The sequence below is a fragment of the Rhinoraja longicauda genome, chromosome 20, assembly GCF_053455715.1.
Source record: "Rhinoraja longicauda isolate Sanriku21f chromosome 20, sRhiLon1.1, whole genome shotgun sequence".
Classification (NCBI taxonomy): domain Eukaryota; kingdom Metazoa; phylum Chordata; class Chondrichthyes; order Rajiformes; family Arhynchobatidae; genus Rhinoraja; species Rhinoraja longicauda.
The window spans coordinates 25,430,880-25,575,058 of NC_135972.1; positions in this window are offsets into that span (position 1 = coordinate 25,430,880).

Here is a 144,179-nt window from a genome sequence, read left to right on the forward strand (position 1 = left end):
CTATTGAGGGGTGTGCTGCCCCATCGGCTGAGGGAGCAGGGGAGACTCCGGGAACATCGCCCCCTGAGGGCCAGAGCGAGGTGGTTCCCCTGGTGGTGGGGGACGGGGACTCTCTGGGTGACGGTGCTGGGCCGGGTGCCCTGGGTGCGAAGGAGGACATGGTCGTTTCGGATCGTGTCCTTCGGTCGGACTCCAGACGTACCCTCTCACTGCCCGCCCCGGAGACTTCCTCCAACATCACTGCCCCCAATCCGGTTACAGAGGGCGGTGGGGGTGTGCAGGAGCCTGGCCATTTACCAGGCAGCTTGCCACAGTTAGAGGTACCGGTACCTGCCCCCGTCACTGATCCTGGGGGTGGGATGGTGACGGAGGAGGGACCGGGTGATGTGGCCGACCCGCCCACCTCACAGGGAGGGGTGAGCGAGGCGGCTGGGAGTCAGAACTATCCATACTCGGGCTCAGACATTGAGTGGGAGGAGGAGGGGGACGTGGAGTCCAGCGACAGTGAGTTGATGGACTGTCCCACCCGCAGCCCCGTGTCTCGGCTTGTTGATATCTGGGAACTCCGGAAGTTTCTGAAGGACAGCAGAGGGAAGAGGAATAAGGCAGATCTGGCTGTCGACCTCTGGTCAGACCTAACGGTACCCTTGCAGTCCATTTATGCCATCCTTCAGGAGGAGGGGAACATGGCAGGTTTATTGAAAAATGAGCGGCGCCAGCTCCAAGAGCTTTTTAAGTCCCTAAAGAAAGGGCAGAGAGCTCGGGGAGGCTCCATTCCGTCACGGGGGGCTGGTAAAAGTTCTAGTGCGCTTTCAAAATGAAGCTCACTATAGCCAGCCTGAATATTAATGGGGCCAGGGAGTCTCTCCGTAGGTTTCACCATCTCTCGGTGCTGAGGGACGGGAGGTACGCGGTGAGCTTCCTGCAGGAAACACACACTGTGACTAGTGACGAGCCCACCTGGCTCCTGGAGTGGGAAGGGGGGGTCTACATGAGCCATCTCACCTCCATTTCGAGTGGAGTGGCCTTCCTGTTGGCCCCATCTTTCCAGCCGGAGATTGTCAAGGTGCAGGACATTGTACCAGGCCGGTTGTTGTATCTGGCCGTGCGCCTAGATGGCGTGCCATTACATTTTATTAATGTGTACGCCCCCAAGAGCGGTGCTATGCAGACGCGGTTAACACAAGAAGTGACCGCGCTGTTGAACACCATCGATCGGGGGGAGTGTGTTTTCCTGGGGGGTGATTTTAATTGTACCCTTGAGGCGAGAGATCGCTCTGGCATTCAGCGCGATCCGGCAGCGGTCAAGACATTAAGGGAGTTGGTGGATTCTTTTGAGCTAGTAGATGCTTGGAGGAATTTCCATCCCAACTCCGGCGCCTTCTCATACAGGTTTAAGGGGGGTGGTTCCCGTATTGACCGTGTATATGTGTCTAAGGCTTATGTGTCCTGTGTCTCAGCAGCCTCCATGCGGTTGGAGCCGTGCTCGGACCACTGCCTGGTGCGAGTGGACTTTATCCCGACGCGCACACGGGCAGGGTCCGCGTACTGGCACTTCAACAACCGGCTGCTGGAGGAGCGCCGGTTCCGGGACTCACTCAAGCAGTTCTGGGCGGAGTGGAGGGAAAGGCAGGGGCGTTTCCCTTCCCTAAGGCAGTGGTGGGATGTAGGGAAGGCTTACGTCCGTCTGTTTTGCCAGGACTACACGAGGGGGTCGACCAAGGGGCGGGACTCCGAGATCGGACGGCTTGAGAGAGAGTTGCTCGACTCAGAGTCTCGCCTGGGTCAGACGGAGGGGGAATCGTGTGAGTGGGAGGAGTACCAGGAGAAGAAAGGGGCACTGAGGGACTTGCAGCTGAGGAGGTCCCGGGGCGCGTATGTGAGGTCGCGAGTCCAGATGTTGCACGATCTGGACCGCGCCTCCCCCTTTTTCTTCTCCCTGGAAAAGTGCCGAGGTGCCCGCAGGCAGTTTGTCGAGTTGCTTGCGGACGATGGCTCCTCCATCACGGATCCGGAGAGGATCGGTGCCTCAGTTTGGTCGTTCTATGACACTCTGTTCTCCGAGGAAACATCTAGTGGGGAGGCACAAGGGGTGCTGTGGGAGGGCTTACCCGTAGTGTGCAGGGAGGTGGCTGAGCGCCTCGATGATCCCCTAACTCTGGAGGAGTTGACTGGTGCCCTGCACCAGCTCAGTAGGGGCAAGTCTCCGGGGCTGGATGGGCTGACTGTGGAGTTTCTTCGAGCCTTCTGGGGTGTCCTGGGGGGCGACTATGTGAAGGTGTTGGGGGAGAGCCTGGCGACCGGGGAGATGCCCTTCTCATGGCGCAGGGCAGTCGTCGTCCTGCTACCCAAGAAGGGCGATCTCCGCCTCTTGAAGAACTGGCGCCCGGTCTCTCTTCTCAGTACGGGTTACAAAGTCTTTGCACGGGCATTGGCCAATCGCCTGGGGCCCATGCTGTCCCATGTGATCCACCCTGACCAGTCCTACACAGTCCCGGGCCGGTCCATCCAGGACAATATCCATCTGGTCCGGGACCTGATCCATCTGTGCCAGAGGGCTGGTCAGTCTGTTGCCTTTCTCTCCCTTGACCAGGAGAAGGCGTTTGACCGGGTGGGACACGACTACCTTCTCGGGACTCTGCGGGCGTTTGGATTCGGACCCCATTTTGTGGCCCGGGTCCGGCTCCTATACGCTGCCGCAGAGTGCCTGGTCAAGGTCAATGGCTCTTTGTTGGCTCCCATTCACTTTGGAAGGGGGGTTCGTCAGGGATGCCCCATGTCCGGCCAGCTTTATTCCCTCTGTGTGGAGCCATTCCTGTGCCTCCTACGGAGGCGGCTGGCAGGTTTAGATTTGCCGGGGCCGGGGGTGGAGGTGGTTCTCTCGGCCTACGCCGACGATGTGTTACTAATGTTCACCGACCCGGTTGACCTGCGGAGGATGCGTGAGTGCCAGCGGGTGTTCTCAGCCGCATCCTCCGCCAGGATCAACTGGGGGAAGTGTGCTGGGCTCTTGGTGGGTCAGTGGCAGGTAGACTCCCTGCCGGAGGAGATGGCAGTTTTTGCGTGGAGCACCACGCACCTCCTCTATCTGGGGATCTACCTGAGTCCCACTGAGGGGGCTTGGCAGGCGAATTGGCAGGAGTTGGAGGCGAAGGTGGTCGCCCGTGTGGGGCGCTGGTCAGGCCTCCTTGGTGTGTTATCATATCGGGGTAGGGCTTTGGTCATAAACCAGCTGGTGGCCTCTCTGCTGTGGTACCGGCTGGCCACTCTGGTCCCGTCCTCTCGTTTCATCGCCATGATACAGAGGAGGTTAGTTAACTTCTTCTGGGGTGAGAGGAACCACTGGGTCTCTGCTGGGGTTCTGAGTCTCCCGTTGGAGGAGGGCGGTCAGGCGCTGGTCTGCGTCCGCACTCAGGTGGCAGCCCTCCGACTCAGGACCTTGCGGAGGTACGTGTACTCCGAATGCCCTCCCAGATGGCACTCGCTGGCCACGTACTTTTTCTGCCAGGGGCGCTGCCTCCAGGAGGGATCACGGCTCCCGGTAGCGGGCATGAGTCAGCGCGCTAGGCGGGAGTTGCCTGGTTTTTACCGTGATCTCCTGAGAGCCAGGAATTTGGTCACCTTCAGCCAGGGCGCTGCTCCTCAGGGGGAGGGGGGTGCTGTGGTTGTGAGGGGGGCCGGTCCTCACCCTGTCACGGTGGGTGTCGAGGAGAGGCGTGTGCGTGGAGCGATTCCGACTGGGCTTACCCCCGCTCCGTCGGAATTGCTCATTGGGCCCACGGCACGGGTCCCTTCCCGAGAGCCGGCCCCACACAATATGAGCCGCCTTTCCCAGATGCCCAGCGTGCCGTTCCGTGACGCGGAGAGGCGCGTTTTGTACAGGCTGCTCCTGCACACTCTCCACTTCCTCGCTCTCGTCTTCCGTCCGGACACGCCCTGGCGGTCCGTGTTACCACCTGACGGCGGGAGCGGTCCCCAGTGGAGGTCTCTCTATAAGGGGGTCCTCCCGCTTTACATCGGGGACCTGGGGTGGAGAGTGTTGCATAAGGCTATAGCCTGTAACAGGTACTTGAGCCGGTTCACGGTCTCGTCTGCCGCCTGTCGCTTCTGCGGCGAGGAGGAGACCGTGTACCATTTGTATACAGAGTGCGTGAGGTTACAGCCCCTGTTCCAGTATCTGAAGGGGCTGCTCCTCAAGTTCTGGCTCCATTTTAGCCCTACGCTTTTAATTTTTGGGCACCCGGTACAGAGGGAGGAGGGTCAGGAGGGAGGAGGGGGTCTCCCTGTCGGTCTGCTCCTGGGCCTGGCCAAGATGGCCATCCGCGGGTCCAGGCAGCGGGCAGTCGACGGCCTCACAGAAGTTGGCTGCCTACCCCTGTTCCGGGCTTACGTCCGTGCCCGCGTGTCCCTGGAGAGGGAACACGCGGTGTCCACGGGGACTCTGGAGGCCTTCCGGGAACGCTGGTCGCCGCGGGGGGTTGAATGTATTGTTGACAGAGATGGCGGGAATTTAATGTGATAATTGTTTAATTTGTAAACTGCCGATACAGGCGGCTTTTGTTTGATCACATTTTGCTTAGTATGTTTGTATGTTTTTCTTTGGAATAAAACTTTTATATATTTAAAAAAAAAAAAAAAAAAAAAAAAAAAAAAAAAAGAGGTCAGGATCGACACGGTCTCTGGTGCTGTAAGGCAGCAACTCTAACGCTGCGCCACTGTGTCACACAGTTTCAACTTTGAACCATTCTATATTTGACTTTGCTCTTCCATGCTCAGTCCCATACTTATATCGAAATAAAGAACATGGATTGGAATGGATTTATTTAAGGTATCTGCCTAGTTTTGTCTTCAATGACAGATCCCGACGCACGTTCCTGACGTATCACATATGCTATGTAAGACTTGCAGAAATGGCATCTTTGGAAGCGCCTGCTTATCCAAACTACAATCTGTCTCAAAAGCTTAATGAGCTTATTCTCTGCTGTTGTGTGAAATTCTCTGAACAGCAATTAGACAGAGTACATGATGCAGTGCATGGTTGATAATGACTTCAAGGCTGCAAGGATCTCCTTGGAGTGGCTTTGGAATTCCTTTTACTGGTGCTCTGACCCATGGCGAATTTAGACTTTAGATTTTAAGAAATACGGCATGGAAACAAGCCCTTCGGCCCATCGGGTCCGTACCGACCAGCGATCACCCTATACACGAGCACTATCCCACACACACTTGAGACAATTTACAATTTACAGAACCTAATTTAAACTATAAACCTGTACGTCTTTGGAGTGTGGGAGGAAACCGGAGCAGCTAGAGGAAACCCAAGTGGTCAAAGGGAGAACGTCCAAACTCCATACAGACACCACCCGTAGTGAGGATTGAACTTGGGTTTCCGGCGCTGTAAGGCAGCAACTCTACCACTGAGCCACTGTGCCGGCTACTGTTCATTGTAGAATAAATGTTGGCCAAGTTATGCAGGAGAAATCCATGGGTCTTGGAGGGGCAGTGGTAGATAAGCTGTAGATATGAGGTTTTGATGGCACTGGGCCTGTACTCGCTGGAGTTTAGAAGAATGAGGGGGGGGGGGGGGGGAGGGACCTCATTGAAACATACCGAATAGTGAAAGGCTTGGATAGAGTGGACGTGGAGAGGATGTTTCCACCAGTGGGAGAGTCTAGGACTAGAGGTCATAGCCTCAAATTTAAAGGTCGTGCCTTTAGGAAGGAGGTGTGGAGAAATTTTTTTAGTCAGAGGGTGGTGAATCTGTAGAGTTCTTTGCCACAGAAGGCTGTGGAGGCCAAGTCAGTTGTTACTTTTATGGTAGAGATAGATAGATTCTTGATTAGTACGGGTGTCAAGGGTTATGGGGAGAAGGCAGGCGAAGGGGTTAGGAGGGAGAGATAGATTAGCCATGATTGAATGGCAGAGTTGACTTTATTGGCCAAGTGGCTTCATTCATCTCCTATCACTTATGACATGACCAGAGGCCTGGGTTCCATCCTAACCTCAGGCACTGTCTGTACGCAGTTTTACGTTCTCCCTGTGATGGATTCTCCGGTCTCCTCCTACATTCCAAAGACATGCGGCACAGCGACACAGCGGTAGAGTTGCTGCCTCCCAGCGCCAGGGACCCCGGTTCGATCCTGACTACGGGTGCTGTCTGTCCAGAGTTTGTACGTTCTCCCTGTGACCTGCTTGGGTTTTCCCTCGAAGTTCCAGTTTCCTCCCACACTCCAAAGACATACAGGTTTGGAGGCTTATTGGCTTCAGTAACATTGTCAATTGTCCCTAGTGTGTGCAGGATATGTTAGTGTGCGGGGATCATTGGTCGGTGCGGACTCGGTGGGCCGAAGGGCCTGTTACCACGCTGCATCCCTAAAACTAAAACTTTAGAGTAGTGCCTTGGCAAGTATTACATCAAGCATCTAAACCTAGAGGTTCACCCTGATCAGAGATGAGTGACCAAGTGAACAGGCCAACTAGTTCATGTTGCCTTACCCCTCCTCATGATCATCACTCAATGCACACATTGCTATCCTGTTGTCCTTTCCTCAAGTTTGCTCTCCTTCACACCCCACAGTTTAGTTTAGTTTAGTTTAGAGACACCGTGTGGAAACAGGCCCTCGGTCCACGGATCCCATGCCAACTAGCGATCACCCCTGCACTAGTTCTATCGTGCACACTAGGGACAATTTACAGAAGCCAATGAACCTGCAAACCTGCACGTTAATGGAATGTGGGAGGAAACCGGAGCTCCCCGGAGGAAACTCACTCCATACTGAGACACCCGCAGTCAGGGTCGACCTCAGGATTCTGGCGTTGTAAGGCAGCAACTCTACTGCTGCAACACCGTGCTGCCTGAAGCTACAGAACTCGACAGCACCTGCATTATCCAACGGCCGTTTAGTGCTTGAAACGTTGGTCGTGTTTGCCCGCTCTGTTTCCATTGACGATGAGTGTAATTTACACTGGTCAGGTTTTGTCCTCCCGATTTAAAAATGCTTTTTTTGTAACTAGTCTCAATTGTCTGTCTTTACAATGAGGACGGAGCGCTGAAGAGATGATTGCTTAGGGGAGCGCAGGAGATTACAAGGAGGAGACTTGCTATTTGTTGTTCAATGATTTCCCTGTGCTGCCCAGTAATAGTTAGCTTCCATTAAGTCCCCATTGGAGGCCTGACATCGAAGGCAGGGCACCATAAATGGTATCTAACCAAGAGAACAGGAGAGTCTAATGGAGTGGGAGTAGATTGCAATGTCAGTGTCATCTATCACCTAATAGCCCTTGGACGTTGCGAACTGGCCTTATCTTTATCACCATAATGGGAATTATTTCCGTCTGTGTTACTAAACAGCCATTGGAACTTCACATTCATTAGGCAAGATTTCCAGATGTTTCAAAATCTCCCTTTATTTTTTTTCCCCGTCTGTTATGTTTTGATCATAATTCGTTCAACTATACTTGTTGACAAAAAATTACCACTGCATTGTGAAGTGTGCTGGGCTGGTTTTTGCGCAGTAACAGAGGATGAATTGAAATTGCTGTCAGTACCATGGCTATAGGCAAACCTGAACACCTTGGCTAAGTCCACCTGGACCTACCTGATCTCCCGGTTACCAAACACTTCAAATCCCCTTCCCATTCCCACACTGACCCTTCTGTCCTGGGCCTCCTCCATTGTCAGACTGAGGCCAAATGGAAATTGGAGGAACAGCATTTCATATTTCACTTGGGCAACTTAAGAGTATTGAATTCACTAACTTCCAGTAACCCTTGCATCCCCCATCTCTCCCCGTCCATCCCCCACCCAAGTCATACTGGCTTCAAAGTCGTCTTGTTGAGCCTGATTGTCTGTAATCCTTTTTCAACTGGCCCTCAGCTAACAATGGCCTGTTTCCTTTATCATTGTTACATTTTTGCATATCTTTCATTCATTTGTTCTATATCACCATCTATATCTCTCGTTTCCCTTTCCTCTGATTCTCAGTCTGAAGAAGGGTCTCGACCTGAAACGTTCCTTTTCATCGGAGATGCTGCCCGACCCTGAGTTACTCCGGCTGTTTGTGTCTAACACCTGTAGGCAACCCTGATAATGGGCCACTAATTCATCTGTTGGGTCATGCTAATAGCTGACAGTAGGTTGTCCCGCATGTAGTTCCAGCTCAAGGTTCAAACTCCTGCAAGAAACATGACACCCCTTACACTAACACTATCCTACACACGAGGGACAATTTATAATTTTACCAAAGCCAATTAACCTACAAACCTGCACGTCTTTGGAGAGTGGGAGGAAACCAGGGCTCCCGGAGAAAACCCTTGCGGTCAAAGGGAGAAAGTATAAACTCCATACAGACAGCGCCCGCACTCAGGATCAAACCCGTGTCTCTGGTGCTGTAAGGCAGCAACTCTACCGCTGTGCTGCTGTGCCTGCTCACCAACATAACAGTCACTAACTCTGGAGATGAAATTGACTTTCAATCCCAGAACAATTTTATGCTCACCTATAGAATTTGTTACCAATCAACAGAACACAGTTGGATTTGCCCAACTTACTGTCACCTCCCAGATCCACAGAAACAATCTTTTTTTTTGAGTACTAGATGCTGGTCAGGATAAACAACTGTTAACACATGGACCAAGGGCGGCACAGTGGTGCAGCAACAGAGTTCTACAGCACGAGAGACGCGGGTTTGATCCTGAATATGGGTGCTGTCTTTATGGAGTTTGTACGTTCTCCCTGACCATGTGGGTGATGTCCGGATGCTCCGGTTTCTTAAGTTGATATGGTAACAACTTAGAATTGAAGGCAGACAGTCCTTGAGATACGAGAGGCATTCTATGATTCAACCCAACGATTTAATGATACCTAGGTAAAGTGAAATTCTGTGTTTTGCATACAATCCGGTGAAATCCGTTCCTGCATACAATCCAGTACACAAAGAGTCGACACATTTCTGGCATCGACAAAGTTACTAAAGGTTAATTGGACAGCCTTATTTTCCCGCAGCGGTGAACCCTGCCTGCCGCTGCACTTAGCAGCAGGCGGCCCCCAAACCGGGTCCCCCTCTGTTCTCGGCGGTGCCCCGCAGCGCCCCCCCTGGTTTCCTGGCACCTCCCCCGCTGGGTCTTCCCTCTGTGTTTCCGGCGCTCCCCCCTCCTGCTGGGTGGCTCTCTGCGGCGCTGGTTCCTCCATTCTCTCTGCTCGGCCCGCCGGGTCGTTCGATTCCGCGCCGCATCCCGGGATCCCTCTGCCGCGGCGCACGTGCCAGGCCTGCCGTAGGATGCGGCCGTGGCTCGCCGCCACTCCTTTCACCACCCTGCTCCACTACGCTGTTGTTTCCCGTGACAGGTATGCTTTGTCAAGAGATTCCTATTGAGGTTTGGGTCTATTTTTAAGTTGTTGTCACTGTCAGTTTGGATGGGGCCCAGTGCCTTGATATATGATGATAATTACAGTGGATGGCAACGTTGCAATCATTTGCAGTCCATTACTGGGAACCTCTTGGCAACTGTATAATGATCAAAGCAACTCATATTTGTAAATTATGCTGGGAGCTCTCCAACTTTGGACCTGATTACCAAACTGGGGAACCACACCTCCCCAAGGTTCCCTCTTGCTTCAGAAGCTGAGCAACAAAACAATCATCATGCCCTAATTTTTAACTCCTGTGATATTTCATAAATTTTGGAAAAATCTTGGAATGTCTTAATGCAAGCAGGATGGCTGCTACTCCATTCCTGTACATTGTTTACATATGATTTAGGTTTGTGTGTGTTGTTCAGAGTCAGAAGAACTACTGATGCATCGTAGAAAGCATTTTATCGGCGTTTGGGTTTGGGAACAGCTGGTTTGGGAACAGCTCCATCCAAGACCGCAAGAAATTGCAGAGGATTGACAGCGGCAGCGACAGTGTGTTCGCCCGCCCCGGATCGCGGGGCTTGGGTCGGCCCGCTGCGGACCTTCCACCGTCCGGCACGGCCTGCAACCACAACAACCTGACCGCGGGAGAGGACAGCAGGGGAAGGGAAAAGACATTGTGGCCTTCCATCACAGTGAGGAGAGGACTGGAGGAGACTCACTGTGATGGATGTTTTCTTGATGGATGTTTCTTCTTTTGTGTGTTTTTGGGGTTGTGTAATTTTAATGCCTATTTCGATGCTTTTGTTGTTGGACTGTGGGTGACTGAATTTCGTCCAATTTGGATGACAATAAAGCTATCTTGAATCTTGAATCTTGAATCTTGAATCTTGAATCTCCACTTCACGCTGCCTCGGCAAGGCCACCAGCATAATCAACGACGTGTCACAGCCCGGCCACTCTCTCTTCTCCCCTGTTCCATTACACAAGAGGTATAGAAGTGTGAAAACACACACATCCAGATTCAGGGACACTTTCTTCCCAGCTGTTACCAGGCAACTGAATCATCCAACAACTAGAGAGCACTGTCTACCTCATTGGGGACCCTTGGACTATCTTTGATCAGACTTTACTGTACTTTATCTTGCAGTTAAACTTACTCACGTTATTCCCTTCAAGACAAAGAGTGGCAGCAAAGAGAGCTTTTGCTGGTTGGCTACCAGTGACTAGCAGAGTTCCGCAGGGGTCGGTGCTGGGGCCGCTACTCTTCACGTTGTATATTAATAATTTGAACGAGGGGATTGAAGGCTTTTTGGCAAAGTTTGCAGATGATACCAAAATAGGTTCAAGGGCAGGTAGTGTAGAGAAAGCAGGGACTCTGCAGAAGGCCTTGGACAGGTTGGGAGAGTGGGCAGACAAGTGGCAGGTGGAATATAGTGTAGCAAAGTGTGGAGTCATGCATTTTGGTAGTGGGAATAAAGGCGTAGACTGTTTTCTAAATGGGGAGTGAATACAGAAATCTGAGGTGCAAAGGGATTTGGGAGTGCTAGTGCAGGATTCCCAACAAGTTAATCTGTAAGTCAAATTGGTGGTAAAGATAGCAAACGCAATGCTAGCATTTATTTCAAGAGGGCTTGTATACAAAAACAGGGATGTAATGCTGAGGCTCTATAAGGTAAGGCCGCATTTGGAATATTGTGAGCAATTTTAGGCACCATATCTGAGGAAGGATGTGCTGGCTCTGGAGAGGGTCCAGAGGAGGTTTACAAGAATGATCCCAGGAATGAGTGGGTTAGCCTATGATGAGCGTTTGTCAGCACTGGGCCTGTACTCGCTGGAGTTTAGAAGAATGAAGGGGGGACCTCATTGAAACTTACAGATTATTGAAAGGCTTGGATAGAATGGATGTGGAGAGGATGTTTCCACCAGTGGGAGAGTCTAGGACTAGAGGTCATAGCCTCAGAATTAAAGGACGTTCTTTTAGGAAGGAGATGAGGAGAAATTTCTTTAGTTAGAGGGTGGGTGAATCTGTAGGATTCTTTGTCACAGAAGGCTGTGGAGGCTAAGTCAGTGGATATTTTTAAGGCAGAAATAGATAGATTCTTGATTAGTACGGGTGTCAGAGGTTATGGGGAGAAGGCAGGAGAATGGGGTTTGCAGGGAGAGATAGATCAGAGATGATTGAATGGCAGAGTAGACTTGATGGGCCGAATGGCCTAATTCTACTCGTATCACTTATGACCGCATGACCTTATGATCATGTATGTGTACACTGTGGATGGCTCGATTGTAATTATGTATTGTCTTTCCATTGGCTGGTTAGCACGCAACAAAGGCTTTCACTGTATCTCAGTGCACATGAAAATAAACTAAACTCAAACTCTATGTGCCTGTGAAGCTGCTGCACACAGTTGTGGTCACCCCATTACAGGAAGGACAGGGAGGCTGTGGAGAGAATGCAGAAGAGCTTTACCAGAATGCTGCCTGGGTTAGAGGGTATTAGCCTTCAGGAGAGGATGACAAAATTGGTTTATTCCCTCTGGAACAAAGGAGGCCTTGGGGAGACATAGATCGGGTCGATGGTCAGAACCTTTTTGCCGCTGTGGGTATGTCACAGACTGGAGGGCTTAACTTTAAGGTGAAAGAGGCAAAGTTTAAAGGAGATGTGCAGGGCACGTTATTTTACACAGAGGATGGTGGGTGCCTGGGATGTACTGCCAGTGGTAGTGGTGGACGCAGATACAATAGTGGTGTTTACAATGGTTTTGGATTGGCACAAGTATATGCAGAGAATGGAGCAATATGGATCATATGCAGGTAGATGGGATTAGTTTACATAGAAACATAGAAAATAGGTGCAGGAGTAGGCCATTCGGCCAGCACCGAGCCAGCACCGCCAGTCAATATGATCAAGGCTGATCATCCACAATCAGTACTGTAAGATTTGAGAAGTTTTCCCTCATTGAAAAGCAACGCAATACCAAAGAGCTGCAGTTTGGACATTTTAAACGGGAGACTGGGGCTGATAGCGGAGAAAGGCTGCGGTCAGATTAACAAAGGATGTCACAATCTGTGGGTCCTAAAATGGCCGCAGGACCTCGTGACCAGCCACAAAAAGGTAAAAACCTTACATCCCAGTCTCGAGGTTTTCTGCAAAGCCATGGCCAGAACAAAGGATGGGTATTGGCCATGCAGAAACCTACGAAACCAGGTCGGAGTCCAGACACTGGGGCGCTGACATCAGCATACTCACAATGCCCCAAACCGACCTAAATAGTTCATCTCAGTGAGAGGGCACAATAGCCCATAGAAAACTACCTGGTAGGTGATGGGAAACCAGTTAACACCCATCACCTCACAATGAAATCCCAATTTACACCGTCTGGCCATCCCCGGTATCCCGGAACATAAGGCAGATCAGAAGATAAAACCTCATACATATCTTTTGAACAAAAGGATTCCAAGATCTGGCGGGAGATAGGACGGGTCAGGAACAGTATAACTGCCCACTACTTTGAGTGAAAAAGTTAAGACGGACAGGAGGCAAGAAGCGCAGAGAAAACCGGGTTCGAAGTCTGAAGTCAAGAAGAAAGTCGGAAAGAAGAACGGATGCGAGAGAGAGGAACAGGCACGCAACTCGAAAAGAAATACTGCAAAACCGAACAGCCAGTAACCCCAGTAATAACCCCATGGTGAGCATGCACTTCAAATCCTACATATCCTGGACATAGTTTAGTGTAGAGAGGAGGGTGGTTGTGAATAAACGTTGGGTGTGTATTAAAAATAGGGTTTGGTCAAGGTTGCGATGCGTCGTGCGTTCCCCATCTGACAGTCGTGTATGTGTCTTGCAGAACTGTGTTTAAGAATTCATAAGTAAAAGGGTATTCGTGTATACGTTTTGTGTAACTGTGTGTGTTTCAAGGATTCAGCGAAGAAGGTATTCGGATATATGTCTCGTGGAACTGTGTGCTTTTAAGTTTTCAGCGAAAAGGGTATTCGGGTATATGTCTTGTGAACTGTGCGTTTTGTGATTAATAAATAAAAGATATTCATGTATTCGGTATGTGTATTATAGATATGTCTTATCGAACTGTATAATAAGTATTTATGGACAATAGTCCCAAGTGCTGAATAAAAGCCTTTTTCATTTAAACCCTGGTTTTAAAATCTGGTCTGGTTGAATTTTTTCTGCACTATAAGAGCTCCTGCATCTAAGCCCAGTGTCTAGAACCGTAAGGGGTGAGTGGGTCGAACCACTCACGGGGAACCAGTGTGCACGGCCTGGTCAAGGGATCAGAGCAAGGCACGGGGACCTTAGGTCGGGCGAAAGCTCGGCGCAGAAACCCCTTACAGATAATGGCGACCACGAAGGGACACTGGCAGCAGGATGATAGTGTACCAGAAAAGGATTTTAAACCTAGGGACATAATGGATGAGCGCATTGCGGACTATGTTTTTAGTAAGGTGAATATCACCAAACAATGGATGTGTGCGTTACTAGATAACAAGCGCCCACTGGATGCAGCAATCCGGTGGACGGCCAGTACAGCCCATAAGAAATCTGTAGAGAAGGCGGTCTGGCTGACCTGCTATAAAAAGCAGGTCCAGCTTTTGGACCGTGTGGTTGTGGCACAGGCAGCCCAGATCAGGGACCTTCAGGAGGAGGTAGAGGAGAAGGCTGCGGGTGGGAACCAGCTGATTGAGGCTCTGGACTCTTTAAACAAAGAGCGCCGGGTCGTGACCAACCGCCACGAAGCTAGGGTAGAACTCATGGAATGTCAGGCTACTGAGGCTATGCTCAGTGAGGGCAGGCTCCGGGAGCAGTGCGCTTCCCTGAGCCACCAGCTGGAGACCCAGGAAGAAAACCTCAAGGGGGTTAGGGCAGCCTACAAAATGATTTTAGAGGACAGGTCGGAAGGGGCTGACCACGGGGCATGCCTGCAGGAGATAGAGGGTCTGCGGAGTGCTTTAAATAAAGCAAGCGGGCTGGTTTGTTTAATGAACCCCTCAGCGGGCCAGTCACTAGCGGGTGTGAAGGTCCCGGTTCCGATCCTTAGAAAGACCATGGTGGTTTCAGCCCCCAAACTCCGCGATCCCCCTAGCTACGAGGCATACTGGGAAAGGGGTAGTGTAGGGGAGAGAGAGAGAGAGGAGCTCCCGGTAGAATACTCGGCACCGGCACCCATGTGCCCGGTCCTGGAAACCAGACGGGGACCCCCCCTGGACAATGGGGACACAGGACCCATTCAGAGCGAGATCGTGGTGCCCCACAACTCCCAGCATTTAAGAGCCATGATCGGGCATGTTACAAAATTGTCCGGATCAGGGGACCCCTCAATACATTTCAGGGAGATCGAGCAAACCGCCGCAATCAACGGTTGCGACGAGGGAGAACGGGCAAAATTGTTGCTGTTCTCCCTAGACAGCTCGATCCTCCAATGCCTCTCAGATGAGAGTAAAAGAGGGACCAGGACCTACGATCTCCTGCGGGACGAGGTCCTGGAAGTCTTGGGGGTGGGGGATGAGGGTCCTTTTGCCCGATTAGGGAAGACCCTCCAGATGGAGGGAGAACCCCCAAGAGTTTTTGCGGCGCGTCTATGGACGGTATATCAGAGTAGTTGCCCGCACGTCCCCGCGCGGGATGACCTGGCCGGGAATGGGAGAGCCCAGTGGCTCCGATGTTTGGTATCAAACAGCCTGGCGGCCGTCAGGGAACAGGCGAAAGCCTGGTTTGATCCCACAAATAGCACGGAGGAGGCGGTTTTGGACCGTCTCACGGTTGGGTATAGGAATACCCGGAGTACGACCACCCGGTTAGTAAAAGGGAAGGTGCACGTAGCGGAGGCTACTGCACCGGCCCAAAAGGGGTGGCGACAGGAGGGTAACCCTACCGCACAGTCCAAGTGTTTTAAGTGCGGTAAGGTGGGGCACTGGCGAAAGGATTGCAGGGTCCACATTAAGGGGGATAGGGTTGGCACCACCCAGCGAGCCGATGTCCCAGTTAAGCCCGAGATCATCGAGACAATGATCGAGGTGATGCGGTCCCTCATGACAGCACAGGGGAAGGTGGCAGTCGCTACCGGCTCCCAGGGTACGGGAGGGACACTGGAGATTCCCCAATGACATCAGCCCGCACAGCCCGCCTATCTGTGTCCTCTCCGCTACGATGCGTGGAAGAGGCCGCTTGTGGAGATGGTAGTGGAGAAGCAAAGGGGCAATTATCTGTTGGACACGGGGGCTTCATGCACCGTGGTCCACACAGAGGAACCCTTTGACTCTCCCCTGTCCACAGGGGTCCCTTTCGCACTGGCGGGGTTCACAGGGAAGGAACAGGCTGGCGCGCGTTCCATCCCGCTGTCCGTTCATTTGGGGACACTCCGCACCACATGGGAGTGTATCCTAATGAAGTGGACAGAAGGGGGTGGAAAGGGAATCATTGGTTCCGATTTTCTAGTAAGCCATGGGATCCTTATGGACTTACGGAACCACTGCCTTTGGGTGGACAAGGGCGGTAAAGGGGAGATAATAGTGATTAGGGGAAAGGAGGGGAAAGGGACTCTGTGCACCATGAAGCCGCCCGAGGGTTACGATCTCGAGCGCATGGTGGCGGAGGTCCCGGCCGAATTACAAGAGTGTGTGGGGAGCAACCTGAACGCGTTTGCGACCCACAAACACGATTGTGGTAGAGTAGTGGGGTTCGAGGTCAGCATAGACGGGGACCCCATGATCAGACACCAGAGGCAGTACAATTTCCCCAAGGAGGCAGAACCCGATCTGGAGATAGCCATATCTTCACTGGTGCAGCAGGGCGTACTGAGGCCAATAGCCACACACGTAAACTCTCCATTGTGGCCGGTTAGGAAACCGGATAACTCATGGAGGGCTACGGTGGACTACCGGGTCCTCAACAGTAACATCCCCGCCTGCGCACCCACGGTGGCAGCAGTTGCCGACCTCATCGGAAGTATCCCAGCATCCGCGACCACGTTCACGGTGCTGGATATTTCCAATGGGTTTTGGTCCATTCCGCTGCGGCGGGAGGACCAGTACAAGTTTGCCTTTACTTTTAAAGGGCAACAGTATACCTGGAACTGCTTGCCACAGGGTTTCCACAACAGCCCCAGCATTTTTCATCAGTGTATGGCGGATAGCCTGAGAGAGTTTAGCCAGCGCCACCAGGTCGTGCAGTATGTGGATGACCTCCTTTTGTTCACAGACACAAAGGAGGAGCACGGTCCACTGCTGACCGAGTTGTTGGAGCTGATGGCTAGGAAGGGTTTTAAAATAAATCCGAAAAAGGCACGGATCGGTCTGCCAGAAGTAAAATTCTTGGGTCTGACCATCCGTGCCGGGGAAAGAGCCATAGATCAGGCAAGGAGGGAGTCAGTGCAGGAGTTGCCGATTCCCTATACAGTAACGGGTGTGAGGTCTTTCCTGGGACTAACCGGGTATTGCAGAGACTTCATCGAGGACTACGCGGCCACCGCAGCCCCGCTACTCCGACTCCTACACAAGGGAGTGGAGTGGGCTTGGGATGAGGGTTGCCAGGCCGCGTTCGAGAAGTTAAAAGGAGATCTGCAAACCGCACCAGCCTTAGGAGCCGTAGATGGGGAGAAAGGGTTTTCTCTGGAAGTGGCAGCCAGTGGGGACAGCCTGAGTGCCGTGCTGCTGCAGGAACGGCACGGTAGGCTGCGACCAGTGATGTACTCCTCCAGGGTGCTCACCGATGTGGAGAGGAGTTTCTCCAATTGCGAGAGGCACCTTTTAGCCACGCATTGGGCTGTGAAGAGGGCTTTAATCTTCACAGGTACCTCTCCAATCACTCTCCTCACCCATCACACACCCACCCAGATGCTTCTGGATGGAAGGATCAAGGATGGGACTGTCAGCAGCGCCCGCATCGCGCGCTGGACCCTCCTCCTGTCACAGATGAATCTGAGAATTGAAGGTCTGTGCGAGCCCAAGCTCGCGGCAAATTTAATATATCCCGGAACGGCCCATCGGTGTTCCGTGGAGGGGGTCTGGGACGTCGACATAGGTTTACGGGCTGGGATCCATCCCACAGGCCGGGAGATCTATGTGGACGGCTCCAGCACGGTGTCAGCTGGCGAACGACTCACGGGATGTGGAGTTTATGACCCCAAGGCAGGCATTGCCTTGGCAATTAAGCTCCCCAGTCTCATGAGCGCGCAGCAGGCTGAGCTGTCCGCGGTGGCGTACGTAATTACCCACCCAGAGAGGTTCCCAACCCCGTACACGATCTGCTCGGACAGTATGTTCACATGCAATTCGTGTACAGAGTACCTGGCCATCTGGTCCCGTCGCGGATACACTTCCTCAGACGGGAGGCCTTTAACTGTCAAACCCCTGCTAGAGCAGATTTTAGCAGCAGTAGGGGAGAAAAGGGAGGTTTACATCCATAAGGTGAAGGCTCATTCCGCTACAGAGCCCCGGTGGGAGGGCAACAAGCAGGCGGACGTCCTGGCCAAGGAGGGCGCCCGCAGTGGCATTTTTTGGGACCCCTATGGGCACAGGCAGATAGCAGTGATCCAGGGTAAGGAGGGTAACGTCGGGACCCCAAAGGTCACATTACCTCTGGACCTGAGGACCGTCCAAACTCAGGATCCTGTTTTAAAAGCCGTCCTCAGAGCAGTTAGCGAGGGCAAGCAGGTAGAGGGTCTCTACGGTAAGGAGACCCTCTCTGTAAAAGAAGGCATGCTCTTCCATGCCGAACAGTGGGTTGTGCCACAGCAGCACAGGAGGGAGTTCCTCCAGCTGGCACATGAGGGTCCAGGGGCAGGGCACCCCGGACCGGAGGTTACTTGGCAGCGGGTAGAGCAGGCGGGATGGTGGCCGGGGCTTAGGGACGAGGTCCGTGAGTTCTGTGCCAGCTGCCTCGTCTGTGCTGCCAATAACCCAGACCCCCAGAAAAGGAAAGTGCCCATGGGACACGTCAGGAGGGTGGAGGGACCATGGCAGTCGATCCAGATCGACTACATCGGGCCCTTGCCCACCACCCAAGGAGGTTATAAGTACTGCCTCGTCCTCGTTGACGTGTTCACTAAGTGGGTGGAGGCTTTCCCCTGCAAGGCAGCTACGGCATTGGGTACTGCCAAGATCCTGGTCCGGGAGGTGTTCTCACGGTGGGGGCTCCCTCGTTTTGTGGAGTCCGACCAAGGGAGTCATTTCACAGGGCAGGTAATGCAGAACACCCTCATGCTCCTGGGCATTGAGGGGAAGTGGCACGTAGCCCACAATCCCCAGTCATCAGGGATTGTGGAGCGTATGAACAGGACCCTGAAGGAAAGGCTGAGGAAGGAGGCTACGGGCTCGCCCCAAAAATGGGCGGAGGTCCTGCCTCTAGTCCTCATGGGGATCAGGGCCAGCCAGTCTAAGAGCACGGGGTATTCCCCGTACGAGCTGATGACTGGCAGGGTTATGCGCACTCCCACTCATGTTCTGGCCCCAGTGCTCACGGAGGGTCAGCTCGAAGAGGTTAAGAGGGACAGGTTTGTCCAGAACCTCTTCGAGCATCTAAAACAGGTCCACGGGCAGGCGGCTGGGAACATGGGTAGGCAGCACCTGGGCAACAAGCTGTTGCTGGAGCCACGCAAGCTGCAGGAGTGGGAGGTAGGAGAACTAGTGATGGTTCGGAACTACGCTAGGGTAGGTAGTTTCGAACCACTCTACACGGGGCCCTACAGCATTGTAGATAAAGCCAGCCCCATGGTTTACGCCGTGAAGATGCCCCGGCGGAGTAAGTGGTTCCATGTCAACCAATGTAAATTGTACAGACCAGGGGCACAGGGGTCAACCACAGGGGCCAGCCCTGTGAGTGGGGACTCCGAGCCAAGAATGAGGCAGGCCACGCAGACAGGTAAGGCTGCCTGCGTGAGGGGGGAGGACATTCTCCAGGAATGGAGGGTCTCCCGTTTTGGGTGGGATTCAGGTGAGGAAGAGCCTGATCAGCTCGACCAGGGGCTGGATCCCATTACAGAGGAAGAGGAGTCGGAGGGGGACGACAGTAACGTCCCCGACTCATGCACCAGGAAGGCGGGGGTAGCGAGCGAAGGCTCACCACCTGTAGGTACAGGTAGAGTGAGGCCGGATGCCGCGGGTATACCCAGCACCAAGGGGGCAGAGCTGGATGAGGAAGGGCCAGGGTCGGCAGCTGCGGGGGGTACCCGAGCTGCGGCACGGCAGGAACCGGTCCTCAGCCAGGCTGTCCAGGGGGCAGTGCCTAAGGTGATCCTCCGTAGATCCAGCAGGAAACCCCAACTTAGAAAGTTTTGGCCAGAGGTCGATCACGCCCCGAGGGAAGGGAGCCAAGTAGGGAGGAGGGAGCTTAAGTTTCAGCGGAGGTGTAGCCCCCGCCAGGCAGCGACAGGCTGCGGAGCATCAAAGGTGGGAGACAGCGTGGTGCAGCCGCAGGAGACGAACCGCTGCAGCCCTGACAGGGATTAGCGGAGCCGCCCGGGGAAGGCGGCACTGTATTATATTTTAGATAATATAAATAAGGATAGGTATTTTAGATAAGGATAAGCTATTTAAGATATTTTAGGTAATATAGATAAGGATAGGTATTTTAGATAAGGATAAGCTATTTTAGATAAGTTTTGTGGGGATAGTTAGCGTTTAAATAAAGATGATGCGTCCAGGATGTGTGGGTGTGGGGTGCAGGCTGGGGGTCAAGAGACCCGCCCGCAGAGGCGTTTAACAAAGCCAAGCGCTCCCCAAGAGGCTGGCTATACCATTCTCCTTTATCTGTTTTCTGGAGTGGAAGGAGGCACTCGTGTGGTGGATCTTTGCCACGGCGATCGGATGTGGGTGGACCTATCGGGGCCACACCAAGGACATCATCGTCTACGGCTGCTCCGGGGACACGGCTCCCATCACGACCGATGGGACTGGAAGGAGAGAAGCGGAGGAGACCGCAGTTTACTTCCATGAAGGCCGGTGGCCGGGGTGGCTGGGATCGAACTCTTCAGAGTATTCCAGCGCCCCAGGTTTTGCTTATCGGGACGCTTCATTATTGTGCCCGAGGATCAAGATCATCGCCCAAAAGATCAGCGCCACCGTTGGCAAAAGGATCTGCCTGGTATGCACGGGGAAGGTCCCCGCGAGCAGGCGGTGGTGGCTGAGGAAAACGAGCAGGACAATGGCCAACTCCACTGTTGAGTGGGAGAGACTCAACAACAACACTCACAGAACTATTTCTGGGACTACAGAACAGTTGAGTGTGTGTTGGGACAAATGGTGGGAACCGGATGAGGGGATTTATATGTGTATGTGGGGTTCAAGGTATCGTTGCCCCACGGGCAACAGCATATTTTTCCAGAGACAGTGGCAGGATGACGGTAAGGGGATGAGGTGGGAAGTTAGCTCGCGGGCTTGTGGGATCCCCCTTTCCCCGATCCCGGTAAACGCCACTGAACTCATCACCAGACCACGCATGACACCTCCCACAGTTCCACTGGCAGTAGCACAGGAGGGTGATTGCCCACAAACCACTAAGGGGCCCGGGAATGGCCTGGTACTGATACCGACTGACCAGGTATTGTACCAGGGGGTGCACTACGCGGTAGCCTCGGTGATCTTAAACCTCACCGAGGTGCGGTTGCCGGGGTGGTGCCCCAGGGAAACTGAAAAACTGTACCAGGTGCTACTAGCCAACATGTTCCGGCAATTTTACGAGTTCGACCTTGCCAGTGTGGACAAGGAGAGCTTGTATAGCCAAGAGCCGGAGGACTGGAGTCAGACGGGGAGGCATAGGAGGGGTGTAGTAAATGATGTATTTACAGGCTTTAACACCGGGACATCTGTGGTCAACGCTCTAGATACCGTGGAGCTGCAGACCCAGATTAACAGGTTAAAGGCGCAGTTAAAAGACATCCTCACAGATGAGAACAAGGTCGTGGGGTCCGAGCTACATGAGGACCAGGCAATGACACTACACCTGCGCGAGATAATTGCCGAGCTGGAAAGGCATGCCGGCACGGTGAACGCACTGATCAGGGAAGATCGGAACGCGTCCGATCAGGCAGCGCAAAATGAGGTGTGTATACTGTACGGGGCATGGTTGCTGGGCGAGGGCCGCAGCAACCTCGAGGACCTAAAGGGAGGATTGGTCCCGTCCTGGATCAGTAACAAGCACCTACAGGCGCTGCTACCCTTTCAGAACGCGCTCACCCCGTGCCAGCTCAGGTTAGCATCGGAGGCATACCCTGTTCCCGTAGATTGTGGCCAGTCAAACCACACAGTCATGGGAATAGTGGTGCGGATGCCAGTGTTGGGCAAGACGACAAGGCCCGCACCAGTGTACAGGGTGGAGAACATTGGAGTCATTCAGGGGGGAGCCCATATTCGCTATGCAGCGGTCCCATCGCACGTCATCCGCTGGGAGCAGTCGATAACGGGCACTGACCTCTCGGGGTGTCGGAGCCGGGGAGCACATATCATATTGTGTCCTCAGCACTTGAATGCTTTTTCAGAACAGCAATGCGGGTTCAGGACTGCTGGCGCGAAGCCTATGAATTGTACCATGGAGGCAATGGCAGAGAGCCATGTGCCCCCACAGGTGGCATACATAGGGGGTGGTACCTATTGTGTTACCACGGCAGCGCAGTACTATCGACACGGACAGCACGGTTCGTGTCCGGTAAGAGACAGCAGCTTCTGTTTTAAACCCAGGGCAGAGGTTCAAGTGGCACAGCAGCGAATTGTCCCCATTCCTGAACCCTCCACGGTTCACCTCACTGTACAGGAAAACTTCACTGACCTGCAGCGATTTGTAGCGCATTTCGGGTACGCCATTCCCCCTCTTCCCGAACATCTCACAACCCTGTTAAAGGCAGTCGCCGTGTCGCAAAGACATTTTTACACCCTGGAGCAAAAGACCGTAGAGATAGGGTCCGAAATATTGGACATCGTGATCCCACCATGGTGGGACCTGTTCACCAATATCGAGGTCCCGTCTTGGGTTAGGATAGCGTCACACGCATTAGTTGTGATACAAGCGGGTATAGTCTTATATTTGATATGCGTAAAATGTAAAAGAGGGCAGCACCTCAATAACCGAGTACATCAAGGGGAATGGAAAGACCGTTACGTGCGGGTGGGCGAGCAGGACCCAGCCGCAAGCTGCTAGGAGGACGTGCCCCCCCCTCCGCACCGAGTAGACTGTGATTTATATTGTCCCCTTTTAAAAATTTGTATAAACTAGGTTTTTGTATTCGAATTTGTGAAGGAATGTAAAAAAAAAAAATGTATCGTTTTACTGTTGTATTGTTTTCATGTCCTACATTGCAGCTGACACCAGTAGGAGGATGGCGGAGGCATCGGCCTGGGACAAGGTGTAGGTGTATATGTCCGATATGAAAATGTACATGTAATATAGTTTTGCCCGGGACACGGGCAGTAAAGATCAGCCTAAGAGATGGGGACTGTACGTTCGCAATGAAACACTAGTTTAGTTAAAACCTCAGGGGTCTGGATATGGAGAATCGGGAAAACATTGCTCAACCACTTTATTTAATTGATTCAATAAGCTGGGGTTATGCAAATCAACAGGAGGGACTGTAAGATTTGAGAAGTTTTCCCTCATTGAAAAGCAACGCAATACCAAAGAGCTGCAGTTTGGACATTTTAAACGGGAGACTGGGGCTGATAGCGGAGAAAGGCTGCGGTCAGATTAACAAAGGATGTCACAATCTGTGGGTCCTAAAATGGCCGCAGGACCTCGTGACCAGCCACAAAAAGGTAAAAACCTTACATCCCAGTCTCGAGGTTTTCTGCAAAGCCATGGCCAGAACAAAGGATGGGTATTGGCCATGCAGAAACCTACGAAACCAGGTCGGAGTCCAGACACTGGGGCGCTGACATCAGCATACTCACAATGCCCCAAACCGACCTAAATAGTTCATCTCAGTGAGAGGGCACAATAGCCCATAGAAAACTACCTGGTAGGTGATGGGAAACCAGTTAACACCCATCACCTCACAATGAAATCCCAATTTACACCGTCTGGCCATCCCCGGTATCCCGGAACATAAGGCAGATCAGAAGATAAAACCTCATACATATCTTTTGAACAAAAGGATTCCAAGATCTGGCGGGAGATAGGACGGGTCAGGAACAGTATAACTGCCCACTACTTTGAGTGAAAAAGTTAAGACGGACAGGAGGCAAGAAGCGCAGAGAAAACCGGGTTCGAAGTCTGAAGTCAAGAAGAAAGTCGGAAAGAAGAACGGATGCGAGAGAGAGGAACAGGCACGCAACTCGAAAAGAAATACTGCAAAACCGAACAGCCAGTAACCCCAGTAATAACCCCATGGTGAGCATGCACTTCAAATCCTACATATCCTGGACATAGTTTAGTGTAGAGAGGAGGGTGGTTGTGAATAAACGTTGGGTGTGTATTAAAAATAGGGTTTGGTCAAGGTTGCGATGCGTCGTGCGTTCCCCATCTGACAGTCGTGTATGTGTCTTGCAGAACTGTGTTTAAGAATTCATAAGTAAAAGGGTATTCGTGTATACGTTTTGTGTAACTGTGTGTGTTTCAAGGATTCAGCGAAGAAGGTATTCGGATATATGTCTCGTGGAACTGTGTGCTTTTAAGTTTTCAGCGAAAAGGGTATTCGGGTATATGTCTTGTGAACTGTGCGTTTTGTGATTAATAAATAAAAGATATTCATGTATTCGGTATGTGTATTATAGATATGTCTTATCGAACTGTATAATAAGTATTTATGGACAATAGTCCCAAGTGCTGAATAAAAGCCTTTTTCATTTAAACCCTGGTTTTAAAATCTGGTCTGGTTGAATTTTTTCTGCACTATAAGAGCTCCTGCATCTAAGCCCAGTGTCTAGAACCGTAAGGGGTGAGTGGGTCGAACCACTCACGGGGAACCAGTGTGCACGGCCTGGTCAAGGGATCAGAGCAAGGCACGGGGACCTTAGGTCGGGCGAAAGCTCGGCGCAGAAACCCCTTACAGTACCCCATTCCTGCTATTTCCCCATATCCCTTGATTCCGTTAGCCCAAAGAGCTAGTTCTAACTCTCTCTTGAAAACATCCAGTGAATTGGCCTCCAGTTTATCCTGCACAGATGTTCTGCACAGACATTGCGGGCAAAAGGGCCTGTTTCTGTGCCTGTATTCTTTGTTCAATGATCTATATTAGGCAAGATTTTCATTGTACCTGACAATAACTTCGACCTGGCTTGAAATCCAACTCAGTATTAGGAGTGAAATTTCAGGGAATAAAGCTCCACATTTCATATCTAATTAAAACGTTGAGAAAGACAAGGGAGTAATGTAAATGAATCATGAAACAATAAAGTGGTGATATTTATCCGGTGGTATCTATTCCATTGCACGATCTTTGAAAGAGCTGTCCGGTTAATGCCACTGCTTTCTTTCCATAGCCCTCCACACTTCCCTTGATCAAGTGTTTATTTATTTCTTCTTTGAAAGCCAGCATTAAAACCTACCTCCACTTTTCTTTTCGATAGTGAGTTCCATTATACACTCACCATTAAAATATCATTATTGAAACGAATGGTAGGCTACTCTGGAAGGTTAGTTTGCATGAGAACCAGGGAAGGTTAGATTTAGACTTTAGATTTTTGAGATACAGCGTGGAAACAGACCCTTCGGTCCACCAAGTCCAGGCTGTCCAACAATCATCCCATACGCTAGAACTATATTACACACTAGGGACAATTTGCAACATTTTTTTACCAAAGCCAATGAACCAACAGACCTGTACGTTATTGGAAAGTGGGAGGAAACTGGAGCGCCCGGAGAAAGCCCACGTGGTCACATGAAGACTCTGTACAGACAGCACTCATGGTTAGGATCAACCTCAGGTCTCTGGCGCTGTAAGGCAGCAACTCTACCGCTGCGCCACTGTGCTGCCCAACTGGATAACCAGATAACTGGATGCAGAATTGAATTCATGGTGGGAAACAGAGCGCGGTGGTGGAAGGTTGTTTTTTTTCGCTTTGGAGGTTTGTTACCCGTGGTGTGTTTACCTCATCGATTGGTGCTGGGCCCTGGGGAGTATTGTCGAGCAGAGGGATTTGAGAGTACAAGTACATATTTCTCTGAAGGTGGCGTCATGGATAGATTAGGTGATGACAAAGACTTTTGCCTTGCCAGGCTTCATTAGTCAGGAAATTGAGCATAGAAGTTGGGAAAGTAATTTTACAGTTACACAAAACTTTGGTGGATCTGTACTTGGAGTATTGTATTCACAAAGTGCTGGAGTAACTCAGCAGGTCGGGCAGCATCTCGGGAGAGAAGGAATGGGTGACGTTTCGGGTCGAGACCCTTCTTCAGACTGATGTCAGGGGGGGCGGGACAAAGGAAGGATATAGGTGGAGACAGGAAGTTAGAGGGAGATCTGGGAAGGAGGAGGGGAAGAGAGGGACAGAGGAACTATCTAAAGTTGGGTCGAGACCCTTCTTCAGACTGATGTCAGGGGGGGCGGGACAAAGGAAGGATATAGGTGGAGACAGGAAGTTAGAGGGAGATCTGGGAAGGAGGAGGGGAAGAGAGGGACAGAGGAACTATCTAAAGTTGGGTCGAGACCCTTCTTCAGACTGATGTCAGGGGGGGCGGGACAAAGGAAGGATATAGGTGGAGACAGGAAGTTAGAGAGAGATCTGGGAAGGAGGAGGGGAAGAGAGGGACAGAGGAACTATCTAAAGTTGGGTCGAGACCCTTCTTCAGACTGATGTCGACCCGAAACGTCACCCATTCCTTCTCTCCCGAGATGCTGCCTGACCTGCTGAGTTACTCCAGCACTTTGTGAATAAATACCTTTGATTTGTACCAGCATCTGCAGTTATTTTCTTATACTACTTGGAGTATTGTAGTTCAGTTTTGATCATCCTATTACAGGAACAATGTCATTAAGCTGGAACATTTGTGAGGATGGTGCCAGGACCCGATGGCCTGATCTATAGAGAGAGGTTGGGCAGGCTTGCGTTTAATTCCTTGGAGTGCCGAGGGCTGAGAGGTTTAATAATTCAAAGTTGCTTAATTGCCACAGGCGCATAACGCAATTAAATTCTTTTCCGAGTCACCAGATTTGGCGCCATTTCCAAAGTCCGGTCTGCACTTTAGGTCTTTTAGAGGTGTATAAAATCGTGAGGGAAATAGATAGGCTGAATGCACAGAGTCTCTGTTTCAGTGTCGGGGAATCAAGAATTAGAAAACATAGTTTAAGGTGAGAAGGGAATGATTTATTAGGAACCCGAAGGGCAACCTTTTTACACAAGGGGTGGTAGGCATATGGAACGAGCTACCAGAGTAGATGTCAAAGTCAGGTACAATTCCACCGTTTAAAAGACTTTTGGAAAGGTACATGGATAGGAAAGGTTTCGAGGAATATTGGTTGATGCAGGCAAATAGGACAACCTTAGGTGGGATATCTAGGTCAGCATGGACAAGTTGGGCCACAGGGCTTGTTTCCATGCTGTAAGACTCCAAAACTCTCCAAACAGTTTTGGCTGAGTGCCTCGACCTGAACTTTGTGTGCGCCTTCTTTCGAAGCAGACGGTTTAAACTAAAAGTCCGCCTTGCATTTTCAGGTGAACTTGTGAGTGATGTGGCAATGCGGAGGATTCTAGTGCCCGAGGCATTATCACAACCGACATGTCCAACACTGGTCATTTATCTTGTTGCACTTCACGGGACATTGGTGCTCCCAAACGACCTCGTTTGCCCGATTCGCAAAAAAAAAAAGATAATATTTAATTGGCTGTGAAGTAGCTTGAGAATGTGGCAGCTAATTTATAAACGCAAGCTCTGCCAGCCAAACATCTTGCCTTGCAGGCAGTGGTTTCATTTTCCCAGCAGGTGGGATCTTGCTGATAGTTTACTGAGATACGGTGCGGCTGTTACTACATGATCTGCTGGAGATCACTGTTCATGATTTGGAAAATGTTTAGTCCAACTGCCCATGTCAGAAATAAGCAAGATCTTGACTGATAATTCCAGTGCCCTATAGTGCAGATATAAGCCCGAAGGTAGACACAAAATGCCCGAGTAACTCAGCGGGTCAGGCAGCATCTCTGGAGAAAAGGAATGGGTGATGTTTCGGGTCGAGACCCTTCTTCAGACTGAGTGTCAGGGAGAGAGGGGACGTGGGCTCCACCTTTCCTTGATCATCGTTGCTGGCTTTGATTTGTCTTTTTCATACCTTTCATTCACTTATTCTTCATATCTTTTCATATTTCTAGTTCCCCTCCCCCTTGACTCTCAGTCTGAAGAGGGGTCTCAACCCGAAACGTCACCTATTTCTTTTCACCAGAGATGCTGCCTGACCCACTGAGTTACTCCAGCATTTTGTGTCTATCTTCAGTGTAAACCAACATTTATAGTTCCTTCCTAAACAGATATATGACCTTCCGCCCACCATGTCCATGACAGCTATCAAGTAATAACAAGGAACTGTAGATGCTGGCTTACACCAAAGGTAGGCACAAAATGCTGGAGTAACTCAACCGGTCAGGCAGCATCTCTGGAGATAATGGATAGGTAACCTTCAGACCAGGCTCCTTCTTCAGACTGATTGCAGTGGTGGGTTGAGGAAAAAAAAAAATCTCTCCAGAGATGCTGCCTGACCCACTGAGTTACTTCAGCATCTTGTGTCTCTCCAGCTATCAAGTACTTACCTGGGTCTGAAGAAGGGTCTCGACCCGAAACATCACCTCTCCGAGTTCTCCAGAGATGCTGCCTGACCCGCTGAGCTACTCCAGCACTTTGTGTGTGCTTCCTCGGTAAATCAGCATCTGCAGCTGCTTCTTTCTACTTATCTCAATAGTCAATAGTCAATAGTCGTTTATTTGTCACATACACATAAATGTGCAGTGAAATGAAACATTACCCGCAGTTGAAACATTAAGACCAATAAGAATAATCAATAAAAATGCAATAACACATACAATCATACACTAACACCAAACAAAAAGAAACATCCATCACAGTGAGTCTCCTCCAGTCCCTTCTCACTGTGATGGAAGGCCAGAATGTCTTTTCTCTTCCCTGCCGTCTTCTCCCGAGGTCAGGCTGTTGAACTTGCCACGTCGGGGCGGTCGGGGCTCCCGACATTGGAGCGCCGCGCCGGACGGTGAAAGGTCCACGGCCTATTCCAGGCCGTGCCGGACGGTGAAAGGTCCACGGCGGGCCGACCCAAGCCCCGCGATTCAGGACGGGCGAAGACGCTGCCTCTGCCGCTGCCGGAGCTCCCGATGTCGGCCCCCACCCAGGGGCCTGTGGGCTTCCGACGTCCACGCGGCCCGCGCCGGAGCCTCCGGAGGCGAGTCGCAGCCGTTCCCGCAGCATCCGAAGGCAGCCAGCGCCGCAGGTGGTGAGTCCGGGCCATGGGCTCTGCGAACCAGAGCCCCAGGTGCATGGCCGGTGGTAGGCCGCAACGGGAACGGAGACACGACACAGAAACAAGTTCGTGTCTCCGTTCGGGACAGAGAATTTTTTACAGTTCCAGTTCCCGTTCCCTCCCACCCCCTCCCCCCCACATAACATACAAACACTACACCATATTAAAACTACAACTCATACAAAAACAACAAAAAACACAAAAGACAGACGGACTGCAGGCAAGCCACAGCTGCGACGGCAGCGCTGGCTCCTCCTTAATTTTAATTGCCAGCACTTGGTTTGTAATCTTCTACGTTGTGGAATTTCAGGCACTCATCTCAAAACACCTTGCTTATCAGGAGACAACCTGCGAACATCAAACCCTCAGGCAGCAGCAAAATCACAGAGCTGAGACATTTCACCAAAGCTCTCTCTGTGCTTTCAGGATGACTACTGCATAAAAGATCCCTCAGTGCTGATGGAAAAACTGCAACGTCATCAGTGGCAACTCGAAAGACAGCAGATACTGTAGTCTCAGAGCAAGAAGACAAGCTAGTTAGGGAACTGAACAGGTCAGGCAGCATCAGTGGATGGAAATGGACAGGTGATGTTTCAGATAGAAACCCTTGAGTCATCTGGACTCAGTTGTCTGTACATTTTCTTCCACGGATATTGGTGCTGTCATTTGTTTCAAGTTGGGCAGTGGTGCAGCAGTAGAGGTCGTCATAGAGGCATAGAGTCACACAGCGTGGAAACAGGCCCTTCGGCCCAACTTGCCCACACCAGTCAACATGTCCCAGCTAATCTGTGTATGGCCCATATCCCTATAAACCTTTCTTATTCATGTACCTGTCTAATTGTTTCTTAAATGTTGCATCAGTCCCTGCCTCAACTATCTCCTCTAGCAGCTCGTTCCATACACCCACCACCCTTTGTGTAAAAAAGTTACCCCTTAGATTCCTATTAAATCTTTTCCCCTTCACCTTAAACCTATGTCCTCTGGTCCTCGATTCCCCTACTCTGGGCAAGAGACTCCATGCATCCACCTGATTTATTCCTCTCATGATTTTATACACCTCTATAAGATTGCCCCTCATCCTCCTGTGCTACAAGGAATAGTGTCCCAGCCTGCTCAACCTCCCCCTCTAGTTGAGACCCTCGAGTCCTGGCAACATCCTCATAAATCTTCTCTGCACCCTTTCCAGCTTGACAACATCTTTCCTATAATAATGTATAACATGATGCCCAGAACTGAGCGCAATACTCTAAATGCGGCCTCACCAATGTCTAAGACCACTTTAACATGACCTCCCAACTTACAGTCATTAGAATGGACTTATATGCTCAGGGTGAATTTCCCATCTTGCAATCAACCTCATTGCAGCACTTGCATTATTTTTTATCTGCACTTTCTCTGTCGCTGTGACACAATAATCTGCCCTCTATATATTTTCTCTTTTGCAGTACATAATGTATTCATGAATGGTATGGTCTTCCTGGACAGCATGCAAAACAATGTTTTTTCACTGTATCCCTATATATGTAACAATGATAAACCAACACCAATATCTACCTATTCAATTTTAAGGAATTCTAATGCCATCACTGCCAATGAGTTGTTGGAAGTGTTGATTTAGACCAACTCAGTTATGTGGCTGCCATTTTTTATTCAATGCCTCTGCAGGTATATTTATCTTTCCAGGGACAAAATAAGTTATCAATAATTCTGAATTTCATGCTGCTCTTTGCTGTGTACAAACCTCTGGGCCTATTGATTTTTACATCAGTATGAAGAATGTTAATGATAAAAATTGATATCGTCTGAAGTATGTTTAATGGTTCACTGAAAGTTACTTGGGTAACATTACTCTCATATTTGGCGGTATGCCCAATAGTTCAATTTTTAGTTTAGTTTGGAGATACAGAGTGGAATCGGGCCCTTCGGCCCACCGGGTCCGCGCTGATCAGCCCATCCCCCGTACACTAACACTATCCTACAATTAACCTGCAAACCTGTACGTCTTTGGAGTGTGGGAGGAAATGAGAGCACCTGTGGAAAACCTATGGGGAGAATGTACAAACATCATACAGATAGCCCCCCTAGTCAGGATCGAACCCGGGTCCCTGGTGTTGTAAGGCAGCCACTGTCAATTTTTTAAGATAAACATTAAAACATTAAAATTTGATGGTGGCATCCAGGTGGATACTTGACTTGGGTTGGAGTGAAAGCCGATCTTTATATCCCTGTCTCGTTGAATGGATTATTTAGGATAAACCATTGCAGCTGATGGTAAGAGAGATGAATAAAGAAGGAATGCTCACAAGGAGAAAGAACTCAATAAAATTGGAGATAGACACCAAAAGCTGGAGTAACTCAGCGGGGCAGGCAGCATCTCTGGAGAGTAGGAATGGGTGACGTTTTGGGTCAAGACCCTTCTTCAGAAATCTCCTTCTGTGCCCTGCATTCCAGTTCCTTCCTACTCAATACAATTGGAGCAGGATTAGGTCATCAGGTCCCTCAAGCCTGTCCCACCATTCAATGGATCATGGCTGATCTAAGCTGGCCTCAACTTTGGGTGCGGCATGGTGGCGCAGAGGTAGAGTAGCTACCTACAGCGCGAGAGACCCGGGTTTGATCCTGACAACGCGTGCTGTCTGTACGGAGTTTGTACGTTCTCCCTGTGACCGTGTGGGTTTTCTCCGGGTCATCTGGTTTCCTTGCACATTTCAATGACCTGCTGGTTTGTAGGTTAATTAGCTTCTGTAAATTACCTCTAGTGTGTAGGATAAAAATAGTATATGAACTACTGTAGTTCATGTATAATTTATGGGTGATCGCTGGTCAGCACGGACTCGGTGGGCCGAAGGGACTCTTTCCACGCTGTATCTCTAAACTAAGCTAAACGAAACGAAACTAAACTAAACTAAACCCTCTTCTGTTCCTGTTCCCCATGCCCTTCCATTCTTCGATCTTTCAAATACTTGCCTATCTCTTCTAATTTTCTGGCCTCCATCAAACACCGGGCAGAGAATTCTAGAGATTCACCACTTTCTGAGAAAATAAATCTCTATGCACCTCAGTTTTGAAAGATCGGCCCTTTATCTTTTAACACATGTTGCACATTGTCGATCATGCTATGAATCTATCCATTTTCCAATCTACAAAGGAAGAGTGTGAAAATGAGGAACAAAAGCAAGATAAGCTACACATTGCCCTAAAGTTACTTTTAAACCTTTCATGTGAATCTTGATCAATGACTTTCAGGGAAATCTGCACACAAAAATAGCGGTCGGTTTTGTTTTCCCCTCGGTATGATCTTTGTGATATGGCACGCAATGAAAAGCTGTTGAGAGTTTATCTTCCTAAGGGAAACATTGTACTTTTAACACTTGCTATCAGTACTTGCAAATCTTGGCAAAGCTTTTATTTGACTGTAGTTGTGCATTAGTTTGACATTATAGGGACAGCATAAAAATTAAGGAGAGGAAGTATAACATAGCAAAGAAGAGTGGGAAGACAGAGGATTGGGACTCTTTTAAAGAGCAACAAAAGTTAACTAAAAAGGCAACACGGGGAGAAAAGATGAGGTACGAGGGTAAACTAGCCAATAATATAAAGGAGGATAGCAAAAGTTTTTTTAGGTACGTGAAGAGGAAAAAAATAGTCAAGGCAAATGTGGGTCCCTTGAAGACAGAAGCAGGGGAATTTATTATGGGGAACAAAAAAATGGCAGACGAGTTAAACCGTTACTTTGGATCTGTCTTCACTGAGGAAGATACACACAATCTCCCAAGTGTTCTAGGGGCCGGAGAACCTAGGGTGATGGAGGAACTGAAGGAAATCCACATTAGGCAGGAAATGGTTTTGGGTAGACTGATGGGACTGAAGGCTGATAAATCCCCAGGGCCTGATGGTCTGCATCCCAGAGTACTTAAGGAGGTGGCTCTAGAAATAGTGGAAGCATTGGAGATCATTTTTCAATGTTCTATAGATTCAGGATCAGTTCCTGTGGATTGGAGGATAGCAAATGTTATCCCACTTTTTAAGAAAGGAGGGAGAGAGAAAACGGGTAATTATAGACCAGTTAGTCTGACATCAGTGGTGGGGAAGATGCTGGAGTCAATTATAAAAGACGAAATTGCTGAGCATTTGGATAGCAGTAACGGGATCATTCCGAGTCAGCATGGATTTACGAAGGGGAAATCATGCTTGACAAATCTACTGGAATTTTTTGAGGATGTAACTAGGAAAATTGACAAGGGAGAGTCAGTGGATGTGGTGTACCTCGACTTTCAGAAAGCCTTCGACAAGGTCCCACATAGGAGATTAGTGGGCAAAATTAGGGCACATGGTATTGGGGGTAGGGTACTGACATGGATAGAAAATTGGTTGACAGACAGAAAGCAAAGAGTGGGGATAAATGGGTCCCTTTCGGAATGGCAGGCAGTGACCAGTGGGGTACCGCAAGGTTCGGTGCTGGGACCCCAGCTATTTACGATATACATTAATGACTTAGACGAAGGGATTAAAAGTACCATTAGCAAATTTGCAGATGATACTAAGTTGGGGGGTAGTGTGAATTGTGAGGAAGATGCAATAAGGCTGCAGGGTGACTTGGACAGGTTGTGTGAGTGGGCGGATACATGGCAGATGCAGTTTAATGTAGATAAGTGTGAGGTTATTCACTTTGGAAGTAAGAATAGAAAGGCAGATTATTATCTGAATGGTGTCAAGTTAGGAGGAGGGGGAGTTCAACGAGATCTGGGTGTCCTAGTGCATCAGTCAATGAAAGGAAGCATGCAGGTACAGCAGGCAGTGAAGAAAGCCAATGGAATGTTGGCCTTCGTAACAAGAGGAGTTGAGTATAGGAGCAAAGAGGTCCTTCTACAGTTGTACCGGGCCCTGGTGAGACCGCACCTGGAGTACTGTGTGCAGTTTTGGTCTCCAAATTTGAGGAAGGATATTCTTGCCATGGAGGGCGTGCAGCGTAGGTTCACTTGGTTAATTCCCGGAATGGCGGGACTGTCGTATGTTGAAAGGCTGGAGCGATTGGGCTTGTATACACTGGAATTTAGAAGGATGAGGGGGGATCTTATTGAAACATATAAGATAATTAGGGGATTGGACACATTAGAGGCAGGAAACATGTTCCCAATGTTGGGGGAGTCCAGAACAAGGGGCCACAGTTTGAGAATAAGGGGTAGGCCATTTAGAACGGAGATGAGGAAGAACTTTTTCAGTCAGAGGGTGGTGAAGGTGTGGAATTCTCTGCCTCAGAAGGCAGTGGAGGCCAGTTCGTTGGATGCTTTCAAGAGAGAGCTGGATAGAGCTCTTAAGGATAGCGGAGTGAGGGGGTATGGGGAGAAGGCAGGAACGGGGTACTGATTGAGAGTGATCAGCCATGATCGCATTGAATGGCGGTGCTGGCTCGAAGGGCTGAATGGCCTACTCCTGCACCTATTGTCTATTGTCTATTGTCTATTGTCTATATACATTCTTCTGGCTCAAAGGGTGCGTGTTCTGCATGAAATGTTGAACCAAAGACTTATCTACCCTGTCAGATTGAGACAACCTTTCCTTGAAGCTATTTCCAAATAAAAGAGCAGGGATTATTTCCCTCGCCAATATTTACCCTTCAATGTGCAAATCGTTGGGTCATTATCGCCTCGGTGTTTCTGGAAGCTTGCTGGGTGTTGCTTGGTTTCCAGATTTTCTATGTTACAACAGGGACTACATTTCAAAGTACTTCATTGATGATAAAGTGTCACCAGATAAGTTGAAGTCAGACGCACAAGGAACTGCAGATGTTGGAATCTTGAGCAAAACACAAAGTGCTGGAGTGACTCAAATGGGTCAGGCAGCATCTGTGGAGGGAATAGACAGATGACATTTCAGGTCGGGACCCTTCTAAAGAATTAGAGTCACAGAGTCATACAGCGTGGAAACAGTCCCTTCCACCCAACTTGCCCACACTGTAATGTTTAGGGAGTGAATGTGAAAGTGGGACAGCATATAAAGTATGAGGTGGTGATTGATGGTTGGTATGGACTCGGAGGGCTGATGGGCTTGTTTCCATGCTGTATCTATCAATCAATCAAGGTATCTTTATTCAGACGGAGATAGCCAGGCAGAATGCAAAATTGGATTGGTAAATGAAGGTGAAGTATCTCCACAGTTTATTGAATTGTGTCTTCATTTAACAAAATATGGCCCTGTTAGTTTTATCTTGTCACTCATTCCATGCGGTGCTTGGTAACTGAAAGGGAAAACAGGGTCAAAGGGACTTAATGATTTTCTCGCTGTTTCTATATTCGTCTCCTTGAAAGTTGGCCTCCTGTTGCCCTTTTGAATTTTACATCAACTTAATTCCCAAAGTAATGCTCAGGGATGCTGGGTTGGTGTGTGTGTGTGTATGTCCCGGACAAAAGGTGCCTGGCTCTGAGGCTGAAAGGTGGTAATTCAACTGAGCACTGCTGATAACATCATAAACTAGAGATTGAAGAGCCAGTGCTTTTTATGCACCAGACACTCCCTGAGACTGAATTACAGCCCAAAGCTCACGGTGAGACTTTAGTTGTCCTTTATGAGACCGCAGTAGTTTATTATTGAATAAAAATGTTTTCCTTATAATTTATCACTTTCGCTTTTCAGGAATTACCTCAGAAATACAGTGATCTGAATGAAAATCTGACAAAAACAATCTGGTGTTTTCCTTGCAGATGAGAGTTACAAAATATATTCCCTTGATTATTTTTTTTAGGTAAATATGAGCCATTGTATATACTATAGAAATTTAAGCATATAATATGGGTTTTTTAAACTTTGCACAATCTGCACCAGAAATATTGTGAACGGATCTCACAAAACACAGGTGTTGCATGGAGATTGTAAATCAAGGTGAGAGATGATTGCAATCGCGAGGTAATATAAATGGCTCTGCCTAATCTAATATGCTTTGTATACAAGAAATCTTCTATAAGCTGCCAAATCAGTTATTGCAGAGAGAGTGAATGAAGGCAAACACCGATTAAGGTCAAAGAGTGTGGAATCAGATGACAGGTGCAAGGATGGATGGCGAGCGAGTGATGGAACAGTCAACAGTGGGGAGAGATAAAGGCAGCCACTCAGATCGTCAGATGGTGAGAAATGACCCAAGGAGTCTGGATGAGTTTTGTATGGAGCAAAACTCCAGTGTTGACCTATTGGACTGAATGGCCTGTTGGTGTACAATAGAGTTGATGCAATCTATTAACCAGTAATGTTTAGAAATAGAGTCATAGAGTCTTACAGCGTGGAAACAAGCCTTTCGACCCAACTAGCCCACACCGGCCAACATGTCCCATTTACACTAGTCCCACCTGCCTCTGTTTGGCCCATATCCCTCTAAACCTGCCCTATCCATGTACCTGTTTAAATGTTTCTTAAATGTTGCGATAGTACCTGCCTCAATTACCCCCTCACCTTACACCTATGTCCTCTGGTTCTTGATTCCCCTGCTCTAGGCAAGAGACTCTCTGCGATTACCCAATCTCGTAGACATCAAGCCAAGTGCCAAACCTATTTCAGACCTCCGGTTGTAGAGATAGGACACAGGAAACTGAGGAACACGTTTCCAAATGACCAACAAATACGAGGAGGATTTCTGAACCTGGTTTCCAACATTTCTATTTCTTTTGCGTTGAACATAGCTTGAAAGTGCACACTCCAGACTCAGGAACAGCTTCTTCCCCTTTGTTATCAGTCTTATGAATGATCTTCCCATGAGCTAGGGTACTGCCTGATTTACCGCTACCCCATTGCGAACATTGGACTTTGTCTATGGAACTGATGTGCTACAATATTGAGAACTATATTCTGCACTCTATATCTTCCCCTTGGCTCTATCTATTGAACTTGCATTTGACTTGATTGTATTTGTGTATGGTATATCTGATCAGTTTGGATAGCGTGCAAAACAAGGCTTTTCACTGTGCATCGGCCTAAACCTAAACACGATGTTCATGATTTGCAAATGCACATTGGCTCTTCAGGAATATCTGGAATTGACCTAAAAAAGGCCACAGAAGATGGGCACAAAATGCTGGAGTAACTCAACGGGTCAGGCAGTATCTCTGGAGAGAAGGAATGGGTGACGATTCGAGTCAAGACCCTTCTTCAGACTGATCAAGGATAGGTGGAGTCCACAATGGTCCATTGTTGGCCGTGAGAAAGGTAATAACAAGGGGATAGTGAACAGTGAAACTAAGTAGGATGTTGGTGAAACTCGTAGGACGACAGTGAAGCTAGGGTGGGGGAGGGCCTGAGAGTCGGAATAAGGGTCTCGACCCAAAACTTCACCTATTCTTTTTCTCCAGGGATGCTGCCTGGCCCGCTGAGTTACTCCAGCATTTTGTGTCTATCCTCAGTGTAAACCAGCATCTGCAGTTCCTTCCTACACATTTTAAGGAGGCCATAAATGACTTTCGTTGCTACATCCTTTTCCATAGTTGTTCTCATTAATTTTAGCTCTTACTGCTTCGAGCTGTTCCCTCTGGAATCAGATCTGTTATTTTCCTGATTTCCACTATACTGACACTGCCATAGGATGTCTTTTGAGAATACTTTTGACTTTGAGCTATCTTCAACAGAAGCCTGAACTCATAACATGTGAAACTGTAGCACATCCAGGTGCTCTGTCATTCCAAATGCAGCTCTCAGCCAATATTAAATGACCCAACCCCCTGGGAGTCTCTGTAGAAACTGGGAACCGTAGATGCTGGTTTAAACAAAAGGACACCAAAGTGCTGGAGAAACTCGGCAGGTCAGGCAACATCTCTGGAGAACATGGACAGGTGGCATTTCAGGTTGGGATCCCTCAAAAGGGTCCCAACCCGAAACGTCACCTATCCACATTCTCCAGAGATGCAGCCTGACCCTTCGAGTTACTCCAGCACTTTGGTGTCCTTTCCTGGGCCTCTCTCCCTGACAGAGGGAAACTAAACTGAACTAGGCTAAACTAAATTAAAGTAAACTAAACTAAACTTGATGGCCAGCACAAGTACAATGGCCCTTCCTCATGCTGAATCACTCTACAATATACAAGATGTTGTCAAGTTGGAAAGGGTGCAGAGAAGATTTACGAGGATGTTGCCAGGACTCGAGGGACTGAGGTTTAGGGGGAGGTTGAGCAGGCTGTGACACTATTCTCTGGAGCGCGGGAGGATGAGTGGTGATCTTATAGAGTTGTATAAAATCATGAGAGGAATAGTTCAGAATCTCTTGCCCAGAGTAGGAGAATCGAGAACAAGAGGGCATAGGTTTACAGTGAAGGGGGAAAGATTTTAGAGGAATCAGAAGGGTAATGTCACAAAGGGTGGCAGGTGTATGGAACGAGCTGCCGAAGGAGGTATTTGATGTAGCGACTATCGCAATGTTTAAGTAACAAATAGACAGGGACATAGATGGAATAGGTTTAGAGGGATATGGGCCAAAAGCTGGCAGGTGGGACTAGGGTATATGGGACATGTTGGTTGGTGTGGGCAAGTTGGACTGTACGGCCTGTCTCCACGCTGCGTGACTCTATGGTTCTATGATTGAATATTTCTGTGATCTGAGCAGTTCCATGTCCCATTCACAGCTAGTTTGCTAACCATCCTGTTGCCTGACTCCACACTCAATGACCTTCGTACCAAGGCCGCTATTATTCACTATCCCTATAATAACTGTGTTGAATGACTTGTAGAAAACCTCACGTATTCTAAGCATAATGTATAGGATGCAGGATAATATCTGCTTCCTGCTAACAGGCATTCATCTTAGTTTAGTTTAGTATCGAGATACAATGTGGAAACAGGCCCTTCGGCCTACCGAGTCTGCGTCGACCAGTGATCACCCCGCACACAGACACTATCCGACATGCACACTAGGGATAATTTACTGTTTTTTACCAAAGCCAATTAACCTACAAACCTGTAAGCCTTTGGAGTGTGAGAGGAAACCTGAGTACCTGGGGAAAACCCACACAGGTGATGGGGAGAATGTATAAACTCCGTACTGACAGCTCCCGTAGTCAGGATTGAACCTGGGTCTCTGGCGTTGTAAGGCAGCAACTCTACTGCTGCACCACTGTGCCGCCCTTCTGTGCCACCGTGGCAGTGTTAATGATTTACGCAAGGATGGCCAATGCATGATTTACGCATGGATGGCCAACACATGTTGAGTCTCTATAAGGCGCTGGTCAGGCTGCATTTGGAATATTGCGAGCAATTTTGGGCACCATATCTGAGGAAGGATGTGCTGGCCCCGGAGAGGGTCCAGAGGAGGTTTACAAGAATGATCCCAGGAATGAGTGGGGTAACCTATGGTGAGCATTTGTCGGCACTGGGCCTGTACTCCATGGAGTTTAGAAGAATGAGAGGGGACTTCATTGAAACATACAGAATAGTGATAGGCTTGGATAGAGTGGATGTGGAGAGGATGTTTTCACTCGTGGGAGAGTCGAGGACGAGAGGTCAGATCATCAGAATTAAAGGACATTCTTTTAGGAAGGAGATGAGGAGAAATTTCTTTAGGCAGAGGGTGGTGAATCTGTCAAATTCTTTCCCACAGAAAGCTGTAGAGGCCATCAGTGTATATTTTTAAGGCAGAGGTAGATAGATTCTTGATTAGTTCAGGTGTCGGAGGTTATGGGGAGAAGGCAGGAGAATGGGTTTAAGAGGGGAGATAGATCAGCCATGATTGAATGGCAGGGTAGACTTGATGGGCCAAATGGTCTAATTCCACTCTTATTCCTTATGACCTATGACATCCCCCTGGCTTGAACCTATGAATGTTATTCCCTCTGCCCCATCCAACCACCCGCTGCTACCCCCCCCACCCCACCCCACCCCACCCCACCCCACTATTGACCAGCAATCCCTGTACACTAGCACAATCCTGCACATTAGGGAACATTTACAATTTTACTGAAGCCAATTAACCAACTACACGCCTTGGGATGCTGGAGCCTTGCAGGTTACATGGCCTCTATAAATTACCCCTGGTGTGCAGGGAGTGAGTATAGGAGTGGAATAACATAGAACTAGTGTGAATGGGTGATCGATGGTTGGCGTGGACTCGGTGGCAAGATACCATGCTGTTGCTTTCAGTCTTTGAATCAATCAATCAATCAATCAATCAATCAATCAATCAATCAATCAATCAATCAGTCTGAAGAAAGGTCTCGACCCAAACATCACCCATCCATGTTCTCCAGAAATGCTGCCTGACAAGCTGAGATACTTCAGCACTTTGTGTCTTTTGAATCAATCTATCAAATCTGAAGAATTGTTCCAGGATAAACCATACAATTCTGCCAGTCTGAAGAAGGGTTTCATCCTGAAATGTTACCAATTCCTTTTCTCCGGGGATGCACCGTGACCTGTTGAGCTACTCCAACATTTTGTGTCCATCTCCTTCCAAATCTCTCTTTCTGCAGGTGCTGTCTAGCCTGTTGAGGATTTTCTGTTTTCAGCATCATTTTTCTTTGTGGTCGATCGTTTTTGAGTCGGTAAATTTGTTTTGCTGACTTTGACTCAATTTCTGACAGCATTAGAAATTCCGGCGCATGCCATCGAACAAGCAGTGACCTCCGCACTGAATCATTAACAACCGCAATATCACTGCTGCAATTTATCAATAAACAATTTCAATCCCGTTACATGGGAACTCTATAGCTTGTCTACATTATTTGGCCTTTTGCTGTTTAGTATTAGGCGGCATTGCTGCAGTTGAATAATAGACCATTACAACATGTTCCAACACAAAATGCAACGGGGGAACATCAATATAAAATCGAGGGCAGATTTTCTGCATCCTTGACTGTCGCCTGAAAATTACAGGCTTGTTGCTTGTTTGATTTTGATTTATACTGGCAGAATAGAAAGGTACATCAATCATAAGGACATAATTTTTTTTAAAGCATCCAGAACAAGTATTTGGGCCTGAAGACCCAAAACAAATCTGAAGATGGGTCCCGACCCGAAAGGTCACCTATCCATGTTCTGCAGAGAGGCAGAGTTATTCCAGCACTGCATCTCCTAAAGTATTTGTGACCTTGGAACTGCTACACCATTCACCTGGATCATGGTTGCTCCATGATATCCCAAGGTTTTCCGGATTCTGCCGAGGACAGTTAGCTCTGTTTCTCACTTCACAGATACTGCCTGACTTACTCCAACATTGTGTGTCTTTGCCTCGAATTTCAGTCAATGGCAAGACTCTTAACAGTTACTGATCTGCAGATGGATCTTGGGGTCCAAGTTTATAACTCCCTGAAAGTGTCAGGACAAGTAGATGGTGTAGTGAATGAGGCTTATGGTATGCAATGAGGATGCTATGAGGCTGCAGGGTGACTTGGATAGGTTGGGTGAGTGGGCAGGTGCATGGCAGATGCAGTATAATGTGGATAAATGTGAGCTTATCCACTTTGGTGGCAAGAACTAGGAAGGCAGATTATTATCTGAATGGTGTCAGTTTAGGAAAAGGGGAGGTGCAACGAGATCTGGGTGTGCTTGTACATCAGTCACTGAAAGCAAGCATGCAGGTAAAGCAGGCAGTGAAGAAAGCTAATGGCATGTTGGCCTTCATTGCCAATAGAATTTGAGTTAAGGAGCAAGGAGGTCCTACTGCTGTTGTAGAGGGCCCTGATGAGACCGCACCTGGAGTATTGTGTGCAATTTTAGTGTCCTAATTTGAGGAAGGACATTATTGCTATTGAGGTACTGCACCGTAGGTTCGCCAGGTTAATTCCCGGGATGGCGGGTCTGACATGTGATGAAAGAATGGGTTGACTGGGCTTGTTTTCACTGGAATTTAGAAGGATGAGAGGAGATCTTATAGAAACATATAAAATTCTTAAAGGATTAGACAGGCTTGATGCTGGAAAAATGTTCCCGATGTTGGGGGAGTCCAGAACTAGGGGGTCACAGTTTAAGAATAAGGGGTAGGCTATTTAGGACTGAGATGAGGAAAAACTTCTTCACCCAGAGAGTTGTGAATCTGTGGAATTTTCTACCACAGAAGGCAATGGAGGCTAAGTCACTGGATGTTTTCAGTTAGATTTAGCTCTGTGGGCTAATGGAATCAAGGGATATGAGGATAAAGCAGGAACGGTATACTGATTGTGGTTGATCAGCCATGATCATATTGAATGGCGGTGCTGGCTCGAAGGGCTGAATGGCCTACTCCTGCACCTATTTTGCTATATTTCTATGCTTACCTTAATTGGTTGGGGCATTGAGTATACTGTAAGAGCCAGGAGGTCATAATGCGGCTCTAGGAGACTTTGGTTAGGCTCCATTTGGTGTTTAGTTTAGTTTAGTTTAATTTATTATTGTCACGTGTACCAAGGTACAGTGAAAAGCTTTTTTGTGGCATGCTATCCAGTCAGCGGAAATACTTTACTCAGACTAGGGGAATCAAGAATCAAGGGGCATAAGTTTAAGCTGAATGAATGAATGAATAAGTTTATTGGCCAAGTATGTGCATATACAAGGAATGTGCCTTGGTGCTCCGCTCACAAATGACAACACAAACATACAGTTAACAATTAAGAATAAAGCATAAACACGTCAAAACAATAAGGATACAACATCACGGTCTAAACATGTGGGTGAAAATAAACCAGAGCAAAAAAGAGACTACAGTCTTTGATTATTGAGTAGAACTACTATTCGTGGGGAAAAAAAGCTGTTTTTATGTCTGGCTGTGGCTGCTTTGACAGTCCGGAATTGCCTTCCAGAGGGAAGTGCTTCAAAGATATTGTGGCCAGGGTGAAAGGGGTCAGAGATGATTTGCCCGCTCGCTTCCTGGCCCTTGCAGTGTACAGTTTGTCAGAGAAGGGAAAGATTTAATAGGAATCTGAGGGACAACTTTTTCACACAGAGGGTGATGGGTATGGAAAGAGATCCCAAATAAGCTAGGTACTAGCAGGAACTATAACAACATTTAAACAAAATTTGGACAAGTACATGGATACAAAAGGTTTTGAGGGATATGGGCCAAATGCGGGCAGATGTAATAATAATATATATTCCTTTATTCGTCCCACTCTGGGGAATTTACGGTGTTACAGCAGCAAAGTGGATAGCAAGAGATCATTCATTATAAATAAAAGTAAAGACAAGGATAAATTGTCATCAGTTTTCTGTGTGTTCTTAACTGTTACTGTTGACTCATCTGCTGGGAGCAATAGACAATAGACAATAGACAATAGGTGCAGGAGTAGGCCATTCGGCCCTTCGAGCCAGCACCGCCATTCAATGTGATCATGGCTGATCATTCTCAATCAGTACCCCGTTCCTGCCTTCTCCCCATACCCCTGACTCCGCTATCCTTAAGAGCTCTATCTAGCTCTCTCTTGAATGCATTCAGAGAATTGGCCTCCACTGCCTTCTGAGGCAGAGAATTCCACAGATTCACAACTCTCTGACTGAAAAAGTTTTTCCTCATCTCCATTCTAAATGGCCTACCCCTTATTCTTAAACTGTGGTTTAAGAATAACCGGCAGTGCTGGTTGTGCAGTCTCACAGCAGCGGGAAGGAAGGGCCTCCTATATCTCTCCTTCACGCACTTGGGGTGAAGGAGTCTGTCACTGAAGGAGCTACTCAGTGCAGTGACAGTGTCCTGTATGGGGTGGGAGTCGTTGTCCTGCAGCGATGTTAATTTTGCCATCATCCTCCTCTCTCCCACCACCTGCACTGAGTTGATGGGGCAACCCAGGACAGAGCTGGCCTTCCTGACCAGCTTGTCGAGTCTCTTCCCTTCCGCCGCTGAGATGCTGCTGCTCCAGCAGACCACTCCATAGAAAATGGCCGATGCAACCACCGTGTTGTAGAAGGTCCTTAGGAGTGCCCCCTGCACACCAAAGGACCTGAGTCTCCTTAGCAGATAAAGTCTGCTCTGGCCCTTTCTGTATAGGGCATCGGTGTTTTCAGTTCAGTCCAGTTTATTGTTGAGGTAAACACCCAGGTACTTATAAGAATCCACCCTCTCGATGTCCATTCCCTGGATGTTCACCGGTGTCGGGGGGACCTGGCTGCGCCTGCGGAACTCTACCACCATCTCCCTGGTTTTCCCCGCGTTGATCTGGAGGCAGTTCCGCTGGCATCAGTCCACAAACTCCTTGATCAGTTCTCTGTACGCCCTGTCCTCATCACCCGTGATGAGGCCGATGATGGCAAAGTCGTCAGAGAACCTCTGTAGATAGGAGTCTGCAGAGCTGTGCCTGAAGTCCGCAGTGTACAGGGTGAACAAGAATGGAGCTAGCACTGTTCCCTGCGGAACCCCAGTGCTGCAGACCACCATGTCCGAGACCAGGTCCTTTGTCCTCACATACTGTGGTCGCTTAGTGAGGTAGTCCAGAATCCAAGATGTGAGGTGGTGATCCACTCCTGTGTGCTCCAGCTTGCCCCCCAGAAGCCCCGGCTGGATGGTGTTGAATGCACTGGAGAAATCAAAAAACATGATTCTCACAGTGCTATTCGGCTTCTCCAGGTGTGAAGAGCTCTGTGCCGTAGGTAGATGATGGCGTCCTCCACCCCGATGCGAGTCTGGTAGGCGAACTGCAGCGGATCCATTGATGGTCTCACCAGGGGGCGGAGATGGGCGAGGACCAGACGCTCCAGTATCTTCATCAGGTGTGATGTCAGTGCCACCGGCCTGTAGCTGTTGAGTTCCTTCGGGTGCGGCGTCTTTGGTACCGGTACCGCGCAGGATGTTTTCCACAGCTGTGGAACTCTCCCCAGTTTCAGGCTCAGATTGAAGACAGCTTGTTTAGCTTGGTTTATCATCACGTGTACTGAGGTTCAGTGAAAAGCTTCTAATGCATGCTATCCAGTCAGCGGAAAGACCATACATGTTTACAATCGAGCCATACACAGAGTACAGATATAGGGCGGCGCGGTAGCGCAGCGGTAGAGTTGCTGCTTTACAGCGAATGCAGCGCCGGAGACTCAGGTTCGATCCTGACTACGGGTGCTGCACTGTAAGGAGTTTGTACGTTCTCCCCGTGACCTGCGTGGGTTTTCTCCGAGATCTTCGGTTTCCTCCCACACTCCAAAGACGTACAGGTATGTAGGTTAATTGGCTGGGTAAATGTAAAAAAATTGTCCCTAGTGGGTGTAGGATAGTGTTAATGTATGGGGATCGCTGGGCGGCACGGACTTGGAGGGCCGAAAAGGCCTGTTTCCGGCTGTATATATATGATGATAAAGGGAATAACATTTAGTGAGGGATAAGATAAAGGAGGGACTAGTGTAGAGGGGGCAAGTTGGTCAAGCATGGGCAAGTTGGGCTGAAGGGCCTGTTTCTGTGCTATATGACGCTATGACCCCTTAATCAGATAGTATACATGTAAAGGTAGAACCTTAACCTTCCATTTTAACTTCATTAACTCCCGTAAGTAACTTTAATCAAATCACCGTTGGAATTCTGGTGCATACAACCCTAGTTTCTTGTGATCGCTTGGCATTATGTAACCTGGATGTCCAGAGAACACACTGGTGGATCTACAGCACATGGTCTCTAAGCTCAATACCGTGCTCCTGCATTGTGCTGCCCTGAATGCTTGCAGTGCTCCTCGTTATTTGTTTTTTTTACAAGCTTAATTCCTTCCACAAATCTTCTGATTTGTTCTGTCCTCGTTTCAACCAAAGCTATTGAATTTCCTGGGAGAACGTGTGTGATTACCTTTCCCTCTCATTCACTCACTAAGATACTGGAGGGGAGCTGGTAATTTAAACTAACAAAGTGTTTTATTAAGCAAAAGTGCTTCCAGGGAGATAAACAGAATTTCTGCTGTGTACTTACCTTGATCGGTCCGGCTCAGTTCTACGCCAAAGGACACAATGTGCTGCAGTAACTCAGTGGGTCACGCAGCATCTCCAGAGAACATGGAGAGGTAACGCTAAGGGTTGACACCCATTTTTAGGTCAGAAGATGTGTCTCCACCAGAAACATCACCTGTTCACATTCTCCAGAGATGCTGCCTGACCTGCTGAGTTACTCCAGCACTTTGTGTCCTTTTGTGTATTAACCAGCATCTGCAGTTCTTTATACTCACACACACCTCGATCCGTGACCATATCACCCCCGTCCTTTATAAACTCCACTGGCTCCCCATCCCCCAGAGAATCCAGTACAAAATCCTCCTCATAACCTACAAAGCCCTCCATAACCTGGCCCCATCCTACCTGACCGACCTCCTCCACAGGCACACTCCCACCTGCACCCTCCGCTCTGCCGCTGCCAATCTCCTATCCCCCCACATCCGGACTAAACTCAGATCCTGGGGGGACAGGGCTTTCTCCATCGCTGCTCCCACCCTATGGAACTCACTACCCCAAACCGTTAGAGACTCCCCCACACTCACCACATTCAAAACATCGCTGAAGTCTCACCTGTTCAGTACTGCCTTCAACCACTGAAGGTCACCTCACCTACTGTCTCCTTTCTCTGTTCATTTATTTATTTACTTATTTATCTATTTATTAATTTCCCTATGTTCTCAAAATCTCTGTAAAGCGTCTTTGAGTATATGAAAAGCGCTATATAAATAAAATGTATTATTATTATTATTATTATACTTTCAACTTTCGAGATACTTTGCGAAAACAGGCCCTTCGGCCCATTGAGTCCGCGCAGACCAGTGACAGCTAGCACTACCCTAGACACAAGGACCGATTTCACAATTAGCAGAAGCCAATTAACCTACAAACCAGAACGTCTTTGGAGTGCGGGAGGAAACCGAGGCACCCTGAGAAAATACACGTGGTCACAGGGAGAACGTACAAACTCCATACGGACAGCATCATAGTTAGGATCGAACCAGAGTCTCTGGCGCTGTGAGGCAGCAGCTCTACCACTGTGCCTCCCTATTTGTGTTTACAATTCTACACCAAGATATTTCAGGATGTATAGCTCTCCTCCTTTGTTCTTCGGATCGAGGGTGCCTGGTTTTTAGGGGGTGTTTGAGATGCTCGAGCCCATGGGGAATCTGATAGATGGAGTTAGGGGTGGCTGCCAGGGTAGGAGGGTGGTCAGTTTGAGAGGTGGTCTACACCTTCTGTTGCTTTCATGGGACTTCCGTCTATTCTGCCCATGCATGGACTCGAGGCTTTCATGTCACTGGGCCAGTGATTCACAAGAGCCTGAAGGAATATTTTACTCTTTCCAATGAGGCTTTGAGCACATTCTTGAATCTTTACCTCTTGTAATCTCTTTCCAGGACAAAGTTTGGAATAGAGTTGCCTGGTTCACGAGTCTGGTGTCAGCCATCCCACAACGATGAATCAGTCTGAAGAAGGGTTCCGACCCAAAATGTTAACTATCCATATTCTCTAGAGATGCTGCCTGACCTGCTGAGTTACTCCAGCATTTTGTATGTGCTTTTGCAGGGAGAAGGATGTCAACCTAAAAAGTCACCAATCGATGTTTTCCAGAGATGCTGCCTGACCCATTGAGTTGCTCCAGCACCTTGCGCCCTTTTGTTTCTACAAGGGGAAGTATTTGCCGATGCAGCCAGCTGATTGCCACAAAGACGTCTGTGCTGGGAATGTTGGCTTGGGAGAGGATACTGATCTTGGTTCACGGATCCTCCCAATGAATCTGGAGGATTCTGCCGGGTCCTGGCACTGCCTTAAGACTGCTGCAGTTGGCCCACCATAAATGGCTTTAGAGACCTCACTGAAGCCTTTGACTCCATCATTCGAGAGGGTTTGAGGAATACACTTCACAATTTCAGCAGCCAACAGAAATTTGTCTCCATTTTACATTTGCTTCATGACTTTTTTCACTCACTAAGATACTGGGATTACACCTGAAAGTAGGAGGAAGAATAGGTACAGTGCTGGTGTAACTCGGGGGGGGGGGGGGGGGTGGGTGGGGGGTCAGACAGCACCACAGGAGACGAAGGATGGGTGACGTTTTCGGGTTGGAACCCTTATTCAGACTCCAGTTTTCCAGAATCCCTTCTCACCAGTGATGCTGCCCGACCTGCTGAGTCACTCCAGCACTTTGTGTCTATCTTCGGTACGTATCAGCATCTGCAGTCCCTTTCCACACAGTGGGACGAAAGGACGGGAATGGCAGGGAGAAGTTTGATGCATTATTTGGTTGGAGGCTTATAGACACAGCATCCTGAAATGAATATCTAGAGGCAGCTGACTGAGTTACAGCCTCTGAACAACAATCAGTACTAAGTCATAGAGTCATCCAGCCCGGAAGCAGGCTCTCCAGGCCACTGTGTCGAGGCTGGACCATCAAGGGCCCATCCATACTCATCATGTTATCCAGCACCTGGTCAGTGGCCATTTCAAGAGATCATCTACATACTTCTGGACTGTTCCAGATGCTATGATCAGGCAAACGCCTCCGCTGTCACGCTGTGAAAACGGAGAGGATGAGACGGAGTTTCTTCCCACAGGCCATCAGGACTGTCAACTTTTATAACTCCAGAGACTAAATTTTTATCTACACTATAGTAACTTATTAACTTTATTTATATGCTGTAACTGTAATTCTTTTTTGTGCACAATCCGCAGGCATTGCCACTTTCATTTCACTGCACATCGTGTATGTGTATGTGACAAATAAATTTGACTTGACTTGACTTGACTTACTTCATAAATGTTGTGAGAGTACAGTACCTGTGTCCACCCCCGCTTCCCACCCCCACCCCAATTTCAACCACTCTCACATTTTTCCAGAACTACATTCCATGTGCCTTTGCTCTATCTATCCTACTAGCATGTCTACATTGTTCTGAAGTGGGACACAAAGTGCTGGAGTGACTCAGCAGATCAGGCAGCATCTCTGGAGGGCATGGATAGGTGTCGCCTCTGCGCAAGATCTCAGCTTCTGCAGTTCCTTGAACTCTGAAGCCGAAGATTGTCCTCTGTGGACTTTAAGGCTTTATAGATACAGCGTGATAAACAAGCTCTTCGGCCCACTGAGTCCACGCCGACCTGCGATCACCCCGTACACTAGCACTATCCTTCACACAAGACACAATTCACACTTTACAGAAGCCAATTGACCTACAAACCTGCACGTCTTTGGAATGTGGGAGGAAACCGGAGCACCTGGAAAAATCCCACGTGGTCACAGGGAGAACGTACAGACTCCATACAGACAGCACCTGAGGTCAGGATTGAACCGGGGTCTCTGGCACTGGAAGGCAGCAGCTCTACTGCTGCACCACTGTTTTCACAATCAGCAACGCCATCATTTTTTTTAATAATCTCACCTGTGAGCTGGTGAATCATAGCCAATCCCTTCACATCCAGATTGTTAATATAAACTGCAAACAGCAAAGTTCACAGGGCCGATCAGTAAGGTACACATGCAATCAAAAGAACACCTCTCCACCACCAGCCCAGCTTTCTATCATCAAGCCAGTTTTGGATTCAATTCGCCAAACTGCCCATGTGATTAGTACAGATGTCAGGGGTTGTGGGGAGAAGGCAGGAGAATGGGGTTGAGAGGGAGAGATAGATCAGCCATCATTAAATGGCGGAGTAGACTTGTCGGGCTGAATGGCCTAATTCTACTCCGATCACTTATCAATATGAGAGGGGCAGAATTCTCTCATCTTCTGCACCCACCTCCTGTGTGGGACCTTCTCAAAGTCCTTACTAGTGTCCAGATTCATGCAATACTGTGCGGGAGAGAGTGAAGGCGAGAGACAGGGAAGAGGCATTTGATTGAGTGTACACATAAGCAATAACAATCTGTCTGAAACAAGTAATAAAAAGGAACCGCAGATGCTGGTTTATACCAAAGATGGATGCAAAATGCTGGAACACCTCAGCGGGTCAGGCAGCATCTCTGGAGAAAATGATTAGGTGATCTTACAGGTCGGACTTTTCTTCAGACTGATTGTAGTGGCGTTGTGGAGTGGGGGGAGGGGGGGGGGGAGAGATACTTTAGTCAGGGGGTGGAGTATCTGTGGAATTCCTTGCCACGGAAGGCTGTGGAGGCAAAGTCAGTGGATATATTTAAAGCAGATAGATAGATTCTTGATTAGTACAGGTGTCAGAGGCTATGGGGAGAAGGCAGGAGAATGGGGTCAGAATGGAGAGATAGATCAGCCATGATTGAATGGTGGAATAGACTTAATGGGCAAAATCACTTGTGATCTTATGATACTGGAAGTGAGTAAAATATGTAACGATGTATCCCTCTTGGGATCACAGCGCCTCTTGCCAAAAATCAGCGTATCAGGGAACCTCCTCGCCAGAGGTCACAGGGAGAACATAAAATCTCCATAGAGACAGCATCTGTAGTCAGGATTGAACCAGGGTCTCTGGTGCTGTGAGGCAGCAACTTTGCTCAACCCGACCCTGATATGTCCAAGTTTCTTTTTCTCACTTCTGGTTTCTCCCCCCCCCCCCCCCCCCCATTCCTGCAATAATCTGCCTGAAGGAGGGTCCCGACCTGAAACGTCACTGATCCATTTTCTCCAGAGATGCTGCCTGACCTGTTGACTTACTGCGGCACTTTGTTTCTGTGCCCGGAACCAGTATTCAGCCATACATTTCATTCTCAATGAAATCTAAAACCTCATATTCTTATTTTCCCAATAAACCACTCCAAGTGCAAATCTTTCCAAAACCTATCGAGGAATTAACTTCAAAATGGCTCTGCACTACTGCACAGAGTAAGCACCAAACCATTTTTTTCATGAACACCATTGGAATTAAATCTTTCTTATTTTATAACATACAGATGCAAAAGCTGATTTATTCGTTCTAACACAATAAATCTCAGCATCAATTCCATTAGTGGCAATATTGCTGACTCGGCCTAACCCACTTTTTTCCTCCCATACTTTAGAGTCCCCAGTGCCCCTGAACTGCTGTAATGTATTTGCACATTACCTGGTTAGTTAAGTTGCTGTTAAATCATTTGAGAAGTTGCAAATGACTAATCTTACAGGCCTCCTTACTGCTGGTAAGCTAATGGAATCCTATAGACCCAACTCACCCAGCGGAAAATTGAAGCAATTAGAATCTCCATTCATCACCCTTATAATCAAAAGGAAAATAGCAAGATGAACAGGCTGATTAAAGTGGAAAATATCCCCATTATAACCTTCAGTCCAGCTAGTAATGAGGGTTTGATTGAATTTTCCTAAAAGAACCTTCAGTTATTTTCCTTTATTATCACTGAATAACCTACGACTTGTCACCTTTTACCCTCATGTTAACATTAGCTTTAGTTTAGTTTTGTTTTTTGTCACCGAAGTACAGTGAAAAGTGTTTTTTTGTTGTGTGCTATTCAGTCAGTGGAATGACTATATGTGATTACAATCAAGCTGTCCACAGTGTACAGATACAGGATCAAGGGAATTACGTTTAGTGCAGGATAAAGTCCAGGAAAGTCCGATTAAAGGTAGTCTGAGGGTCTCCAATGAGGTCGATGGTAGGTCAGGACTGCACTCCTGTTGGCGACAGGATGGTTCAGTTACCTGATAACAGCTGGGATGAAAATGTCCCTGAATCTGGAGGTGTGTGTTTTTACACTTCTGTACCTCTTGCCTGAAGGGAGAGGGGGGAAGAGGGGATGACTGAGGTGAGACTGGTCCTTGATTATGCTGGTGGCCTTGCCGAAGCAGCTTGGTGTAGATGGAGTCAATGGAAGGGAGGTAGGTTTGTGTGATGGTTTGGGCTGCAGCCACAATTTCTTGCGGTCTTGGAAGGAGCTGTTCCCAAACCATGCTGTGATGTATCCCAATAATTCTCTCCATCATCCTCTCAATGTGATTACCTTGTTTACATTGTTTTTCTGTAATGTAATAATCAACTATAAAGTCTAATGGCTAGAACTTGGATCACCAGCCTATGTATTTTTCAGGATGAATCAAATGACCATTGGTTTAACCCAGTGTAAATCAGGTCTAATCCAGTGTAAATCAGGTCTACCCAATGTAAATCAGCTCTAATCCAGTGTAAATCAGGTCTAATCTCGTGAAAATCAGGTCCAATCCAGTGTAAATCAGGTCTATCAGTGTAGATCAGGTTCAACCCAGTGTAAATCAGGTCTAATCTAGTGTAAATCAGGTCTAACCCAGTGTAAATCAGGTCTAATCCAGTGTAAATCAGGTCTAACCTAGTGAAAATCAGGTCTAACCCAGTATAAATCAGGTCTGATCCAGTGTAAATCAAGTCTAACCCAGTGTAAATCAGGTCTAATCCAGTGTAAATCAGGTCTAATCCAGTGTAAATCTACAGCCATGATTGGGTCAAATCACCCCAGTTAGTAAATCATATTTAGTCCCTATATATTGTGTGATCCTGACAGGATTACCCATTGTGGTGCACATGCAAATGTCATCCCCAGGGCAAGACTCTATTTGAGTACTTGGTGGGAACTCAAACCAGTTTGTATTGGGGGTGGGAAGCCATCATTGGCCATATTGCCTTGCCAAAGTTCTAGCACCTTGAGTCTTGCAGGTAAAGTATGATCGAGGGGTGGCACAGCAGCACAGAGGTAGAGCTGCTGTCTTACACTGGCAGAGACCCGGGTTCAATCCTGACCACAGGTGCTGTCTGCACAGAGTTTGTAAGTTCTTCCTGTGACCGCGGTTTTCTCCGGGTGCTCCCACATTCCAAAGACGTGCAGGTTTGTAGGTTAATTGGCTTCTGTAAATTATAAATTGTCCCTAGTGTGTAGGATAGAACTATTGTATGAGTTGATCGCTGGTCGGTGGGACTCAGAGAGCCGAAGGGCCTGTTTCCACGCTGTATCTCTAAAGTTTGAAGAGATTGGGCTCGGAACTATGAGCATGGTACCATAAACATCTGATCATGACGTTCTTCGGTACGTGGAGTATGGGAAAGGTCCACAAAGTATTAAATGGTGCCACCTTCAGGTCCCAGAGGTTCGCACTTCAGGATGGGATCAGCTTGGAGGCTATGTTCCGTCAATCCTGTCAAGAAACTGGATATTCCTCTCCTCTGGGACTGAAGGGCTTGATGTGCCCAGAAGCATGGCAGTAATGGATCATTCTCAAGAGCAGCACCAGGTCTAGGAAAAATAACCTGAGATCTGCCTTCTAGCCCTTTGGACAAGTACGCCCTAACACACATGATCACGTCCAAGGGAACCCTTGCATTCCCTCTCTCTCCGTCCCTCCCCCACCCTCGTCATTCTACTAGTTTCTCTGTTGTCCTGCTTAGTTTCACTGTTTGCATCCACTCGTTGTCACCACTTCCTCCAGAGCCAACAATGGACCCTTGTGGGCTCCACCTTTCCGCGATCATCGTTGTTGGCTTTGATTTGTTCTTTTCATACCTTTCATTCATTCGGTCTTTGCACCATTTCACACCTTTAGTTTCCCTCTCCCCTGGCCCTTAAGTCGGAAGAATAGGTGACCCGAAACATCACCTATTCCCTTTTTCTCCAGAGGTGCTGCCTGACCCGTTGAGTTACTCCAGCATTTTGTGTATATCTTCAAGTGATCACTTTCAACATCGGGCTTAAGTCCCACCACAAACTAAGCCCACGGAAATCAGCAAAGGGCAGCGCACCCGGTCTCAGGGGAACCCTGATCTGGTCTTTCAACCACACTCCAAACACACTTACGGTGAGAGCGTCCAATCCTTTCGGTCATTTATTTATTCCCTTTCTTCCGATAACTAAAGCGACATTATAGTCGTTTCCCCAGGAACTTCAATGTTGTAAATCATGCCAGTGTTAAGTATAATTAATCAACTCTGCGTTGCCTTCTATTTGAAATCAAACAGAAGCAATTAAACAGCAGTCCTGTTATGAATGCTCACCATTTACATATGTATTGGTTCTGCTGCGTGTCTTGCGCTAAAATCAATGAAGTTTAATTACAAAAGAAAATACTAGAGAATAGTTCAACTGTGGAAAAATGAAACGAATTAGGCAAGCAGAAATGGGTATTTAATAGGAATGCTGGCGGCTCACCGCCTATTGAAGCAGAATTTGATCCCACTCCCCTGTTCACCCTGGCCCCCTTTTGCATTTGATCAGAGGTTTGTGTGAGTCAGGTAAGGCAAAAGGCAGTGTGTTTGGACGCACGGAAGTGCCTGTCATTCCATTCACGCGGAGCTGGAAGGCAGCACAATACATCTCACTGGATTCAATCTCAACAGCACGCGTAATGAGGCTTGTTTCATCAGACTGCACTTTGTGTACACTTACCGAAAGCCAGCCCAGATGACTACACTGCAACTGCATTTCACTGTGTTCCTCCACAGCTGGAAGGATCTTTGAAACGTTCTGTGGTTCATGGAGTCACGGAGTAAAAGTGCCCAGAGGCAGGGCAGCAAGGGAGCGTTCTCAACATGGGCGCCAGGTCTTGGAGAACGTAGCCCTTTACTGGAGAGCTGCCTCCTACCCCATTAGACAAGTGCACATGATCACATTCAAGGGGACCCCCTTAAACTCCCCCTCTCTCTGTCCCGCCCCCACCCTAGTCATCCTACTAGTTTCCCAGTCATCCTGCTTAATTTCACTGTTTGTATCCACTCGTTATCACTTTCTCCACAGCCAACAATGGACCATTGTGAGCTCCACCTTTCATTGATTATCGTTGCTGGCTTTGATTTGTTCTTTTCGTACCTTTCATTCATTTGTTCGTTGTACCTTTTCATACCTCTAGTTTCCCTCTCGCCTGACTCTCAGTCTGAAGAAGGGTCTCGACCCAAAACGTCACCTATTCCTTTTCTCCAGAGATGCTGTCTGACCCACTGAGTTACTCCACCATATTGCGTCTATCTTCGGTGTCACCCAGCATCTGTAGCTCCTTCCTACAACATTCAACCCAACACCTCCGTGCTGACCAGTGGGCACCAACCATCGATTTTCCAGCACCCCTGGTTCCAGAGCCTTGCCCTATTGTCCATTTTGCCGGAACAAAATAGTTCATGGCCTCAGGGGGCCTGCAAAGTAGGCCGTGGAAATCGGCTATGGGAACGGACCTGTTGGCTCCGGCCAGGCCAGAGTTCCAGAGCCATGGCCGTAGGGGCAAATTCGACCCACCGATCGACCGCAGAAGTCCTGATGTGGTCAAGATTGGCCACATCACACGGCCTAGAGGCGCCACATTTTTGGGGGGGGGGCATTTCAAGTGCACTCTCCTAATTCTGGCTGAATTAAAGGAGGTGCCGACCACCAGTTACTGGAAAATCAGTGGTGGAGCTGTATATTAATTTCTTCCAACTCTTGGCCCATAGTCCTTAATGCATCGGCAAGTTGTGTTCATTTGGACATCTCTTAAATGGAGTAGAATACTTTATTGTCACATGTGACTAGGCACAGTGAAATTATTTGCTTGCATACCCAATGTATACTTCTTCCACCACCAGTATATTCCAGGTACTCACCACACTGGGCGAAAATATTCCCCCTCAGATCCTCTTTTAATCTCTTCTCCCTTACTCTAAACGGGACAATGGTGCAGCGGTAGAGTTGCTGCCTTACAATGCCCGAGACCCGGGTTTGCTCCTCATTACGGGTGCTGTCTGTATGGGGTTTGCACGTTCTCCCCATGACCACGTGGGTTTTCTCTGGGTGCTCCGGTTTCCTCCCACACTCCAAAGATGGACAAGTTTGTAGGTCAACAGGCTTGGTTAAAGTTGTGAATTGTCCCTGCTACATAGGACAGTGCTAGTGTACGAGGTTCGCTGGTCGGCACAGCACCGGGGAGGCAGGGCAAAGGGCCTGCTTCCGCGCTATATCTCTGAAGTTTAAAACTGGCAAAAGGAAGTCTGTCACGGTTACACGGTTTATAGGACAATAGTAAACCAATACCAATATCTGTACCATCTCTTCTTCACCCTCTCCAGAACTATCATGTCCTTCCTACAGTGTGGTTCCTGTGGCAATGAAAGATGGAAGAGAATTGGACTAAATGGGTCATCTTCAGTAAAGGAACACTACTAGGGTTTATCTGTTTACACCCCCCCCCATCAAAGATGCATCTGAAGGCTGGAGTGAATATAGCCACATCTGCTGGTCATACAAAGCTGGGCGGGGGTACGGGTTGAAAGGAAAATACAGAGAGGATTTGGAGATATAGATAGGTTTATGTGTACGGTCAATGACATGACAATTATCTTAGATTTTTCTAACATTGGTGGCTTTTTGATCGGGCAATTACAAGCCATGAATAATGTGGGAAAAGTGAAGTCACTCATTAATCAGTCTGAAGGGTCACGCCCCCAAAATGTCGCCTGTCCATTCCCTCCCCTCCCCGGATACTCCCTGACGCGTTGCGTCCCTCCAGCACTTTGTGTGTTTTGCTCAAGATTCCAGCATCTGCAGTTCTTTGTGTCTCTATTCTTCTGTGCCTCCCACCATTCTGACAAGCAATGAGCTCAGGTCTGGCCTGTGACTGTGTTCATCAGTCTGTGACCACAATGCCTTCAGCTAACAATATCCACCGGTCGAGGACTTACAATTAACAATTGACCGACCATCATTTTGGAAGAAAGTAGCCGATATCCCCCTGCCCTCCTAATGTAGATTGTTGCTTAACCTCTCTCCCGGGAAAGACTCAAAATGCTGACATAACGCAGCGGGTCAGGCAGCATCTCTGGAGAACATGGATAAGTAATGCTTCAGGTCACAATCACAATCACAATCACAATCACAATAAAACTTTATTAGCATAGTATGTTTTGCAACATACGAGGAACTTCATTTGCCATACAGTCATAACGATAAAAAGCAACAGGACACACAAAATACATTTTAACATGAACATCCACCACAGTGACTCCTCCACATTCCTCACTGTGATAGAAGGTGAAAAAAAAGTTCAATCTCTCCCTTGTTTGTCCTCCAGCGGTCGGGGGCTCGAACCTTCCGTTAACGGGATGATCTTGACTCCCGTAGCCGGCGGCGAGCCTTCCTCGTCGGGGCGATCAAGCTCCTTCATCGGGGGGGGGGGAATCTCAGCTCCCCCGCGCCGGCGATCTACCCCGGGTCGGGACCAGTCGAAACTCGTGCAGCTTTTGGAGCTCCCGACCGGTCTCAACCCGAGACTGCGAGCTCCTGATGTTAAAGTCCGCAGGCTGCATTGGAGCGTCGATCCCAGGCAAGGGATCGCAGGCTCAGATGATAAGTCCACGCCTCCACGTTATTCATGGCTCGTAATTGCCCGATCAAAAAAACACCAATGTAAGAAAAATCTAAGATAATTATCATGTTATTGACCGTACATATAAACCTATCTTTATCTCCAAATCCTCTCTGTATTTTCCTTTCAACCCATACCCCCGCCCATCTATGTATGACCAGCAGATGTGGCTATATTAACTCCGGCCTTCATACGCATCTTTGATGGGGGGCGTAAACAGATGAACCCTGGTAGTGTTCCTTTACTGAAGATGACCCATTTAGTCCAATTCTCTTCCATCTTTCATTGCCACAGGAACCACACTGTAGGAAGGATGTGATAGTTCTGGAGAGGGTGAAGAAGAGATGGTACAGATATTGGTATTGGTTTACTATTGTCCTATAAACCGTGTTACCGTGACAGACTTTCTTTTGCCAGCTTTAAACTTTGAGTCCCGCGGGGACTCAAGGTTAGTCCCAGGCAAGACCTCCAGCTCCGTAATGTTGGGCCGCAGAGTGACCACAGATACGATCCGGAAAACAATCGCATCTCCGGCAAGGTAAGAGATTTGATAAGTTTCCCCCGACCCCATCTCCCACCCCCCACATAAAATAAACCAGAGAACATTTACACAATCTTTTAAAACCTATCTAAAATAACAAAAATAGTTTGAAAAGGACAGACAGACTATAGGCTGACTGGAGGCAGCCATCGTGCGGCGCCCCCTGGTGGACGACCCTTCTTCAGACAAACATACCAAATACTGCGGAAAGGATGTTTCCACTAGTGGGAGAGTATAGGACCAGAGGCCATGGCCTCAGAATAAAAGGAGGCACCTTTAGAAAGGGGATGAGGAGGAATTTCTTTAATCAGAGAGTAGGGAATTAGTGGAATTCATTGCCACAGAGGCCAAGACATTGGGTATTTTTAAGGTGGAGATTGACAGATTCTTGATTAGTATGGGAGCCAGAGGTTATGGGGAAAAGGCAGGAAAATGGGGTTGAGGGGGAAAGATAGATCAGCTATGATTGAATGGCGGAGCAGACCTGATGGGCCGTATTGTCTAATTCTGTTCCTAGAACTTATGAAACATTTGTCCGATCTATTCCCTTCATGATCTTATACACTTCTATAGGATCACGCTTCAGCCTTCTGCACTGTTTAAAAAACAAAGGGTGGTGGGTGTATAGAACCCCAACTAAGCTAGGATTTCACCATGTGCAGGAAGGAACTGCAGATGCTGGTATAAACCGAAGATAGACACAAAAAGCTGGAGTAACTCAGCGGGTCAGACTGCATCTCCGGAGAAAGGGAACAAGTGACGCTTCGGGTCTGAAGAAGGGTCTCGACCCGAAATGTCACCTATCCTCCAGAGATGCTGTCTGACCCGCTGAGTTACTCCAGCTTTTTGTGTCTATCTTGGGATTTCACCGTGTTCAGTCAGAGAGTTGAAACTTTTTCAGTCAGAGAGTTGTGAATCTGTGGAATTCTCTGCCTCAGAAGGCAGCGGAGGCCAATTCTCTGAATGCATTCAAGAGAGAGCAAGATAGAGCTCTTAAGGATAGCGGAGTCGGGGGGGTATGGGGAGAGGGCAGGAACGGGGTACTGATTGAGAATGATCAGCCATGATCACATTGAATGGCGGTGCTGGCTCGAAGGGCCGAATGGCCTCCTCCTGCACCTATTGTCTATTGTCTGTTCCCCGACATCTTTCTGTGCATTGTTGCGGTATTAAACCTGCTAACTACATCAGCAGAAAAAATCTAAAATGCTCGTTCTTTCAACACCCCCTCACAAATACTGCCTGACTAATATCATATCATACTTTTTTTTAGTGCTGGATGTTTGATGTTACATGAGCGACAGTGGAAAGAGTCAACTTGGTATCCATTTGAATTCTAATAACATTAATGCAACGCATTACATTAGCAATTACTGGTCAATCACACAGGCTGATGAATTTTGCATGATATAAATTGCAGAGTTTAGGCAGAGGCTGCTGATGTGAAATACAATCTACCCTAAACTTGGAGGAAGCGTGGGTAAATCTATTGTTGTTTCATAAGACACATTTGCCTTCAGGTGAGATCTCTTTCCACTCTTGTGACCAAGTTTAATTTTTCTTTTTTATTTGAGTTTTTGTCTACTTCTGCTCAACTATTCTGAAACATTAGTAATGCAGCAGCCAACTTGCCTGTGGGGACAGTGACTGTTTTTATGCGGTAACCCTTACAATCTGTGTCAGTGCACAAATGCTGTTTTCCCCTTGCCTATCCGACATGGTCCTGAGTTTTATGGAGACTAGTCTCGGTGGTGACCCACTTTTATCTTTCATTGGAAGAACACGCTCCCCTTGTCAAAGGCTGGCCAGTGAAAGATCATTCAGTAGCGAGGAGCAATATAGAGCGTAGAACATTGCACATAAAACAGTCTTGCACAGAAACAGGCCCGATGTGTTGGTGGCACAGTGGCACAGCGGTAGAGTTGCTGCCGTACAGCGCCTGAGACCCGGGTTCGATCCTGACTACAGGCGCTGTCGGTACGGAGTTTGTACGTTCACCCTGTGACCACATTGGCTTTGATTTCCACCCACACTCCAAAGACGTGCAGGTTTGTAGGACAATTGACTTTGGTAAGTTGTAAAAAAATTGTCCCTAATGTGTAGGATAGTGTTAGTGTACCAGGTACGGGCTCGACGGGTTTCCACCCCGTGTCTCTCAAATCTAGATGTCTACAGTGTCCATGCCCAGTTAAACTAATCTCCTTTGCCTGTATGTGAACCATACCCCTCCATTCCCTGCATATCCGTGTACCTATCTAAAAGCCTCTAAAATGCCACTTTCCTATCTGCGTCCACCACCACCTCTGGCAACTCGTTCCACGCACCCACCACCCTCTGTGTAAAAAACTTGTCCTGCACATCTCCGTTAAACTTTGCCCCTCTCACCTTAAAGGTATGCCTTCTAGTCTTTGACATTCCCACCCTGGGAATAAGGATCTGACTGTCTATCCTATCCATGCCTCTCATCATTTTATATACTTATACAATCTTAATCTTTTCAGATGTTTGGGAAAGAACATCCAAATCTCTTACAAGCAATAAACTTATCTTTAACAAAATGTATTATTTTTGAAAAAGAGTATTGAAAAACTCATGAGTGCCGGTAATAATGAAATGTAAAATATATTCTTTGGAAGTCATGAAAAGTTGGCCTGGAACTGCAGCGGGTAGCACTGCTGCTTAATGCCCCCCTTCCCCCTTACGCCAGTGTCCCAGGGTTCAATCCTGACCTCCGCTGCTGTCTGTGTGGAGTTTGCATGTTCTCCCTTCGACCAAATGGGTTTCCTGTGCTTTTGCAGTTTCCTCCCACTTCCCAAACACGTGCTGCTGGGTTGGTTAATTGGCCTCTGTGCATTAGACTTTAGACTTTAGTGATGCAGTGTAGAAACAGGCCCTTAGGCCCACCGAGACCATGCCAACTAGTGATCACCCCGTACACTAGCCCTATCCTGCACACACTGGGGACAATTTACCATTTGAACAAAGCCAATGAACCTCCAAACCTGTGGAAGGAAACCGGAGCACCCGGAGAAAACCCATGAGGTCACAGGGAGAACGTTCAAACTCCGTACAGACAGCACCCGTAGTTAGGATCGAGCCCGGGCGAGGCAGCAGCTCTACCGCTGTGCTACCATGCTGCCCCAAGTGTGGATGAAATGCAAAGGAATCAATGGAGGAAGAAGGGGGTAATTGATAGAGAATAAGTTGTAGGGTTGAGGAGGAATGGAATTGAAGGGGCTGTTCTGCTGTGAACCACGATGGACTGAATGGCCTTCTTCTGATTCCTAAGAAATGTGTTACTTAAGTGGTTGATTCCTATCTCCTTGGTCATGACATCCCCACCAAGTGTCAAAGTGGAATAGACTGTGGGAAGTGGTGTCTCAACCCCAGATAATATCTCTATGCCTTGGAGGTTTCCATTTATTGTCGAAAGACAAAACGTGGCCCAGACGTGATTTCCATTCCTTATGTAGCAAGACGTTTACCTGTTTTTTTAATTAATATTTTTTGTTTGAAAAAAAACCCCTCTTCCTTGCTGCCTGTACGGAGTTTGCACATTCTCCCTGTGACTGCACAGAGTTTATCTCCTCCTGCTCTGCTTTCATATAACATATAACATATAACAACTACAGCATGGAAACAGGCCTGTCCGGCCCTACCAGTCCACGCCGACCATTCTCCCTGACCTAGTCTCATCTACCTGCACTCAGACCATAACCCTCCAATCCCCTCCTATCCATATACCTATCCAATTTACTCTTAAATAATAAAATCGAGCCAGCCTCCACCACTTCCACCGGAAGCCCATTCCATACAGCCACAACCCTCTGAGTAAAGAAGTTCCCCCTCATGTTACCCCTAAACCTTTGTCCCTCAATTCTGAAGCTATGTCCCCTTGTTGGAATCTTCCCCACTCTCAAAGGGAAAAGCCTACCCACGTCAACTCTGTCCGTCCCTCTCAACATTTTAAAAACCTCTATCAAGTCCCCCCTCAACCTTCTACGCTCCAAAGAATAAAGACCCAACCTGTTCAACCTCTCTCTGTAGCCTAAGTGCTGAAACCCAGGCAACATTCTAGTAAATCTCCTCTGTACCCTCTCCATTTTGTCGACATCCTTCCTATAATTTGGCGACCAGAACTGCACACCATACTCCAGATTCGGCCTCACCAATGCCCTGTACAATTTCAACATTACATCCCAACTTCTATACTCGATGCTCTGATTTATAAAGGCAAGCATACCAAACGCCTTCTTCACCACCCTATCCACATGAGATTCCACCTTCAGGGAACAATGCACAGTTATTCCCAGATCCCTCTGTTCCACTGCATTCCTCAATTCCCTACCATTTACCCTGTACGTCCTATTTTGATTTGTCCTACCAAAATGCAGCACCTCACACTTATCAGCATTAAACTCCATCTGCCATCTTTCAGCCCACCCTTCCAAAAGGCCCAAGTCTCTCTGTAGGCTTTGAAAATCTACCTCACTATCAACTACTCCACCTATCTTAGTATCATCTGCATATTTACTAATCCAATTTGCCACACCATCATCCAGATCATTAATGTAAATGACAAACAACAGTGGACCCAACACAGATCCTTGGGGCACTCCACTAGACACTGGCCTCCAACCTGACATACAATTGTCAACCGTTACCCTCTGGTATCTCCCATTCAGCCATTGTTGAATCCATCTTGCAACCTCACTATTAATACCCAGTGATTTAACCTTCTTAATCAACCTTCCATGTGGAACCTTGTCAAATGCCTTACTGAAGTCCATATAGACAACATCCACAGCCTTGCCCTTATCAATTTCCCTGGTAACCTCTTCAAAAAATTCAAGAAGATTAGTCAAACATGACCTTCCAGGCACAAATCCATGTTGACTGTTTCTAATCAGGCCTTGTTTGTCCAAATAATTATATATATTGTCCCTAAGTATCTTTTCCATTAATTTTCCCACCACAGATGTCAAACTAATAGGTCTATAATTGCTAGGTTTACTTTTAGAACCTTTTTTAAACAAAGGCACAACATGCGCAATGCGCCAATCTTCCGGCACCATCCCTGTTTCTAATGACGTTTGAAATATTTCCGTCATAGCCCCTGCTATTTCTGCACTAACTTCCCTCAATGTCCTAGGGAATATCCTATCAGGACCTGGAGACTTATCCACTTTTATATTCTTCAAAAGTGTCCGTACCTCCTCTTCTTTAATCCTCCTAATTTCCATCACTACTCTACTTGTTTCGCTTACTTCACATAATTCAATATCCTTCTCCTCGGTAAATACCGAAGAAAAGAAATTGTTTAATATCTCCCCCATTTCTTCCGACTCAGCACATAGCTGTCCACTCTGACTCTCTAATGGACCAATTTTATCCCTCACTATCCTTTTGCTATTGACATATCTGTAGAACCCCTTGGGGTTTACTTTTACATTACTTGCCAAAGCAGCCTCATATCTTTTTTTCGCTTTTCTAATTTCCTTTTTAAGATTCCTTTTACATTCTTTATATTCCTCAAGAACCTCATTTACTCCCTGCCGCTTATATTTATTTCCTCCCACATTCTAAATAGGCGCAGGTTTGTTGGTTAATTGGCTTCTATAAATTGCCCCATGTATGTAAGTCATAGAACTAGTGTACGGATGGTCGTTGGTTGGCAAGGTCGCAGTGGGCCGAAGGGCATGCTTTCATGCTGTATTTCTAAGTTAACTAAACGTCAAGCACCATTAATGGACAGAGAAACGGTTAATAAACCATATTTCACCAACCCTACCTCGGCAGCAAATTACCAATGGACTTTACATACGGTTGCACTGCAGACTTACGAGATTAGTGCAGATAAGTGATCAATGCAGGCTCAAAGTGACAAATGACCTGTTTCTGAGTAGCATGATCCATTAATTTATTGTTTTCCAAGCACATGAACAGACTTTAACTGATAACATTGGCTGAGAGCTCTACATTCCAAGTATAATATGTGTAATAACTGTTTGCTCAAAAATGGAGGAAATTACAATTTATCTTGAAAGCTAAAGCTCTGCACATTCCTAATCCTACTTTTTAAATTGGAAGGGGGAAAATGAGGGCGGTTAGATCCACCTCTGAGGTTCCAGCAATTGCAACCTGGACATTTAAAAGACATTTTGGACAGGTGCATGGAAAGGAAAAGTTTCGAGGTATCTGGGCCAAATGCTGGCAGATGAGACTAGTGCAGATGGGGCATCTTGGTTTGCATGGTCAAGTTGGGCCGAAGGTCCTGATTCCATGCTGCAATACTCTAGGACTCTATTGCCAGGAGCTAGTATAGGGTTCCTGTGCTGCATGGCCTATTGTGGACATAGCCCAGGCCATTACACAAACCAACCTCCCTTCCATTGACTCCGTCTACACTTCACTCTGCCTCGGCAAGACCACCAGCATAATCAACGTCCAGTCTCACCTTGGTCACTCTCTCTTCTCCCCTCTCCCATTAGGCAAAAGGTTCGGAAGTGTGAAAATGCCTCCAGATTCTGGGATGGTTTCTTCCCACTGTTATCAGGCAACTGAACCATCCTATCAACAACTAGAGAGCAGTCCTGAGCTACCATCTACCTCAGTGGAGGCCCTCAGACTATCTTTAAATCGGACTCTACTGGACTTGATCCAACATTATCCCCTTTATCCTGTATATGTACACTATGAATGGCTCGATGGTAATCAGGTATAGTCATTCTGCTGACTGGTTAGCACGCAACCAAAAATCTTTTCACAGTAACGTACAGGTTTGTAGGTTAATTGGCTGGGTAAATGTAAAAATTGTCCCTAGTGGGTGTAGGATAGTGTTAATGTACGGGGATCGCTGGGCGGCGCGGACTTGGTGGGCCGAAAAGGCCTGTTTCCGCACTGTATATATATGATATGATATGAGTACCTCGATACACGTGACAAAAAAACTAACAATTCATAACAATTTTATATTCTAAAATTCTCACTATCTACCATTTCCGTGTTCCGATGGAAGGTCATCAGCCTGAAAGGTTCATTCAGTTTCTCTCTCTGCAGATGCTACCTTGCCTGCTTAATCATTTCTGTCTCTATCTGTTATCAATTCAGATGCCGGGCATCTGCTCCAGTTTGCTTTAGTTCTGCCGTATCCTTTGCTCCTGTCACAGGCTTCATCGCTGATGGATCGGTCAGTTAGTTGCAGTGTTCTTGTCTGTGTATCCCTGTCCTGAAGCAAGTGAGTATTCCATCATCCAGGAGGACTGGACAGGCCCGAGCTGCTCACACAAACCAAAGTGGCCCTCATCACACATGGGCAGAATTTTAATGCACAAAAATAAATAAATCAGGTGTTAGAAATTGGCAACTTTCCAACTGGTCTGGTTCCCGGTTAATAAACCAAGGCAGGACGCTGTTACCAACCATTAGAGTAGGTTAATCAGACAAAAGAGGACACAAAGTGCTGGAGCTACTCAACAGGTCTGACAGCTTCTCTGGAGAACATCCCAAAATATTGTATCCTTATTGTTTTGATGTGTTTATGCTTTATTCTTAATTGTTAACTATATGTTTGTGTTGTCATTTGTGAGCGGAGCACCAATGCACATTCCTTGTATGTGCACATACTTGGCCGATAAACTTATTCATTCATTCATTCATTCATTCATTCATTCATTCATTCATTCATCCATTCATTCAAAATGACGCAAGTTGCTGGAGAAACTCAGGAGTTAGCCAACCTCCCCCCACCCCTCCCACTACAATCAGTCTGAAGAACGGTTTCCTTAGACTTTAGGGATGATGGGGGAGGCAAATGGTTGAGTTTCTCCAGCATCTTGTGTCATGTTGTGATGTTCTCCAGAGTTACCTACCTGGCCTGTTGAGTTACTCCAGCACTTTGTGTCATTTAGTTCCTCCCTTCACCCCCATAATCAGTCTGAGGAAGGTTCTCAACCCAAAATGTCACTGATCCATCTTCTCCAGAGATGTTGCCTGACCCGCTGAGTTACTCCAGCACCATGGTGTCTTTTTGTTTATTAAACAGCATCTGCAGTTCCTCGTTTCTACGTAATGAGACAAGAACCCTATTGGTCGACTTGTGTTTTTTTTCCTGGCCAGCAGTTTCCACAGCCTCAAAAAACAATGGCACTTCAATATTCCATCTGAACCTGGCAAGAATGCCAGCGCAGGTCGAAGGTATGAAAAATGCACGTCACAGAAATGTACGCCAAACCTCCCCACTCATCAAAAGGCAGACCCATCCTGTCAAGGTCTGGTTCGCTTGCATCAAACCAACGCACACACAGATCAACACAGAAAAGCAACAGGGGAAAGTCTATGTGCATTGAAAGTGTGCATGTGCTTTAAATGACTGAGGATATCTGGCTTGCTTGATATTGTTAGCAACATATTGAAACTTACGGAATAATGAAAGGCACAGATAGAGTGGATGTGGAACTGGTGGGAGAGTCTGGGACCAGAGGGCATGGCCTCAGAATTCAAGGACACTCTTTTTGCAAGGAAGTGAGGAGGAACTTCTTTAGTCAGAAGGTGGTTAATCTGTGGAACTCATTGCCACTGAGGGCTGTAGATATTTTTAAGGCAGAGATAGACAAATTCTTGATTAGAACGGGTGTCAATGGTTATGGGGAGAAGGCAGGAAAATGGGATTAGGAAGCAGAGATCAGCCATGATTGAATGGCGGAGTAGACTCGATGGGCCGAATGGCCTAATTCTACTCCGATAACTTGTGAACTTGTGAACGTATGTTATATATACAGGTCATGAATCAGAGACCACATTAGTTCATTCGGTCTTAGAAATCTAAAAGTTTATTAATTTAAAAAAGGGATTCCAGAATTTGCCTCCAAGTTGCTGCGGTTTGTGGAATATTATCAACTTTTTGTTCAACAATTCTGGGAGTAAAATATTTCTGACTGGTCATTTAATCGGAAAGAAATCCGGTATTCAATTACATACTCTGGATGGCTCTTCATGAATACTATGAACTGGACACATTTTTCTGCCAATATTTTTTGCGCAGGTAAATTATTTTAAGCATTTGTAGAGTTTAGTTTAGTTTGGCAATACAGCATGGAAACAGGCCCTTTGGCCCACCGAGTCCACACCGCCCAACAATCACCCATACACTAGTTCTATCCTACACACTAGGGACAATGTGATAGATGCCAATTAGCCTATAAACCTGCAGGTCTTTTGAATGTGGGAGAAAACCGGAGCACCCGGAGAAAACCCAAGAGGTCACAGTGAGCACTTACTAACTCCATACAGACAGCACCTGTAGTCAGGTTCGAGCTCGGGTCTCTGGCGCAGTAAGGCAGCAACTCTACCGCTGTGCCACCCTCCATCATTAGTAGAGAACAGTTCAAGGGGATTTTCTTACAAGGCAATAACCCGATTTTTTGGTGAGCTGAGACTGGCTATAAATTACTTTGACTTAGCTGGTCTATATAATCAATATTCGATCGGTTATAAACCATGCATGTCCAGTTAAGATTACTAATTAAGGATGTGAAAATGGCAACCAGACATATTTTGGGGATATTTTAATAGTGGTTACAGATAAAATTGCAGCTATGCTTATCTGGTTGAACTCGTTGAGCACTTGACGAAAGTAGAGTTATTTTGCAAGTCAAGTGGAAGAGATGTCAGGGAGAATCAGGAAAGAAGTTTCAGTGTGGATTGATGAGTAAAAACCCCATTAGTGCCTTATATTTCTAACATTCTGTGAATTTTAAGGGAGGACTGTGAATAGCTGACCTGTTATTCAAGGTTGGAGGTGGAATAGTGGTTTTGGGTGCAAACACTCCACCATCCTTCATTGTGTTTGCTGGGCCTGTACACGCTGGAGTTTAGAAGGATGAGGGGGCACCTCATTGAACCATACAGAATAGTGAAAGATCTGGATTGAGTGGATGTGAGCGGATGTTTCCATCAGCGGGCAAGTCTAGGACCAGAGGCACCTGAGACATCTTTTAGTCTCAGAATAAAAGGATGTATCTTTAGAAAAGAGATGAGGAGGAATTTCTTTAGTCAGATGGTGGTGAGTCTATGAAATTCATTGCCACTGAACGCTGTGGAGGCCAAGACAATGGGCAGAGATTGACAGATGTTTGATTAGGACGGGTGTCAGGGGTTGTGGGATGAAGGTAGGAAAATGGGGTGAGAGGGAAAGATAGATCAGCCATGATTGAATGGCGGATTAGACTTGATGGGCCAAATTCTCCTATAAATTATGAACTTATGAACTTTACAGATATCCTCTAAGAGCCCTCTCTCCCCCTCCCCTTTTTCCCCACACTCTCCTTTCTTTCTGCCCACCTCCCCTGCATCCCATATATATAAATATATTTCCCCGCCCCCTCGAGTTCCACCTAGATTCCTTCCTCTGGCTTCACAATTCACAACTCTTCACACTTTTTGTCCCACACCTCTTTTCTCATCTGTGGCCTTCGTTCAACCATCTGGCTATTGAAAGCCTCCCTCACCTGTGTTCACCTATTACCTGCCATGCTTTGTCCTGCCCCATCCTCTCTTCTAGCTCCACCTTCTCTCCTCGGACACCACACAATCAGTCTGAAAAAGGGTTCTGATACGAAACGTCACCTATCCATGTTCTCCAGGGATGCTGCCTGACCCGTTGAGTTACTGCAGCACTTTGTGTCCTTTACATTAAGACAGTGATACAAGGAACTGCAGATGCTGGAACCTTGAACAAAACACAGAGTGCTGGAGGAACTCGGCAGGTCAGGCAACATCTGTGGAGGGCTTGGACAAGTTGGGACTCTTCTTCAGACTGATCCTTTACATTAACATGAGTATTTTGATCATTTGCAAAATGTTTACTGAGATTATAAGGCTTTTGATTTCCAGAAAATAAATTATAACACGTTCTTCAACCGAGGTGCTTGCTAATTCAGTATTGTTACTTAGAGCTTGTTAATTTATTTCAGCGTGATAGAAATTATAATTTGTTTTATTTTAGTTCATGACATTGTCTTTCATCTCTAAGCATGAAGTAAAAATCTTGATATTTCAACTCAAGTTAGGAATTTAATGAAAACTTAATTACCACTTATCTTGTTTATTAGCTTTAACTTATGTAATGCATTTAGAAAATAACAGCACATCGTAACGTTTCACGTGGAGTATTACTGCAGAGAGAGCGCTTATTTTCTAAAGAGTACCCTTGCGTGACATTGAACCTGGCTATGCTCAGCAGACCCCTGTGAAATTATCAACATCAGTCGCAGTTAGCTTTAATTATTGCAATCACACCAGTCTCACTTCTGCAGTGCATTGTGTGGGAGCAGCTTCTCTGTACAACACGGCAATGTCATTCAGAAATCAAAGGGAGGATCTGATGAAAGGGTATCATGTTGAAGTGTCCGTAAGATCATAAGATCAAGGGGCGGCACAGTGGCGCAGCAGTAGAGTTGCTGCCTTACAACACCAGACCCGGTTCGGTTCTGGTTTCCGTTTATATCTTTTCCTTTGGAATATTAATTAAAGCACATTGCCCTTCAGTCACTCGTCAATCTTGGATTAACAACCCAGAGAACTGAGTTTGAAATCCCATTTTAGCAGGAATTCAAAAAGGGCAGCACAGCGGTAGAGTTGCTGCCTTACAGTGCCAGACCCAGTTGGATCCTGACTACAGGAGCTGACTGTACAGAGTATGTACTTCCTCCCTCTGACCGCATGGGTTTTCCACGGATCGCTCCATTTTCCTCCCGAGTTCCAAAGACCTGCGGATTTGTAGGTTAATTAGCTTTTGTAAATTGTCCCTAGTGTTTAGGATAGAACTAGTGTACGGGGGTCAGTCAGCGTGGTGGTCAGCATGGACTCGGTGAGCCGAACGGCCTTTTTCCATGCTTAATTAAAGCAATTACAGCAAAGTAGAAGCCTATTCTGTCCCTTACATCCATAGAGCCCTAAAATGGATTTGAAGTTAATTTTGGAAGCCATTTTATTTCTCCTCATCTCTGCACTGGGATTCAGCTGCCCATCTCCATAATTTCAGGATTTTATTCTATTCTACTCCAATTTCCCTCAGAGCTATAATTTTGTAACCCTTGCAATAAAAGTCAAGGGTGTTCCATTGTCACATGCATCGGCAATGGAACAAGCCTGCAGAAGGGTCTTGACCCGAAGTGCCACCCACCCATGCTCGCCATGACGTGCATTTTTAATACCAGTTGCTTTTTGTAATCCAACTTTTGCACTTCCTTGTATCGACAATTAAATTCTTACTTGCTGCTGCTTTACAGACACATTAATGCAACAACACAACAAATAATTATACAATAATTAAATAGTAATACAAAAAAAATATTGGTTTATATGAAGTGAGCTAGGAACTGCTAATTTATTTTATTATTGTTGAAAATTGTTTATTATAATTTATTGTATTATTGTTCATAATAGTGCTAGCCAAAGTACGTGGAGCAACCTTATATCAAGTCCAGTGGTGATTCGCTGCTGAGGTAGGGTTGTGCAGTTTGGTTTATTAACCATTTCTCTCTCCCCATTAATGCTGCTTGACCTTTAGGTTAGTTTAGTGATACAGTATGGATACAGCCTTCGACCCACTGAGTCCATGCTGACCATCGATCACCCGTACATTACTTCTATGTCCTGCACACTAGGGGAGATTTTACCGAAGCCAATTAACCTCCAAGCCTGTACGCATTTGGGATGTGGGAGGAGACCGGAACGCCCAGGGAAAACCCACGTGGTCACAGGGAGAACGTACAAACTCCGCACAGACAGCACCCGAGGCCAGGATCAAAGCCGGGTCTCTGGTGCTGTGAGGCAGCAAGTCTACCAGTTGCACCACTTTACCATCCACAGTGTGAGAACTGCTGAGTATTTGCAGCATGTTCTATTTTTAATGTGATTGGGAGACTCTTGAACCTTCCACTTGCTTTTGTTGTAATAATTAGCAGGGTTTATTGTTTGTAATCGGTGCCCCAAGTGCTGCTGGATGGCCCAGGAACAGAGCAGGCACCAGACTCCCCTGTCAATGCAGACCCAGCCTGCAGCTTGGAGATAAGGGGAAGCATGGGCCACGTTTGCTAATGGAGACAAGTCTGCAGGAAGGAAACATCTCGGTGCCTGCTCACTCAGGCAGCACTTCATCTTTATTTTATTCTGAATGGGTCTTTATCGCAAACCCCTGTCCAGCTGTCAACCACTGGGGAAAAAAACAATCAGCGCTATCAAGCTTTTTCAGAGGCCCCTCACACAATCGGTGGTGGCAGGTAATGTGGCGTCAGCACTCACCACCTCTCGATCTTTAGCCATGATCAACGCATCCCATCTCCAAGGTCAATTTGTCACTTCCTCTGTTCCCTACCAACGTGACCTCATTATAACACGGGCCAGCTCCATTCTGGTGAATAAAGACTGATCACGTTAGAATCAATATGAAAAGACTTTGGACAAATTTAATTGATGCTTAATGCAGTTAACACATTTATCCAACAAACAAGTTTTAAAAAAATTGAGAGACAGCAAGTGACGCATTGGAAAAACTATAAGTGTTGTACATTGCATTTGGCAGTGATTTAAAACAATTCATTGTACGACATCCTCCTCATGTAATTCTATTATTTTCAAGCCTTAGGCTGGACGATAGATGCAGAATCAATATGTTTCTTATTTGTTCGTTTTGTCCTTATTAAGTTCGTTCTGCCTCATGTGATCCTCACCTGTATATTTGTTTTTTAACAAGTTGTGCTGGTAATGTAATGCTAAGGTCACAGTGCCACACGCAGATCACAGCAATCGCCACTTCCCATGGCGCAGCAGTAGAGTTGCTGCCATACAGCGCCAAAGGTCCGGGTTCGATCCTGACTACGGGTGCTGCCTGTATGGAGTTTGTACGAGCTCCCTTTGACCACGTAGGTTTTCTCCCAGGGACTCAGGCTTTCTCCCACACTCCAAAGACGTACAGGTTTGAAGGTTAATTGGCTTCGGTAAAATTGTAAATTGTCCCGAGTGTGTAGGATAGTGTTAGCGATCGCTGGCTGGCGCGAACTCGGTGGGTTGAAGAGGCCGTTTCTGCGTTGTATCTCTAACGTATACGGTCTAAAGTCACCAACTTCATGTAAAGTGTCAAGTGAAGACTGAGCCACTCCTCACCAACGAGCAGCTTTCAGGACCCGTTAGTTATGCTCACACTTGCACTTTCTTGCACTTGCACTTTCTCGTCACACCGACGAGCAGCTTTCAGGGCCCGCTAGTTATGCTCACACTTGCACTTTCTTGCACTTGCACTTTCTCGTCACACCGACGAGCAGCTTTCAGGGCCCGCTAGTTATGCTCACACTTGCACTTTCTTGTTTCTACTCTTTGTAAATGAATTTACTTGCACAATCGTGACATGAAAACTACATCAGACAGGTGGGTCGTAAAAACAGACATGTCACAATGTAGCTGTTGTGACTGGTGGATTGGGGCAATACTTTGCTAAGTTCATAAGTCATAGGAGCCGAATTAGGCCATTCAGACCATTGAGTCTACTCCGAAGGTAGACACAAAATGCTGGAGTAACTCAGTGGGACAGGTGGCATCTCTGGAGATACTCCAGCATTTTGTGTCTACCTTCGATTTAAACCAGCATCTGCAGTTCTTTCCTACACATTGAGTCTACTCCACGATTCAACCATGGCTGATCCATCTTTCTCTCTCAACCCCATTCTCCTGCCTTATCCCCGTAATCTTTGACACCCTTACTGATCAAGAACCTGCCAATTTCCACTTTAAAAGTACCCAATGACTTGGCCTGCACAATCATCTGTGGCAATAAACTCAACAGATTCACCACCCTCTGACTAAAGACATTCCTCCTCATTTCCCTTCTAAAGTTACGTTCTTTTTTAATATAAATTCACCCTGCAAATCAACCTTAGGTGAATCCTGCACCAGCACTCACAAGTCCCCTTGCACTTCCGATTTCTGAATCCTCTCGAAGGTAGACACAAAAAGCTGGAGTAACTCAACGGGGCAGGCAGCATCTCTGGAGAGAAGGAATGGGTGACGTTTCAGGTCGAGACCCTTCTTCAGACTTCTGAATCCTACTCCCCAGTTAGAAAACAATCTATGCCTTTATTCCCACTACCAAAGTGCATGACCGCACACTTTGCTACCCTGTATTCCATGCGCCATTTTGCTTGTTCACTCTACCAACTACATCTGGAGCTCAGAGAAGGCTTCCTGGACTAGTATCTGAATTAACATGTTGACTTCTGAGGAAAAGTTGGAAAGTTGAGACGTATCTGCTGCAGCTTGGGGGAGGAATGAGGGAGGACTCTCAACTGATGCCTAAAAGAACCTGCAGCCCTTGACTGTGTGGATATAAGTTGGATACATAGATGTCGTCAACAACTTTGTTGAGTGGTGTGGGCCGAATCACCTGCAGCCCAACACCGACAAGACTAAGGAGTTGGTGATGGACTTTAGGAGGAGAGGAGCACCCCTGTCCCCTGTCTCCATCAATGGTGTGGATGTGCAGTTTACCAGGGAGTACAAATACCTTGAAGTGCACCTGGACAGTAAACTGGACTGGTCCAGGAACGCCAAGGGCCTGTACAAGAAGAGACAGAGCCGGCTGTAGTTTTTGAGAAGGCTCCGCTCCTTCAATGTCTGCAGTAAGATGTTGCAGATGTTCTACCAATCAGTGGTAGCCAGTGCCACCTTCTTCGCCGCTGTGTGCTGGGGCAGCAGGGCGAAGGCCGCGGACACCAATAGGATTAACAAACTCATCAGGAAGGCTGGCTCCGTCCTGGGGGCGGAGTTGGATTCATGGGAGGTGGTCTTGGAGGGGAGGATGCTCCTCAAACTGCGGAGTATTCTGGACAATACAGCTCACCCCTTCCATGACACGCTGGTCAACCTGAGGAGCACCTTCAGCAACAGACTGGCTCCACCAAGATGCACCACAGAACGCCACAGGAGATCCTTCTTCCCTGTGGCTGTCAAACTGTACAACTCCCCCCCCTTCGGTTGTGGGGTGGACTGAGACTGACTCCCATCTCCCCCCCCCCCGCCAATCATTGCACATCCCCCAAGCCTTTCCACTCTTCACTTTAATTTCATGTTTCGTGTATTTTGTGTTTTTATGATTGTTGGCAGATCAATTTCCCTCCTGGGATAAATAAAGTTCTATCGTATCGAATCGTATCGCATCGTATAAAGGAACAGGCCCTTCGGCCCACATTGTCCGAGCCAAGCATGATGATAAGATAAAGTAACTTTATCTAATAAGAGCGATAGAGATGCACAGCAGGGAACCAGGTCCTTCGGCCCAACGTCCCCATGATGACTAAGATACCGCATCTCCAATAGTCCCGCTTGCTTGTGTTATTCCCAGATCCTTTTAAACCCTTCTCATCCATATATCTGCCTAAATGTCTTTTAAAAGTTGTGACAGTACCTGGTTCAACTACCTCCTCTGGCGGTTCATTCCACATACACACCACCTCTTGTGTGAAAAAGGTGCCCCTCGGATTCCTATTAAATCTTTCTCCTCTCACCTTCTACCTATGTCCCTTGGTTCTTGATTCCCCTACTGTGGGTGAAAGACTGAGCGTTTACCCTGTCTATTCCCCTCATGATCTTCTACACTTCCAACTTCCTACACTCCAGGGAATAGGGTCCTAGCCTGCTTAACCTCTCCCCATAGTTCAGGCCCTTGGGTCCCAGCAACATCCTCGTAAATCTTCTGGTCAACCTTTCCAGCTTACCAACGTTTCTCCTACAGCCGGATGACCAAAACTGAACACAATGCTCCAAATGAGGCCTCACCAATGTCTTGTAGAACTTGGATAGGAGAGGTTTAGAGGGATATGGGCCAAATGCAGGCAGGTGAGACTAGTATAGATGGGATATGCTGGTCGGTGCGGGCAAGTTGGGCCGAGAGGTCTGATTAAAAGCTGTATGACCCTATGAATCACTGACTACAACATAACCTCCCGGCTTCTATACTCAATACTTTGACTGACGAAGGACTGCTTGTAATCCGTATCCCTCGATTTCATGCATATCCATGTGTTTTACTTCTCAAATCCAGAGTCACTTGACTCAAATCATTGAATAATACAATTGCCTTTAAGCACTGAATTCTCAATTAATGCACTATTTACATGGCCATTTAGAAGGATGAGGGGGGATCTTATTGAAACATATAAGATAATTAGGGGATTGGACACATTAGAGGCAGGAAACATGTTCCCAATGTTGGGGGAGTCCAGAACAAGGGGCCACAGTTTAAGAATAAGGGGTAGGCCATTTAGAACGGAGATGAGGAAGAACTTTTTCAGTCAGAGAGTGGTGAAGGTGTGGAATTCTCTGCCTCAGAAGGCAGTGGAGGCCAGTTCGTTGGATGCTTTCAAGAGAGAGCTGGATAGAGCTCTTAAGGATAGCGGAGTGAGGGGGTATGGGGAGAAGGCAGGAACGGGGTACTGATTGAGAGTGATCAGCCATGATCGCATTGAATGGCGGTGCTGGCTCGAAGGGCTGAATGGCCTACTCCTGCACCTATTGTCTATTGTCTATTGTCTATTGACCCAAATGACTGATGCATTCAATATATATATTTTAAAATATAGTGAGCCTAACAAGCAAGATTGAGCTGTTATCCTGAATCACAATGTAATGCAGACATCATAGAAACATAGAAAACAGGTGCAGGAGGAGGCCATTTGACCCTTCGAGCCAGCACCGCCATTCATTGTGATCATGCCTGATCAAATCATGACAGAAATAAAAGCGTACATTTCTTTAAATTATTCATTAATTTGTAGACAGACACAAAATGCTGGAGTAACTCAGCAGGTCAGGCAGCACCACTGGAGAAAAGGAAATAGGTGACATTTCAGGTTGAGACCCTTCTTTAGGCCGAGCACCTATTGCATTTCTCCAGAGATGCAGTCTGACCCAATGAGATACTCCAGCATTTTGCGTCCCTCTGCGCTGTAAACCAGCGTCTGCAGTTTCTTCCTACGTATTAATCTGTCGGCCAGTTCAACTCGTGCACAGTGCTTTGAAAAGGTGCAACTTATAACTGGCCGATGGCCTCGCGTCTGTAAGATGAAGCCCACATATTCTTATCATGCGGGGGAGGGGAATTATGCATCGAAATCTCTAAGCCACAAAATGTGAGATAATGTGCTCCCGTGTGAGCATTCTTCACAACCTCGATATGGATTTTTTTTCTTTTAAACTGTAATGCTGAGACCATCCTCGGCTTACTGGGTGTCATAAACAGCACAAAATGCTTCCAGGGTATTGGCTTTTATCCGGAATATCAGTCTCATAAGCCTCAGGGGATCGGTGACTCGATATCCTCCTGCATTAAATACAGAACAGATCATTCTGACTTCTTACAGAAATGACATTTTGCGTCCAGTTTTGGTCAGGAGAATGATAACAGGAGCATCACAGTGGGAGTAAAGTGTTACCACCATCAATAATTAAAGTTACAGCCAGCTTTTACAGTAGAGTACAGAGTCTGATAAAAGCCTTGTTAGTACTCCTGGATATCTTTCACTCAGCTATATTTGTATACTGTTACTTAGGACTCTTCCCTGCCACTGCTGGGAGATATACTTTCAACACTTGCATTAAGGGCGTTTCAAGTTTGTTTTACATTATTAATATTCTATTTGAACAGAATCTAATCAGTCTTCAGGAGGTGAATGGTAGAGAGAAACAATTGTTAAGTGATTACAGTACACTGATGAAACAGGATAGAGTTGAAAACGTGCAGCCATTCACAAACGACAACTTTGATGCCTTACAAAGATTAGTTTAGTTTAGAGACACAGCGTGGAAACAGGCCCTTCAGCCGACCATGTCTGCTGACCAGCGATCCCTGTACACTAGCACTATTTACCAATTTACAATTTTACCGAAGCCAATTAACCTGCAAGCCTGTACGTCTTTGGAATGCAGGAGGAAACCGGAGCATCCAGGGAAAACCCTCGCAGGCACAGGGGGAATATACAAACTCTGTACCGACAGCACCTGTCAGGATCGAACCCGGGTCTCTGGCGCTGTAAGGCAGCAACTCTACTGCTGGACCACGATTGTCAGTATAACTGGAGGAATCCAATGGGTCAGGCAACATCTGTGGAGGGAAATGGATAAAGTCTTAGAGTTATACAGCATGGAAACAGGCCCTTCAGCCTAATGCCCCCACGCCCAACATGCCCCATCCACACTAGTCCCACCTGCTTGTGTTTGGCCCATATCCTTCTAAATCTATCCTATTTATGCACCTGTCTAAATGTTTCTTAAAAGTTGCAAAAGTACTTGCCTCAACTACCTCCTCCAGTAGTTCGTTCCTACCACCACCCTTTATGTAAAAACGTTACCCCTGAGGTTTCTATTAAATCTCTTCCCCTTCACCTTAAACCTATGTCCTCTGGTTCTCGATTCTCTTGCTTTGGGCTAGAAGCTGTGCGTGCATCTATCCCTCTCCATATAGCTCAGGCCCTCGAGTCCTGGCAACATCCTCATAAATCTTCTCTGCACCCTTTCCAGCTTGACAACGTCTTTCCCATAATCAGGTGTCCAAAACCGAACACGTAACTCTAAATGTGGCCTCACCAACGTCTTCTGTAACTGCAGCATGACCTCCCAACTTCCACACTCAAAACTCCGCACAGACGGCGCCCGTGGTCAGGATCGGATCTGGGGCTGTAAGGCTGCAACTCTACCGCTGCTCCACTCTTCCGCCCGTTCTTTGGCAGAGCTGTTCCCAAACCAAGCTGTGACGCAACCTGACAGTAAGCTTTCGATGGTGCACCCGTAGACGTTTGTCAGGGTCATTAGGGACATGCTGAATTCCCTCAGGAAGGTGAAGCCGGGTGCGCCATCTTGGCCGTTGCTGACAAGCACTCTCTCCATTTTCTCAAGCTGCTTCTTCAATTGACCCAGCAGTGTTACAGCGTACCTCAAAAAGTACATTAAATATAGAACACAGAATGTCCTGCGGTTGAGAATAACAATATAAAGCTTTTCATCTTGTCGTATTTGATCTGTCTTTAGTTCCTCCAATGCAGTCACGGGGAGCATGCTCCATGGAGAAACAGCTTAGCAAAACTCAGACAGTGCAGGGCAGTTGATATTAAGTATTTGAGAGAAATACCTTCCTCTCAAAGGTATTTTACTGTCTCGGGAGTATCCCGAATAGATTGCTCCAAAGAGGGCCAGAATAGACACAAAGGGACACAAAGTGCTGGAGTAACTCAGGGGGTCATGGCAGTGTCTCTGGAGAACATGGATAAGTGGAGTTTCATGTTGGGACCCTTCTCCCCTTTTCAGTCTGAAGAAGGGTCCCAACCCCAAACTTCACCTATCCATGTTCTCCAAAGATGTTGCCTGACCCGTTGATTTACCCCAGCACTTTGTGTCCTTTTGTGTTTTAACCACCATGTGTAGTTTCTTGTTCCTACTTTCTATATCTTTTCATCAGACTCACTTATGTTTGAGATAGACGGAAAGGGCTGGGTCAAGCGGCATCTTTGGAGAAAAAGAATGGGTGAGATTTTGGGTCGGGCCCCTTCTTCAGACGTGGCTGCTGCCTGACCCGCTGAGTTACTCCAACAATTGTGTCTAACTTTGGCACAAATCAGCATCTGCTATTCCTTCCTACTCACTTTTGTTTGGTGTTGGGTTTTGAGGCCCTATCTGAAATCCAACCTGCACTTGTCTGTCTAATTATCCTGTTATTTTAAATACAAGTCTGGCAATGTTGTAGAATCTTATTACTGCAAGATTGTCTACAATGGGTGAAATCTTGAAGGATTGCAATGCAGAAGCTTACAAACATTCAGCGAGGTCTGCCTGTTCAACAAGCAGCTTGTCAGCTACTAACCATGTTTCACATGTGCATACAAAATGAGTGCTGTGTTCAGACAATACCTCTCATCAAACTGCAGCACTCTTTGACAGTACAGCCCTGGAACCTCAGTCATGCACTTAGCAGGGCTGTGCTACGAGAAGCGGGAAATAAAGAACACAAGGAAACAACTCTCACAGCGAAGAGGTGAAGTCTTACGTGTAGACTCCGAAAGACGGTTTTCATTCACAAATTGACTGGAGTTCTTATGCATGTATGGATCAGTCGGGGGATGTGGAAGAAGACAATGATGTAATGATGAGATGGATACTTCTGAAGATCTTAAATGGAAATTATGTTTAATTTAGAGATTCAGCATGGAAATAGGTCCTTCATGCCACCAAAGATAGACACATAATGCTGGGGTAACTCAACGGGTCTGGCAGTATCTCTGGAGGAAAGGAATAGGTGACGTTTCGGGTCGAGTCCTTTCATCAGACCGTCTTCAGAAACGTCACCCATCCCTTTTCTCCAGAGACCTTCCTGAACGGCTGAGTTACTCCAGAATATTGTGGCTCTCTTCCTTGTTGGGCAGTGGGCAGTGGGCAGTGGCAGTGGGCAGTGGCAGTGGGCAGTGGGCAGTGGCAGTGGGCAGTGGGCAGTGGGCAATGGGCAGTGGGCAATGGGCAGTGGGCAATGGGCAGTGGGCAGTGGGCAGTGGGCAGTGGGCAATGGGCAATGGGCAGTGGCAGTGGGCAGTGGGCAGTGGGCAGTGGGCAGTGGCAGTGGGCAGTGGGCAGTGGGCAGGTGTCATAGACCTGCACGGGAAGGTAGACGCTCCCGCCCCCACGAGTCTCGGGCAGATGAGGCTCGTCAGCCTGGGAAGGCAGTCCATCTAGGAGAGGGAGAACTCTGATCTCAAACCTCCACTGCCTTGTGGTCTTATCCAGTCATGGAAAAGGCTCCAGGAGTAAACCTCAAGAAAATCCGGAGTCGGAGTCCCGAAGGCAGTTCGTTGTTGTCTACAACCTCGTTCTGGCAGCTCCTGCCACGGCGCTGGTGCCAAACTGTAACGGCTCTGCTGTTCCTTTGGATCAATCAGTGACGTGGAGAGGGGGGACGTGCTGCATGGGCATCAGCCTGTCCTTCATTTGGCATCGCCCAGGCTTGCATCCGACCCACACATCACGGCAAACCTACACCTTTGGTGTAAACCAGCATCTGCAGTTCCTTCCTCCACACCTTCACACCTCCAAGGCCACGCGAACCATCGATCACCCGTTCTATGTTATCCCACTTTCTCATCCACTCCCTGCACATTGTGGGCGATTTACAGAGTCCAATTAACCTACAAAGCTGCATGCCCTTGGGATGTGGGTGGAAGCCGCAGCACCCACCCACTCACAGGGAGAACGTGCAAACTCCACGCAGACAGCACCCGAGGAGTTTCGAAGGACGAGAGGGGATCTTATAGAGACGTATAAAATTATAAAAGGACTGGACAAGCTGGATGCAGGAGAAATGTCCCCAATGTTCGGCGAGTCCAGAACCAGGGGCCACAGTCTTAGAATAAAGGGGAGGCCATTTAAAACTGAGGTGAGAAGGAACTTTTTCACCCAGAGAGTTATGAATTTGTAGAATTCTCTGCCACAGAGGGCAGTGGAGGCCAAATCATTGGATAGATTTAAGAGATAGTTAGATATAGCTCTAGGGGCTAGTGGAATCAAGGGATAGAGGGAGAAGGCAGGCACGAGTTACTGATTGTGGATGATCAGCCATGATCACAATGAATGGCGGTGCTGGCTTGAAGGGCCGAATGGCCTCCTCCTGCACTTATTTTCTATGTTTCTATGTCAGGACCAAACCAGGTATCTGGCATTGTAAGGCAGCGGCTTTACCAGCTGTGCCACTGTGCTGTCCTCTGAGGGCACTTAAAAGGGGTATCCATTATTAAATTCCATATTGATTTCTTTCTTCGTTTTTCTTACACGCTGTTCGGGATTGAGGATCTACTGATATAAAACTCATGTGCCGGAACATGAATGTTGGTGTAAATGGTGGGGTTTATGATTGCTGGTCCTCTTGTTAACCACCTTCAGCATGTAATCCAGTACACTGCTTGTTAGCACACAGAGCTGACATTAATGGGATTTTATTGGTTGGAAGCTGTTTGTTAAGAGCAACTCGCAATTAGATCACGTCTGTAATTTAGTCAACAGTCCCGAGGCATTTCACAAGAGTGCAGTCAAACCAAAACGCAACTGAAATGGAACAAAGTGTTAGGAGTCATAGTCATAGAGTCATACTGCCCGGAAACAGGCCCTTCGCCCAACTTGCCCATGCTGACCAAGATGCCCCATCTACACTAGTCCCACTAGCTTGTGTTTGGCCCACATCCTTCTAAACCCTTCCTGCTCATCTACCTGTCCAGATGTCTTTTAAATGTCATGATAGTACCTGCCTCAAATGCCTCCTCTGGCAGCTCATTCCATATAACCACCACCCTTTGTGAGAAAAAGTTGCCTCTCAAATTCCTATTAAATCTTTCCTCTCACACCTTAAAACGATGTCCTCTGGTTATTGATTCCCCTGCTGTGGGCAAACGACTCTGTGCATTGACCTGTTTGTTCCGCTCATGATCTTGTACCCATCTATAATATCTCGTCTCATCCTCCTGTGCTCCAAGGAATAAAGTCCTAGCCTGCTCAACCTCTCCCTAGAGCTCAGACCCTTGAGTCCTGGCAACAACCTCGTAAAAATGAGAAGATCCGTAGATTATGCAGAGCATCTTAAAGGAGGAAAATGAAAAATAAGATGGGAAAAACTAGGACATTTCAGGACGGAAATTCCTGAGCTTAGTTTCCGGGTGGAGGGAGACAAGTTGGCACCTGTGGATTGACCAAAGTTTGGAGAATCACAGGTTTGAAGATCTTGAAGGATTGCAGTTTGTCAGGAGCTACAATCTTCATAAGCATGAGTTGTTTGCCCATAGTCAAAAGCAGGCAAATTTACATTAGCTTTTCCAAAACGACAACTGACAAGGATGTTTACGAGGATGTTGCCAGGACTCAAGGGCCTGAGCTACAGGGCGAGGTGCAGCAGGCTAGGATTCTATTTCTTGGAGTGCAGGAGAATGATGGGTAATCTTCTACAGGTATACTAAATCATGAGAGGAATAGATCCGGTAAACGCACAGAGTCTCTTGCCCAGAGTAGGGGAATCGAGAACCAGAGGGCAAGGGTTTAAGGTAAGGGGGGAAAGATTTAATAGGAACCGGAGGGGTAACCTTTTTACACAAAGGGTGATGGGTGTATGAAACGAGCTGCCAGAGGAGGTGGTTGACGCAGGTACCTACATATCCCTCTAAACATATCCTAGACATGTACCTGTCTAAATGTTCCTTACATTTTCTCAATGTTAAAGGAACATTTAGACAGGTACATGTCTAGGATATGTTTAGAGGGATATGGGCCAAATGCAGTGAGGTGGGAATAGTGTAGACGGGACATGTTGGTTGGTGTGGTCAAGGTGGGCCGAAGGGCCTGTTTCCATGCTGTGTGACATTACAACTCTAACAAAAGATAGCACGTAAATAATAAAAAGATACAACTAACACAGTAATAAAAAGCACAATGAGATTTTGGCGATGCGTCGATTTTACTTTTAAACAGGGCTCTGGCATAACTTCCACTAAAATGCGCTTTAACATTGAAAATCTATTTTCAGAGGAATACATTCACAGGGCAGCTGAAGAGATGATTGAGCAGCGATGATATAAATGCCTCAATAACAATGATGGAGCATTTGGGGTACCTCAACACAACAAAAGTGCCAGTCAGATGATTTTCTTTAAAAGTTGCTACACCATCTTGCTGGACTAAGCAAGAATTAGCTCTTCGTGAGGGTTGGCATTGACTTTAATTATACGCTTTTAAATTCTACAGCAGGACATATATCCTCATGACGATGACTCCCACTGTTACCATCGAGCCGAGGTGCATCTGTCGACTGTGGATATCGAACCGTGAAACTCATCCGAATGCAACTTATTTCTTCACTTGGCACTTCAGCAAGCTGTCAAATGGGTTGATAGGCTTGACATCTGAATGTGATCATTTTTATATCTTACGAAATGAAGGATGGAAGGAGGGGTGAGAGAGAGGGGAGGGGATGAGAGAAAGGAGCAGAGAGGGGGGAGGGGGAGAGAAAAGAGAGAGAATGGGAGGAGAGAGAAAGGGGGGAGAGGGGGTGAGGGAGAGAGAGAGAGAGAGAGGGGGAAGAGAGTATGGGAGGGAAAACATGGGGGTGGTAGAGAAGAGGGGGTGAGAGAGAGGAGGGAGAGAAAGGCAGTGAGAGAGGCTTTAAAAGATTCCAAAACACTCTCTGACACTGCGGTACAGTGGTGCAGTGGTAGAGTTGCTGCCTTACAGCACCAGAGACCCGGGTTCCATCCTGACTATGGTGCTGTCTGTACGGAGTTTGTATGTTCTCCCTGTATGTACACCCATACTAATCAAGAATCTGTCAATCTCCGCCTTAAAGCTATCCATTGACTTGGTTTCCTCAGCCGTCCCTGGCAATGAATCCAACAGGTTCACCATCCTCTGACTAAAGAAATCCCTCCTCATCTTTCTGAGGCTATGGCCTCTGCTGGACGAATAGTCTCAATGCACAGATTCAAATCTGTTTCATTGCCTCATTCTGTCACTCTCTCCTTTTGCGGTCTCTTCTAAATGTGATGAGCAAATGCTGATCTGACGGCAGATCTGATTGCATTAGATAAATCTGGTTGCAACCAAGGTTTAAATAGACACAGGCATGTGGAAAAAGGTCAGGTTAACTGCTGGGGCAGATGGACATTTCCAAGCTTTTATCTTTATATTTTAAGTGCACCGCGCGCATCCCGTATCAAACTATTGAATTGCGTTCACAATATGTCAAATCATTCTTTCCAAACCATTCTTTTATCCTCACAGACCCCAAATCTATATCAGCTCATGTATTTAATGTTCCTTGAACACTTTCTTCCTGCCTGATCCCTCGTGGGTTATTTTCATGCTTGACAGCTCAGAATATTTAGTCAACCTAAATGCCATTCATAAGCCTGGCTAAACTCTCTCCGAGGAGAAGAATTTTAATTCCTGCACATGGTGGATCCTGCACAGAGGCAAGAAGGCATTTGCAAAAGACAAAATAAAGATTTCCTTTAAACCCTCTTCAAATTAGCTCATTTTACCTGATCCATCAGGCACAGATGCAGACGGGAGGTGGAGATTCTCACTTTTAGTTTAGTTTAGAGATAGAGTGGAAAAAGGCTCTTGGGCCCACCGAGTCTGCACCGACCTGTTCACGCTAGTTCTATGTTATCCCACTTTCGCAATCTACACTCCAGGGGCAATTTACAGAAGCCAATTAACCTACAAATCCGCACGTCTTTGGAATGTGGGAGGTGGCCGATTAGGAGAAGGGGAGATGCAACGAGACCTGGGTGTCGTGGTACACCAGTCATTGAAAGTAGGCATGCAGGTGCAGCAGGCAGTGAAGAAAGTGAATGGTATGTTGGCATTCATAGCGAGGGGATTTGAGTATAGGAGCAGGGAGGTTCTGCTGCAGTTGTACAGGGCATTGGTGAGACCACACCTGGAGTATTGCGTACAGTTTTGGTCTCCTAATCTGAGGAAAGACATTCTTGCCATAGAGGGAGTACAGAGAAGGTTCACCAGATTGATTCCTGGGATGGCAGGACTTTCATATGAAGAAAGACTGGATAGACTCGGCTTGTACTCACTGGAATTTAGAAGATTGAGGGGGGATCTTATAGAAACTTACAAAATTCTTAAGGGGTTGGACAGGCTAGATGCAGGAAGATTGTTCCCGATGTTGGGGAAGTTCAGAACAAGGGGTCAAAGTTTAAGGATAAGGGGGAAGTCTTTTAGGACCGAGATGAAAACGTTTTTATTTACACAGAGAGTGGTGAGTCTGTGGAATTCTCTGCCACAGAAGGCAGTTGAGGCCAGTTCATTGGCTATATTTAAGAGGGAGTTAGATGTGGCCCTTGTGGCTAAAGGGATCAGGGGGTATGGAGAGAAGGCAGGTACGGGATACTGAGTTGGATGATCAGCCATGATCATATTGAATGGCGGTGCAGGCTCGAAAGGCCGAATGGCCTACTCCTGCACCTATTTTCTATGTTTCTATGTTTCTATGAAACCAGAGCACTCGGGGTGAAGCCACACAGTCACAGGGAGAATGTACACATCCGCACAGACAGCACCCGTGGTCAGGATCGAACTCGGGACTCTGGCGATTTGTGGCAAACTGAGTTCCACCCTGCCGCCATTTGAATCAGGGTCCTAGTCCATCAGTATGACCCCTAATAACGTTTTGAAATGTGAGAGTTGGGATTGCAGCCACCTTTCCTGATATCATCAAAGTGAAAAGAACACAGGCCTAAATCTTTTTTATCCTCCCTTTGAAAGTCAAATCACTCTAGGTTTCAAACGCACTATTTGGATACAAGCGCCACATCTAATACGACACGCAATACACTTGGCTAGAGATGTTTATGCAATTCCTGCTGGGGATCTCAATGGTGCCGTCTCAAGTCCATACATCCCTATAACATGCTTCAATGCTTAAACTCAGGGCCCGCACTGAACCACAGCTGAACAGACGAGGTTCCTCCGGAGAATGAAGCTGTCACTGGTCTATGAGGAAAAGTAACGCCAGCCCATTGACAGATTTCATGCACTCTGAAAAGTGTAAAGAAGTACACACTTGCACCCACTCCAATAGAGTTCAATCATTCAATGATGCTTTCTTGTCACATGTACCTGGGAACATTGAAATACTTCGTTTTTGCACCCAATCCAGTAAAATCACGCAGCAGACCTCACTGAGGCAGCACACAAAGAGTTGCCACGACTCTGGCACCGACAATGTTTCAAATGTTCTTAGTGCAGGCTTCTCTTCTCGCAGCGGCGAACAAGGCCTGCCGCCGCACGTGGCCACGGGCGGCCTCCCGCCCGGTCCCTCTTCGTTCTCGGCCCCCCCCCCCCCCCACAACCGGGTCCCTCTTCATACTCAGCACCCCTCAGTCACTGAAAGGAAGCGTGCAGGTACAGCAGGCAGTGAAAAAAGCCAATGGAATGTTGGCCTTCATAACAAGAGGAGTTGAGTATAGGAGCAAAGAGGTCCTTCTGCAGTTGTACAGGGCCCAAGTGAGACCGCACCTGGAGTACTGTGTGCAGTTTTGGCCTCCAAATTTGAGGAAGGATATTCTTGCTATTGAGGGTGTGCAGCGTAGGTTTACTAAGTTAATTCCCGGAATGGCGGGACTATCATATGTTAAAAGACTGGAGCGACTAGGCTTGTATACACTGGAATTTAGAAGGATGAGAGGAGATCTTATTGAAACGTATAAGATTATTAAGGGGTTGGACACGTTAGAGGCAGGAAACATGTTCCCAATGTTGGGGAAGTCCAGAACAAGGGGCCACAGTTTAAGAATAAGGGGTAGGCCATTTAGAACTGAGTTGAGGAAAAACTTTTTCAGTCAGAGAGTTGTGAATCTGTGGAATTCTCTGCCTCAGAAGGCAGTGGAGGCCAATTCTCTGAATGCATTCAAGAGAGAGCTAGATAGAGCTCTTAAGGATAGCGGAGTCAGGGGGTATGGGGAGAAGGCAGGAACGGGGTACTGATTGAGAATGATCAGCCATGATCACATTGAATGGCGGTGCTGGCTCGAAGGGCCGAATGGCCTCCTCCTGCACCTATTGTCTATTGTCTACCACGTCCCTCTTTGTTCTCGGCACCTCTCTCCCATGCCGGGTCCTTCTTTGCTCTCGGTGGTGCCCTGCCAGGACCCTCTTCGTTTTTGGCACCTCTCACCAGGTCCCTCTTTGTTCTCGGCATCTCCCCCCACTGCCGGGTCCCTCTATGCTCTCGGCGGTGCCCCGCGTGGTCCCTCTCTGCTCTCAGTGCCGGGTCCCTCTCTGCTCTCAGTGGCGTGGCCCGCCCCGTCGTTCAGCTTCGTCCCGCATCCCGGGAGTCTTCTGCCGGCAGAGGTCAATAAACAACATTTGGCCGGAATCGAGGCAGCAGCGGCGGTCATCCTCCTGATTTATTGCAACCTGTCCGCTTCTTTATTAATGGCTGCCGTCTCTGGAGAACAAAAGCTAAATGGTGTCAGCCTCTGTCAGGTTGCCCAACAACCTTCATGAGAACGGCCCTGCCTGTTGTCTCCTCTGACAAGCTACATTTTCTTCCCTTATCACGTTGTTCTTATTTTCTTCCGCGAGAGGAAACATCCTTTTGTTGATCTGACGGCTCTTGTCACTGGTTGAGGATGATTTAAGAGCTTCTGCTCTTTTATAATTTCTCTGAAATGCATACATCTTAGTTCAGGCAGAGCTTCTAGAAATAAACCTGTCAGGAATACAATGCTTTCTAATCTACGCTGGTATCTCATGCATTTTACTGGTGGGTGTACATGACAAAAATATTTAAATTGCTTCAAAACATATGAATAAAGTCAAAAGACTGCGAACAAAATTGCTTTATCGAAGACACATCAGTTGCCAGCTACACAACTGAAACCAACAGGGATTAAGTCAGACCAGACATCAGAGATTAAAATGATTCCCTCACTAATCCACTGAAAGGTATTGTTTGGAGAATCCTTGCTATAATTAGATTGGTGGGAAGGGAAACCATTTTGTTCCGCTAAAGTTTTTCAGCACATCAAAGCAATAAATCCCATCACTTTCAACTGGAATGTGGGAAGGAAGGGCTGTAAAGTCACTACCTATATGTTGGAAAAGTTTTGCATCTGTTCACAGTGCATGAGAAGTGTTTACTTCACACTAAGCTGTTTTAACTCTCTTTATCCTCCGTGGTAATCAAAGGTAATACACATCGAAGAACGCAACTATCCCTCCTGGTTGTGGACCTGGACAGAGTGGAAGTGGAGAGGATGTTTCCACCAGTGGGAGAGTTTAGGACCAGAGGCCACTGCCTCGAAATAAAAGGACGTACCTTTATCATATCATATCATATATATACAGCCGGAAACAGGCCTTTTCGGCCCTCCAAGTCCGTGCCGCCCAGTGATCCCCGCACATTAACACCATCCTACACCCACTAGGGACAATTTTTACATTTACCCAGCCAATTAACCTACATACCTGTACGTCTTTGGAGTGTGGGAGGAAACCGAAGATCTCGGAGAAAACCCACGCAGGTCACGGGGAGAACGTACAAACTCCTTACAGTGCAGCACCCGTAGTCAGGATCGAACCTGAGTCTCCGGCGCTGCATTCGCTGTAAAGCAGCAACTCTACCGCTGCGCTACCGTGCCGCCCTAAGGAGATGAGGAGGAATTAGAAAGGAGATGAGGAGGAATTTGCGGGCCGCAGCTATTTACAGTATACATTAATGATTTAGATGAAGGGATTAAAAGTAACATTAGCAAGTTTGTAGATGACACAAAGCTGGGCGGCAGCGTGAACTGTGAAAAGGATGCTGTGAGGATGCAGGGTGACTTGGACAGGTTGGGTGAGTGGGCTGATGCATGGGAGATGCAGTTTAATGTGGATAAATGTGAGGTTATCCACTTTGGTGGCAAGAACAAGAAGGCAGATTATTATCTGAATGGTGTCAGATTAGGAAAAGGGGAAGTACAACAAGATCTGTGTGTCCTTGTACATCAGTCACTGAAAGTAAGCATGCAGGTTCAGCAGGCAGTGAAGAGAGCTAATGGCATGTTGGCCTTCATAACACGAGGAGTTCAGTATAGGAGCAAAGAGGTCCTTTTGCAGTTGTACAGGGCCCTGGTGAAACCACACCTGGAGTACAGTGTGCAGTTTTGGTCTCCAAATTTGAGGAAGGACATTCTTGTTATTGAGGGAGTGCAGCGTAGGTTCACAAGGTTCATTCCCGGGATGGCGGGACTGTCATATGTTGAAAGAATGCAGCGACTTGGCTTGTATACACTGGAATTTAGAAGGATGAGAGGGGATCTTATTGAAACATATAAGATTATTAAGGGATTGGACACGCTAGAGGCAGGAAATATGTTCCCGATGTTGGGGAGAACCAGGGGCCACAGTTTAAGAATAAGGGGTAGGCCATTTAGAATGGAGATGAGGAAAAACGTTTTCACCCAGAGAGTTTGAATCTGTGGAATTCTCTGCCTCAGACGGCAGTGGAGGCCAATTCTCTGAATGCTTTCGAGAGAGAGTTAGATAGAGCTCTTAATGATAGCGGAGTCAGGGGGTATGGGGAGAAGGCAGGAACGGGGAACTGATTGTGGATGATCAGCCATGATCACTAAACACAGTTAATTAAACTCTTAACTAAACACAGTTCCTGAAACATGTAATTAAACCTTAAGAAGGCTATAAACAGTCAGAATCATTCGAGGAAAATTGTTCATCTTGGGGATCAGATTGGCAGGAAGGATGAAAAAGGCGCCAGAATGCAGCGAATGGTTAGAAGGTTAGAAGAGGGATGGAAATTCATCTCCACATACTGGCAAAGCTTTGATCGAGAACAACTTTGGAAAAACTGAGATTGGCTTGTAGGTTAATCGGCCTCTGTAAAATTGCCCCTCGTGTGTAGGGAGTGGGTGCGAAGGTGGGATATTAGAGAGCTATTGTGAACGGATGATCGAAGGTCGGCGTGGATTCAGTGGGCCAAAGAGCCTGTTTCTATGCTGTATCTCGAAACTAAACTAAAGCCTGTGCCTTTGCAGATCAAATACTCTGCTCATATGTGCACAGTCTGCATGTGAATTGCCCTAAATAGTATATTGATTACGACATTAGTACGGGGTGATAGGGTGGTTAGTGCTGCTGTTACATAGACCCAGAAACCTAGGATCGATCCTGTTGTCCAGTACTGCCTGCATGAGTTTGCACATTCTTCCTGTCATCAAATGAGTTCCCCGCCTGAATCCTCAGGTTTCTTCCAACTCGCTGAAGAATTTCTGGTTGGTAGGTTGATTGGCCAAAACACAAAGTGCTGGCGGAGGGAGATATTTCCTCAAGGTTTTGGCATTTGCTTTCTCATGTGTCTCCATTGGCCACTTTTGTGAGTGAATCGCAGAAGAATTAAGGGATGGGGGAGTGATGGAGTGAGGAGATAGGATTGCAAGAAGGAAAAATGGGATTCGTGTAGATGCATATTGATTGCTGGCATTGATATGATGGTCAAAACCTTCGCACTTTAGAAATACAATGTGAAAAGAGGCCCTTTGGCCCATTGAGTCCTCTCCAACCAGCATTATTCTACACTAACATTTTTCCAATAACCCTACACATTAGGGACAATTAACTATTTTTTACCAAAGCCAATTAACCTACAAACCTGTACGTCTTTGGAGTGTGGGAGGAAACCAGAGCACCAGAGAAAACCCACATGGTCACAGGGAGAACGTACAAACTCTGTACAGACAGCACCCGTAGTTCGGATCGAACCCGGGGGTCTCTGGAGCTGTGAGGCAGCAGCTCTACCGCTGCTCCAGCACAGGCCCACTTCTTTCTGTGCTGTATGACTACGGGTGCCAACTACCTCACTCCCAAATAATGGACAAGGTGACGTCACCGCCCTGCGCCCCACATGACCTCACCCAACCAGCGACCAAGTGCTCCCGCTCCACCAATGGCGGCCGCCTGGGCCGGGAGGCAGGTTGCTATGCAACCTCCGTCAGGTGGCGCCCGGGCCTCCGGACCTACACTCTCCAGACCTACACTGTTCGGACCTACATCGTCCGGGTCTATAGCGTCCGGGCTTACAGTGTCCGGCCCTACAGCCTCCGGGCCTACAGTGCCCCCGGGCCTAATACAGGACAAGGGCGGTCCCGTACGGGACAAACCAATATAGCCCAAAATACGGGATGTCCCGACTAATACGGGATAGTTGGCACCCTATGTATGACTCACACACAGGCATTAAACAATGATTGATGTCTGTCGAGCCATGCTGAAGCTCAGCACTCAAACAAGAGGCAAGGAGCACTCTGTGTAAACAGTTCAGCTACTACATGCTGATTACGTGCTGCTTGATATCTTTTGACCGGTTGTAATTCAACACGTGTTCGGTGCTTATTATAATTCCAACCTCCTGCAAACAACCGCAGGGGCTGGTCTGTCCAATGTTTCTCGGATGGCACGTGGCTTTCTGAAAAAAAAACTGGAAGGGAAACTGAACTCTAGAGCACGCCCTCTTGAGATGTTACAAGGCGGCTTGAAGTAGAGAAGGCTATCAGTGACTGAGGCTCACCACACAGCGTGCTGGACAATCCACTGTATCATCCAGTGAATGAACCCTAGGGTTACCATGAACCTGATGGAAAAATCATTAAAACGACAAGATGGTTTATTGCCCACTTTTTAATCGTCGCCATTTTGGAAAAATCTATTCAACTTGGTTTTGTTTAGTTTAGAGATACAATGTGAAAAAAGGCCCTTCAGCCCACCTGTACAATGATTACCCATATGGTCACGGGGAGAACATACAAACTCAGTACAGACAGCACCCGTAGTCAGAATCGAACCCGGGTCTCGGCATCAACTCTACCATGGTGCCACTGCCCCCACAGTGCAGCCGAACATATTTCCTTGTGCTACAAAGATAGTGGTCCTAGCAACCAAATGACATTCCTCAATGTCGTAGCTTTCAAGGGAGAAAACTCTAATCATGACTAGAGTACAGTGAACAAAAAAGCACAAGCTACAAAATGATTAAAAATATATACTGAGCCAGCCATCAGTTTTTATGATGGAACTTTCCAATTTATGCTTCTGCGCCTCTGCGTGGGTCTATTTTACCTTTGGAGGTGAGGAGCTGGGGGAGGGTGAATTATCACAGACAAAACTTCCATTGAGCTAAACTTCTTGAATTTTCTCCCTCGCCTTTCAAAAGACTACCACGTAACTCCACCATATCAAGCGAATAACATAATTTAGCTTATACCTCCATGACTGGTTTCAATTCCAGTGATAACCATGGGTGTACGGCAAGCTGAGGTAGGGCCAAAGTATTTGATCATTCAAGTCTGTACTTATCCTTACAACCTTCAGTCCCATTCAGAACCAGATATTCATCCAGCCCCCTTTTAAATGGGTTAATCAACATAGTATTCAATGCTTTGATGGAAACCTATTCCACGCATCTTCTATTCCAAGGGGACAGGATCGTGTAATTTCTCATCTAGCTCGAGGCTGGGCAATTTTGTATTCATGTCCTCTAATCCTGCACAGCAGTTAAAGTCAAATCACCTGCTTATATCCACCTTATCCTTGCCTTTCAGCAAGTGAATGATCTCGATCGTGTCTCCTTTCAATCTTTTCTTCAATGAGAACAGGTAAAACTCAGTCAGCCTATCCTCATGAATTATAATTTGAAGTTTTAGAATTTCTCCTCGCACTCTTTTCTGAACTAACCCATTGCAATGATATCCTACTCCTCACGTGAGCTTGTGGCAATTCCTCCTGGGCACATCTCTGAACTTAAGTTGGATTCTGCTGTTCGAGGTGTGAACTCCTCTATATTGGCGGGACCAAGAGCAGACTGGGCGATCATTTCGCTGAACACCTACGCTCAGTCCGCGTTGGCCTTTGCAATCTTCCCGTTGCCAAATATTTTAACTCCCTTTCCCGTTCCCATACTGACCCATACTGACCTCCTCTGCCTCCCCCACTGTCAGAGGCAGGCCACACGCAAATTGGAGGAACAGCACGTCACAAGAGTCAAGAAGCCATGATACAGCTCCATAGGCCACACTTGAAGTGTTACACACACTCCAGTTCACTCCATTACAGCGAGGATGGGTAGGCTTTGGAAAACGTGCAGAGATTTATCCAAATGATACCGGGCCATAGTTTAAGAATAAGGGGTAGGCCATTTAGAACTGAGATGAGGAAAAACTTTTTCAGTCAGAGAGTTGTAAATCTGTGGAATTCTCTGCCTCAGAAGGCAGTGGAGGCCAATTCTCTGAATGCATTCAAGAGAGAGCTAGATAGAGCTCTTAAGGATAGCGGAGTCAGGGGGTATGGGGAGAAGGCAGGAACGGGGTACTGATTGAGAATGATCAGCCATGATCACATTGAATGGCGGTGCTGGCTCGTAGGGCCGAATGGCCTCCTCCTGCACCTATTGTCTATTGTCTATTGTCTATTGTCTACTAGGGGCTAATATCTATAGGGAGAGGCTGCACAGACTTGGGTTGCTGTCTCTGGAATGCCGAAGGTTGCGGGGAGACCTGATAGAAGTAGATAAAATTACGAGAGGCACAGATAGGGTAGACAGTCAGAACCTTACTCCCATGGTGGAAATATAAAATATTAGAGGGCAGAGCTTTAGAGTTTTAGGGTTTTAGAGATACGGTGTGGAAACAGGCACTTTGGCCCGCCGCGTCCTTGTCAACCAGCCACCACCCCATTCACCAGCACTAATCCTACACGTTAGGGACAATTTATAATTTTACTGAACCCAGGTCTCCGTGGCTTTGAGGTGAGAGCGGCAAAGTTTAAAGTCGATGTGCAGGGCAAGTTTTTTTACACAGAGGGTGGTGAGTGCATGAAACACGCTGCCTGGGATGGTGGTTGAAACTATCAATAATGGCATTTAAGCGACTATTGGATAGGCACATGAAGACACAGAAAATGCAGGGATATGGATTATGTGCAGGCAAATAAGACTTGGTCTTGGCATCATGTTCAGTATTGACAATGTGGGCTGAAGGGCCTGACCTCGTGCTGTGCTGTTCTCTGTTCTGTGCTTTAAGTTTAAGTGGCTCAGAGAAATCCCATGAATCCCCCACTTTTATTTTAGAGATACAACGTGGAAACAGGCCCATCGGCCCACCGAGTCTGTGCAGACCAACGATCACCCCTTACACCAACAAGAATCGTACACACTAGCAATAATTGACAATTTACAGTTGCCAATTAAACTACAAACTTGTACTTCTATGGAGTGTTGGAGGAAACCGGAGCACATGGAGAAAAACCCACGTGGTCACAGGGAGAACGTACAAATTCCGTACAGACAACACCCGTAGTCAGGATCGAACCTGGGCCTCTGGAGCTGGAAGGCAGCAACTCTGCGGTTGCACCACTGTGCTGCCCCTATCAGGTCCCAACCCGAAATATCGTCCGTCCATATCCCTCCACAGATGCTGCCTGACCTGCTGAGTTTATTCAACACTTTGATTTTCTGCTCAAGATTCCAGCATCAGTTGTGTCTTGTGTCTGCTTTACCATTGTTATTGGAGGAATAATTACCCATCTGTCAAGCTGATTTGCAGCCTTATTCTTTGGGCAAGTGTTGGCACAGTGACGCAGAGGTATTGTTTCTGCCTTACAGCGCCAGAGACTTGATTTCAATCCTGACTTGGGTTCAATCCTGACTACGGCCCACCTGACAAATTTCTTGCTTCAATATTTTTGGAAAGGATATTTGTTGCAAACAAATATCCATCCCAAACACAGTTTCAAGATTGCAGATACAAAACAGTAACTCATCTTTGCTCTCGACAGCTTTTGCTAAGAATTGCTAAGTATTTCCAACATTTTGTTTTTTATTTGAAATATCCAGTATGCTTAGATGCTTTCAAAAGCTAGGCTTCCTGAGAAGAATATATTGAATTGGCACAGCGGTAGAGTTGCTGCCTTACAGCGCCAGAGGCCCAAGTTCGAACCTGATCACGAGTGCTGTCTGTATGGAGTTTGTCCATTCTCCCTGTGACCACATGGGTTTTCTCCTGGTGCTCCGGTTTCCTTCCATGCAGGTTTGTAGGTTCATTGGCTTCAGTAAGAATTGTAAATTGCCCCAAGCGTGTAGGATAGTGCTATCATATGGGGATTTCTATTCGGCGTGGACTCGGTGGGCCGAAGGGCATGGTTCCACAACGTATCTCAAAACTAAACTAAACTGAAAGTCCTCAGTTCACTGCTGGTCCAGGCATTATATTTTAGATTGGCCAATGTCTCTATCCAATTAAAAACCATGGAAATTCATATAAATATGTTAGCATTTGTACGCCAATCTTCATACAGGCTAATTTCAAGGCCATTATGTCTTAAGTAATTGCTGGCAAAGTAATCCAGTCTCTGCATTATAATTGGCCTGCAATTATGTCGCCTGGTTTAATTGATAGTTTTGAAATTGCCCAGCTACAAAAAAAAACTGGTTGAATTTTTTTAAAACTGCAGATGCTGAAAATCAGAAATAAAAAGAGGGCCAGGCAGCATCTTTGGAAGGAGAAATAGTTAATATTTTAGGTTGAATACCCCTCATTAGAAGTGGGAAGGTGATGCTTTGTCCTGACTCTCAGTCTGAAGAAGGGTCTCGACCTGAAAAGCCACATGTTTCTTTTCTCCAGAGATGTTGCCTGACCCACTGAGTTACTCCAGCAATTTTCTGTCTATCTAAGAAAATAAGAGAATAGAAAGAAAGAGCTACAGGTACTGGTTAATATACAAGAATACAAGAAGAGCACGAGGGGCTGGGGTAATTCTGCAGGTCAGACGGAATCTCTGGAGAACATGGATAGGTGACGTTTCGGATCAGGACATTTCTGGTCTTGCCCCGCAACGTCACCTATCCATGTTCCCCAGCGATGCTGCCTGACCTGCTGATTTACTCCAGCACTTTGTGCCCTTAAGTGAGAAACCAAGTTAATTATAAGTTGCGGAGAAGATGGGGGAAGGAAGGGATAGGGCAAAGGGGACCACAAGGGAACAAACTGCTGGAGGAACACAGCAGAATCTGTGGAAATGGGCAGACGACATTTTGGGTTGTGACTTTTCTTCACACTGGTGGAGTAGAAGGGAGATAGTTGGTAGAACGAGGTGAGGGGTAGGGGCATGGCAAGAACTGTTGTTTCCAATAATGTGTCTCGGACCAGAGGGCCCAGCCTCAGAATAAAACAAATTTCTTTAGCCAGAGGGTGGTGAATCTGTGGAATTCATTGCCGTAGACATCTGTGGAGACCGTCATTGAGTATTTTTAAAGCGGAGGTTGGTAGTTTTTTGATTAGTAAAGGCAGGAGAATGGGGTTAAGAGGGAAAAATAGATCAGCCATGATTGGTCGGTGGAGTAGACTCGATGGGCTGAATGGCCTAATTCTGCTCCTATAACTAATGAACATGAACTATGGTTTAATTGGCAGGTGACAGGTGGATCAAGGTGGAGGGGTTTATTGGCTTCACACAAAGGGTGGTGGGTGTATGGAACGAGCTGTCGGAGGAGGTAGTTGAGGCAGGTTCTATCGCCATGTTTAAGTAACAATCAGACAGGTACATGGATAGGATAGGATTAGAGGGATATGGGCCAAACGCAGGCAGGTGGGACAAGTGTAGATGGGACATGTTGGTCGGAGTGGGCAAGTTGGGCCGAAGGAAAGAAGGAAAGGTGATAGTAATCAAGGCTGAAGATGATGTGAAGACAATATGGTGCAATAAGTGAACAAGGAGAATACCTATAACAGGGTAATGCCAGTGTTGCTTCTTGGAATTACTTAAACTATAACACTCTACTCACAGAGAACAAGTCAATTTAATCTGAACATCAGACGAGAACTAATTGCAAACATATGAAACTATATTCATGAAAGACTTTGCAAATTAAGATTGTACTATGGAGTGAATATGGACCTAAGTTTGCTCCTGACATTTTAGTCACAGGTTTATGTTCATAAGAGATAATAGACAATAGACAATAGACAATAGGTGCAGGAGTAGGCCATTCAGCCCTTCGAGCCAGCACCGCCATTCAATGCGATCATGGCTGATCACTCTCAATCAGTACCCCGTTCCTGCCTTCTCCCCATACCCCCTCACTCCGCTACCCTTAAGAGCTCTATCCAGCTCTCTCTTGAAAGCATCCAACGAACTGGCCTCCACTGCCTTCTGAGGCAGAGAATTCCAAACCTTCACCACTCTCTGACTGAAAAAGTTCTTCCTCATCTCCGTTCTAAATGGCCTACCCCTTATTCTTAAACTGTGGCCCCTTGTTCTGGACTCCCCCAACATTGGGAACATGTTTCCTGCCTCTAATGTGTCCAATCCCCTAATTATCTTATATGTTTCAATAAGATCCCCCCTCATCCTTCTAAATTCCAGTGTATACAAGCCTAATTGCTCCAGCCTTTCAACATACGACAGTCCCGCCATTTCGGGAATTAACCTAGTGAACCTACGCTGCACGCCCTCAATAGCAGGATAGGAACAGAAGTCGGCCATTTGGTCCATCAAGTCTGCTCCACCATTCAATTATGGCTGATCTATCTCTCCTTCCTAACCCCTGCCTTCTCCCCATAACCCCAGACACCTGGACTTAGGTATCTCTGACTTAATAATATCCATTGACTTGGCCTCCACAGCCTTCTGTGGCAATGAATTCCACAGATTGACCACCCTCTGATGAACAAAATTCCTCCTCATCTCCTTCCTAATGGTATGTCCTTTTTTTCTGAGACTATGGCCTCTGGGTCTTAGACTCTCCCACTGGTGGAAACATCCTCTCCACATCCACTCTATCCAGGCCTTTCAATGAGCCCCCCCCCCTCATCCTTCTAAACTCCAGCGAGCACAGGCCCAGTGCCCTCAAAACGCTCATAATGTGTTAACCCGCTCATTCCTGGGATCATTCTCGTAAAATCATTCTCAATCATTCTCATAGTCCAAAGACAGTTTTGCAACAGGAGCACTCATGCAAGGTAAACTTTGCACTGAGGAACACATTTTGGTTTCAAACAAAAAGCCCATTGCGTTCAGACCTTTGTGATGCCGATCACAAGGTCATCTCATCAGTGCGAGCATTTTTTTTTTTTTTTGCTGAGTGTTCGAACGGAATGCCACATTTGCAAACATTCACACTCCTCGCCTTCCCGCCCTCCAGAGAATTCCTCGTGCTGACTCTTTAACTTAACATGTAACACAATCACCAATTAGTGTCAAAGTTACCGTAGCCAACAGACTTAAATTGCATTAACCTTACATGGTCTCTCAAGAAAAATGTAATCAATTCGCTTGAAAGCTAATTACTAATTTTGAACTCGTTATTAAATGATTTGGTCTAAAATTGATTTAAATTATGCAGATAAGTATCAGTGGTGCTGTCATTTGCAGGCTAAAAACATTAACCCACAGTTCAACTAGTCATCCAATGTCCTAGAGTGCAAACAATATGAAAGCTTTGAATAGTTTCCTCTAAATTTACATATTGCTATTACATGCCATAAATGGGAATTATAATTGCATTGAACCGGGGCAGCAATTCAGATAATTCCATAACATATTAATTAGCAAAAAGGACCTAGCCCTTATGTGGCTGATTTTAAGTGTGACATATTTCAGAGATTAGAAAGAGAACTGTTTTAGAGTTGAATTAATTAAATGCACCTTGAATCACAAGATTTAATATAAGGCAGCTTCATCATCAGTGAAGTGAAATGTGAAATAGTTTCACTGAAGCTCGACATGGTCAAGATGCTTCCATTGAATTTGAAGTCATTTAGACTCAATTGAAAAGGCGAGCTTGGCAGATATGAAATGTATATTAATTAAAGCCCTGCGTGATAGAAAGGTCATTAGTATTCTGAAATGACTCTTCAAATTAACGATCCAATATATGATCAGATAAAGCAAGGGATTCATCAACTTTTAAAATTCCTATTATCGATGTTTTCAAGTTATTTTCTCCTTCCTTAATTAGGTGACAGACTAAAGACTCAACATATTACTCTTTTATAATCTTGGGCTAAATGTTGCAAGATGCTGGATGTTTGTTTTGTTTTTTGTTCTTTGTGAATAATATAGCACTAAATATAGCACTAAAAAGAATTGTTCTGAAGGATGTTATTTTTTTTTTAAAATGACACAAATTGTTGGAGTAACTCAGCGAGTCAGGCGGCATCTTTGGAGAATACAGATAGGTGACTTCAGGTCGAGACCCTTCTTCAGACTGAATGGTCCCGACCCGAAATGTTAGCTATTCATATACTCCAGAGATACTTCCTCGCCCGCTGAATTTCTCCAGCACATTACGCCTTTTTTTGTAAAACAGCATCTGCAGCTCCTCGTTTCTACATTCTGTCATTTGTTTAATCTATTGTTCAACATAAGTAACCATGTCCACTTATGCAGCACCTTAACATAGTAAAAATACCCAAAATGCATCACATAAACATAACCAAAGAATTGAAGGCAAGGGAAAAGATTATCAAAAATCTGAAGAAGGGTTCCACTCCGAAATGTCACCTACCAATGTTCTTCAGAGATGCTGCCTGACCTGCTGTGTTTCTCCAGCACTTTGTGTCTTTTGACCCATCTTGCCCACACAGACCAATATGTCCCATCTGCACTAGTCCCACCTGCCTGCGTTTGGCCAATACCCCTCCAAACCTGGTCTGCCCATGTACCTGTCTAATTGTTTCTGAAACTTTGCGGGACAAGTCTTTGTTTTACACAGAGATTGTTGGGTGCTTGGAGCATGCTGCTGTGGTAGAGCCAGTTATGACAGTGGTGCTTAAGAGGCTATTAGTTGGGCTCAAGATATGCAGGGAATGGAAATAAGTTTACATTGGGCATTTTGCTCAGCACAGAATCTAAGTTCCTGCCCTGTACTTTTTTATATTCCACACAAAGATGTTGGATGAACAGCCATTGAAGCAGGGTGGAATCAGATGATTTTACAGAGTTAAAGTACTGGAAAGAAATCCTGTTTGTCATTTCATTGAAGATGGAAAATCAGTTAATCCATGTCAATCTCTGAGTTACTGTAGGTATTATTATCAACCGCTTGGGAATCTGACTCATGCTTGACCTTTTGGTGTGTATTGGTTTTTGACTGAGAAAGTGCGTACCAAAAAAAAAGCAATAGAGTGCTCTTACAAAATGGCATGTAACTGGTCCATTGTATTTGTTCATCTAACAACTCCAGCTTGTATGCATTGGGAAGTCATGAGAAAACTACCAGTGAAGCAATCATAATGTTTGATTTATAGAAATCCAAATAAGTGGGAGTTTAAATTTACAGTCAAAAAGATTCCACAAAATAGGCTCATAACGAGATTTATCTCCCCTCTCACTCCATCTCATCTTGCCTATTTGGTTCCTTACTCCCTCTTGTGTGAGGGCGGCACGGTGGCGCAGCGGTAGAGTTGCTGCTTTACAGCGCCAGAGACCCGGGATCGATCCTGACTACGGGTTGTCCCTGTACGGAGTTTGTACATTCTCCCTGTGACTGCGTGGGTTTTCTCAGGGTGCTTTGGTTTCCTTCCACATTCCAAAGACGTGCAGGTTTGTAGGTTAACTAGCTTCAGTAAAATTGTCGCGATGTGTGTCGGATAGAACCAGTGTACGGGCTGATCGCCGGTCGGCGTGGACTCAGTGGGCCGAAGGGCCTGTTTCCATGCTGTATCTCTAAAACTAAACTGAACTAATTGAATGTATCTGCACTACATGTCTCAAAGGCTCCCTGTGGTATCTGTTTCTGCACATGAATCACTCTCCTGAATTCCCTATGGAATTTATTAGTGAACATTTTAAAGGCACTGGGGCGATAGGGTTTTCCATTATGGAGTGCAGTCGTTGAGTCTTTGCAAGGTCACTTGCAGCCAACAGTCCAATGAATCACAAGGATTCAGCTGCTCAGTATGAATAAATTCGAGAGGGAGGGGGGGATATATGAAAGACAGACAACTATATACCCTCCCCCCTTTGTGGTTTCTGCCACCAAAAGGAGTTGTGGCTTAGTTTTTGTATCATGGGGTTATTGCCTTTACAGCAGTAAGACCCTGCATCATCATCTGTTGCCTTTCCTTTATTCCTTTTACTCCATCTACACTTCATGCTGCCTCTACACCTCATGCTGCCCCTGTGCAATCAAGGACCAGTCTCATCCCAGTCACTCCCTCTTCTCTCCTCTCTCATCAGGCAAGAGGTACAGAAGTTTGAAAATGCACACCACCAGATTCAGGGACAGTTTTTTCCCAGCTGTTATCAGGCAACTGAACCATCCTATCAACAACTAAGCTGGGACTATCTTTAATCAGACTTTACTGGACTTAATCTTGCACTGAACATTATTCCCTTTACGCTGTATTTGTACACTGCGGACGGCTTGATTGTAATCATGTATAGTCTTTCCACTGATTGGATAGCACGCAACATAAGAGCTTTTCATTGTACCTTGGGACACGTTTAGTTCAGTTTAGTTTAGAGATATAGCACGGAATCAGGCCCTTCGGCCCACCGGGTTCGCGTCGAGTAGCGATCCCTGCTATCCTGGAACACTATCCTACACCCACTGGGGACAATTATACCAAGTCAGTTAACCTACAAACTTGTACGTCTTTAGAGTGGTGGGAGGAAACCGATGATCTCTGAGAAAACACACGCAGGTCACGGGGAGAACATACAAACTCTGTACAGACAGCACCCGTAGTCGGGATCGAACCCGGGTCTCCGGCCCTGCATTCGCTGTAAGGCAGCAACTCTCCCACTGCGCCACCGTGCCCTGATAATAAACTAAACTAAACTATTAAATGTATGTACCGATTGATTAAAATCATGCAGTTACTACAACTTTAACGCCTGCACCTCTTGGACCTAATCTTTCAGCAGAAGATTAAGGTGGTAAATGCCATGCTAGCCTTCGTATTGAGAGAATTTAAGTATTGGACCGTGATGTTTTGTTGTCATGGGAGAAGCTCAATTCATGCTATGCTCGCTTTGAGCAGAAGGTAGGTGAAGGAACATCACGCATCCTGCTAGTCTTAGGTGCATGTGTACCAACGGTTACTGTGGCAGGTGTAAGATCGGCCATCCTGAGAGTGAATTTGCTTAAAGCAATTGGTCCGGATGGAGATCGTGGCCATGTTCCCAGGATCCGTGCTGGTCAGCAGGCAGAGGAATTCACAGTCACTGTTAACCTCTCCCTACTGCAGTCTGAAGTCCCCACCAGGCAGAAGGTACCGAATCTTGAAAGCTTACAAGATGAGACTCAGAAACAGCTCTTTCCCTCTGTCATCAGGCTTCTGAACGGTCCTTCCATAAACTAGGGTAGTGTCCAACTCACCTCTTACCCCATAGCGGGCATTAGGCTTTGCCTATGGAACTAGTGTGCTCCAATGCTACATTCTGCACCCTGTATCTTCCCCTTCGCTCTACCTATTGTACTTGAGTATGACTTGAATTGCATTTATGTACAATATTATCTGATCAGTTTGGATAACGGTGGGCGGCACGGTGGCGCAACGGTAGAGTTGCTGCTTTACAGCGAATGCAGCGCCGGAGACTCAGGTTCGATCCTGACTACGGGTGCTGTACTGTAAGGAGTTTGTACGTTCTCCCCGTGACCTGCGTGGGTTTTCTCCGAGATCTTCGGTTTCCTCCCACACTCCAAAGACGTACAGGTATGTAGGTTAATTGACTGGGTAAATGTAAAAATTGTCCCTAGTGTGTGTAGGATAGTGTTAATGTGCGGGGATCGCTGGGCGGCGCGGACTTGGTGGGCCGAAAATGCCTGTTTCCGCGCTGTATCTGAAATATGAAAAAAAAAAAAAAAGAATAACATGAAAAATAAAGCTTGTCACTCTACCTCGTTACATGTGACAATAATAAACCTAAATCGAAATCTAGACCATGAATCACAGGGTGTGCGTAAAGGGTAAGGCATGTCAGACTGAGATGAAGAGCAATTTCTTCACCTGGACAGTGGGAGTTCTCTACCATGGAAAGGAGTTGTGTCCAAATAATTGAATACATTCAAGAAGGAGTTGGATGCATTCCAAAGGGTTAGCGAGATCAAGGGATTTTGGAGAAAGATGCAACAAGATACTCATAGTCATGATCATACAGAACGGTGGAGCAGGCTTGAAGCATCAAATAACCTTCCCCTGTTTTCCTGTTGCTATATTCCTATTACACTCATGTTACAATTCTGAACTATTGCCACATCCCCTTAAATCATTTACAAAGCCATTCAGAGAGTCATAGCATCAAGCCAAGTCAAGAGTCAAGAGCGTTTTACTGTCGTGTTTCCCGAACAGAACAATGAAATTCTTACCCGACGCTGCGCAATAGAATTTGCAAACGTAATAGGCTGTAAACACCGTAATAAACAACAACAAAAGTTCAGTGCCCTCAACTTCCAGATCCTCAACATTGTGCCACAGAAAATCTTCCTCCATTTTCCCATTAAACCCTCCACCTTAACGTTATGCCCTCTAGGCAAATCAGTGAATAGTCACTCTGCCATCCACGTGCAAGTGACCACACAAAAGTGTAAGCTTGCCTTTAAAAATAATGTAAAATATTATGTAAGAAAATAACTGCAGATGCTGGTACAAATCGAAAGGTATTTATTTCACAAAATGCTGGAGTAACTCAGCAGGTCAGGCTGATGTAAAATGATGTAAAATATTATGACTGCAATGATAGCACATGTGGCACATTGAAGGCCATAAGACGTAGGAGCAGAATTAGGCCATTTGGCCCATCGATGGGCCATTCTACTCCACCATTCGAGCAAGGCTGTTCTATTTTTCCCTCTCAACCCCATTCTCCTGCCTTCTTCCCGTATCTTTTGATGTCCTTGCTATTCAAAAACCTTTCAATCCCCGCTTTAAAAATACCTAATGTCATGGCAATAATTTCAACAGATTCTCCACCCTCTGGCTAATGAAATTCCTCCTCATCTCCATCCTAAAGGTACCTTATTTTATTCTGCGGCAGTGCTGGTTTTGGTCCTGGACTCTCCCACTACTGGAAACATCCTCTCCACATCCACTCTATCTAGGCGAAATGAAGTAAAATGATTAAGGCAACTGGCAGGAGCATTAGCAAGAATAGTGTGACAGAGAAATTAACGGAATATAATTTGGAAGAAGAAAGTCATAATAAAAGCATATTTGGATGGAAAGTCATGTGCTTAAGCTTGTCAATGATTAAAAGACAGGTGGCATAAAGTTACAGGAAGATATTAATGGGACGAAGTGAAAGTGCCAACAAATGGGACACATTGTAGATAAGTGAGAGGTGATGAATTTTACACCAAAATGGGACATGAGAGAGTGCTATAGAAATGATGAAAAGCCTGAAACAGCTGAGGCTCCAGTAATATGGTGATCAATGGATCTGGATTAATTTAAAAAAATGGAATGCAATCATAACGACAAAAGGAATATTGGGTTTTGATGCAGATGACTGGAGTTTAAAAGGAGAGAAGCAAAACTACAGCTACGTAAAGCTCTGGAAAAGCCACGTCTGGAATATTGTGAGGCATTCTGCCATTACTCCTTACTAGAAAGGACATATTGATCTTGCATAGCATGCAGAGCTAATTTACCAGAATGGACTCCAGAAGTATTTATAAAGGTAGATGATACAAGGTAGAATTGTATTCACTGCAATTTAGGAAGTTAACAGGAGATTTGATTGAGGATTTCAGGATATTAGGGGTTAGAGTGGAAGATAGACTAGTTGGTTAGTTAGTTGGTTAGTTGGTTAGTTGGTTAGTTGGTTAGTTGGTTAGTTGGTTGGTCGGTTGGTCGGTTAGTCAGTTAGTCAGTCAGTCAGTCAGTCAGTCAGTCAGTCAGTCAGTCAGTCAGTCAGTCAGTCAGTCAGTCAGTCAGTCAGTCAGTTAGTTAGTTAGTTAGTTAGTTAGTTAGTTATTCCACTCCTTACAGATCATGCAATGAATGGGATGAAACAGAGTGCCTCCGGGGGCCTTAGTGCAATACAAATGTAAAACATATAGACAGAGCAGGGGATGACAGTGCAGTACAATACGATAGAGTACAATACAATTAGACAGTGAAATACAATACAATACATATAGACAGGGGATTAAAGCATGAAACTGTAAAAGGTAAAGCATTTAACCTAGAGTTTAAAGCATGTAAACGGTGAATTTAAACCCCTCAATGAGAGCAGGTAAATTATTGATTGCACAGTAGTTCTACTTAAAGACAGACACAAAATTCTGGAGCAACTCACCGGGTTCAGGCAGCATCTCTGAAGAAAAAGATTAGGTGACGTTTCTGGTCGGAAACCCTTCTTCAGATTAAAAGAAGTGTGAAGTCTGAATAAGGGTTCTGACCCAAATCGTCACCTATTCTTCGTTTCCTCAGATGCTGCCAGGCCCACTCAGTCACTCTGCAGTTTGTGCTTGCTTTTGCGATAAACCAGCGCCTGCAGTTCCTTCCTGCACTAGTTCTGGTACTTAATGGCGAGGGGAATAATCCAAATATCACAGTTAGATCTTTTAGGGACAAACTTAGAACATAATTTTAATTCAAAATTGTTGTTGAAATTGAAATTGTGAAGCTAATTGATGGTTAATATGAAGAATGGTCCCGATTTGAAACATGACCCATGCTCGCTCGCCCTCCAGCGATGCTGATTGACCCACTGAGTTACTCCAGCACTTTTTTTTTGGAAACCACCATCTGAAGTCCTTTGTTCTGTCTATGATCAATTATTTACTTTAAATTTAAAACTCATTTTGTTGAATTAAAGATATTCAAAGATCTGGGGCAAAGGTGTTGAGATAAGTTACGAATCATGACCTTGTTGAATTATGAAATATTCCTTCGTTCTATGACGTTAGGTTAAAAAAAAACCAGATAATGATCTTTTTCCTCTGCTCATTAGATCAATGAAATCAATTTCCAATTGTAAAACTCAACACTGTGCAATTGTTCATTAACGGTAATGATCCAAAACAAATGCAAGTAAAACACTGGAGCTGATTGAATTGTAAATACATATATTTTAACAACTTATTCTTAACCTTCCTGACTAAAGCTCATTTTGTAACATGAATTAATAACATCATTTCTGGCACACATATTTGTGCCTTTCCATCCGCTTTGTTTTCCATATTAAATTTAATAAATGAAACGAAGGGCTTAAAATATTGTTCGACCATCTATGCTGAGAGCAGCCTTTTTATGCCTGACTGAAACAGTCTTGCACTAAATTAATATCGCTGGACTCTGCAATAGCAGTAGCTCTTAACCTTTGGTGGCCCTTTGTGGAGGAAGAGCAATGTCAGGGACATACTAGGGAGGTAGGCAAGTGAGAGGAACCTGAGGTCACGGTGTGCATTACAAAACCGCAAGCTCACCCCAAAGGATTTTACAACCACTGGCATTACTCTTAAAAGCGCGGGCCAAACTGGAAAGGATGTTGCCAGGGGGAACGCGAGGGCCTGAGCTACAGGGAGAGGTTGAACAGGCTAGGACTCTATTCCTTGGAGCGCAGGAGGATGAGTGGTCCGGGATCTCCTCTAATCTGGACAAAATTGCGGAAGTGCACTTGATTTCCTCCCCCAGAAGTGCCCCCTGAAAATGTGGCATCTCGGCCGGATGAGGTGACCGACCTTGACCTCATCGGGACCACTGTGCCGATCAGCAGTTCGAATCTGCCCCCTATGGCCGGGGGTGTGGACCTCTGTCCCGGCCGGAGCCAGCAGATTTGATCCTGTTGCCATCCTCTGAGGCCGACTCTGCAGGCCAGTACCTCGGCCTCTCGGCCCCTCGGCCCCTCGGCGGCTTAGGCGGGCCGTTCCGGTGTTGTTCGACTCCTCTTGAAGGCCGTGACCACTGTTGATTGAGTAAAATGGATAATCCAGAGTGGCGCTGGAACCAAGGGTGGCGGAGCTGCAGGTTCCAAAGAAAAAAGTTCCAGCCTTTCCAACCGCTCTGCACTACTCAAGCCTGCAAGCCCAGGTAACATCCTGATGAATCTCATCTGCTCGCTGAATGACATCCATAATGTGCATCCAACAAGCGTATGTTGGCAGCCAAGGCCCACTCTCCCATTTATTTCCCTGTAACCTATTGTCTTACAATTGCCCATCAATTCTCATCTCACACTCAATTCTGCTGCCATTAATCTACACCAGGTGCAATTTACAGGAGCAATCAATCCAGCAGCATGTCTTAAATTTAGTTTCGTTTATTGTCACGCGTACCGAGGTACAGTGAAAAGCTTTTGTTGCGTGCTAACCGGTTAGCGGAAAGACAATACATGATTGCAATCGAGCCATCCACCGTGCACAGATACATGATAAAGGGAATAACGTGAATAACGTCTAGAGTGACAGATCTGAGAGGAGATTACGAAGAGCATAGTTAAAGTAAGAAATGTTGCTATCGGAGTAGAGATTTAAAAGAGCGGAGTGATTGTAATGCGTGATTGCAGATCCACTTCTGTGACTAACACACACACAGAGTCGTCTGGGTTGGGTGCCATCTTGGATCTACTTGGTATGTGTATGAAAGCTGGAGCACAACGGCCAAGGTCAGGGTCGAACCGGGGTTACTGGAGCTCTGTGGCAGCAATGTTAACTGCTGATCCAGCCTGTGACTAAATAACAGCTGGCTTAAGGGTCCCGACCCGAAACGTCACCCATTCATTCTCTCCCGAGATGCTGCCTGACCCGCTGAGTTACTCCAGCATTTTGTGTCTACCTTAAATGTACAAATGTTGGTGGGTTGGCGGAACTTGATTGAAGTGTCATGGATTCCTCGCCATGGAGTCATACAACTTGCCCACACCGGCCAATATGTCCCATCTACACTAGTCCCACCTGCCTGCATTTGGCCCATACCCCTTTAAACCTGTCCTATCCATGCACCTATCTAATTGTTTCTTAAGCGTTGCGATAGTATCTGCCTCAACTACCTCCTCCGGCAGCTCGTTCCATATACCCGCTCATTCCATATACCCCCTCAGGTTCCTATTAAATCATTCCCCCCTCACCTTAAACCTATGTCCTCTGGTTCTCGATTCCCCCACTCTGGGTAAGAGACTCTGTGCGGCAACTTGATCTATTCCTCTCATGATTTTGTACACCTCTAAAAGTGTTTAAAGTTTTAAATATAAGCGATTGTCTATGGGGGAAAGTGGGAAAGAACTTTGTCTTTGTGTCGGTCATTCTGTGATACTGTAATATCTGCATAATAGGCTCTGCTTCCAAGTCTTGGGTCCATTGACTTCAATGGAAGAATAAACTGCAGAGGGGATTGAATTGCACTGTTAGTACATGCACATTTCTGGGCAAGTAACTTATTGCTCTAGTGCTGATTTGGGGCAGGGGAGGATACCACAAAGAAATTGGACAATCTTGAGAATAGATGAAAAGGCATTTCAGAGCTTCAGCAGAATGCAAATCTTCAGAGAGTGAGAGAGATAGGTTTGTGAACCACTCTCCTCTTAGAAGCTGTAGTCCAAATGGAGAATGTAGTGTAAAAGAATTGTTGAAATAACCATAGAAAGGAATCCTAATGGATTGCATCACGGCCTGGTACAGCAATTCCAACATACACCAATGCAAGCGACTGCAGAGAGTGGTAGACTCAGCCCAGTCCACCATGGGCACAGCAATGAAACTGTCTACCTCAGGGTGGCGGGATCTATCAAGGATCTCCACCATCTTCTCACTGCCACTGTCGGGCAGAAGGTACAGAACCCTTACGTCCTACACCAGCAGTTTGAGGAACATTTACTTTCCTACAATCATCAGGTTCTCAAATCAACCAGCACAACCCTATACCTACCTTGACAATGGTAGGAATACCATGTTACACTACCATGGCTTTGGTTTCTTTTCCAATTGTATCCTGCACTAACGTCTTGGTTTTTTGCAGTTTGCTTTCTTTTAGAAATTTGTGTGTAATTTGTGTTGGTAATTTTACATGTAGTTTGTGTGCAATTTGTGTGTAATTTGTGTTGGTAATTTTACATGTAATTTGTGTGTAATTCGTGTGTAACCTGTGTGTGATGTGCATAATTTGTGTGTAGTTTGTGTGTCATTTTATGTGTGACTTGTGTGTGATTTGTGTGTACTATTTAAGTGTAATTTGTGTGTAATTTAAGTGTGATTTACATATAATTCACTTAAGCGAGATTTGTACCTGTACCTCACCGTACTTGTGCATATGACAATAAACCTTACTCAAGTACAAGAGAATGAATTAAGCATCTTTCAACAAAGTATTAAGTGATGTAGAGCTAAAATGAGTGAGTCAGTCATGGGGAAAGCCAGAACAGCCTAGAGGGGCTGAATGGCTTGCTCTATTTCCTCGATTCTCTTTCATTTGCTGTGCTATCTTTTGATATGCATGTCATGGAAAAATAAGATTGTTGCTCGGGGTGTAAGCAGAAATCTACCTTCTTGGTAAGAGCGATCCACTGTTGTATTATTTCCACTTCAGACAGAGCCACTACCTGCATGTTCCTAGTCCGTTTTCCCCCCTGTAAATGCTGCACTGGGAATTAATGTAATTGGTGTTTAAAAGGCCCAGTGTGTATAACGATCTATGAAAAATCTGGATTCCTGGTGTTTAACACACAAGTCGGTGGAAAGGCTTAGTTAGAGACACTGACTGAAAACGAGATTTATTCAGTCAGTTCTTTTAAAAAGGTCTTCCGATGGATTATTTAGAAAACAGATGAACATAGGTAGATTTTCCAATACCTACCTTCAGCAGCATCAAAGACTATTATTTTCTCATCAAGCCAATTGAAGAAGCAGTTAAATATGCTGCATATAAATGACCTTGGATTCACTCACAATTAGACGGGAGTCAGTGATTCCCGGAGAGATTTGTCGATAAGCACGATTACTTCCTCAACTTCTATTCAAATTTTCATTTGCATTAATGTCCTGGAAATACCTCACTCCTAAGAGGGATTTGTATACCTACTCCTGTAAAAATTTTGAGCATGATTGCATTAAAGAGAAGTAGGCAGCATATAACTAACCACCTATCCATGTTCTTCAGCGATGCTGCCTTACTCCAGCACTTTGTATCTTTCTTTGTAAACCAGCATCTGCAGTTACTTTAGAGTTCTGAGATACAGCGTGAAATGTCAATTCGCAGGCAAGTATCATTGGCCAACAGAGTCCACGCCGACCATCAATCACCCATACACCAGTTCTATGTCAGGGCCGTCTTAACGCATGGGCCTGATGGGCACTTGCCCGGGGCCCCACGAGCATAGGGGCCCCATGCTGATCTGTGTATGTTAAGTGACTTGCAATAAATAAATACTACTTTAAAAATGTAGGTTCAACAAGTGCTTTTTTCGCAACATTTATGGTCCCTAAGTGCTTCTCACAGCGATCTGTAAGTGCTTTTCGCAACAATGTAGCACACTAAGTCCATCGCTAAGTGCTTTTCGGTAAGTGCTTTTCGCCGGCACGACAGGGGGGGGGCTGGTAGGGAAAGGGGGGTGGGGGAGAGTAACGGTAGGGGCCCCAGTACACTGCTTTGCCCGGGGGCCCATAATGCTGTAAAAACAGCCCTGTTCTATGTTGTCCCACTTTCGCATCCTACACACTAGGGGCAATTTGCAGAAGTCAATTAACCTACAAACCTGCACGTCTTTGGAATGTGGGAGGAAACGGGAGCACCCGGAGAAAACCCACGTGGTCACAGGGAGAAGGTACAAACTCTGCACAGACAGCACCCGAGGTCAGGATCGAACTCACTGCTCTAACAGCTGCGTCACTGTTTACACAATCCTTGTACAATTAACCCACCAACGCATCTTTGGGCTGTGGGAGGAAGACCGAGCACCCAGTCATAGGAAGCTCGCAAGATTATGATCAAATCCCAGAACCAGTGCTAACTGCTGCAACAGCGTGTCAGATCCTCTTTGAAACTCGATCTACAAGTCTTCACATTGATTGAAAATACAACCTAATCAATACTTTTGATAGATGATTAGTGTATCTTCATTTTCCCCTTGTCATTACTGATTCTCTGACCTACTGCATCTCCCCATTGGTATCTTTGGCAACACAAATACCATTACCTCTTCTTACCTCTTCTTGCAGCGTGATTTGGGGCGGCATGTGGTGCAGGGGTAGGTTTGCTGCCAGAGACCCGGGTTCAGTCCTGACCACGGATGCTGTCTGTATGGACTTTGTATGTGACTGCGTGGATTTTCTACGGGTGCTCTGCTTTCCTCTCACACTCCAAAGACGTTCAGGTTTGTAGGTTAATTGGTTTCTTAAATTGTTCCTAATGTGTAGGGCAGTGTAAGTGTATGGAGTGATCGCTGGTCGGCACGGACTCAATGGACCAAACGGCCTGTTTCCGCGCTGTATCACTAAAGTCTAAACTCATATTGAAAGCAAGCATGCAGGTGCAGCAGGCAGTAAAGAAAGCGAATGGTATGTTGGCATTCATAGCAAGAGGATTTGAGTTTAGGAGCAGGGAGGTTCTGCTGCAGTTGTACAGGGCCTTGGTGAGACCGCACCTGGAGTATTGTGTACAGTTTTGGTCTCCTAACCTGAGGAAAGACGTTCTTGCCTTAGAGGGAGTACAGAGAAGGTTCACCAGATTGATCCCTGGGATGGCGGGACTTACATATGAGGAAAGACTGGATAGACTGGGCTTGTACTCGCTGGAATTTAGAAGACTGAGGGGGGATCTTATAGAAACATATAAAATTCTTAAGGGGTTGGAGAGGCTAGATGCGGGAAGATTGTTCCCGATGTTGGGGGAGTCCAGAACCAGGGGTCACAGCTTAAGGATAAGGGGGAAGTCTTTTAGGACCGAGATGAGAAAACATTTCTTCACACAGAGAGTGGTGAGTCTGTGGAATTCTCTGCCACAGAAGGTAGTTGAGGCCAGTTCATTGGCTATATTTAAGAGGGAGTTAGATGTGGCCCTTTTTGCTAAAGGGATCAGGGGTATGGAGAGAAGGCAGGTACAGGCTACTGAGCTGGATGATCAGCCATGATCATATTGAATGGCGGTGCAGGCTCGAAGGGCCGAATGGCCTACTCCTGCACCTATTTTCTATGTTTCTATGTTTCGTTCCCTTCTATGGTAACTTTATTCATTTTGGCACCCAAATGTGTCCTTTGCTCCCACCTCATTATCTTTGGTTCAAATGCAAATCATTTTTTGCAATAGACAGGACCTCCTAAAGTTGCTTAACATCAAATGTTTTGTGAATTTTAATACCTTCTAGGCAGTTTTAATTCTTTTTCTCTTTCTTTACGGAAGACTGAGACTCAGAATCCTGTAGGGGGAAAAAAAAACATTCTGCTTGAGATTGCAATATGTCATCAATATTACCTGTCTGATCACTCCAGGGATGATGACATACATAAAACTCATTGGGTGTTACTGTTTTAAATAAAGAATTCACTCTTGGGATGTTGGAGAAAACCTGGCAATTATTGGCCTTCTCCAACAATGCAAATGGTCTCTCCTTCTTAGACCGCCGGTGGTTTGAAGCAAATGCTTGTTCCGCACTCTGGTCTTGCCACTTCCAGCAGGATAAGCAGATTCTCTCTACCTCATTTAGATAACCTGCGTTATTTTGAACAGACCTTAGACCCAAGAGATACTGTGCTGAAACAAGCCCTTCAGCCCACCGAGCACCGCATTGACCACCGATCACTCCATACACTAGCACTATCCTGCACACTAGGGACAATTTACAATCTTTACCGAAGCCAATCAATCTACAAACCTGTATGTCTTTCTCTCCTTTTCTCACCTCCAGTTTCCACCCCTCCCCCCCCCCCATCTTTCAGACCGAAGAAGGGTTCTGACCCGAAACATCACCTACTCCTTTTCTCCAGTGATGCTGCCTGGTCCGCTGAGTTGCTCCAGTATTTTGTGTCTATGTTGCCCTAAATTCTTCCTTTCACCAAGATTCCCGAAGAAAATTCTCGACAAAATGTCCTACAAATGCAACACGACAATGGCAGAGCGACTTTATAAAAAAGAACTAGCTTTGAAAACCTCCCTCTCATTCAGCTGAGCAAATATTTTTCAGTAGAGTGCTTCACAACTAGCACTGTGATATGGTAAATACCTTCAAGTTGACACCTATAAAGTACTCTTGGGCATCTGCCCATCAACAACCACAGGTGTACATGACAGCATTCAGTTGGCTACATCGCCAATGCACAGATCATAGTTAGATAGGCCACACATTTAATCTGACAGTGAAGCTTCTGTTTATTTGTCCATGGAGAGTTACTGTAACACTGGAACTGTTAAAACAGAGAAGACTGGGGTTTATCTAGTTCACCTTCCTGGTGATACAAAATCCAATATAAATGGACCTGCTGACACACAGTTAATTGCAATGACATTGTTGCCATTCCAGGTAGAAGATTGTTTATGACCCTTCAGAAGTGGTGCAGGGAAGGAGGAAGGGTGGGGAAGGGGTGGAAATTAAAGTGTGCTTCCAAGATAGAATTTTTCACTTCACCTCAAAAGTCTGTTTTGTTCACCGTATGTCAACTTTACAACTGCAGACTGCGAAGAAAAAACATACCACAAATCGATGGGATGAAATTACAAGGCTTGAACTTCCACCCTCCCTTCCTTCTGCAGTTTTTCGAATCACTTGTCTCAGGATTAGGTGCTGTACTGCGGGAGCAGTCTCAGGGAGTTCTGAATCCACGGTGTAGTTGGCAATTTATCACGTGCACCACTTAAGAGCTGGAGGCCAAGCCCTTCACAGGAGAACGCAGGCGGCACAGAGGCCTCGCAGCGCCTGCGACCGACCCTGGGTTCGACCCTGACCTCGGGTGCTCTCTGTGTGGAGTTTGCGTATTCTCCCTGTGACCGTGTGGGGTTCATCCGGGTGCTCCAGTTTCCACTCACATTCCAAAGACATACAGGTTTGTAGGCTAATTCGCTGCTGCAAATTGCTCCCTGGTGCGTGGGGAGTGGATGCAAAAGTGGGATAACATAGAACTAATGAGGATGCATGACCACTGGGCAGCGTGGACTCAGCAGGCCGAAGGGCCTGTTACCATGCTGTATCTCTAAATTATACACACAATAAAAGGAGTGGAATCACTCAGTCCATCAAGCCTGCCCATCATTCAATAAGATCGTAGAACGTAGAAGTACAGTAGTATAAGAAAATAACTGCAGATGCTGGTACAAATCGAAGGTATTTATTCACAAAATGCTGGAGTAACTCAGCAGGGGAAGTACAGCACAGGAACAGGCCCTTCGGCCCACAATGTCCATGTCAAACAAGATGCCAAGGTAAACTAATTTCCTCTGCCTACACATGATCCACACCCCTCCATTCCCTGCATATCTATGTCACGTAGAGTCATACAGCACAGAAACTGGCCCTTCAGGCCAACTTGCCCATGCAGCCCAAAATGCCTCATCTATGATAATCCCACTTGCCCGCGTTGGGCCAATATCCCTCTAAATCTTTCCTATCCACGTACCTGTCCAAACAAAAGTGGGATTTATGTTGGATGAGTGTAAATGGAAAGATAGATCAGCCATGATTGAATGGCCAGGTAAACGCGAATGGCCCAATTCTGTTCCTAAAACTTACGACATGAACTTACTCGCTCCTTCGTACCTGCAATTCCAGAATCATGCTGTAAACACTACAAAAGTTCTCATGTCTTTTCTCCCATTCATCTGCACTCATCAACGTCTTACCAGTGAACCAACGTTGCTGTTTCAAGATCACCGGTCCTGTTGTAATGAAAGGTATAATTACAGGTAAATTTCAATTTCCTGCGTATCTTAATGTCACAGCAGGCATGTGTTAAAGTTGTGTCTGCATGTAACACACCGATTACAGCCTTTCACTTTCCCCTTCATTTCTCTGAGGATTACAGTTTTCTTCCTGATCATTTCCCAAACGTTTAGGTGTGTAAATAAACCATTTAACTTGCTTAATATTTTGTGAAGGAAGCTAGACATAAAAACCTGGAGTAATTCAGCGGGTCAGGCAGCATCTCTGGAGAAAATGAACTAGGTGATGTTTCGGGTCGAGAACCTTCTGTAGACTGAGAGTCAGGGGAAAGAGAAAGCGGAGGTATGAAAGGTACATTGAACAAATGATGAAAGAGATGGAAAAGGACAAACCTAAGGCAGAGACGATGATTAAGGAAATATGGAGCCCACAATGGTCCATTGTTGGCTGTGGAGGAGGTGGTAAGGAGAGGACACAAACAATGAAACTCAGCAGGATGGCAGTAAAAATAGTACGACTGGGATGGGGGAGAGACGGAAAGAGAGGGATGCAATGGTTACTTGACGTTAAAGAAATCAAATGCATACTGTTGGGTTGTAAGCTGACCAAGCGAAATATGAAGTTCGCTTTCAAGTTTGTTTCTAAATGTTGCTGGATAATCCTATCTTCCCTTTCACATTGCTTCAACTCATATTTTACCATCCTCCCTGAACGTCCTTTCCTTATTTTAATTAAAAGTTTTATTAGGAAATCTAGGTCCTGAAGCAACAATCAGATAAGAGGGAAGGTATTTGATAAGATATCGCCCACTGCACAGTAAATAAGGCACTGACTGATAACTCCACTGTGTAAAATCGATAATAAGTAACAAGGTAATCACCTTAGGTGATAACTGCGTGACGATTTTAATAAATGGTGAAGGGGTACTTTGGTGGAAGATCCTTTTACGGAGAGCAAGTGGTATAGACGGCCTCTCCCTAGTCTCATGTCTTCAATAGATTATAAGCAATTTCGTGGTCCCCAATGTAAATTAAAGCAGAAGCACCAGACAGACTTAAGGAAAGTACCTCGTGATTTTCTAGTGTTCCATTGCATTATTTAGCAGTGCAAATGTCTGCAATGTTTTGAGCCCAACTGGCTGTAAAGGGCTGGTGGGGAGGGAGTTGGGTTTCAGTTAATGAATGCAGAAGCCACATGCAACACGTTGACAAGTTGATGCTTGGCCGTGTAACCTTGGAGGCATTTTCCCAGCACCTTTCTGCAATCCACATCCTTTGCCATGGGACTCCTTTAACAAAGAAAGCCTGCATCTTGCCTACAATCCTGCTTACTTCTCTCGTGGCCTGAAGCAAGCAGTCGTTTGCTCTTTCGGTCAATTGTGTCTGCCAATCTTTCTCAGCTGGAGCAGCGTATGTGAATGTCTGATTGCTCTGCCCATTCCCCACCTTTGCAAAAGCGGAGATGTGATATTAATTATTGTACAGCACCACATCTCACAGCAGCTAAACAATGCATGCAAATGCACAGTATCACCTTCAGTGTTGAATTTTTTATGTGCTTTCAGCAAACCAACTCAAGACATCCAAGTCAAACATTCAGGTCAAAACTCTTGCTCTAAGATCAGGAATGATCTCAGATGACGGTGAATTGGTTCTGTGACAGTATTGTGCAGTGTGTATAGTTTAGTTTAATTTAGAGATACAGTGTGGAAACAGGCCCTTTGGCCCACCAAGTCCGTCCCCACCGTACACTACTTCTATCCTACACTCTAGGGACAAAGTTACAGAGGCCAATTAACTTACAAACCTGCACATCTTTGAAATGTGGAAAGGGAACACCCAGAAAAAATGCACGCAGTCACAGGGAAAAAGTACAAACTCTGCACAGACAGCACCCGTAGTTAGGATGGAAGCTGGGTCTCTGGCGCTGTAAGGCAGCAACTCCACCGCTGCGCTATCGTGCCGCCCGGTCCTGGGGTAATATTGTGTAGTGTGCTCCAGCAAGTGATTAGAAACTCCCTGGTTGCTAGGGAAAAGGGGCAGTAAGAAGAATAGGGGGTCTTACCTTCCGCAGTCTCAAGGTCGGCTGCAGGAGGCGTTCCTGAGGCACAAGGGCTGGAGGTGGGCGGGCAAGGAGAGGGTCAAGGGTTCACGGAATGACCTGGATGGAGGCGACGGCTGCACTGGGCCTTATTGGCCAGCTGCAGCTGGGACTTTGAAAATGACGCCAAAACCTGGACATTTGGACTCAGTGGGCTGTTTCTATGCGTTCTGTGATTAATTCAGGGATTGTACCTATGTATGGCAATAATCTTACCGATCTGTGGGCAAAAAAATAATTTCACTGTACTTTGGTACATGTAATAGTGAAGAACCATTGAAGCATTAGTCACGTCCTTTAATCTTCCAGCCAAAGGCGACACAGTGGCACAATGGTGGAGCTACTGCCTTACAGCGCCAGAGACCCGGGTTTGATCCTGACTACGGGCGCTGTCTGTACGGAGTTTGTACGTTCTCCCCATGACCTGCGTGGGCTTTCTCCAAGATCCTTGTTTTCCTCCCACACTCCAAAGACGTTCAGGTTTGTAGATTAATTGGCTAGGTGTAAATGTAAAAGCTCTCCCTAGTGTGCGTAGGGTAGTATTAATATGCGGGGATTGCTGGTTGGTGCGGACTTGATGGGCCGAAGGGCCTGTTTTCGTGCCGTATCTCTAAACTAAACTAAACTAAAGAGAAAGTGACAGAATGCTTTGCAGGCCAGTGGATATCGTCAGCCGTGACTCAACGGATAGCAGAGCTGCTTCTGAGTTAGATGTGGATTAAAACCCACTGGACCAACTCAGAGAATCAAGTGAATAATTATTTGAAACTGATTTCAATTTATCAAGAGAAATGGGCTGGTAGTAACACAGTTTATTTAAAATAAACCAATATAAATGACCAGGTTGGCAAAGAGAGAGTATTCAAGAGAGAGTTAGATACAGCTCTTAGGGCAAACGGAATCAAGAATTAAGGGGGGAAAGCAGGAATGGGGTACTGATTGAGAATGATCAGCCATGATCATATTGAATGGTGGTGCTGGCTCGAAGGGCTGAATGGCCTACTCCTGCACCTATTTTCTATGTTTCTATGTTTCTATGTAAGAGTTAATTTTCAGTTGTTACTGCGGACACGACACCCACGTTTGAGGTTTAAAATGAATAGTCACATAATTCCATTAAAAAAATGTTGCCTGCTGGTTAAGGCTCCAACATAGGGATTTGATATCTCAAGCACACGTTAATCCTAGGAGGCTTATACCTGCTTAGGAGATAAAGTACAGATATTCAATGTCAGTGTTATGTTGTTGTAGCCACTTTGATAATGTGCATGTCCATCGTTAGAAGACTGGAAAGAGTTATGAGTAATAGATTAAAGGCAATATGGAAACATCATGCAGAATTTCAAGCAGTGCTATGACAGAGGCTGGAAGTAGATACAGTTTGTACGGTTCCTCTTTGCAAATAAGATCACAAAATGACTGCATTAATTCATCTGTTCTTTTTGGGGATAGACACAGTCTGAAGAAGTGTTCTGACCCGAAACGTCACCTATTCCTCTTCTTCAGAGATGCTGCCTGACCCTGTCTGAAGAAGAGGAATAAGTGATGTTTATTCCTCTTCTTGCCGCAGTATTTTGTGTTTATCTTCGGTAGAAACTAGCATCTACAGTTCCTTCCTACACAAATTCTTTTTGGGGGTTTAGCGACTAGCTTTCCTCATTTAATGCCAGAGTGTCCCCCTTCAGCTCCCAAATAACCCCTTTAATTCAATGATCACTTGGAATAAACAGAGTGCAGAATAGTGTTACAGTTACAGAGAAAGAGCAGATAAAAAAAATTCAAAGGGCTGTAATGAGGTAGATTGGAAGATCCCAAATTTAATTGCGAGAGAGTGTGGCACATCGCAAGTCCATTAATCTGATTGCTTTTGATTACTCCCTCAAATAAGGCCTCACTGACCTGCTCACAACTTACCCTGACTGTAACCGAACCTGACTCATAAACTTTAGAACGAGCCAAGATAAAAGTAAGTAAGGGCAGTGTTCGGTAGAATAGAATTAAGTAGAATAACTTCTTCCCCACTTCTCCCCTCTCCCATCAGGCAAGAGGTACAGAAGTGTGAAAACGCACACCTCCAGATTCAGGGATGGTTTCTTCCCAGCTGTTATCAGGCAACTGAACCATCCTATCACCAACTAGAGAGTGGTCCTGACCTTCAACTGCCTTCAACCACTGAAGGTCACCCCACCTTCTGTCTCCTTTCTCTGTTCGTTTACTTATTTATCTATTTATTCACTTCCCTATGTTCTCTAAATCCCTGTAAAGCGTCTTTGAGTATATGAAAGCGCTATATAAATGTAATGTATTATTATTATTATTATTATTACCATCTACCTCACTGGAGATCCTTGGATTATCATTAATCAGACTTTACTGGACTTTATCTTGCACTAAACGGTATGCCCTTAGATTCCTCAGATCTGTTGCACTAAACAATATTCACGTTATTCCCTTTATCATGTGTCTGTACATAGCATTTGGCTCGATTGTAATCATGTATCGACTTTCTGCTAACTGGTTAGCACGCAACAAAAGCTTTACACTGTACCTCCGTACATGTGACAATAAACTAAACTACTAAACTAATCAGTTGATAGAATTATGGTGCGTTACGCCAGTACTTTTAACGTGAATCTCTGCCCTATGAGGACTGATGGCTTGCCATTCCTGGGTGAATGCCACATACAATTTCTGCAGCTCTGTAATTTTATTTAATGAGAAGCTTCATTCAGTGCAACATGAAACCAAAATGCACCATCACTGATCACGAGAAAATCCATTTCAAAGGTCACCTGAAATAAAATCACTCAATCTTGCTGCAAACTGACCTCATTACTTTCTTTGAGTTGCTTTTGTGTAAATGTCAGAAAAAAGGGAGATCTCTAGGAAGAGGTGCAGGCTATTGAGAGGAATAAATGTTTCTTTGGGAAAGGCTCACATATTACCATCATTATAATCAACTTGTATTGCATCCTGACTGCCAATGTTAACCTCTGACCCCAGTTGCCAAAACATTTCACAAGGGATGATGGGAGCATTGGGATGGTTGAGGGGTGGGGGGGGGGGGGGGGGAGGTGGTATTGGTTTATCTTGTTATTTGTGCCAAAATAATGTGAAAAACTTTGTCTTGTGCACTATCGAGTCAAATCGTACCATGCACGAGCACATTGGGTAGCAAAATAGAGAACATAAACAAAGAGCAGAATAGTTTTGTTTAGTTTAGTTTAGAGATACAGCGCGGAAACAGGCCCTTCAGCCCTCTGAGTCTGCGCCAACCACCAATGCCTGTACACTTTCACTATCCTACACACTCGGGACAATTTACAATTATGCCGAAGCCAATTACCCTACAAACCTGTACATCTTTGCAATGTGGGAGGAAACCGGAGCACCCGGAGAAAACCCATGCGGTCACGGAGAGAGCGTACAAACTCCGTATAGACAGCATCCATAGTCAAGATCGAACACAGGCCCCTAGCGCTGTAAGGCAGTGCCACCACTGCACCAACCGATTATAGCGTTACAGCTATTGAGAAAGTGCAGATTAAAAAAAGTGCAAGGGCTGTAATGAGATAGATTGGAAAATCATGAATTCAATACATATATATATATATATATATATATATATATATATATATAGGCACACACACACATACACTACACAAACAATAATAGCGCAAAGACAAATAAAATCCCCCAAGGTCTCTGGTAGTTCAGAGCTTAGTTGGAGGTTGTAGTGTTTAATAACCTGATGGTGGTAAGGAAGAAGTCGCACCTGAATCTGGATGTTACAGCTTTCAGGCTCCTATACGTTCTTTATGCTGGCATTAGTGGAACGAGTGTGTGGCCAGGATAGTGTGGGTCTCTGATGATGCTGGTTGCCTTTTGGAGGCAGCGACTCCTGTAGCTCCCTTCGATGGTGGGGGAGGTCAGTGCCCGTGATGGACTGGGCAGCACCATGTTGTGTATGGCCCCCTGCTTTAAATCCACTCACTTTAATGTGGTAAACCAATGGGGAACGCCTGCAGGATAATTCACTGTCGCATGCCTTTCTCCTTCACTCCGTTATTTCCGTGCATTGTTACACAAAAGAACCATTAAAGTTGCAGCTCATGCAATATTTACTGTCTCTGCCTCCGCCAAGCTAGGCTGCAGTACTAACTCAAGGAGTGCTGGCAGATCATTGCATTTACAGGTCAGTGGATAACCATAAATCAGGCCATGCTAGCCTTCTGGAATTATTATATCAGGAAGCCACTTAGCTTCCTGTCATTAATAAGTGTCATAAGCTCTAACCCACAACAGCCAAGCACCACGTAGACCTCATCGTATTCCCAGAGCATTCAAATTATTTCCCAATTTGCAAGGGAATAATGGCAATTTATACTTCATAATTTTCTTCACGCACGGAACATTTGCCATGTCCTTATCAAAGAGGTGAATGAGCCACCAGATAGGATGGATATGGGGTTATACAGCACGGAAACAGGCCATTTGGCCCAACTTGCACATGCACACCTAGTTGCCCCACCTACACTAGTCCCATCTGCCCACGTTTGGCCCATATCCCTCGAAACCTTTCCGATTCATGTACCTGTCCAAATGTCTTTTAAATATTGCTATAGTACCTGCCGCAACTACCTCCTCTGGTTCCATACACCCACCACCCTCTGTATAAAAACTTTGCCCCTCACGCTCCTCTTAAATCTTTCCCCTCTCACCTTAAACCTATGTCCTCTGGTTCTTGATTCCCCTACTCTAGGTAAAAGGTTCTGTGCATTTGCCCTATCTATTCCCCTCCTGATCGTATACACTTCAATAAGATCACACCTCATCCTCCTGTGCTCCAAGGAATAAAGTCCTAGCCTGCCACCGCCCCCCCCCCCCCCCCTCCCCCCCCCTTCGTAGCTCAGGCCCTCGACATCTGGGAAAACTGGAGAGATTGGGAGTAAAATAAGTTGAAACACATTTTTGAAGAAAGGGAAGCCAAAGGATTAGATTGTGGAAGCAGAGAAACATTGTGACTGAAATGAAGGGACTGTCAGTTGAGCAGGGACTCACTCTGCCTCCTCCAACCTCTCCCTGTTGGCTAACAAGCCATTTGACCAGGCCAATTGATCCAAACATGCGCAGGAATATTTATGCCAAACACCTGACATAAAAGAACACTCTGGGTCCTCAGGCCATGTCAAGCACATCGTAAGGTTTGTATTGTTTATTGTGCCATCGATCAACGTGCTCCAAATCGAAACGAATCATAAAACAATCTCTTTTACCTGACCAATTGCAATGGGAACAAATATTTCTCATCTTACTTGCTGCAGAAACCCATTTGCTTTGTGGTGACCCGAGACTCTTTACTTGACTTTACTTTAGAGTTACAGCGCAGAAACAGAACCTTCGGCCCACCAAGTCTGTGCCGACCAGCGATCACCCTGTACACTAGCAGTGCCCTACACACGAGAGACAATTTACAATTTTACTGAAGCCAATTAATCTACCAACTTGTACCGTCTTTGGAGTGTGGGAGGAGACCGGAGCACCCGTGGTCATAGGGAGAACGTACAAACTCCGTACAGGCAGCACCCGTAGTCAGGAACAAACCCGAGTCTCTGGCGCTGTGAGGCAGCAATTCTATTGCTGATCCTTCATTCCCATTTAGAGCTTCAAAGAAAAGAAACTGTCCGCAAGATCTGTCAGTGGATATTTTTAAGGCAGAGATAGACAAATTCTTGATTAGAACGGGTGTCCAGATTTATGTGGAGAAGGCAGGAAAATGGGACTAGGAGGCAGAGACCAGCCAAGATTGAATGGCGGTATAGACTCGATGGGCTGAATGGCTTAATTCTACCCCTGTAACTTGTGAACGTGAACTTGTGAACGGTCTGTGATGTTCGTAGATGTGATAAGTAGGAGTCCTTGAATCCTTGCGTGGGTATATAAGATGAATCAGATAGTCTGTCTACAAAACTGTTTGGAGACTATTTGTCAATATGCTTTGCAGACAGAAAACACTACTTTTCTAGTGATCATTTCGGGCAGTATTATGTACTACAAACTCTCATATTTTTTCCTTCATTCATTTGCGGAATGTGATCAATGTTTAATATCTATTCCTAATTGCCCTTGAGGAAGTGGTAATGAATGATTGTGCCGATGAGAGGCTTGCTGGGTCATCTATTAGACAACCACAGCCCCCGAGCACAAAGCAGGCAAGTTTCTCTCAGTAAACTGTGAGGGTGAGCTAGATTTAATGACCAAGATTATTGAAACCATTCTTTTAAAATTCCACATAATGTAAGCATAATAATTCATAATGACCCCTGGTTTTCTAGCCTGGTTTACTAGCATATCCCACATAAGGTATGTTACAGGGATAATCTAGGTCAATATAAATGTAGGACTTGCATGAACTAAATCAAACATTTCTGGCTGACTAGACTCTGGTAGTTTAGCATGGTATTATCTCATTGAACCCCAGGGAAAACTAAATGATTGCTACCTGCTGTTATATGTTGCCGTTATATATATCACGTTATCAAATAGATATGAACCATGGCAATATTTAAAAGAGGCATTTGGAGGTGATAACTTATCTCTGAAGCCACCGAGATGCAAGGGGTGGAATGCTGGGGAATATTGATCTAATAAGGAGGTGGCCCTAGAAATCATGGATGCAATGGTGTAGGAAAATAACTGCAGATGCTGGTACAAATCGAAGGTATCACAAAATGCTGGAGTAACTCAGTAGGTCAGGCAGCATCTCAGGAGAGAAGGAATGGGTGACGTTTCGGGTCGAGACCCTTCTTAGACTCTTGATCAGTTTCTGTGGACTGGAGGGTAGCTAATGGAACCCCACTTTTTAAGAAAGGAGGGAGAGAGAAAACAGAGAATTATAGACCAGTTAGCCTGACATCGGTAGTGGGGAAGATGCTTGAGTCGATTATTAAAGATGTTATAACAGCAGAGCATTTGGAAAGCAGTGACAGGATCGGTCAAAGTCAGCATGGATTTATGAAGGGGAAATCATGCTTAACTAATCTTCTGGAATTTTTTAAGGATAGAAATATAGAAACATAGAAAAATAGTAGGCCATTCAATATGATCATGGTTGATCATCATGTAACAAGTAGAATGGATAAGGAAGAGCCAGTGGATGTGGTGTATTTCGACTTTCAAAAAGCCTTTGACAAGGTCCCAAACAAGAGATTAGTGTGCAATATTAGAGCACATGGTATTGGGGATAGGGTATTGACATGGATAGAGAACTGGTTGGCAGACAGGAAGCAAAGAGTAACAATTAACGGATCCTTTTCAGAATGGCAGGCAGTGACTAGTGGGGTGCCGCAAGGCTCAGTGCTGGGACCCCAGTTATTTACAATATATATTAATGATTTAGATGAGGGAATTAAATGTAACATCTCCAAGTTTGTGGATGACACAAAGCTGGGTGGCAGTGTGAGCTGCAAGCAGGATTCTATGAGGCTGCAGGGTGACTTGGATAGGTTGGGTGAGTGGGCAGATGCATGGCAGATGCAGTATAATGTGGATAAATGTTACGTTATTCACTTTTGTGGCAAGAACAAGAAAGCAGATTATTATCTGAATGATGAGGAAAAGGGGAGGTGCATCGAGACCTGGGTGTCCTGGTACATCCAGGACAGTAAAGTAAGCATGCAGGTACAGCAGGCAGTGAAGAAAGCAAATGGTATGTTGACCTTCATAGAGCGAGGATTTGAGTATAGGAGCAAGGAGGTCCTACTGCAGTTGTACACGACCTGGGTGAGACCGCACCTGGAGTACTGTGTGCAGTTTTGGTCATCCTAATTTGAGGAAGGACATTATTGCTATTGAGGGAGTGCAGCGTAGGCTCACTAGGTTAATTCCCGGGATGGCGAGACTGACATATGATCAAAGAATATGTCGACTGGGCTTGCATTCACAGGAATTTAGAAAGATAAGAGGGGATCTTACAGAAACATATAAAATTCTTAAGGGATTGGACAGGCTAGATGCAGGAAAAATGATCCCGATGTTGGGAGAGTCCAGGGGTCACAGTTTAAGAATAAGGGGTTGGCCATTTAGGACTGAGATGAGAAAAAACCTTTTCACCCAGAGAGTTGTGAATCTGTGGAATTCTCTGCCGCAGAAGGCAGTGGAGGCCAACTTACTGGATGTTTTCAAGAGATAGTTAGATTTAGCTCTTAGGGCAAATGGAATCAAGGGATATGGGGAAAAAGCAGGAACGGGGTACTGATTTTGGATGATCAGCCATGATCATATTGAATGGCCTACTCCTGCACCTATTTTCAATGTTTCTATGCTTCTATGTCTAAAAGCAATGGGAGAAACTTTCAAACTATCTCTGCTCCACAGCTTTGAAAACCTCTAAAGTCATCGTTCAGTCTCCTACTTAACATTGATGTCTTTGCCATGGGCTGCAAATATCGCAGAGTGTAACACCAAACCTTATCTCAGCCCCTTGTAATCAGGCATGAGATTTTCAGGATAATTTATACATGAGTCACTTAAAAAAAAACTTAAATTCAGCCTGATTGAAGTGACTGAGTTTGATGGTACCTGAGAAAACAGCACAGTCTGTGACAGGAAGAACCCAAGGTTCATTATCATTGTTTAATTTAGTTTAGAGATACAGCACAGAAACAGGCCTTTCAGCCCACATAGTAACATTATCCTACACACATCAGGGAAAATTTTTACATTTACCAAGCCATTTAACCTGCAAACATGTACGTCTTTGGAGTGTGGGAGGAAACCAAAGATATCGGAGAAAGCCCACACGTCATGGGGCGAACGTACAAACTCCGTACAGGCAAGCACCTGTAGTCGGGATCGAACCCGGGCCTCCGGCGCTGCAAGCACTGTAAGGCAGCAACTCTACCGCTGTGCCATCGTGCCACCGCTTCTACATAATCAAGCCCAGTACAAGTTAGTTATAGAGAGATACAGCACGGAAACAAGCCCATTGAGTCTATGCGGACCATCAACCACCCATTTACACTATTCCTACTAATCCAAATTTTATTCTCTCCAGATTGTCATCTATTCCCTCCAAATCATAAAAACATAGAAACATAGAAAATAGGTGCAGGAGGAGGCCATTCGGCCCTTCGAGCCAGCACCGCCATTCATTGTGATCATGGCTGATCATCCTCGTGCCTAACTCGTGCCTGCCTTCTCCCCAGATCCCTTGATTCCACTAGCCCCTAGATCTCTATCTAACTCTCTCTTAAATCCATCCAGTGCTTTGGCTTCCACTGCCTTCTGTGGCAGAGAATTCCACAAATTCACAACTCTCTGGGTGAAAAAGTTCCTTCTCACCTCAGTTTTAAATGGCCTCCCCTTTATTCTAAGACTGTGGCCCCTGGTTCTGGACTCGCCCAACATTGGGAACATTTTTCCTGCATCTACCTTGTCCAGTCCTTTTATAATTTTATATGTCTCTATAAGATCCCCTCTCATCCTTCTAAACTCCAGTGAATACAAGCCCAGTCTTTCCAATCTTTTCTCATATGCCAGTCCCGCCATCCCACTCACCTACACAAATCCTACCACTCACTTACACAAGGGGCAATTTGCAGAGGCCAATGAACCCACCAACCTGAAGAAACAAAGAACTGCAGATGCTGGTTTATATCAAAGAGAGACACAAAGTTGCTGGAGTAACAACGGGTCAGGCAGCATCTCTGGAGAAAAAGAATGGGTGACGTTTCAGGTTCAGAACTGTCTTCAGACCAGAAACGTCACCCATCCTTTTTCTCCAGAGATGCTGCCTGACCCGCTTAGTTACTCCAGCACCTTGTATCTATGTAACCTACCAACCTGCTCATCTTTGGGATGTAGAAGAAAACCGGAGAACCCAGAGGAAACTGTCTAGGTCACAGGGGGAACGTACAAACTCCACACAGACAGCACCTGAGGTCAGGATTGAACCCGGGTCTCTGGTGCTGTGAGGCAATGGGTCTACAAGCTGCTTCACTCTGCCGGCCCTTATTGTTGAAACTAGTCAACCTGTCCTGTTTGCAGCTTTGTGTTTTTATTAAATTGGATTGCACTGTTCAAATGAACTGAATCAGTTGCAGCCTAATTATTCCAGTTCAAATCTTAAAATAACCTTTTGGAGGAATACCTAACAGGATATCAGCCACATTATGTACAGAATATGCTTCAGAGCCCTCCCTATGTGAAACAGTCAAACATAAACATAGAGTGCTGGAGTAACTCAGCGGGCCAGGCAGCATCGCTGGAGAAAAAGGATGGGTGATGTTTCAGGTCGGGACCCTTCTTCAGACTGAAAGTAGAAGGGGGGAACTGGGGGTAAGAAAAGGCCAGAACAAAGCAGGGCCGGCAACAGGTGACCAAGGAAGGGTGGAGCCCACAATGGCCCATTGCTGGCTGGGGAAGGGGTGACAATGAAGCGATACAAGGATGCGAACAGTGGAACTGGTAGGATGACCAGGGTTGGGGAGGGGGGAAGGGAAAGAATGCATGGGTTACAAAATGAGTTATGCATTGGTACAGAGACGTTTTATCTCCCAATTCACATCCATCACCTTCTCCAATACTACAAGTGCATAATTTGGTTTTTTTTTAGTTCAAAAGTATCAACCATATACTCTATCACAGTGAAAGCCACCGCCCATTTCCGAAGGGTATGCATTTAGCCTAGTATTGAAACTCAAACTCGTTTCCCGCTTGCTCATCGTAGTAGTTCAATTGGTTCAAGGATATTTTCCTTTACAATGCTTTTGGTTCCGTAAGTGCTCTGACGTCTCTGTGTTCTTGGAGCTTGCAAGCGTACACGAGGAAAAGTTTGCCTGTGACGATCTTACTGTCGGGCAGCAACGGCGGTTTATCTTATCAGGGCTTCAACTCTTGAGGCTTTAATTGAACCAGTCAACATCTGTTAAAGGGCTGATTTTTCTCAGCTCCTCGGAAGTACTAATGCACCCTGCAAAGCTCTTATCTCGATAAGCTTGGCAGATAGGAGTGGTTTGGTTGAGCAAGCTGTCTTTAATAATATGCTATCCAAGTGTCTGAATAAACCTCTGGCTACAGGGCATTTTTTTTTTTCAATTAGAATCCGTTAGTCCACAATGTGCTGCAGAGGGTCTTGGAATGTTGTCAATTTGATGTTTCATTTCTTCAAATCAAAATGGTCTTGCTAAAACAAAAATCTATAAGATGGGTCTGGAGTGTGGCGACTCTATGGACTCTGAGGAGATGAGGAGGAATTTCTTAAATCAGAGGGTGGTGAATCTGTGGGATTCATTGCCGGCTGTGGAGGCCAAGCCAATGGATATTTCTAAGGTGGAGGTTGAGAGATTCTTCATTAGTACGGGTGTCAGGGATAATGGGGAAAAGGCAGCTGAATGGGGTTGAATCAGGTGGATCCTGCATTGTTTATCCACATTTTCACCCACATATCCCTGTACAATATTTTTTTACTTAAATGTCACAGTCGTCACATGCAAAAGTAGGGCCTTGCCTAGTTTTAACTACATTCCCACAATTTGATTGCCTGTGTCCACCATCCCCCCAAAGTAGCCAACTCCTCATTTTATCCGGCGTGGTGGTGAAGCAGGAGAGGTGCTGCCTAACAGCGCCGGTTCGATCCTGACTACAGGTGCTATCTGTACGGAGTTTGTACATTCTCCCCGTGACCACGTGGGTTTTCTCCGGGCGCTCCGTTTTTTCTCACACTCCAAAGATGTACAGGTTTGTAGGTTAAAGGGCTTCGCAGAAAAATTGTACATCGGGGTGAACGCTGGTTTGTGCGGACTCGGTGGGCCGAAGGGCCTGTTTCTGCGCTGTATCTCTAAATTAAACTAAACTAAACTACTTTCTGCCTGAAGAGAAGTTTCTCCTCACATCCCACTTAATCACTTTGCTGATAGTTTAATTCCTGGGTCCAGCACAAATGGGACCAGTTACCATATTTAAACCAACATCTGCCCTGCTGTGTTGGGGTATGCACTTAAACATCTGCATATGGCCCAAGATTTTATTCCAGATTCAGATTTGATGAGAGCACAGATTACTGCACCACACCACTAATATTTCTGATTTGGCAGCACGAGCCAGAATTATGAGCTAACAATGAATATTTATGTCAGAACTTCCTATCATTGGGCCAAGTGCGGCAGAGGAAAGTTCACTTGTTGGCAACGCGTAGAATTAGTTAATCTTTGGCTCAGATGATAACACATTAAAAGCAGTAGGAAGAGGAAGATGTAGAATAACTAAAGGTAGGCACAAAAAGCTGGAGCAACTCAGCGGGTCAGACAGCATCTCTGGAGAAAAGGAATAGGTGATGTTTCTAAGTAGAATAACTACTTAGTTGTTGTTTATGAGAACGTGGGTACAGACATGCACCAAAGTAGGATGTTTTTGTCATGTATGTTAAGATCTTTTTGCTATTGTCTTTTCCATTTCTGGACGGGTCAGATCACGTGTGACTGAAATTCAATGGTAGAGTCACAATAGTTCAAGGCAGTGTGAAACAAGATGGTGCTTACTTTACTGTCAACATCTATTAAACTTTAGACTTTAGAGATACAGCATGGAAACAGGCCCTTTGGCCCACCAAGCCGCACCGACCAGCATTCACCCCGTACACCAACACTATCCTACACACTAAGGCCAATTTACAATGTTGCCAAAGCCAATTAAGCTACAAATCTGTATGTCGTGGGAGCGTGGGAGGAACCCGGAGCTGCCGGAGAAAACCCACTCAGTCACAGGAAAAACGTACAAACTCTGTGCAGACAGCACCCGTAGTCAGGATCGAACCTGGGTCTCTGGCGCCCTAAGGCAGCAACTCTACCACTATGCTACCATACCACCTAAAGCTGCTTTAAACAGAACTAACATTTAATAAATGCTAACCATCAACTGAAATATTGGGTGAACTCCATTAATCTTCTCTGTGTCATCCCACCAAATCTTTATGGTCAGCTGCTAATGATATTTCTGCAAGGTTTCCATGATCCCTTTGCTTACTTAGCAAGAGGAGTTTGTAATTGTTAATGTAGTTAATGGAGTTTCCATCGCTCAGTGTCAATAACCCAAGTTCATCCTGATCTCAGGTGCTGTCTGAGTGGAGTTTGCATGAGCTCCCTGTGATGATGTGGGTTTCCTCTGGTTGCTTCCCACATCCCAAAGACATGTGGCTTGATAGTTTATTTGGCCACTGTACATTGCCCCTAATATGTAGGTGAGTGGTGGAATCTAATGGGGTGTTGATGGTTCTGTGGGGGGTGTGGACTGGTGGGGAGAATAAAGTGGGATTGGTGTAAAGAGATTTTAAGTTTAGTTCGTGAACAGAGCATGGAAACCGAGTCCACACCAAAGATCGATCACCCTTTCACACTGGTTATTACACTACACACAAGGAGCATTTAACAAAGGGCCAATTAACCTACAAACCCGCACGTCTTTGGGATGTGGGTGGAAACCGGAGCACCCAGAGGAAACGCACCCGGGTCACGGGGAGAGCGTGTAAACTCCACACAGACAGCAACCGAGGTTAGGATCAAACCCGGGTCTCTGGTGCTATAAGGCAGCAGTTCTACTGTTGTGTCACTTGAAGGTGGCACGGTGGCTCAGCGGTAGAGCTGAACCCATTTTAAGTAAGCAATGGGCTTGCGGAAACCTTGCAGAAATATCATTAGCAGGTGAACATAAAGATTTGGTGGAACTATTCTGAGAAGAGTCTAACGGAGCTAATGGAACAAATGGAGTTCACCCAATATTCCAGTTGATGGTTAGCATTCAATAAATATTACTTCTGTTTAAAGCAGCTTGAGGCGCCTCAGTGGCACAATGGTGGAGATGCTGCCTTAGAGCGCCAGAGACCTGGGTCCGATCCTGCTGTCCATGCCGAATTTTTACATTTCGGGTTAATTGGCTTCTGTAAATTGTCCAGAGTGTGCAGGATAGAACTAGTGGGGGCTTCAAAAAGTTGGGAGCCTCGATCACCTCGTGGCACCACGGGAGAAGAAATGAGGAGGAGATAAGACTTTGCCTTCCATCACAGTGAGGGTGTGCCTAGAGCAATCACTGTGATGGCTGTTTGTGTAAAAATTGTATCTGTATGACCTGTGCTTTTTGTTGTCTACTGCCGGACCCTGACGTGAGAGGACGCTGGCGTTGTTTATTCGCCGCTTCTCCGTTAGGATAGTTTGTCTGTTTGTTTTTATGTTATGATTGTTTATGTAAAGCGCTTTGAGCTTCTGGAAAGGCGCTATATAAAATAAATGCTTATTATTATTATTATTATTATTATAGTGTATGGTTAGTTTCTGGTTGGCACGGACTCGGTGGGCTGAAGGGACCTGTTTCCACGCTGCACCTCTAAAACAAAGATGACTTTCTTTCCAATGGAAAGACTGCAGGTTTTGGAGCTGAGAAGATTCTGCTCTGGAATTAAGGATAATCAACCGGAGAAAGTATTAAACCGGTCTCATAGTATGCTCGCACTCTGCAATCTAATGGAGGGAAAACAGATTTTTAAAAAGTGGGAATTGGTTATTAATAATATGGCATAAATGTTACTCAAGCTGTAAATGTTGCCTTATGAGGGTCACTGCTGGCAAGGCTAATACTTCAGTTTTCAAGAGCCAAATGGATAGGAGGAAATGCAATAATACCACACAAACAATTTTTCTAACCTGCATTCTACAATAAAGCACGCCTCGACAGCTCAGAAAAATGTTATTATTAATAAAAGGAATATCCTTCCACATTGTAGAATTGTAAATTGTGAATTGCCTCAGCTTTTGTGGCTGATGCCATTGGCACAAGTGAACACATTGAGCTGTGATTCTCTATGGCTCAGCATTACTTTGGTCTCTCCCGCTCCCTGTTTATGCAGTGGTTGGAAGTCGCGTTCCCACTGTCCAGGGCTTATGATTAATTCCTAGCTCGCAGCGCTGCGGGCATGGAACACGAACATTAATCCAAGGTCAGATAGTGGCAAAAAATTAGAATTGCCAATTGAATTCATATTGTTGCCCTTTTACCGGCACTGAACAAAGCACTTCTTTGCATGCGCTCCGCATTATTAATAAAAAAGAAAAGTTAGAAAGGACAATGTGTAAAGGAGTCTCCATGGAGAAGGCTCTGACACAATGAACTGCATCTGACTTTTACAATATTCTGGGAATAAGAAAAACAAAAAGGTTCAGTGGCATTACTATGGAGAAACTGTTTCCCCTTGTGGAGCAGAGCAAAGCAGCTCAAGAGTACAAACCCTGAATAAAATAAATTGAACAGGAAATTTAATAATTGATCCCGAGTGATGTTCGCATATGGAAATCGCTACTACATGGAAGTGTCGGGGTAAATAACAGAGGAAAATGTAGATATATGCGTGGAAGAGAATAGGAAAGGGTTGCACTGACAAGGTTAGGTGGAACTGTGTGAAGTGTCAATGACTAGGAATTAATTCCCATCCAGTCATGCTAAACACACTTGTACAGTATTATACATTGCACAATAGACGTGCAAAAGTCAATCCTTTGCCACCAGTGGAGTCCAAGTACAATATGATGAAGTGAGTACAGATTGCCTTTTCCATTTCTGACTGGGGAATGAATTTCTATACAAAATCCTGGTGTGAAATTGGAGTAAGTTCATAAGTGATAGGAGAAGACTTAGGCAATTCTGCTCTTCAAGTCTACTCTGCCATTCAATCATGGCGGATCTATCTTTCCCTCTTTTCCCCATTCTCCTGCCTTCTCCCCATAACAATAGACAATAGACAATAGACAATAGGTGCAGGAGGAGGCCATTTGGCCCTTCGAGCCAGCACCGCCATTCAATGCGATCATGGCTGATCATTCTCAATCAGTACCCTGTTCCTGCCTTCTCCCCATACCCTCTGACTCCGCTATCCTTAAGAGCTCTATCTAGCCCCTGACACCCTTACTAATCACACATCTGTCAATCTCCGCCTTAAATATATCTGGTGACTTGCCCTCCATAGCCATCTGTGGCAATGAATTCTACAGGTTCACCACCCTCTGCCTAAAATAATTCTTCCTCATCTCTTTTCTAAAGGTACATCCTTTTATTCTGAGGCTATGGCCTCTGGTCCTCGACTCTCCCACTAGTGGTAAACCCTCGTAATAACAGTTCACGGAGGGAAGGGTGGCTGATGTCCTTTATTGCCGATTGTCCACTGTAACTGAGTGAGAGGGGTAAAGTTTGCCCCAAGGCTGGGAGGGAAGAAAGGCAGTGTTGAGGGAGGGAGGGGGAGGTTAAGCAAGCAGGAATTCACAGGCTGGGGAGCTGCAGAGCCCACGGCCCCTGCCCGGGAACCTGTCCGGAGGACCCGGTGGGCCGCAATCTGACGCGGGGAAGCCACAGAACCTGGCTCTCGCTCGTTCCCCGGAGACCGGAGAACTGAAGAGGAGAGAGTCGGCGACGACAGGCCCGAGGAGCAAGGCCGATGCGAGAGCGAACCAGAGTCTTACCTCCCGTGCCCTCAGGATCGGGTGCGGGAGGCACCCCTGGGACATGGAGCTGGTCGGGCAAGAAGAAGGACGTCGGGACGCTGAACGATCCAGGGGCTCGCCTGGTTCAGGCCCCGCTCCATAAAATCTAGTGCACGGACCGGACTCTGAAAATGGCGCCAAATCTGGAGACTCAGTCTGAAGTGACCCGAAATGTCACCCGTTCCTTCTCTCCAGAGATGCTGCCTGTCCCGCTGAGTTATGCCAGCATATTTTGTCTATCTTCATTGCATAACCAGCATCTGCAGTTCCTTCCTACACACTAAGAACTTCACTGTGTTTTGCATGTGTCAAGAAAGCATAATTGAACTATTGAAGATGATGTGGATGGGTCCTTGATTATCTTGGCTGCTTTCCCGAGGCAATGTGAAGTATTGCCCAGATGGGGTCAAAGGCCTATTGCATGCTGTATCTTTACTACGATGTATACCTTATTCAAGCCCTATGTTTCTGTAATGTACCCATCATTGTGCTATAAAACTTGTTCAAGTCTGATATCCAATTTACCTTTGGACTCAGACTTTATTGCAAAATATATAAATAATTGATTTCACAGGAATGTTAGCTTGATAACGGAAGGAACAATATCACCCTCACGCTTCTGTTATCTCTTGGTATGCAGTGGTTATCAACAAATAACGGTTAATTAACAAAACTGAACATTCAACATCTCTGATGCCATTTCTTGTCACAATAAATGGCTATAAAATGCCACAAACAATTGTGGTCTGTTGCTGGACACTAATACCTCCAGTAGACAATGACGTGCTGAAATATGTTGTTAGCACAGGTATGATGTGTGACCTAGATAGACACAAAATGCTGGAGTAACTCAGTGGGTCAGGCAGCACTTCTATGGAAAGGTATAGGCAACATTTCGAGTCGAGACCCTTTTTCAGACGGAGAGGCCTACAAAGAAGCAGGCATAGCTAAGGCCTATGTAGGTTTGCCAACTGTCCCGTATTAGCCGGGACACCCCGTATTTTGGGCTAAATTGCCGTGTCCTGTATGGGACCGCCCTTGTCCCTTATTAGGCCCGGGGGGCACTATAGACCTGGACGCTGTAGGCCCGGACAATATAGGTAGGAAAAAAACTGCAGATGCTGGTTAAAATCTATGCCTACCTATGCCTAGGTCGGGACAGTGTAGGCCCGGAGGCCCGGGCGCCACCCAAAAGAGGTTGCATAGCAACCCGCCTCCCAGCCCGGGCAGGCACCATTGGTGGAGCAGGAGCACGTGCCGCTGGCTGGGTGAGGTCACGTGGGCTGTGGGGCGGTGGCGTCACCTTATTTGGGAGTGCTGTAGTTGGCACCCCTAGGCCTATGAGAGCGCCCATGGCTACGCCTTTGCCTACAAAGAGGCAGGCATTTGCTCTCAGTCTGAAGAAGGGTCTCAACCCAAAGCATCATCTATTTCTTTTATCCAGAGGTGCTGCTTGACCCATTGAGTTACTCCAGGATTTTGTGTCTCTCTTCGGTGTAAACCAGCATCTTTATGATGTGTGATGTGGTGTTGCAATGAGAATAACGTGCAATCACCTTGAATGGGTATCAATGAGTAGAAAGTAGTCATGCCCCAAAATTCTAATGTACTTTAATTTAGAGATACAGCGTGGAAACAGGCCCTTTGTCCCACCGAGTCCACGCCGACCAGCCATCACCCGTGCACTAATTCTATCCTACAAACCAGGCACAATTTACAGAAGGCAATTAACCTACAAACCTGCAAGTCTTTGGGTAGTGGGTGGAGCACCTGGAGAAAATCCATGCGGTCATGGGGAGAAGGTACAAATTCCATGCAGACGCACCCGTAGTTAGGGTTGAATCTGTGTCTCTGGTGCAGTAAGGCATCAACTCTACCACTGCGCCACTGTGCACATATATTGTATTTCCGCTGGCTGATGCAACAAAAACATTTCACTCTACCTTGGTACACGTGACAATAAACTAAACTAAACTAAACTAAAACTAAACTTTATCAGCACATGTACCTATGTACTATAACCACATACCTACTACTTTCTAAGTGAAAAAAATTGCCCCTATGGTTCCTACTAAGTCCATCCTATTTCACCTTAAACCTATGCTCTCTAGTACTGATTCCCCTACGCTGGATAAAAGACTGTGCATTCACCCTATCTCGTCCCCTTATGATTTTGTGCACCCCTATAGGTGTACAAGGACAGCATAGTGGCGCAGCGGTAGAGTTGCTGCCTTATTGCACCAGAGACCCAGGTTCGATTCTGACAATAAGTGGTAACTTTACGGCGTTTGTTCGCTCTCTCTGTGACCACGTGGGTTTTCTCCAGTTTCCTCCCACACTCAAACGACGTGTAGGTTTGTAGGCTATTTGGCTTGGTATAATTGTAAATTGTCCAGAATGTGTGTGGGATAGCGTTAGTGTGCGGGGATCGCTGGTCTCGGTGGCCCAAAGGGCTAGTTTCCATAGTGTATCTCTAAACTAAAAAAAAGATCACCGCTCAGCCTCTTGCGCTCCAAGGAATAAAGTCCTAGCCTTCCCAACCTCTCCGTACAGCTCAGTCCCTCTTGTCCCGACAACATCTTTTTAATCTTCTTTGGATCCTTTCCAGGTAAACAGCATTTCTCCCACAGCAGGGTGACCAAATTGAACACAATAGGTGGCTAAAATAGTATTGGCGTACAGTACTATTTCCATTCAGGTCAAGGTCTTGGGCTAGGTGTTATTAATCAAGTTAGTAGTGGGTTGAATATATTGAGTGTGATTTTGTGACATAGGACGCAAGGGATATTGCTTCAGGGCCTTTGCAAAGACATGGGTTAAGTAGAGGTATGCCAGGTAAAACAATGAGCAACTTTTCACCTTAAATATAATTCCAAATGGTGAATTGGGATTAGGTTATACAGCCCTTTACGCGGCCTCACCATTCAATGCAATCGGGGATGATCTTTTAACTGATTGTCACTGCTCTGCATTAAATCTATATTCATTGATTTCCATAGCATTAAAAACATTACTATTCATATTGCATCTGCCACACAAGACAAAGTGTGAAGGAGAATTAATATGCCCTCGTGTTGATTGTTGCATGCAATCTAATATATCTACAGCCTGGACAGGAAATAATAACGGCTAAGATTTATACTCAACAGCATATTGTCCTTTTTATTGCCTCATGACAGTGACGGCCCTGTAGCCTGTTGAGTCTATGCCAGCCAACGTCAGAGTCAATCCATCAACCCCGGTCCTCCATGTCCAGGGAAGGTAGTTGACGCAGGTACTATCACAGGGGAGGGGGGAGGGGGAGAGGGGAGGGGGGGGGGGAGGGGGGAGGAGAGGGTGCTGCACCAATGCAGGAGAGGTTTGGGCCCAACTTGGTCTAGTGTGACAATAAAAGCACCATTGTACCATTAACTGACGGGGTGTCTGCGACAATATTAGACGCCCTTTTCTGAGCTGTCAACCCACAACATGAAACACGTGTGCAATAAGAGTGACAAGAGAGCTAGATAGAGCTCTTAAGGATAGCGGAGTCAGGGGGTATGGGGAGAAGGCAGGAACAGGGTACTGTTTGAGAATGATCAGCCATGATCACATTGAATGGCAGTGCTGGCTCGAAGGGCCGAATGGCCCACTCCTGCACCCATTGTCTATTGTCTATTGTCTATTGTCAAACTGACGGTTTCACTGGTCTGTCTTTGCATCCAGGGACTGTCTGCACGTGTGTAGACACAGCCATTCTACCTATCAAAGAGGGTGCCAGATTTTCTGAAAGATAAATGTTTAACAAATAATCAGTAGTCAGTGAAATTGCAAAGCTGGTGAGCCTCACTGCTTCAAGATAACAGTGGCTCTAATTTACTGATCGGTGAAGGTATGCAAATTATTATGGCTTATCTTACACAGACACATGCTTGATTTACCTGCTTTTAGAATAACGTGCTTGTCTAATTACTACCGAAGTCTAATTTACGCACTCCTATTTTTGAAATAACGCACTCCAATCTATGTCTGGCACAGGGGCCCAGCGGTAGAGTTGCTGCCTGACAGCGCCACAGTCCTGGGTTCGATCCTGACAACAGGTGCTGTCTGTATGGAGTTAGACAATAGACAATAGGTGCAGGAGGAGGCCATTCGGCCCTTCGAGCGAGTACCGCCATTCAATGTGATCATGGCTGATCATCCACAATCAGTACCCCGTTCCTGCCCTCTCCCCATACCCCCTGACTCTGCTATCACCAAGAGCTCTATCTAGTTTGTACGTTCTCCCTGTGGCTCTCCATGTGGGTTTTCTCCGGGTTTTCTTCTCGTTTCCTTCCACATTCCACAGATTTGTAGGTTAATTGGCTTCGGTAAAAATTGTAAAAATTGTCCCAAGTGTGTAGGATAGTGCTAGCGTGCGGGGTAATCACCGGTCAGCACAGACTCAGTGGGCCAAAGGGCCTGTTTCCGCACTGTACCTCTACAGTCTAAATGTTCAGTATGGCAGCGTGGTCACATGCGGTCCCTGGCATGTGTTTTATTTACGCGCTTATTGATTTACCTTTGCCTCTGAAGAAGGCAACCCCCGTGTTAAACGCAGGGCGCCTGTATGTCTAATAAAAGGCATGACTTACCTTAATTTATTAAAAACTAGAATCAATAACTAGCTTATGTAGTTGATAAACTGAACTTCTTTTGTTTAATTGGGTCCTCTTAGTCACACCTTGTGGGTTCCGAATTGGAGTAACTTATCAAGATATAAATAAACTTGCTTTCGTGATTATCATTCCCTTGAGTAAATGTGGTATTCAGTGATTCGAGGGAGAAATATAATTTCTGTTTCTCAATTGCAAGTGCTTTTAATCGGTTTTCAACCGAGCCGGTCCGGCAATAATTCGTCGGAGATTTCATTGATTTTAGGCATCGCATTATTATATTCATGAGAATTCAGAAGAGCACCAACCTGTGAGGTAATTGCCCCCCTTCAACATTCAACGGCCTGAAGCAAGAAAATTGCAACTGCAGAGGAAGCAATATGCGCAACGTGATCGAGTCCTGGATCGTACAGATCTGTGTTCAATCTGTTTTCGGTGCTCAATTACATCACCTCCCTGGTGAGGTATTTCAGACGGAGGTGATGTCATTCGGTAATTAAAACAGATGGAACTTTGATCTGTACGATTCAGTGGCTCATCATTATCATCACCAGCAAACAGTGGGGCGGAGAGGAACTTTACCAATTGACATCTTGTTTTCACCTAGTGGCCTCCAGCGTAAAGCTTCTAAATGTTGCCCACACCGACCAAGGCGCCCCATCTACACCAGTCCCACCAGCCCACCTTTGGCCCATATTCCTCTAAACCTTTACCATCCACGTACCTCTCCAAATGTCTTTGAAATGTTGTTGCAGTACCTGCCTCAACTACCTCTTCTGGAGTAACTCAGCAGGTCAGGCAGCACCTCTGGAGGGCATGAAGGTGTGATGTGTCGTGTCAGGACCTTTATTGTGTGTGTGTGTGTGTGTGTGTGTGCGTGCGTGTGTGTGTGTGTGGGGGGGGGGGGGGGAGGGGAGGTTGCAGTGGGTTGGGAAGAAAGCTGGAAGTGAAGGCAGAGGTGAAGATTTGGGACCCTTCTTCAGACTGAAAGTAAGTTCGGGGGTGCAGGAAGAACTCCTTCAGCTCTCGCCTCCTCCCCCACCCACCACCCCCACTTACTTTCAGTCTGAAGAAGGGTCCCGACCCGAAACATCACATCACCTATCCTTTTTCCCCCAGGGAAGCTGTGTGACTCGCTGAGTTACACCAGCACGCTGTGTCTATCTTTGGTATAAACCAGCGTCTGCAGTTCTTAGTTTCTACACTTTGGATGAGTGCAAATTGGGTTAGCCACAAATTTGATCTCGGGCGCATTTTGACGGCAGTTCCGATCAAAACGTGAAACAGTCTGCTGTTTCAACAGTGGTCAGTCCTGGCCATCTGTGTGAGTGCTTTCAACCGGGGATGTCCAGAATTTATATAACGATAGAAAGCACAACATTGGTCACAAAGATTTGACTTTGGATTCCCCTTGTAGTTCAATGATAGAGCTTGATATTGCTGGAATTTCCCCTGGAGTTCAATGATAAAGCTTGGTCTTGCTGGAATGCACCAGCAATTTGCCAGGGACGGTAGCGCAGCGGTAGAGTTGCTGCTTTACAGCGAATGCAGCGCCGGAGACTCAGGTTCGATCCTGACTACGGGTGCTGCACTGTAAGGAGTTTGTACGTTCTCCCCGTGACCTGCGTGGGTTTTCTCCGAGATCTTCGGTTTCCTCCCACACTCCAAAGACGTACAGGTATGTAGGTTAATTGGCTGGGTAAAATGTTTAAAAAAATTGTCCCTAGTGTGTGTAGGATAGTGTTAATGTGTGGGGATCGCTGGGCGGCACGGACTTGGTGGGCCGAAAAGGCCTGTTTCCGGCTGTATATATATATGATATGATATGAAATCATCATTTGAACACAGCGCCGTCAGATGTGGTTCATGATCTAAAATCCTATTCATTTTAATGGGAATTCTAAACTTGCTAATTAGGAGGCAAAGTGGAAGGGGAGATGTAAAGAATATTCTTGGTTCAATGGTGTGCAAGTGTTTATTTATGTTTGTAATTAATTGTGTGGAATGCCTCATTGCTTCTCGTCTTGGTACAAGAACACTAGAACATTCTTGGTTCAATGGTGTGCAAGTATTTATATGTGTTTGCAATTAATCGTGCAGAATGCCTCAATGGTTCTCTGGTACAAGAACTGTAGAAAATAGGAGCTGTAGGCCAGTCAGCCCCTCAATCCTAGCCCACCATTCAATATGACCATGGCTGATTTACCCCAGGCATCAACTCCTCTTAGGAGCCAGCTCGTCATAGCTCTGGTTTGAAAAATGCATCACCCTCCACTGGGGTGGCTCAGCGGTAGAGTTGCTGCCTTAAAGCGCCAGAGACCTGATTTCGATCCTGACTACGGGTGTGGCCTTTGTGGAGTTTGTATGTTCATCCTATGATTGCGTGGGTTTTCTCTGGGTGCTGCTGAGATACCACACATAGATGCCGTATGTCAGTATGCTCTCTGTGGTGCAGCGGTAGAATGTCATCAGAAGCTGTTGTGGCAGACCGACCCTTTTTAGTGTTCTCAGGAGGAAGAGCCGTTGCTGTGCCTTTTTGACAAGCACGACGATGTTGATCCATTCAATGTACTGGCGATAGTGTTGCTGTGGTGTAGTGAGTTTGGTTTACAGACACTGTGCAGAAACAGTCCTCGCCGACAATTAAACATTCACTCTAGTTCTATGTCATCCCACTTTCGCATCCACTCCCTGCACACTAGGGGCAATTTTCAGAAGCGAGTTAACCTACAAACCCGCACGTCTTTGGATGTGGGTGGAAACCCATGCAAATATACAGGGAGAACGTGCAAACTTCACACAGAAACACAGGAGGACAGGGTCAAACCTGGGTCTGACTAAGAATAAGGGGTAGGCCATTTAGGACTGAGATGAGGAAAAACATTTTGACCCAGAAAGTTGTGAATCTGTGGAATTCTCTGCCACAGAAGGCAGTGGAGGCCAATTCACTGGATGTTTTCAAGAGAGAGTTAGATTTAGCTGTGAGGGCTAAAGAAATCAAGGGATATCAGAGAAAAAGCTGGAATGGGGTACTGATTTTAGATGATCAGCCATGATTATATTGAATGGCGGTGCTGGCTCGAAGGGCCGAATGGCCTACTCCTGCAACTATTTTTCTATGTTTCTATGCTCCGGTTTCCTTCAATATTCCAAAGACGTGCGATTTTGTAGGTAATTTGGCTTCTGCAAATTCCCCGACTGCGTGGGATAGAACTCGTTACAGGTGATCGCTGGTCATCGAAAACTCAGCCGAAGGGGCCTGTTTCCATGCTGTATCTCTAACCTAAAACAAAAACTAAACTACACTTTACAAACCTTCAGTGATCTAGTCTCCAGAATTCCCCGGGATAACGAATTCCTGAGTTTCACCATCCACAGTGAGAAGAAATTCCTAAGCCCCTCAATTTTAAAACAAAAAAAACCCTAATCTTGCAGCTATGCCCCCTGGTTAAAGATTCCCACACTAATGAAAATATCTCTGGAACTACCCTCTCATATCCCCTTAGAATCTTATACATTTCAGTAACATCTCCTCCTATTCAGGGCCGTCTTAACGCATGGGCCTGATGGGCACTTGCCCGGGGGCCCACGAGCATAGGGCCCCCATGCTGATCTGTGTATGTTAAGTGACTTGCAATAAATAAATACTACTTTAAAAATGTAGGTTCAATAAGTGCTTTTATCGCAATATTTTCGGTCCCTAAGTGCTTCTCACAGCGATCTGTAAGTGCTTTTCGCAACAATGTAGTACCCTAAGTCCATCGCTAAGTGCTTTTCGGTAAGTGCTTTTCGCCGGCACGACAGGGGGGGGGGGGGCTGGTAGGGAAAGGGGGGTGGGGGAGAGTAACGGTAGGGGCCCCAGTACACTGCTTTGCCTGGGGGCCCATAATGCTGTAAAAACGGCCCTGCTCCTATTCTTCTACCCTCAAGATCACAGATCCACCTCCTTTAGCTGTTCACATTAGGACAATTCTCTTCACTAGGAATAAACTTTGTGAATCTTTTCTAGACTGCCTCCAATAGTGATACGTGGCACAGTGGTATGCAGTAGAGTTGCTGCTTCACAGCGCCAGAGACCCGGGTTCAATCCTGACCTTGTGCTGTTTGTGTGGAGTTGGAACATTCTCCCGGTGGGTTTTCCCTGGGTGCTCAGCTTCCTCCCCTATTGCAAAGACGTGTTGGTTTGTAGGTTAATTGGATTCTGTAAATTGCCCCTAGCCTGTAGGATGCAAAGTGTGTAGGAAGGAACTGCAGATGCTGGTTTACACCGAAGATAGAAACAAAATGCTGGAGCAACTCAGCGGGGCAGGCAGCATCTCTGGATAGAAGGAATGGATGTAAAACTGGGATAACATAGAGCTAGTGTACAGGTGATCGTTGGTTGGCGTGTACTCGATGTTTCTATGCTGTTTCCACGCTGTATCTCTAAACTAAACAAAACTAAACATCTTTTCCAAACTAAAATTGCACACCATACTGCAGATGCTGCCTCAACAACACTATACTGTATGATTGTAATAGTAGCCATGTCCAAATTCCATTCCTTTTGTAATAAAGGCCATGCCTTTACTGGCCATTTGCAATCATTACACAAGAATGCTGAATTGTCTCTGAACTTCACTCATTTAAAGCTCAAAGTCAGCCAAGTTCACCCGGCAGAATGTCTGCACTGCAGTGGCATCATTTCAGAAAAGTATATCTTACGCTGTAAAATTCCTTGAGATGTGCTGTAGGGTGCCGAGCAAAGCCACAACCTTTCCCTCCTTCCGTGGCCACAAACCTAAGTGAAATAAAGCAGCTATCAGATATCGCCTAAACAACCAACATTAAAGCAGCTTGGATCACATCATTATAAATCGTGATGCACCCGTCAAATGCTGGTCACTTTAGCTGGAGACCAACGTCAATTAAAATGAAAGTTAGATCTGAAAGGAAATCTCAGCTAAGTGGAAGCAATAGCTGCTTTGACTCGATCAAAAACTTCTCAGTCTCTTTTATTTTTTGCTGAGCTGTCTGCTTTTTTTAAAAATACCATCACTATTAACCACTCCTGGATTTCTTCTCCATTTTGACCCCACAATGCGAGAGCAATTTATCTTTTTGTGCTCGTGTCCATGAAAGAAGTTTGTGCTATGTTCTACATATTCAGTAATATCAACTTTAACAGGGTTGAACACACAGTTGAATTCAGGCAGCACAGTGGTGCAGAGGTAGAGCGAACATCTTTTGAGATTACTGCCTAGAAATGTATTGCCAATTCATATAGCAAGATCAATGCATTATACCGATCTCCAAGAGTCATTCTATGAACATCAATATTTGCATCCACATTTAAATGCATCCTAGGCTGCAGTCAAAGCTGCATAACATGAACAGAATGTACTCAGAGTCATAGAGCACGGAACCAGGCCCTTTGGCCCAACTTGTCCTTGTCCACCAAGATGCCCCACCTAAGCTAGTCTTATTTGCCCACATTTGGCCTATATCCTTTTCGCTCCAAGTGTCTTTTCAATGCTGTAATCGTACCTGCTTCAAATACCTCCTTTGGCAGCTCGTTCCATATAATAATAATAATAATAATAATAATAATAATAATATTATTATAATAATAATAATATATTCCTTTATTTGTCCCACACCAGGGAAATTTGCAGTGTTACAGCAGCAAAGTGGATAGCAAGAGATATTCATTATCAATAAAAATAAAGAAAAGGATAAATTGTCATCATTTACTGTGTTATTCCTTTACTGTTACTGTTGACTGGTCTGTTGACTGGTCTGCTGGGAGCAGTGCTGGTTGTGCAGTCTCACAGCATCAGGAAGGAAGGATCTCCGATATCTCTCCTTCACACACTTAGGGTGAAGGAGTCTATCACTGAAGGAGCTACTCAGTGCAGTGACAGTGTTCTGCGTGGGGTGGGAGTCGTTGTCCAGCAGCGATGTTATCTTTGCCATCATCCTCCTCTCTCCCACTGCCTGTACTGAGTCGAGGGGGCAACCCAGGACAGAGCTGGCCTTCCTGATCAGCTTGATATTCCACCACCCTCTGTGGAAAATGTTGCCTCTTCCCTATTAAATCTTTCCTCCCTCACCTTAAACTTATGTCCTCTGGTTCACGAGTCCCCTATCCCGGGTAAAGACCCTGCATTCACCCGATCTGTTCCCCTCAAGATTTTGTATAGACACCCCTACAAGATCACCCCTCAGCCTCCTGTGCTCCAAGGGATGAAGTTCTAGTCTGCCTGACCCCTCCCCACAGACCAAGTCCTCTCATGTGCCCACAGATCTGCATGTTTCTACATAGACATTCATAGACCTTCTTGTACGCTCTTTCCAACTGCATTCCAGATCGCCATCTTGTATGCTAATATGTACTAAACCAGTTGCACCATCCTCCACCCATGCTGTAATACTAATTTTAACACAAAGTCCTATTTTTGTGGGGGAATGTGAGTTGATTTAATTGTTTCTATTGTTTGCCAGTGTGGTTTATTTTGTAAATTTACTTAATTCTTAAGTATTTTGTAAAAATATATATTTTCTATGCTTTTGGATGGTTTGCAGATGGTTTAAACAGCTGGTAAGGCAGTCTGAAGAAGGGAAGTCACCGATCCATGTCCTCCAGAGATAGACACAAAATGCTGGAGTGACTCAGCGGGTCAGGCAGAATCTCTGGAGAAAAGGAATAGGTGACGTTTTGGGTCAGAACCCTTCTTCAGATGCTGCCTGATCTGCTGAGTTACTCCAGCACTTTGTGTTGTACTCAAGATTTCAGCATCTGCAGTTCCATGTGTAGGGGCACACTGAGAATCGGGCTTGGCTGGTCCTTAATGTAGTGCTGGAGGGAAGACATGACAGCCTCAGAATAATGGGACGTACCTTTAGAAAGAAGATGAGGAGGAAGTTCATCATTCAGTGGGTGGTGAATCTGTGGACTTCATTGACTGTGGAGGCTAAGTCGTTGGGTATTTTTAAGGCGGAGATTGACGTTCCTGATTAGTCAATGGTTATGGAGAGAAGGCAGGAGAATGGGGTTGAGAAAGAAAGATAGATCAGTCACGCTTGAATGGCGGAGTAGACTTGATGGGTTGAATGGCCTAATTCTGCTCCTATGACTTATGAACTTATAA